This window comes from Bactrocera tryoni, chromosome 1, assembly GCF_016617805.1.
Source record: "Bactrocera tryoni isolate S06 chromosome 1, CSIRO_BtryS06_freeze2, whole genome shotgun sequence".
Lineage (NCBI taxonomy): Eukaryota > Metazoa > Arthropoda > Insecta > Diptera > Tephritidae > Bactrocera > Bactrocera tryoni.
Genome location: NC_052499.1, coordinates 18,810,207 through 18,928,095, shown reverse-complemented (window position 1 = coordinate 18,928,095; position 117,889 = coordinate 18,810,207). Strand labels below are relative to the sequence as shown.

The 117,889-nt window shown below is 37.2% G+C and overlaps 3 protein-coding genes across 7 annotated transcripts; 1 reads left to right on the top strand and 2 right to left on the bottom strand.

The window, feature by feature from the left end:
• The first annotated feature begins 2,698 nt into the window (after window positions 1-2,698).
• Window positions 2,699-5,364, top strand: LOC120766196 (zinc metalloproteinase nas-1). Its single transcript, XM_040091556.1, has 2 exons — window positions 2,699-3,511; window positions 5,266-5,364. The coding sequence occupies exons 1-2, from the start codon at window positions 2,699-2,701 to the stop codon at window positions 5,362-5,364; spliced, it is 912 nt and encodes a 303-aa protein (XP_039947490.1).
• Window positions 5,365-5,463: 99 nt separating this feature from the next.
• Window positions 5,464-19,102, bottom strand: LOC120779209 (uridine-cytidine kinase). Of its 5 annotated transcripts, none has more exons than XM_040111490.1 (8): window positions 18,885-19,102; window positions 18,503-18,568; window positions 18,232-18,422; window positions 18,025-18,170; window positions 17,844-17,941; window positions 17,702-17,750; window positions 10,971-11,212; window positions 5,464-5,690 (listed from the first exon to the last, which is right to left on the bottom strand). In XM_040111490.1, the coding sequence occupies exons 1-8, from the start codon at window positions 18,984-18,986 to the stop codon at window positions 5,631-5,633; spliced, it is 954 nt and encodes a 317-aa protein (XP_039967424.1). In that variant the 5' UTR covers window positions 18,987-19,102; the 3' UTR covers window positions 5,464-5,630. The 5 variants fall into 5 exon arrangements, with proteins under 5 accessions (XP_039967424.1, XP_039967431.1, XP_039967432.1 ...); XM_040111497.1 differs by having other exon boundaries at window positions 5,465-5,690; window positions 11,045-11,212; window positions 18,885-18,986; XM_040111498.1 differs by having other exon boundaries at window positions 5,465-5,690; window positions 11,075-11,212; window positions 18,885-18,986.
• Window positions 19,103-23,435: 4,333 nt separating this feature from the next.
• LOC120766789 (helix-loop-helix protein delilah) lies at window positions 23,436-68,795 on the bottom strand. Its single transcript, XM_040092486.1, has 3 exons — window positions 68,511-68,795; window positions 25,039-25,239; window positions 23,436-24,945 (listed from the first exon to the last, which is right to left on the bottom strand). The coding sequence occupies exons 2-3, from the start codon at window positions 25,202-25,204 to the stop codon at window positions 23,897-23,899; spliced, it is 1,215 nt and encodes a 404-aa protein (XP_039948420.1). The 5' UTR covers window positions 25,205-25,239; window positions 68,511-68,795; the 3' UTR covers window positions 23,436-23,896.
• Window positions 68,796-117,889: the final 49,094 nt, after the last annotated feature.

The following is a 117,889-nucleotide window of genomic DNA, read 5'->3' as shown; positions in this document are numbered from 1 at the left end:
GTTGGTTGGGGCGGATGTGCAGTGGTGGCGAAATAAATGGTGAAACTCAAATCGGAATATTAAAGTTAAAGCTGACACTAACCGTTAGTTGTGTTACAGGCGCGGTTTGTTGTAAGAAAAATCGAAATGAAGCGAGGAATCCCGACTAATGAAGACTTTTGAAAGAAGCAAGCTAAATTCATTGAAAAAATTAAAATTTTGAATTATATTAACTTATGTTAAACATCATAGATTCACTTAGGCCAAGGTGTAGATAGAGTTCATTCATATTCAGCGCTAAGCCACAGTATGCTTAAGAAACATGTCAACATGATTTCATTAAAATAGAGCGCACATTGACGAAAATAATCTAAAATAATTGGTTTAAGGATATTTTATGAAAATAACTCTCAACTGACCGATATGTCTGGTATGATCGTCTTGGCAAACTCAAATAAATTCCAGCTGAGAGGTCCAGTTTTGGATCACTTTTGGCAGCAATTCCTAACACTAGACATAACTCTGTACAGTATACTCCCGCACCAACTTCAACGTCCATTTTCGAGCCATCTGCTTAGGTGTTTAGAGTGTTGCGCATAGCAAACTTACCTTTACGCCAGTCATCTTTTTCTATGTTTACTTTGAACCTTCTTTCTCAGTTTAAAAGTGGGGTCATGTAGTCGGAGTTTGCCCAAACGTCACTACCCACCGAGCTATGCCAGAAGGTACTATATGTAAATTCTCCTGCAATCAGTATTCTTTCCGCCGATTGGTGCGCAGTTTACAGCGAAGAGATCTATAGGTGGTTAGTATCAGTTCAAATGCCGCCGTTGGAGTTGTTCTTAAAGCTCCCTTTATGCACAGCCAGAGCCTCTGAACCATTTCCATTGGCTTCCGGAAAGTGGATTTCCGTACGCCTGTCCACCATACTACTGCACCGTAGAGCAGAGTTGGTCTACCCATAGATGTGTGGTACCATTGCATGAGAGAGAGAGAGAGAGTTCCCAGGTTGTACCGAGCATCTGCCTACACGCATACTGGCTTTGCTCACTCTTTCTTCCACGTTGTACTTCCACAATAGTTGGCTGTCCAAGACTACCCTAAGGTACTTGGTGCGGTTCTTGAGAGAAAGCTGTGTCTTATTTATAGAAGAGAAGCTCTATAGAGGAATTTCTTGTGAACACAAGCCTATCCGTTTTCTCTAGGTTCAACCCCAGACCCGCTTGCGAGAACTCATTTAGTTTTTTATAAAATAGTGCGTGAAAATAAAAGGATGAAAAGAAGGTTCACTTCGTTTTTAAAGAAAAAAATACAGAAACTTTAAATTTAATGAATAATGTTTCTTATCAATCGAAAGAACATTGACATTTAGTTTTTGAAGATTATCTTTTTCAAATGTTGACCGCAACTACGTCTCAGATGATTCATCCGTTGAGTCCAATTTTCGATGACTCGTTCGAGCTTTTCGACTGGTAACTGATGAATGAAACGAGGGATGATTTTCTCCAAGACCTGCACCGAAGCCGCCGCACAGCCCGCACAGACTTTAGACTATCATATCCCCACAGGAAAAAGTCTAACATTGTGAAATCTCACGATCATGAGGCCAATCGACCGGCCCAAAACGTGAAATTATCTGCTCCCCGAAATGTTCTCTCAATAAATTTATTAATTAATGCGATATGTGGGAAGTGTCGCCGTCTTGTTGAAACCAAATGTCGCCGAGATCAGTAGTTTCAGTTTCAGGCAACAAATAGTCGGTTATCATGTCGTGATAACGGTCACCATTGACCGCATCAATTTTGAAGAAGTATGGACCGATGATTTTCACCAACAAACCCCACTAAAAAATTGTTTTTTTCACGATGAAATGGCAGCTCTTGACCCTCTTTAGGTTGCTCTTCATCACAAATGCGGCAATTTTGCTACTTTACATTTCCATTGTGCCAGAAACGGACCTCACGCTAAACAAAATTTGGCTCGGAAACGCCTGATCTTCTTGGAGCTTTCCCATAGCCCATAGAGTGAAGCGATGTTGCTGGGAAGGTCGAGCGGCTTCAGTTCTTGCACAAGCTATATTTTGTACGCTTTTAATTTAAAAAACAGTCCTTCCAAACGTCAGTCCGAGTTGCTGCGAACGGCGTCGAATCGACTCCGTCTGTCTTCGTGTACAATAGCTAAGATATGGGCTAATAGTGCGCAAGAGTACGAAAAATCGGGGTTTTAAGCTTAAGTCGAGATTTTGGGAGTGTTTGGCAAATTCTAAAATTTAATTCTCGCGCTACTCTATAAAACCCACAAGTAAAATAACAACCAGGTATTTTGACTTCATTCTTTTTTGTATCACTGTGTAATTGATCATAAGGCAATGCTTGTGAACCCCAAAGTCCTTAAATGGCTTTACGTATAGTCTAATCACCATGCAGTTTTTACTTTTTTTGTTAGAAACATCAAATGAATAATCACATTATACCTGTTAGAACTCAACTTTCCTAAAGTATGGCAATGCATAAACTCTTCCTACTTATAATTCCAATGCTATATAGTAGATTATTTTTAGAGTAATTCCCATGTTAATAAGGTGGTTTAATGTTCCTGAAAATTTATGATTATAACGGTTTTTTGCTAAAGGCCACAGTGAGCCACTAGAAAGGCCGCGACATTCTTATCAACCGCGCGTTGGCTTCCGCCAGTATAAAAGCTCAAGCCAGCAAGCTAAATGTTAGTCAAGCTTACGATCAGCTCTTCCGCAGTCATGTTTATATTTTACGTAGTCGTGCTTTTAACTTTTTCCGCTACACACCTGCAAGGTACACCGGTTCAAAATGTCTCCACTGCGTTTATCGACAAGCAGGGCCTAATTGATCTAACACGTTTCGGTGAACGCATATACGGCCACCCCGACAAGGCGGCTGGTCAAAAGCTCTCCAATCTCGAAGCGTACGAAATGCTGAATCCAGAGGAACTCGGTCCCTACCTAGAGGGGGACCTGCTCATACCGCATGGCCAAAAACTCATATACCGCAATGGTCTCACAGCATATAGTGCACGTTGGCCGAGAGGCATTGTACCCTATGAGATAAAGGGGCGTTTCAGTCAGCAAGAATTGGCGGTGATTGACAATGCCTTCCAGGAGTATCACAACAAAACGTGCATACGCTTCAAACCACGCTCCAATGAGCGCGATTATGTTGTAATCACAGGCGATAGTACCGGCTGTTGGGGAAGTGTGGGACGGTTGGGTGGCAAGCAGGTTGTGAATTTGCAGCCTGTTTCTTGCTTCCGTAAACCCGGCACACCGCTGCATGAATTGATGCACGCACTCGGCTTCGTACATGAGCACAATCGACACGAACGCGATAGCTATATACGGGTGCTGCGTCAGAATGTTAAGAATGGCATGTTATTCAATTTTGATAAGGCTTCTCCGTCGGAGCTATACAGTTATGGTGTACCATATGATTATGCAAGTGTTATGCATTACTCGAAGAGAAGTTTCTCGAAGAATGGCCAGCCAACTATTGAGGTATTGGTAAGTTGACGTAATTATGTTTGGAAAATAAGGTTCTTGCGGAGTTTTGGACAACTACTACGTTCTATGTACAGAATTTTATTTGGATAAAGACTTAAAGTGTGCAAGGATTATTGAGCGTGGTGCTTAGATAGGGTTTTATTATTTCTCTTCTTCAGAACGTCCTCCGTTGACGTTTTTAAGCCATCAAAATAGCGCTTATAAAGTGATAAGTCAACACTGCAACTCACAGTTTCCAGTATTTCTTACTTCCTTGCCTGTTAAAGTGAAGAGAACGACCTTAATGGCATTTAAGTCTCCACGGATTGACGGACGCCTACTCTGCTTTATATGTCTCAGTTTTGTCATGATCAAAGCTGCCGCTTTGCTGACAACTTTCCGGTTATCAGTGGACTGACACATGAGTGTACCGTATTAATCTGTGGGTCCACCGTCCGTTGAGTGAGGTGTTAAATTTTTGACTCTATCTTCTCTTTTGGCTCCTAACTTGCATATCCGCTCGTATTCGTCATACTGGATGTCAAGGGGCATCATACTGGCTATAACTTCAGCACTGATAACTCTTAGTGCTTATTTGTTGGACATATACATATGTATCATTATGCCTAGCGACTGTATCCCTATTGAAGCTGCATACAACACAACCGATCTCTTTTCCTATGCGAGTAAAAGTCGCCGGCTGGAACGCACATAGCTTTATTTGCCATCATTCTTGATAAGGCGTTTAGGATTTTATTCGTTTCACTCGCAGTGTATTCTAGGTGATCCTTAAATTTGAGACTTTAGGCTATTATTGCTCCCAGATATGTACTTTAGTTGTGGCTCTACACTCTTTTATGGTGAGAGATATACTGTCCGCCACTTTTCTAGTACTTATGTGCAAGACTTCTGTCTTTTACTTAGCCAGTTCTAAACTCATTAAGGAGAACCATTGGCGCGGACAGTTTATGCACTCATTGCATTTGCTCCGGAGATCATCGAGTTGTTTAGCCACTGCCAGTCGTCTGCGTATGCAATTAATTTAACGGTTTTTGTTTAGTGTTTCCTTAGTACTCTATCATACGTTAGGTTCCATAGAAGGGGACCTAGAACCGAGCCTTGCGATACTCCACTCGAAATAGAGTAGCTCTTAGTTCCGTCATCAGTATCGAATAATAGTCGCCTGTTTTCAAAATAACTCATAATTTCCATAAATCTGTATTTCTAAAAATGTTTGTGTTAGGGTCTAGTCCATTCTAATCAACCAATCTGAGCTTGATAATTAAAACGTCGGAATTATTTTTCGCCAAGTACTAGTGCAGTTCCGGAACTTTGGCGTGAGTTATTGAGTGGTAGCTTACTATGCTAAATGTAGTCGGGATGGCTTTTCAATAATTGAATTTATTTAATATTACGAGTCAATAGTTGAGTGATTTTTCGAAGTAGCTTTCCTACCACAAAGTGTCAATGAATGCGAAGAGGTCGAAGAGAGACTGTTACAAGGGTAACCGCGCTTTCAAGTTTCTCAAATATTCAAGGTCTTGTGCAATCTAATTGGGCTGCAGTATCCAGAAATAATAATGTAGAGTTGGTAATTAAACGAGAAATTTACCCTCATTGCGAAATTTCCCCAAATATGTCTTTGGTGGGTATTCTTAAATGCAGTTCGAGATTTATTTCGTAAAAATCGTCTGATTAATTCTCAAATCTACAGAAAATTATAATAAATAACACATGAAACAGAATATTTAGACAGTAAAGCGTTTTTTTTCCAGAAACAAACGAGTGATTCGAGCTTGATGGGCCAACGGATCGGTTTCTCCAAAGGTGACATCGCCAAATTGAATGCAATGTACAAATGCAAAACACAATAAGGAAATGTATCGATTTTTTGTATTAAAATATGGATTTATTACATTTCTATAACTACAATCGAAAATTCAAATAAACGAATGCAACTTTTCATAAATATATACATACATATGTATATACACGTGTACATATATAATTTTAATTTTTTTTAGCATTACTTTTATTTTTTGTAAACTTAATCATCGCCTCTTTTAACTTTGCCTTAGTCAGATCGTACTCTGCTAATGGTGCGTCATATTCTGATGCTTGCCGAAGTAGACATTATCCTTCATGTTGAGTTCGTTGCAGAGCGACGAATAACGGCGTATAGCCATGAATGAATCGGGATCTTTTTTCACAGCACGAGAAATATGAGAAATAATATGTAACAATAATTAGAAGACACTTATTTATAAAAAAAATTTAAATTTCGAAAATGTGGTATTTTGACAAAACAACTTAAATTGACTTATGTCTTTTTTTCGTTGCGAGCTGTAATTTTCAACAACTTCTGCACAAATTTGTTTTATGGTGACTTGAAGAAAGACACATTTTTTGTACTCAATGAAAAAATTACTTAAGGCAAATACAGTTTAACTTCCCTAACTCGCATCATACTCAAAAAAATTTCGAGTTGAGGATGAAAATTTGTATGAAATTTGACTTATGTATGTATATTGTCAATTCAAGAGTTCGAGTTATTGAAGTTCAACTGTATGTTGTTTTGTCAAAAATTTACCGTTACATGAATACATATCTTAAAGGCTAGCTGCTTTAACAAGAAATTATATTAGCAAAATAAAATCATGGATTGAACTCAAAAATAAAAATTGTTTGTTAAAACATAAAGAAGCAAAAGTGCAAAAAGAAAATCATTTCAATTAAAAAAAAATTTTAAAATAAAATTTTTAGTGCAAAATCATTCTCAACTTATGTTTTCTTGCCACAAATATTTATTTTAAACTTACTCTTAACAATCTATTGTATAATTTGAAATTTAATTTGTTTATGATTAGTGTTGCAAAGATAATATTCATGATATGTAAAGACATTTAAGTGAACATTATAGTAAGAATATTGTGTAGACAGAAAACAGTTTTAAATAAAATTTAAAAATATTATAATTGCAAAAAAAATATTTCAAAAAGCAAAATATTTTTTAAAAATTATTTTTCAAAATTTTGTTTTCATTATTTTTCAAAAATATAATTTTTTAAATTATTTTTCAAAATTTGTTTTTTCATTATTTTTCAAATATGTATACAATTTTTTCATCATTTAAAAAAAATATTTTTCAAACAAATAGTTATCTTTTTTTAATTATTTTTCGAACAATATTTTTAATAAATTATTATTTTCAAAATTTTATTTTCATTATTTTTAAAAATATAATTTTTAAATTGTTTTTAAAATTTTGTTTTCATTATATTTCAAAAAAATTATTTCATATTTTCAAAAAATAATTTTCTTTTTTATTTTTAATAATTTTCTTTTTTATTTTTGTCATTATTTTTCAAAAAAATATATTTTGTCATTACTTTTCATATATATAATTTTTTTCATGATTTTTCAAAAAAAAAGTTGTTTTCATTATTTTTCAAAAAAAAATGTTTATTAAATTTTCGAAAATATAATATTTTTTTTTTATTATTCCAAAAATTAAATATTTTTTAAATATGTTTTTTTTTTTTGAAAATATCGTTATTTATTGTTTTCACATTATTTCAAAAATTAAATTTCCCATATTATACTATACGCTTTTTACAATCAGCGTTAAAGATACGATCATTTTTTGCATTTTTTTTTTCAAAAATATAATTATTTTTTTCTGAAATTTTTTTTCTAAAAAATTATTATTTTAACATAATTTCCAGAAATATATTTTTCATACTAAACTATACGTCTTTTACAATCAGCTTTGAGGATGCGAGAAAATTATGAGAAATTTCGAAATAATAAAATTTTGAGGTTAGAATGTGGAAGAAATATTTTCCATTAAAAGGCAGTACTTTCAAAACAATATTTTGATTAAGATCATGAAGAAAGGTTAAGATTAAGTCTGTTTTGTTTTTGTTTGTTTTTTTTTTCAATGGAAATTAACAATCTATTAATTGATTAGCAAAAGTAAAAAAATTATTTTCCTTTGATGTAAACAATAAAAATTAAAAGATAGAATTTAAGTGGCAAAAAAGTTATAAAATCTTTTATATAAAAGCGAAAAAAATATTAAATTAATAAAGTTATAACAATTTTGGATACATTCATATACCAAAACTAATAACTCAAATTTCATAAGGTTTTATAATAGTTTTGATTTATACTTAAATTTAATTTTTACTATAATAAGCTTAAAACAAACATAAACAATTTTTGAAGTTCGGAGGAATTAAGATTAAATATTTTATTGAATGTGAAACCACTTTTTTAATTATGAAAAAATATAAAGAAAGCTTTAAATCAATTATATATAACGAAGTAAAAACTGGGGTATCAAAGCTAGACGAGCACTTTGATACTATCGGCAGCCAGCGCTGAAATTGGATAAAGACAGAAAGGGATACAAGACTCACGAACCTATCCTCAGACGCATACAATGAACATGCTGATGTCTCAATACCAGTGACAGCTTTTCCCAAACGCGCTATAGAGTATGTAAGCGAGTTAAAACAGAAAGATAATAGAGATCCAAGATCTCGACCCCTTAACCACCGCATCAGAAGTTATAACCTCCGTAAACCGGCTTTTAGAGGAAGCAGACGAGAAAATAACAGTGAAGACCAACGCTCCAAATACCCGCGAGAAAATACGCACAGCAATTACTAGAAGAAGGCCGCTTAAAAATAGTGTGTAGGGCAGCGGAATGAAGATCATGAAGTAAGTTAAAAAATGCTACAGATATTTCAAATTCGGTCATTTGGCAATGGGAATGCCAAAGTGCCGACAGAAAAAGACCAAGGAATGCATATGATGCGACGAAACCGACCAAAAGCTGAAAGACCACAAAATTCCACCTGCGTGGAACAGAAGCGCAGTCTATATTCCAGGGTCTGAAAGGTGCAATGAAAGTATAATGGTAATTAGCTGTTACCTGATCCTATGACAGACTTCCAAATAAAGCTCGATGCCATAGCAGATGCGGAACAATTGAGATTTAAACGCCAAGGCCATGGAATGGAACACACCGACAACAAATTCAAGGGGCTGCAAAACCCTTGCAATGGCAGCTGGAAGACTACACAGGTAGCGATCACGAATATATGTATATCCTATCTTCTGGGCACAGATAAAAGCCCTCTAGCATCAAGATGGGCGAAACAGTCCACCCGAGTTAGGTGCTGCTTCCCAACCCACTATCTGGAAAGAGATCCACCAGAGTATTCGCAAGAGACCTTTTACTTTAGAGAAAATGAGCACGGCTGAAAGTCGCTCACAAGTAGAAGGAGACACAACACAGTCAGTGCTATTTTATGGCAGCGAAATATAGGCTGATACATTGAACGGGGAACTTAGATGCAAAGTTCTCGCTAAGGTGTAGAGACCCTGAGAATCGCCTTGGCGTACCGCAACGTATCCGAATCAGCTTTGCTAGTTATAAGCGGCTTTATACTAATAGATCTACTCGCAAAGGAGAGAATAAAAGTCTGGATATGGAAGAAAGACGGAATAGAAACACACATGTCAAGACAATAGGCGAGAAAGCAAACACTTGAACTCTGACAAGATCAGTAGATAAGAGAGCGCAAAGGAAGATGGACCGCCAAATTGATCAAAGATAAGGAGGTGTGGTACACTAGGCGAACTGCTACCTAATGCAGACGCTCTTCGGTCACAGTTATTTCCGTAAATACCTGTACAATATGGGAAAAACAGAAAATGCTGCATGAGATGAATCACTCGTTGAGGCAAACCATACCTTTTTTAAGTGCCATCGATGGAAAGAAGCACAAAAAAACATTGGAATACAAGCTGAGACAATTAAACACGGAAAATCTAATAGAAAAGAGATAGCTGGTAGCGAAAACTGGCAACAAATTGCGGGGGTTTTTACTGCGCAATAAAAAAAGGATATGGACGCGGACGCTCCGGCTCCGCCATTCACGTAGGAGGAAGTTCGCTATATGGTGCGAAGTCACTCTAAACCCTACTTACGATCAAAAAAAATTGTACATAACGGCTAAACTTTCTGAAATAACTTTAACTTATTGCTATGAAACTGAAAAAAATATGTTTATTTAAAAAAAAAAATAATAAAACTGTGTCATTAGATAATTGAAAAATACACTTAAATATATAAAATACATATTATGATTAAAATATTTAAAATAAATTTAAAAATGTTGGTAAAAACGGAAAGAGAAAATAATATTTATATTTTAAAATTTATATATTAGATAAAACTTTTCGAATAATATATCAAAAATATATATTTTTGATTAAAAATGTTGCATAAACTTAAGTTAATAGAAAAATAATATTTAAAAAATAAAATATATGTTAGTTAAGAAATTCCAAACAAAAAAAATGTGAAACACAAAATATGTTTTTGTTTCCGCAGAAAATATAGAAAAAATAACATTTTGTTTAAAAATTTATTTATAACTTATGAATAGAAAAAATAATATTTAAAAAGCAAAATGTAGATTAGTTAAAATATTGTAAAGAAAATTGAAAAAAAAAAAAAAAGATTTTGTTTCCGAAGAAAATATAAAAGTAACATTTTGATTAAAAAATTTGCTTATTACTTTAGTTATTTAAAAAAATATTATTTAAAAAATAAAATGTATATTGGTTAAAATATTTCAAAGAAAAAATTTAAAACAAAAAAAGGTTTTGAAAATTTTTGCTTACAACTTTAGTTAATAAAAAATTGTATATTATTCTTGTAAGGAACATTTCGATAAAAATTGTATGCTGTAAAGTTTTTACAGCTTCCTAAACTAAAATTAAAAAATATTTAGAATTTCAATTTAGTAAACAGAAGTTTCTAACTTTAATTTTAAAAAATATAATAAATTCATTTTGTAGAAAATCGTTGACGAATATAAAACTGGTATCTTTGACTACGAAAAGTGTTTAAAAATCAGTGCATAAATGTATGGTTTTTGCGAAGAACATGAAGAAAATTCTAAAATATTTTTTCCACTAAAAAATACAATTGCGCATACTATAATATAATGTATATACATATAATATAATAAGTATATTGAAATGTATAATAATAATAATTATTTTTTGTTTTTGTTTATGCAGTGGATTGAACAAAAGCGTGCGTATTTTAAAACATTTAAATATTATATATTTTCGTGCTTATAAATATATTTTGTAATTGATAAAGTAACTTTATACATAATTTAATATATGTAGATAATTAATATTTATACATAATTAATATATGTGTGATTATACAAACATATGTATGTGCATATTAATTTACAACAAATATTTTTTTCGCTTTAAAAGCAACAAAGTATCGATTGGATTTGTTAATGAGCAGAATTCAAGCAAAATTGTTATCACATTGTCTTCTTTAGTAGCCAGCAGCGTACTTTGGTTAATAATGTTTTTGTTTTTGTTAAAACTATATGCAACGGCATTAATGCGGTCTTATATAGGACACAGCATTATTTACTTTCGTGTGCTTGTTGTTGTTAGTACGTGGGGGCGGTATTAAGCGCACAGTGCAATCGGCAGTAGCCGGCCTACCTCCGCCGCCACTGGCAGCAGTAGCAGTACCTCTAAATCCAATACCGTTGAAATTGCCATGCTCATGGTCCACGTTCGTGCAATTCGTTGAGATGCTGGTTGACGAGCCGTAACGCGAACGATTGTTGAGAAAGTCGGCTATGTGCTGGACAATCAGATCAATGGCCACTGCAAGAGAATTCGGGTAGACAAATGTAAGTGTTATGCATATTTAATATGTGTGTACTATTTTTTTGTATGTTAAGTAGTTAGTAGTAAACGTTTTTAAGTTTTTTTTTTGTTTTTACGAAAAAGCTAAGAAAATAAAATTTTGAATGAGCTATAAACACATACATACTTTGTAGAAACGGTTGACTTACCTCGCAAAGGATTTTATGGAGACCGCGTAGCTTTCTTAAAATATGTCTGTTATGGGTGAACACTAGTTTTTTTCAACAATTTGTGTTAATATATAATACAATTTTGTTTATTTTACTTATTATCAAACTACTTATAGTTATTTTCTGTTCTCTACAATTAAAAAATAAATTAGTTACTTCATTAAAATTTACTTTTTTAAATGCTGGCTAGCTGAATGGCGGTAAATTTAAAAAAAGGGGGTTTAGTCTTATAAAGAACAAAAAGCTGATGATGCGAAAAGGTCTTTCAGAATACTAAAAAAAAAAATATAAAAAAATTTAAATAACAAAAGAATCTAAGAAAAAAAAAAGGAAAAATCTTTGAGAGTAATTAAAAAAATATACAAAAAAGGGGATAAATTAAGGAAAAATCATTGAGAATGCGTAAAAAATATATAAAAAACACAAAAAAATAATAATAATACGAATTTAAGTTTAAAAAAAAAGAAAAAAAAATTGAGAATAATTAAAACAAAATTTAATATTAAAAAAGTTAAGAAATAAACAAAGATACAAACGGAAAAAAATAGGAATACATAGTCAAACATTTCTAAGAAAAAAAAGAAAAATCTTTGAGAGTAATTAAAAAATATGAAAAAAGGGGATAAATTAAGAAAAAATCATTGAGAATGCGTAAAAAATATATATAAAATACAAAAAAAAAATAAAAATACGAATTTAAGTTAAAAAAAGAAAAAAATTTTGAGAATAATTAAAAACAAATTTAATATTAAAAAAATTAAGAAATAAACAAAATTACAAACGGTAAAATATGATTTAGGAATACATAGTCAAACATTTCAAATATTTATAAAGAATTACGTCTGAAAAAAAATTTAAAAAAATATAAAATTTATGCAGGGAATAATGTTTTTTATAATAAGATATTTTTTCATGTATAAAAATATACACCACAAGAAAAATAAGATAAAAAAATTTTAAAAACAAAATTGAAAAAAAAATAAAACAAATTTTACATTGACATGAAATTTAAAATTTATAAATGGACTAAGTTTTATAAAAAAGAATTATATATTAATGAGTCAACTGGTGACTGATCCAACCTAGCTTACCATAACCGATTGGGATCAGTTAAGCGAGTTTGATAACCAACTAATGGTTGCCACGTCAACACTTATTTTCGGTAATGCTTAAGCATGGTTTTGTTGTAGTTTTAGGAACTGTTTCTTTACTCTCAGGTGTTTCTTTTCCGTTGTTTTGTTTACAAGGAGCCGACTGTCAGGCAAATGGTCACTTTGGGAATGTTTTACAGCAAAAGTAAATTCCTAATTATGAATGTGTATACACAAACAAAACGATTTTTCTCAACGCAAAGCAGGTATTTGCCCATTCGTTTCGTAGCACAACCTAACCTCAAAATAACGTTTTTAAAAAAAATGAATTTTTAAAATAAATTTTTAAATTAAAAAATATTTTTTTTTCATTTTTATTCATAAATTAAACAAATTATAAACATTCAATAAAAAAAAATGATTTTAGCAGAAATGAGTTTTTCCCGTTATTTCGAATGCTTTAATTAGTTTAGGCAAAATGCTGAGCAACAGCCTTAAATAGAAGCTTGAGAAAATTAACGATGAAAAATGTTTTTGAATTTATTTTATTTATACAAAAATAACAATTAACCACAACTTTCCGCTTTATTGCATTGTTTAGCAAAGTAAAATATTTTTTATAGCTTCAATTATAATGTTTCAGTAAAAGTTCAGGAAACGGGCTTCAATGTTCTAGTGAATTATTATTAAAAACCACAAAACAAGTTATAATTGCTTTTGATTTTAGACAGAATACAAATTTGTTTCTCTATTTTACTTTCGCTTAAAAAAAAAATAATATTTTGAAATTCGAAAAATTATGAAGCCCTCGATTCTGGTTTTCTAGAAAGCCATAAAAAAAACATTTTTAATTTTTTAAAATTTTAATAGAAAATATATAAAAACATTCTTCTTAATACACAATCATAATAAATTATTTTTATTCAAAAAAAAAAAAAACATAAAAAGATTCTGGTTTTCTAGAAAGCCATAAAAAACATTTTTAATTTTTAAAAATTTTAATAATAATTATATAAAAACATTCTTATTAATACACAACCATAATAAATTATTTTATTAAAAAAAACAACAATAAAAAGCATATAAGCAATTTTAATTTTTTTATACACAAAAATATATGTATGTAAAAATATTTTTTACTGTTTTAATAAGAAAATAAAAAAAATATTTGTTATTCAAAAGAAACTATAATTATTATTTCTTTTGGTACAAAAACACAAAACGATTTAATATTTTTTTATAAAAACATACAAAAAACAGTTAAGTTTCATTTCATTAAAATATGTACACAAATTCTAACATTTTTCTGTAAAACAATGTTAAAGTTAGAGAGAGAGAACATATAAGTATTTTTGATTATTTCCTTAAAAACTATAAAAAAAATTTAATTAAAACAAAAAAAAAAAATTTATATTTTCTCTCTCTAACTCTAACATTCTTTTATACAAAAAAAATCTTTAGTTTTGTGTATATTCTAATAAAACACTAAAAATATTTTTATGAAAAGGAAACTATAATAATTATTTTTTTTTAAAATTTAGTTTTTTTTCATAAATAAAAAAAAAAATAGTTTTTTTTTGTTTCATAAATAAAATAAAATAAATAATTTTTCAAATTTTAGTAAAAAATATAAAAAAATTAAGGTTTTTTATAAAAAAAGTTTAAAAACAGTTTTTTTAAAAAACTTAAAAAAAAAAACTTAAAAACATTTTTTTTATAAAAAATATAAAAACAATTTTAGTTTTTATAAAAAAATAAAAACACTTGCGATTTAAAAAAATGATAATTAGGATATTTAAAAATGTTTTGAATGTATACAACAATTTTTTTCAAATTTATTTTTCATACTAAAAATATGTATAAGTTATCAGCTTTACTAATTAATCATTTAATAATTTTCTGAAGTTAGTTGAGAAAAAAGTAATCATTACTTGTGGTTTTATTGAAATAGTATTCCAATTTTTTTTCGAAATAAATTAAATTAATTAATATAAATAAATATTTTTTTTTTTAATTTTAAGAAATTAAAAATTTTACTTCAATGAAGAGGACTGTAACATTTCGTTTGAACCTCTTCTGAAAAATTATTTGGAAAATCATCGACGAAACTTAAATTTTAGAACAAAGAGTGTGGTCACACGCTTAAATTTCTCCCGCAAAAAAGAAGCCGCATTTTTCGCATAAATCTTTTATAGCCAAATTATTATCTACTACCCCAGAAGTTCAAAAATGTTATAGGACCATATAAGAATTAACTAGATAAATTGCATTTTAATACTACATAAATACTTTATTGAAGCGGAACTAAAATTGTGGAGTGCAATTCTAAGCTCTTTTTGAATTTTAGGTTTACAGTTATAGCAATAAAATATTGAAAAAGTGAAAAAAGCTTTTTCCACATATAATGTTAATATATATGTATGTATTTTTAAAGTAGATATTAGTAGTTTATACATCCCTCAGATATGTATGATAACTCAGTAGGTAAATTCAGAGATATTGGTATATAGGAAAAATCTATAAAAATATCGATACTGCGCCTACAAAGTGCAAAAAGTTCGAGAATATAACATTGAAAGTATATTTAAGAGAAAATATGTCGAGATAATTTTGAAGCATATTTTTAAGAAAATAATTATTAAAACTTTTTTTTAATATTTTCATCATTTGAAAGCATTATATTGATATATTGTTATAATGTTTACCATATAAAAAAAATAGTACATTTAAGTTAGTTTTAAATGCTTTGAAAAGTAAGTTTGTTAAAATACGCTTAAAATGGTTAAAACATAGGGTTATCTTAGAGAGTACGTGTGTTTATTTGGGTTAATGAATGGCAAAACGATTTAAGAGCGCTTTTATTTCTAAAAATCTTTAATAAAAATGCATGATTTTTTTAAAGTGTGATGGTTCAAATTTTAATTAAATTTTAAATTTTTAGTTCCAATGTAATTTAAAAATTGGGAAGTAAAAATTTTTCCAAGATGTTGGAATTAAAAAATGAAAACCTAAATTAAAAATTAAAAATTTAATTAAAAATTTGAAATTTAATTAAAAAGTTTATTAAAAAAATTAAAATGTGATCTTTAATCCAAGATGTTGGAATTAAATCGAATTTGAAAATTTTATTTTTAATTCAAGGTTTTTATTTGAAAAACTAAATTTTTATCAAAAATGTTTGATTAAAAATATTTACAATCCAGTTTTTGAACAATTTATTGTATATAACTTAATTCACAGAATTAAAATGAACAAAGTTAAATCAAAAGATTTTAACAAAATTAAATTAGAAAATTTTGCAAAATTTTAATTTTAAATTTATTAATTAAGTAATAAAAAGTAAAAATTTAAAATTAGCAAACATTAAATTTAATAGTTTTTGACAAAGTTAATATTAGCAAATTTAGAAGTATTTTAATTTTAATTATTTATTACTTAATTAACAAAATTAAAATTATTTTGCTAAATTTAATTTGTTAGAAATTTTTCATTTTAAATATTTATTACTTATTTGATAAAACTAAAATCAACAAAATTTTTCAAAATTAAATTTAGCTAAATTTACCAAATAAAAATTTAATTGATTAAATAAAAAATACTCAATTGGCACTTAATTTATTACTTAAATTAAAATTCGTAAATTTTGCTAAATTTAATTTTGTTAAAATTACGTTAATTAAATTAAAATTTAATTAATTAAGTAAAAAATACTTAATATTAATAGTTTATTACTTAATTAAATCTTAATTTAATTAACAAAATTAAAATTATTTTTCTAAAAAAATAATAAGTTTAACAAAATTTACTAATTTGCGTTTTGTTAATTAAGTAATAAATTAAGTATTTAAAGTAAGTATAAATTAAGTATTTACTACTTAATTAACAAACCTAAAATTAGTAAATTTTGCTAAATTTATTAAATCAAAAAATTTAATTTTATTAATTAAATTAAGATTTAATCAAGTAATAAATTCTTACATTTAAGTATTTATTATTTAATTAATTAAATATTAATTAACGAAATATTAACAGAATTCAATTTAACAAAATTTGCGAATTTTAATTTTGTTAAAAACTGCTAAATTTAATTTTTGCTAATTTGAATTTTTTAAATTTTGTTATTTTATTAAAAAAAATTAAGTCTGAAAATTTTCACAAAATACACAACAAATTTTAATTAATTTAATTTTCTGCGAAATTAACACGCTCACAAATATTTTGCCAAGAGCTACTGTTATGCTTAATGCTATGAAAAACTATAAAAAGAAAGACAGCGCAGTGTTTAATTAATTTGCAGACTTTTTTTTTATATTGTGCGGCAATTTTTTCTTTTTTCAACTTCAAAGTTGCAGACAGTGTGCTTAGCACACTCTCGAGTTTATACAACGCGACACATGGAAACTTGTGCGCCTGTATGTATGCATGTATGTGTGTTCGTATGTAAATATTTGCTCGTCTAATTAATTTGCCAATCGTTTTGATCCTATCTTATTATTAGGTATACAAATGTATGTATGTATTTGTGTTTATTTTGGTTTGCCTAATTGTTTGTCTATTTAATTCTAGTGTTCGCGCACCATGCCGTCAGCTGTATTATTTATTGCTGTGTGCACTGACGAGTAGGCATTTAGGTTGTTAGTGCTGCCGCCGGGTCTAAGAATTTCTCCGATATGATGTACAATGAGATCAATGGCAACTGTAAGAAATATAACAAGTAACAAAAAAACGGAAAACTGGAAATCAAGCACTAAACATGTTTTTTTTTCTTTTTACAATAACAGCTTTCTTTTTGCTTAGTGCAATTTCAAAAGATTAAAAAAAATACGTATACAACAACAATCAATTTAAAAATAAATTATTTTTTTACTTTGTTTTTTGGTTGATAACCTGGTATAATTGTAGTGTGTATGTTGTTTTTGCAATATATTAATAAAAGCCTTTAAGAAATAGGTTAAAATTAGCATAATAACAAACTACATAATCTTTTAGTCGTTTTATGGAGTAACATAGTAACAACCGAAGAAGCGCAACTAAATGCTACATTTACATACATATGTATATATATGTACATAGTCTGAGTGTTATCAATTGTCACATAAATAGAAATGGCAAAAATAAGAAAATAAGAAAATAATTTAAAACGAAAACAACAACAACAAAACGAGACAATATAAAACATTACTTACCCGTGTTATCAGCACCGCGCGGTATTATAACATCTGCGAATTTTTTAGTCTACAAAAATGAAAATTATAGGAATTAAAAAAATTAAATTAACTGCATACATATTTTTGCGTGTCAATGAACGCGCTTCCAGAAACTACTTACCGGTGAGCAAAACTCCTCAAAGGCAGGCTTGACGAATGTCATATACTGAGTCAGCACTGCGTCCAAATCACGCCCACGCTCATTGATATCACGCGGCACTAAAAAGTTGTATACACAAAACATATTATATATAAATATTATGATAAGCTTTAATTTTTAGTAATCTATGCAGGAGTGTTACCTCGGCGCGCCAAACGCGTATCAGAATCCGTATCAACGAAGAGTTTCATGTGAAAGAGGTCGCGTATTTTAGGAAAATAAAATACGAGTATGCCCTCGAATAATACCACATCAGCCGGGTATATAGTAAGCTTATTTTCATGATCACTGCCATAGAGATAACAAATATTTAGTAAAATAAAAGAGCAATAAAAAAGCGAAAACTTACAGCGAATTTGAGCGATAATCATAGCAGGGGACTTTGACTATTCTGCCCTTCAATATTTCCTGCAACGTATCATACATTAAATTTTCATTGAATGCATCAGGATGATCGAAATTGAAGAGGCCCTTCTTCGCTTTGGCTTTCTCAGCGGGCGTTAGCTCACGATAGAAGCTGTCTTGACTTATGGAGACAACCTACGTAAACGAAACAATGAAAAAAAAAATATTAAAATAACATAAATCAGAAGCACCATATGGTTGTATAAATACTTTACTTGTCGTTGCGCTTGATCCATGTCGGCTTGGCCGAGTTGTATCATGATTTTTTTGCATACTGTCGACTGCAAGTAAACAATTAAAATATAAACATTTCATTTCAACAGAAATGCCCAAACTTGTGAAGTGTAATATAAGATTTAAAACAAACAAATTTCCAAACCCTAAATGCTTGGAACAATTGTACTTCCTAGAAATTCCCTTTAATTTTTTTGCCGCTTATCAAATACATATTTACATATGAGCATATAAATGCTTATAACGCCAACTTATGCGTATAAATATATAAGCAATTTATTTCACAATACTTTAAAGGCACTTCTATATAACTGGAAATAAAGGAGATTTGCGTGCGTTTATCAGCTCCTTAGCTATACTCACTTTTCCACTGGCAGTTCCACCAGCCACACCAATTAGAAATGGAGTCTTTATGTCAGATTTGTGCTCGCTGTTCGGCAGCAGTAGAGTATTGTCGATATCCATTATGACTGTAAGAAGTTTCTGTTGGAGCACAAATTTCACTTATAACTTACGGCTTAATATTATTCACTTAATGTCAAACAATTTGCAGTTTTTTTTATTCATGCAACCGCATTGTGTAAAACATCAAAACAGCTGATATGCATAGCGTTGCCGGTTTTGTGAAGCGCGTAACAAATTTTTGTGTTGCCACTTCTGCAGTGAATTTTAGAAAAGTTTCAACAAAAACAAAATAAAAGCTTAATAAATATTATATTTATATTTCAAAAATATTAATGAAATCTTTAAGCATTTGCATAACGCAACTTCAAATAATTTCTTTTAAATATAAAAAAATATTTCAGTAGTATTTCTTAGTGTTACATGCAGCCCTGTAGCTATGCGCCAAATATGCAGTTTCCTGTCAGAACCGGCTGCTAAAAGTCTTTTAAATTTTATCACCATTGAAAATGTGCAATTAAATTGATTTTGAACTGTATTGAGCGTTTTTTTGTTGAATATAGTGAACAATAATGTGTTGCTAATACATAAAAGCAACAATAATGTGATGAGTTGTATATGTTGACTATATTCATGTTTGGCTTCAGTTGAGGAAGCCCCTCGATAACATTTTCACCAAACGTTTAAAACTCCTTCCGGATGTTGGATACTGTGCTTTAGGAAGGTAACTGAACATGTTATTCAACATTTACAATTAAGCTTATCTGCATTAAGACCAGTTGTAGGCAATAAAACATTGGTGCCGGCTGTCAGCGTTTATCTGCAATCTTTTTGGCAAGAGTCTTGACCTCGAATGTACTTACGTATTTAATGTAACGTAGGTATCTATATAAAGTGATGAACAGTACTGGAATGAGATGACTTCAATAGGAAAAAGTGGTTTCTCTAATACAAATTGAATACCTGTAATTGGAAAGACTAAATTGAGTGACTTCGTGCACTGAAGGCTTTGGAAATTATTAGCGAATTATACCTATAATGATCGAAAGATGTAAATTTGAATATTGTAATGCAGTAAGTGCTTAACAAACGGTTAAAAGAAACATAATAAAAACACTTAAAATGTGTTTGCCCTTGTGCGGGAAGGCTCTTCTTAGAACTAATTTTCATCTTAAATAGTGTCGGAAAGCATGGTTCGTTAATGTTTAAATTGTAAATGGGTAGAAAATTAATAGTGTCTTCGTGCGGGGAAGGCCTTTCGTGTAAGATATCAATAATAAAATCACCATAGAAATTCTCAGTGTTATTAAATTCAATATATGTATATAATATATATAATATGTATATCGTCGCATTAAATCGTCTTCGTGCGGCGAAGACTGCTTGCGAGAAAAAAAAAATTGAATGCTGTGAGTTTAGCAACAACCAGAGGAGCTAAAGTTACAACAAATACAGGTAAGTCGGTTATTTATATTACATGTTATGATCGCTCTATTAATGATGATATAGTTTCTATATATTTTATGAAATATCAATATATTTAATATGATAATCTGATATATACGACAATTACAGCTTGCTTTATTGCTTTTTGTAAGCATTATTTATAAAAATTCTTGCATATATTTAAATCCTTAATTTGATTCAAGTCTTACTTTTGCTACATTTAGTGCCTTGCATGGTCAACCACTCAGCTTCCATTGATAAAATAGGCCTTGTTTATATAAATATACTTAAATATAAGTTTATTATATTTTTTCCTAAAAACGTCTTAGTCTTAAGTCGAAAGAGCAGTTAGATATGAGCAGGTCTCTAGTGCGCTGAAAGCGCGTAGTTCTAGTTTTATTCGTCGCATCGAGTAATGCTAAACCTTTTTGCTATACCTTTTTGGAAAGCTCATTTCACGCGCTAACACGTGTTTGATTGATTGTCGTTTCTTTTAAGTCGTTCGTGAGTTATAGCGTCGCAAACAAACAAAAGTACAGAAAATACGGCACAAACATATTACTACAACGGAACCACTCTAATTAAAATTTAATTTTTAATTCCAAAAAAAAAAAAATTTTAATCTTAGATTATTGGGATTAAAAATGGAAAATATTATTGCTTAATTTTATTTTAAAAATATGGCTTTTAAATAAAATTTGAGAAAACATTTATTAACTATGTGGTCAAAGATGCGCCACGCTCCGGAAGGCCTGTCGTCGAAAATTCCGATAAAATCGCTGAATTGGTCGAAAGAGACCGGCATAGTAGCAGCCGTAGCAGCGGTCAAAAGCTGGGCATGAGTCATCAAAAATTCATTTCAATTTCAATAAAAAAAAAAATTCAATAAAAATACCGCAAGACTTTTTGACAAACCATTATAATTTATTATATTTTTCCCTAAAAACGTTTTAGTCTTAATTCGAAAGAGCAGTTAGATATGAGTAGGTCTCTAGTGCGAGATTTAGAAAGGAGTGAGTTCTTAGATATTTCTTTCTTATTTTGCTTTAAGCATAATATACTTATTTTATATTTGGAAAATTATACCTTAGAAAAACGAAGTGCTAAAGCTTTTGAGATGGTAAAGTTGAGTCTAATTTACAAAATACGAGTATATCTAATTAGAAAAACTTTGATAGACCTTATTAAATAAATTGTATTTAGTTGTTGTAAAGTAATTGCCAAATTGGTTTTCAGTTGTGGCACCAATTAAATTTTCTATTTTTTATTACGAATTTAACTTTTTAAACTTTAACGGAAACACTTTAATTAAAATTTAATTTTAATTCCAAAAAAAATCGATTTAATCTTAGATTATTGGGATTAAAAATGGAAAATTTTATTGCTTAATTTAATTTAAAAAATATGACTTTTAAATAAAATTTGAGAAAATATTTATCAACTAGAACAACAAATATAAAAATAAATATTTTGCAAAATAAAAACTTGAATCGAAATATTACCTTGATATCTTTCTCGAGCCAACATCCTATTTCACGATAAACCTGAAATTGGTTCCAGAACCTAGTGATATTCCTGGTAACTGTGGAGTGGAAACTGTGGTAACTAGTCAGAATAGGCGGCAATACTCTTCAATTAGACTCTGGATGAGAAGGAATTTATATGCCTCTGGGCCATCACGCCGATTATTAAATTTCAAAAGGTATGACATAAGAACGGTGTGGTTTAGAGACTAAACAATAGAGTGAGAGAGTTTTAGTACCGGTGGTTTCACAGTGAGCTTCCGAAAGGCCTAGGTTGGTCGTCAGAAAGCCAATCAACCTTCCTACCTACTTAGTTTCTATTTTATATCGTATTTTCCTTCAGCGCTAAATTTATGAAATGTGATGTTGTCTTATTTTGTGAACGAGACTTAATTGGTTTCTACCAAAAAGTGATGATTTGCGGAATGCCTAAATTTTTTGTTTCCATTTGGAGAAAAGTGCTGCAGAGTCGCATCGAGTGCTTATCGAGGCTTATGGTGATCACGCTCTATCAACAGCAACATTCAAAAGATGGTTTCAACAGTTGAGCGCCAATGATATTGATGTGAGAAATGAGGAACGTGGAAGACCACCAAAAAAGTTTGAAGACACCTAACTGCATGCAATATTGGATAAAGATAATACTTTGAGTTAAAAGCAAGTGACAGCAATCTTAAATGTTGCACGACAAACAATTTCGCACTTTTGAAAGCTATAGGAAAGAACCGAAAGCGTGGAAAGTCGAAGCCACATGAATTGAATGAAAGACAACGGGAATATTGAAAACAAAAACAGTTGTGGAAAGAAAAAAATCAGTTTTGCATCGAATTATCACTGGCGTTGAAAAACGCCATGGAGAAAATCATGGGTTAGTCCGGGACAACCATCAACATCGATTACAAAAACAGATCTATTCGGTAAGAAGACCACGGTCTGTACATTGATGGGATCAGAAGGGTGTGGTATATCATGAGCTTCAAACACCTGGTGAAATTGTTAATACTAATCGCTGCAGGCAACAAATTATCAATTTCAATTATGCATTGCTCGAAAAATTACCAGAATGATGAAAGAAAAATTGGTTCAGGATACAATCAAAGCACTTGGCTGAGAGCTGCTACCCCTAGACTTGGCTCCTTCCGATTACCATTTGCTTTCATCCATAAAGGTGGTCGCAATGGTCAATATATGTATAACAGTTGATTCAAGTGGAGAAATATTTTCCAATAGCGTTTTTTGACAGATCACGCGAAAGTCGTGCCAAGAGATGATCTTCCGAAAATATATGCTAAATGTTCTTTCGAATGAACATTTCCCATTGAATTTGATTTTTTTGTGCTTCTTCTTTAAAAAAGTATGGAACCTTGAAATGGATCACTCTTTACTAATGAAAAGTCCACAAACTTCTTGTTGTTGTCTTTTTGTTGCATTTATTTGTTATTGAAACCTTAGTATCTGTGTTAAAACATAGCGACAGTTTTTGTCTGCTTTAATATATTGTGTATACATAATTAATAAAAAATCAACAATTATTGGGAATATTTTGTTAATAATAAAAAATAAATATTTTCATAGAAAAATGTTTACAATAAAAAACTCGTTCCTAGTTATATAAAAACAATCTCAAAGTGTTAGCTTAATTTCTTACAAAGCATAAAAAATTAAAAAAAATTGTTAAAAAGTACAGTCAACTCCATAAAATAGGGACGTAAGAGTAATGCATTATTACAGATCATTTGTTATTCGAGTAAGTATGTAAGTTTAACACGCATTCCCTCAGTACAGTTCGATTAAATGCATCATATATATATTTATATGTATGTTTATTTTTTTAATTAACATAATTAACGAGTATTAAATTAAAGAGAAGAGAAATAATGTGAAATACTAGTGATGGCCACGTGAAATGATAGTGATAAAGCTCACACGAGCAAGAGAAGCAAATTCAAACTAAGTTAGATACTAGTAAAAGATGGGATATAGTTTACACCGATTTCGGTGGTGTTATGTCAGAAATAAGTCTAATGATGCTTGTTCTGGATATTCATGCAGAAAATCGCTAAATGGATTGAATGAGTCCAAAGCCACAAGCGGACTAATGCATGTCGTCGGTGGCTGCTCCATAGAGAAGTCCAGTGAACCAGGTGTTGTGCCAAGGAACTGTAAGCTCAGCTCTAGCGGCGTATCGATATCACCTAAAATTGTTTGTTCCGCCGACGTGCGGGTATTCAAAGCGCCAGTACCAAAGAGCCTATCGTATTTATCTTGCAAAGGACTGTTGCAGGGATCCGAAAGATGCAGCGACTCGCCATCTGATTCGAGCGTTAGACTATTAAGTTCGGCCATAGCAGGCACAAAACTATTGGAATAACTCGGACTGGTTATGCTATCGAGGAAGCTCGATGAGTGTGATGAGAGTGAATCGCCACTGCAGGTAACAAATGATGAGGTGGAGATGGACGAGGATGTATGGCTTGATTGTGTTGGCCTACGACACTGCGCCGACTTTGTATTACGTTTACTGGGCTGTGTGGCAGGTGCGGATTTCACATCTTTCTTTTTACGCTTGCCCAAACGTTTTGGCGCCTTCGGCAGCGCAGCATTTTTCGTTTTGTGAGCTGCTGTCGCTTTATTTGCTGCCTTGTTGCTCTTTGATGCTGTAACAGCAATTTCGGGCTCCATTTTCATAGTTGGCTTTACGGTCGTGGGTTGATTTATCACTGCCTCCTCATTGGCACATAAAAAGTCGAACGGCAATTCACCTTTAAAGTCGGGATTGTGCAGCACCTCTGTTAGCAAACCGATATACTTCATGGCTAAACGCAATGTTGTGATTTTCGTTAGTTTCTCATTGGTCGGTCCTGCCTCTTCGACTGCTATGCTCGGCGGCACACAATGCCGCAAATTCTCGAATGCGGTATTGATTTCACGCATGCGTGTGCGTTCGCGCGCATTGGCGGTTTTCCGTCGATATTTGCTGAGCGGCGGCGCTTTCGATTTGGAAGCTGTGCTGCTTGCTGTACGCTGCTGTCCTGTGGCCGTTTCCATATCATCTGCAATGTACAAAAATGCATACATAAATATAGAGATTTAGCATTTCCGAAGAGCTATGTGCGCGGTGGCGTATTATTGAGTTTATAGCTTACCTCTGTGGTTTGAACGTTTCGGCATTTCGACCACACTCGCCAAACCAAGCCGCCGCTTTTGGCGCTCACGCAGCGCATATTTCTCCTTGCGGCTACCCGTTTTACTGCATTTACCATCGTCCACAGCGCGCTGGCTGCCGCCTAGTAATGGCGTATAATCGTGCATTATGGATTTGGCACTGATGAATTTGTCGAGGAGATCTGAAATGAAGCGTAAATGAAGCTATTGTAGACAGTGTAATTGGTAGTGCAAAATAGGAATTCGTTATGCATACGTTTGTTTTCAATTTTCTATCGTTTATTACATTTTTTTTATGAACTTGGCTCATTTTCATCGGAAATAATACTCAGCACTACAATATATCTTGAATTGTATCTTGTACATCACTCGATTGATCTTGTGGAAAGAAAACAATTTTGACTTAACCAAACTGAGTCTTAGAGTTTCGCTAACAGATAAAAACTACAGGCAGATAAGCTGGAATTAGTAGGAAGAAGACTGAGATGAGTTCTGTTTTTGGCTCATTGTCCGTTTCCTCTCAGCTCGACGTTATTTTTGCGAATAGTTACGATCCATAAAGCCAAAATATCTACCAAGATATGTTTAGAATTTTTAAAGAGGCGTTAAAAGTCTTAGTTTTCCTTTACGGTACAATTTTAGGTCAAAGGGCTGTCCAATGCCAAATGTAATGGCATCAATCCGACGGGAAATAACCAGAGATTTTCATATCGTAATAGATCTGTAAAGATCTTCGTACTTAAAATCGTCACACCCTCTTTTTTTAGTGTCTTATCTACTCATTGGGTACTTAACCGTAGAAAGTTTGGAGATCCTAACATTGTCCAAAAATTTATTACCAAATCTTTTATGTTCGGTTAATCATCGCCGGGAAAAGGAATGGGTAGTGAGATTGCCACGAGTGTCATCCGTTTAGTTCCCGTAACAGCATAGGCAATAAGGAAGGAACTTAAAACGATACACAATAAAATTTCCAAAAGTGCTGACTGATGGGTTGGGGTGAGAATAAATGTTTTAAGAACATGCAGCCCCGAAGAAATGCATGATTTTTACTCACATGGTCTCGAAAGGACTGCAGGTTAGTTTTTGGCCTAATGGCAGGTCCCAGTCTACTGGCCGAGTCGGATGGGCATAGGTAACGATGATAAATGCAGAAAATGCAGGGAAGTAGGCATGAGAAAGACGCTGCAACACGTTCTTTGCTTCTGTTCAACCTTATCTAGGATTCGTCTGAGATATCAAAGAGCTTCTTGGCTTAAGTGGCTTTGGTGTCTATATTAAGTGTCTAATTTAGATATCAAGTTGACGTTCTGCATGACGAATACTTCACCTGAAATTAAACCTACATCTGACATTACTGAAGATCAGTAGATCTAGAAAGATTTGCCAAGAGCATGCTCGAATGTTGAGAGTAGTTAATAAAAAGTGAATTAGCTGGATTAATGGTTTTGCCAAGATTTGAAAAGAACTTGAATAATGCGGGCATCGAATTAACTTTTGCATACCGTTCGGCCCCGAATTCCTAAAGGAAGAAGGTACAACTTCTAAGCTAAAAAAACCATAACGGTTCATAGAGCCAATAACAACATGTAATAACATTCTGCATTTCTTCAAATTCCTATTCTCTAGTCACTTTGTAATGCCTTCGCGACCTATTCCATTTCATACTCGGAACTACGCGTCAACTTCACTGTGTCATTATAGTTTCATTGCGCACGCGCACGAAACTAAGTCAAGGATGTTGTCAACGACGTCTTCGATAAAAGGAAATCTGAATTAGCAAACAATTTGAAGTGATTGTCGCTGTTGTTGGAGTTCGCTCACCTACAACAAAGCTTAAATAAGGAAAAATCCAATGAAAACACATTTTCGTCGATAACTGGCTTTGTTGTTGCTTTGTTTATTGCTTTTGTTGCTGACAACGGCATTTGCGCATTAAAAAATGTTTATTTATTTTATTGTATTAATTGTTTATAATATATACGAAATTGTTGTAACTAGCTGTTGGCGCTGGCGCTGGAGCTAGAGCTGGAGCCGGCGGTGTGTGTGTGGCAAGCAATCGTGAGAATCCATTGCTCGTGTACGTCAAACATGTATGCCATGAAACTTCCTATTAAGGAGTTGAAAACGACAAAATCGGCAAACGGCGGCGACAGCCAACCGCAAGCGCTATATTATAGCAATAGCAGATACGACGACGAAGAATATTTATATTTGTTACTCATTGCCAGTGTTGCCTAATCCAAGAGGCAATGTGTCGCCACCGCTCACTCATTCAAGCGCGTTGTTTTTACTTATGTGTGCGGCCCAAGCTAGGCTACGTAAACGCCCAGACTAACGATTTGCAACACTAATAATATGTGCGACTTTAGGCTTTAGCCGGTACTAAGATTAGTGAAAAATACAGTCGGCTATACAATTTCTATAACAAATGTAGAAATCCTTTCCTAAAGTGTCTTGTGGTCTTTTCAGACAAGCGTTCCTTACCGCATATTTACATTGAATTTGGATGTCTCTTAGTTTTAAGAGATCACAGTTTGTTCGCTCATTTCATACACATGTCTTTTACTTAGAGTTTCCTTAGTTGAGCAAACTTGAGATCGGTGCTAAAAACGGTCCCAGCTTAGAACATTGCCTAGATTTTTATTACTCAGTTTGCATATTACTCATTCCAATCCATTAATTGTTCGAAGAAATCATAATAGTCAACAGGTAAATGAGCCCTCGGATCAATCGTTTAGCATATCGGTCTTGAAAGCTCAATCTTGAAACCTAGAAATATCAGTGTGGGTTAGTATATGTATAAAAAGAGTTTTACCGTCTCTTTCTCTAAGAACTTATATGTTTTTCAGACGAAAGATCCGGTAGTTACTGTCCGATAGCAGTCCGTTACTATCCGGCTTACGTTATAGAGAATATTCGTGCAAATTTTAACATCGTACAGTCTTTAGCAATAGTCTCTACAGGGTAGACTTATCAACTTTAGGTTCTTTTTAGCTTCGAAGTATCAGAAGTAGATCAAATGCACACATCTCGAATCTCAGACCCAGACGAAAATTGCGAATGAGTCAAGGATTCTACATCATTTACTTCCTAAAATATTACCGCACGTTTATGTAGTAGATCCTGGATCTTCATCCAGTGGTATTGCCGGATATGTTTTTGTTATATGATTCAGTCCATGGTCCTAAGAGTTGCGAATGAGTCAAGGATCTATGTACATCATTTACTTCCTACAATGTTACCATACATCTAGATCTGGATCTTCTTCGAGAGGTACTACTGAATAGGTATATTACAGTGGTGAAATTCAAAGCTGCTTTCAATGCAATACTATTTAGAATCCCTCACAAAAGTACCTAGGGATCAAAACCTCTTTCTTTACAGTACCCATGAGCCTTAATGTGGAGCTTCTTAAATACATTTCATTTGTTTCTAGTGAGTCTTATCGGTAAAAAAGATATTTCTGCTCACCTAAATTTGGTATATTGAGCCAGTCTTTTGTTAATTTGCAATTTTTGTTCCCATTTGTTTTTCGACGGAGATAAATATTAGACTGATTGATTTTTTTACAAACCTATCTCAGGCTTAACCGACTAGGAAGCTATTTCTTTACTATATAGCTTACTTTGGCTGCGAAGTTAGACATCAGCAACACTAATGAACCCAGGGCTCTTCAGGGATTTTTATAAAAAGGACGGCAATGAAACTTCTGGAAAAACTCGCTTCCTCTTTGTACTAAACCTATGTATATGGTTAGAGCACAAGTGTCTTATATAGTTATTTATTTAGGAGAAGCCACTTTAATAATTTTTTCTAACCTCAATTTTGTTTGGATTGAGTTCCACGTCAAAATTTATAAGCTAAAATTTTACAAACTTTCCGAATATTTATTTCAGCAACTGTACAGATACTTATATACATCCATATTTATGCATGTTTCTGTTTGTAAAACGCGCGTACTACTGTTGCTGTGCTGGAATTTAAGAAGTTTTATCCATATTGGGCCACTACGATTTCAATGATTTCTTCAATTCAGCCCTGCTTCACTGACAACGCCATTCTAAATAGCTATATTATACAATTTTGTCATAAGTTTTCCATTTGTATGACTATTTGAGTGATTGATTTGATTGGCTTCGCCACATCCGATCGATATGGTTCGGCACAGCCGGGTGCAGACACCTCAACCCCCCGCCACGTAAAGGTGCGCATTATGTATTCAAAGCGATTGTCATAAATATTTAGCTCAACAGCACTGGTAGTAGGCCATTTCATCCGAAGCGTCGCTGAGCCAGTGAACCAAATAAAAAGCTTTGTAGACTGTTAGACAGTAGGCTAGACATTGGCAGTCCCAGATGTGCCCTAAGCGGAAGTGTGCCCTCACATTCAATGCGCTCCAATTGTTTTATGTGGCTTCTTTTAATTGTTTGAAAAAATGATTTTTTTTCCTCTCTAACGACAGTAAGCCAAGATTAACCAACGCCTACACTTACACCTACGCCTACGCCCGTCTGCTGGCCGCCTTCTGGTTAGTGGTTTTTAATTTCTGTTCGTCTCGCCGTTGATTGATATTGCCCAAATAATATATTTCAATTTGCTTATTTATGATTTTCCGAATTTGGGTTTCGGCTTTCATCCGTCGTAGATTAAGCAATACACTTTCTCATGTCGCATGAATTTATAACCAAGCGCAAGATGTTACCCAAAGGTACTCTAATATTATTTGTGTTGCCGTACTCGTAATAAAAAGTCTTTCTATGGAAATTTTGACGCAGCTTAAAAAAAATCTTGCAAGCTGTTCTCGAACACGAGACAGTCCCATATAAAGCTTTTCCTACACTTAGCATCTTATCAAAAACAGGCCGGATCAATTTTTCATCATACGTTTAGATGATTTTAGATTAAATTGGATCAATATACGATCAAAGAACTTGTTTGTAGTTCTACTGAAACCCGAAAACGTGATCAACAATGAACACGAAAAACCCCTGCTTTGTCTATACGACGGTCTGGACAGAAGCATGTTAAACACGAAGGAAAGAGCTACTTGGTTGCAAGAGTATAAAATTCATGTGTAAAGCAGTAGATCGGAAGTAAACAATATTCATTTTGGGACTCGATAGAAAACACTGTGGTAACAAGATCGGAATATTCCCAAGCCACTGTCTGGTGATGGCACACGCCTGCTGAATGGGGCTGATAAATCGAAAAGACTGCAGAAAATATTATGAGCAAGGCAACAGGGAAACAATAGACGATCACTTGTGTAATTGCTCGCATTAGTAAGGCTACGTTTTAAGCATCTGGGGGCCCACGGTATGTGTAACTAGAAGAGGTATTGATAGTGAGGGCACGGACCTCGTGACTGAACGGACCACGCTAAGGCCCAAAACTTGTGCATGTGTGACTTACTAGGCTAGCAGACTAAGAATCTCCATTCTGGCAGTTTGGCTGTCATTGCAGACCCGTAAGATCCTACCTCTCCTTACAAATTAAATATGTTACATTTCATGAGGAAGTGAACCCACCTTTTCCTCAATTATTACTTTAATTACTCTGGATCTTGAGTTCAGAGGTATAATATAAGTAGTCGTACCTAACCTTAAAATGGTAAACATTATATTGTATTATATAGATTGGCTCTTAGCTAAATTAGTAGTAGTAGTTAGTATAGAAAAAAGACGAAACTTTTTTTCCAAAACTCAAGCTGGGCCTCTCCGCTGAACAAAGTTAGCTCGAAAATGTTGGATCTGCTTGAAACTTTGCAAGAGCGCATAGAGCGAAGCCATGTCGCTTGGGAAGGTAAAGCGGTTTCAGTTCTTGCACAAGCTCTAATTTGTACGCTTTCAGTTTAAGATCTCGACGTAAAATGAGTCGTTCCATAAGCCAGTCCGAGTTGCTGCGAACGGCACAGTATCGACTCTCTGCGGTCTTCTTGTACACTCTCAGCCACGTCTGCTATATTTTCTTCACTGCGTGCTGGACGCGGTCTATTTGGTCGAATATTATCCAATAATGAATGCTGAGTCTCAAGATGTGTGATGGTTTAGCCCGTCGTGCGCTCAGTAGGCCGATTATGATAACCAAGGTTGAGCGAAGCGCGCAAAGGACATTCTCTACAGAACGAGATTTTTTGTAATGAAATTGAATGATTTGTAAACCTATGTAAAAAATAATATGACAGCTTGACACGACTCAAGGGTTATCTGTCAAAAAAAGGTTATTGAAAAAAGCTCACCCGCTATATGCAAACTAGTCCCTATCTTTTAAAGATATCGACCTGAAAGTTTTACATGTCTTTTTCTCCCCTAGAAGCTGGTAATTTTTTGAAACCACCGATATCGGAGAACTCGAGCATATAGCTATCATATAAGCTGAACGATTAAAATCGAGTTCTGGTATGAAAAACTTTTTTATTTAATGAGGTATCTTCACGAAATTTGGCATATATTATTATCCAAGAAAACGCTACAGTCTTCGAATAAATTCTTTGATCGGACCACTATAGCCAATATCCGCCATACAAATTGGCCAATCAAAATCAAGATAAAGAGTATACCTTTTAATGCAGTAAGAAATGCGTATGTAAAGGGTATTATAGTTTCATCATCATCAAATCATATTTTGCTTTAATTGGATATGTCCGATAACAATAGTTATAGAAAAAAATGACGAGTTTCGACTAAGTTGTTCAGAATTACAGAAATCTTAGAAAAACTTAAGTAGACTTAATACTAAAAGTTGGATGCCTCAGTCGATAATGAAAAAGCGTGTTTCCTTTTCTTTTTTTTTTTGACGACATGATGACAAACTATTGCTTGCCTTAAAAAACACTGTCGAGTCTCGCATAACTTATACGAATTCTGCTTAAGAGCATAAGCCGATTTAAGTTGCTTTAATTTCTTTCCGTTTCCAACTGCATTTAGCCGCACCCTACACGTTTCACATCTACCTCGTACTATGTACTTGTATTTCTTTGGCCACCCACTGCAGCATACACGTTTTTTGTCATTGTTTTACTGTTATACGCTTTTTTAATGACACAGAGAGAGCCTTAACATTTCACGCTTCATTAACATTATTGATCGCTCTTCGGGCAGCAAATTTCATTTTCCGATTTTTCCATTTTATTTCATTGGTTCTGCTTGGTTTTATGTATTTTTTGTTTTTATTTTAACATTTCGCCTCTTCTGCTGCATTTAGGGTTTGGTTAAACATCCGCTGGCGTTGAAATAATATAATTTTCGGCGGCCACATACTGGTGGTTGTGTATGTGTATGTGCGCGTATATTATTAATTTCTTTTGTATTTTGCCTTTTTCGATACCAATTAAAGTAAATTGAATTTAATCGCTGCCATTAATTGGACATACGCATGACAACAAATGTCACAAAACTACCGGAAAATCATAATAACATACAAGCATACTTGTGTTGCTACAAGCCATCTACATATGCATTTATGTATGTGTGTATGTGCATAAAATAATTAAATAATAAATTAAAAAAAAATAGCAGACCTTGCTCGCCTCTAACAAACAACCCACACCAATTTTGGCAATCAAAATCTTTCAAGAAAATTATTGCATTGTCTTCCTCTTCTTACTAGCATATTTATTATCATATACTTTTTGAATGCCTCTATCATACTTCCCACCGTTGCTCATATTGCCACAAACAAAAATCAATGGCAAAATTCCTCCCAATTCCAACGGCTCCCATCGCTTTGCGCGTCTGTTCGATTGCTCGCTGGTCCGTTGGCTGCTTGGCTTTTGCCGGTCTGTCCGCCAAATGGTGCTGCCATTGCGCATGCAAAATGCTGGGCAATCAAATTAATCAATTGGGTAAAATATGCTTTTAAATGATGTCAATATAAATTTTTATTAAATCCAATAAATAAATGTTCGTTCAATGAATGGCGATTGCGAGTGTCTTCTGTGGTGTCCTTAGGTGTGAATGGGCCAGCACACATACATACACATACATTGGCATAAAAAATGAATAAATAAAAACACATAAAGAAAAATTTAAATATTCATGAACATATATAAGTATGTGTGCGTAAACTTAAAGGGTGCTGTTTTAAGTGTATGAAATTTGTTTGAAATGAAACACGGAAGTATGAAAGAAATGTCGATAGTTTGGTTGTCTTAGTTAAACAATGTTATTTCACTCTGTGTTTGACATTAATCTCGACCATATGGTCAACATCTTCGCAACTGTGTCTTCGAAAGACCATTCCCTCGGTAAAATTTTGCACCACTTCGTCTACTTTAACGCGCCAATCATGCTCCGTATAGAGCTTTCAACTCTTCACTTCAAGCTCAGGTAAAGTGCATCAACCTTAACCTTGCCGTACTCCGATAAAACGTAGTCTTATATAGTCAAAACTCAAGAGCAAGGTGGCTAAATGATAAATTTTATTAATATTATTCAGTTAACAAAATTTCGTCCGTTCTATGGGTTGTGGTCCAAATATACTAGAATCATTCCAATCCGTTCAATTTTCGAAGTAATCAAAATTGATTATCAGGCAAATGAGCCTTCGTCGGTTCTTTACCATATCTGTCTTGAAAGCTTAATCTTGAAACAAAGCAACATTAATGTAGGTTAGTTTATGCATAAGAGGAATTTCACCGTCTCTTTCTCTAACAACTTATATGTTTTTCAGATGAAAGATACGGTAGTTACTGTCCTATAACAGTTCGCTACTATCCGGCTTACATTATAGAGAATATTCGTGCAAATTTTAAAATCTTTAAAGTCTTTAGCGATAGTCTCTACAGGGTACGCTTATCAACTTAAGGGGGTATTCTGGTCTAGAAGCATGAATTTCAGGTAATTTTTAAAGTGTCGTAAAAAAGGCAATTCATATTTATACTCTCGCAACAAAGTTGCTAAGGAGAGTATTATAGTTTTGTTCACATAACGGTTGTTTGTAAGTCCTAAAACTAAAAGAGTCAGATATAGGGTTATATATACCAAAGTGATCAGGGTGACGAGTAGAGTTGAAATCCGGATGTCTGTCTGTCCGTCCGTCCGTCTGTCCGTCCGTCTGTCCGTCCGTCTGTCCGTCCGTCCGTGCAAGCTGTAACTTGAGTAAAAATTGAGATATCATGATGAAACTTGGTACACGTATTCCTTGGCTCCATAAGAAGGTTAAGTTCGAAGATGGGCAAAATCGGCCCACTGCCACGCCCACAAAATGGCGGAAACCGAAAACCTATAAAGTGTCATAATTAAGCCATAAATAAAGATATTAAAGTAAAATTTGGCACAAAGGATCGCATTAGGGAGGGGCATATTTGGACGTAATTTTTTTGGAAAAGTGGGCGTGGCCTCGCCCCCTACTAAGTTTTTTGTACATATCTCGGAAACTACTATAGCTATGTCAACCAACCTCTACAGAGTCGTTTTCTTCAGGTATTTCCATATACAGTTCAAAAATGAAAGAAATCGGATAATAACCACGCCCACCTCCCATACAAAGGTTATGTTGAAAATCACTAAAAGTGCGTTAACGGACTAACAAAAAACGTCAGAAACACAAAATTTTACGGAAGAAATTGCAGAAGGAAGCTGCACCCAGGCGTTTTTTAAAAATTGAAAATGGGCGTGGCCTCGCCCACTTATGGACCAAAAACCATATCTCAGGAACTACTTGACCGATTTCAATGAAATTCGGTATATAATATTTTCTTAACACCCTGATGACATGTACAAAATATAGGTGAAATCGGTTCACAACCACGCCTTCTTCCAATATAACAATATTTTGAATTCCATCTGATGCCTTTTCTGTATAATACGAGTACATACATTAGGAACCAATGATGATAGCGGAATAAAACTTTACAAAAATACGGTATTTGAAAAATATGTAAATGACGTATAATGAAATCTCGATTATCACTTTATCATGCGAGAGTATAAAATGTTCGGTGACACCCGAACTTAGCCCTTCCTTACTTGTTTTACTATCCATTTTTTATTAGTTATTTGTTAATTTTAGAAGAAGACAGAAAAAAATTAAAAACTGAAAAAAATAAAAAAAAATTCAAAAATTATGAGCTGACGAAGTGGGGTTTCTCTAAAAATTTCCACTTGACCATACCCATGATTTCAATCCTCCTAGTTATTTGAAACCAAAAACCAAAAAAAAAAAGATTATTAATCTAGAATAATGTCGCAATGGCCGGAACTACGGAAAAGTGGGAAAAAATTGTTTTCACAAAAAAGCGACTGCCTGAAAAAAAAGTTTTTTTGGATCGCTTTTTCTGACTATTTCGAATTTGTTAAAAATAATAAACATAAAAATTTGGTGATGGGGCTAGTTCCAACCATAGACAAGCCTATAAAGAAGACTTTATAAAAATTTCAAGTAAATCGGTCCAGTAGAACCTAAGAAATCGTGGGTATCCTTCCGAAAAGGTCAGTTTTGAGAAAAACGCGTTTAAAGTTTGGCGTAAAGTCGTTTGTTCGATTAGTGCCGGCCGAACCAGTTTGGATGCCGGGTCAGAAAAATGCCTATATCTCCGAAAATAATTTGAATTTTGAAAAATCCTCTTGTATCCAAATTCCATATTCTTGAATAGTTAAACTTTGAAAATATAAAAAAAAAAATTCGATTTTTTTAAATTTCTAGACCAGAATACCCCCTAAGGTTCATTTTAGCTTCGAAGGTTCACAAGAAGATCAAATCCATACATCTGGAATCTCAGACCCAGACGAAAATTGCAAATGAGTCAAGGATTCAACATCATTTACTTCCTAAAATATTACCTTACGTTTATGTAGTAGGCTCAGGGGCTTCACCTAGAAGTATTACCGCATATTTTTTTGTTATATGATGTAAGTCATGAGCCCAAAAATTGCAAATTAGTCAAGGATTCTACATCATTTATTTCCTACAATGTTACCATACATGTAGATCCGCTGATCGCTTGCCTCTAGCGTCATGAGCTATAGAGTAAAAGGTGCGATTCTATCTTCTGTTTGAAAAAAAACCTTTATTGACTTCGGCATACAGACCACACAACACATTGACTGGTTCTAAGTGCTTGAAAGCTTATTGAGTCCAATTGTAAAGAGAAGTAGTTGATCTGGAAAAAAATTTCTATGCATCTTAACCATGCCACCAGTGTTGGCCAGCACATTGTAATTTAATTACAGTTTATTCATTAAGATAAACCTCAAACAGACATGTGTGCTCTTACAGTTAGCGTGACAGCAATTCCTGTAGAAAAATTTTATTTCTCTAAAAGCACACCCTATAAATAGTTGATTGATATTTAAATCAGTTGTAGACATTGAGACTCCAGCATAAATTTGCGTGATAAATTTATGTGAAAAGAAATTAACACATCATATTAACGAGTATGTTGAGTATTATATAGAATATAGTATAAATGGTCTACCATTAAGAACGTGATTTTAAAATTAAATGAAAACCCGAAATTAGATCAAAATGGTTTCCGTTTTTGTTTTTTTTTTTTTGCTATGAGAATTGAACAAAATGTCGATCAAATGGCCACCACGGCTCCGTTTGACTATCATCGCCCATCCGGTGCAGCATTTCGGCTATAGTGCGTTGAATGTTGTCTCCGAGGTCCCCGAATGTTGCTGGTTGATTGGTCTATACCTTTGACTTTGAAGCGTTATATCGCATGATCTTAACGGCCAATTGACAAGTCGCTAAACTTTACACGCAATGTGTCCATGTTCTGCGCATCGTCCTACTAGCTATAGAGATCGTTCGCGTCAATTTCATTAAATTCCGGTGGAAAATAGTCGGCCAACACCGTGTTAAAACGCTCGCTATTGATGGTAACGACATTTCCTGCCTAATTGCGAAAGAAATTTTTGGGGATGCAATTGCGTTTTCTGAATCACAAGAGGGTTTGATTCACCCCAATAGCGACATCTTTGTTTGGTTGACAAAGCCAATAAGCCAGAAATGGGCTTTATCTGAGAAGATGATTTTTCGACCATTTCCAAGATCAATGCAAATAGTCTTCTCTGACCTATAACAACCTCATTTTAGATGGCTTTAGTTCCAACTTCATCATGTCTAATTTTGAATTTCACGAATTTTTAAATATAAAAAACGTTGACAAATTCCTGTCGACTGATCTATTTTCTCTCGAGCTCTCCAAGCACTATTTCATTTATATAGGCGTCGTTTAAAAATAAATACAGCTCAGCAGTCTTGATCCCTGCAAAACTCGTACGGTTATGCAGAATGACGGAGAAAGACCTCTCTGAATCATCCGGTACTATACGAGGCATTAGATAGGATGATTTCCTCTCGTGCGCTTTCTTCTATATAATGTTGGAAAAAGTGAAACGGGTCGCTAATCTGAATTGATGTTATCGACTCTAATAAAACAATCTTACTACAGTACACAGGTGAGATTGACATGAAAGGCCTTTAATAACGCTATCCTTTCCATCCAAGAAGAAGAAACGAAAGAAGTTTCTTTTGTGGTATGCGAGGGCAAGTCAAAGAACGTGGATGCCACGCACGAAAAGTCCCTACCTCTTCGGAACTACAACTGCTGGTTGCATAAATTTGAAAAAGTGAAAGACTTCTTTTATCTCGGAACCAGTATAAATACAATATAACAATCTAAGACTAGATATTAGGCGCAGACATGGTCTTTGAAGACGATCAGATATGGATCAGTACCGAAGAAGATGGAATAACGAACTGTGTGATCTCGACTGTGACTTGTATAGAGTTAAGTGAATAAATTTCTAACCAATGCGCTGGTTAGGCCGTACCACATGGAATGAAAGACGATGTAGACTAGGGATGTACAAAGGATAGAGGCAATTGGCGAAGTATTGTGTTGTCGGCCCCCATTGTGCAGATTGACTACCTTCAGAGCGTATGACTCCCACTACTCTAAAAAAAAAACATATAAACTAAGCTATCGGTATTTCCGTTATAAATAGCGCCATTACATCACTCAAGCTATAAAAGTATTAAAATTTCTCTGCCTGAAGATCCGCACACAGGCGCCTATATTTTTTTATTAGGGTGGTTCTTAAAAAATCCTATAAACACTTTTTTCAGTGCGATATTCCAAAGCTATGCCATGAGTGAGGAATGTATCACATAAACATACTTTATTTTTTTAAGGTCCTTAAAAGTTAAATAATATAAACTAATATTTTTTCAGTGTCATCTGAAGTTATGGCATGATTGAGGTTTGTATTAGACATGCATCTTTTTTGTATTAGGGTGGTTTTTAAATGTTTTTGGAAATTAAAATTTTGGAAACTAGTGTATGTGTACATGTCGGTGTTCACATTTGTGTATTAGGGTGGCGTACAATAATTCGAAAAAATATTTTTTAGTGGCGTCTACTAAAGATACGCCACGACTGGCGAATATACCATAAATACATAATTTATTTTTATATTAGGGTGGTTCTTAATTTTTTTTTTTTAATATTTCATTATCATCATCAAAAGCTATAGTCAGATTGAGGGATATATTGGATATAATTTTTTGTATTAGGGTGGTTCTAAAAAATAAAAATAAAAACTATTTAATCGCCATTTTCTCCAGCGATGTCACTTGAAACGCTGTTAAGAAATACAATTGTATTTGTATTAAAGATTTTGGCATATCGCATATTATTTTAGGATCGACTTCGTCTATAAATACTGAAAACATTAAAACTGGTCTCTGTTATCATAACCATTTAGATGTATAATTTATAAAGTATGTATCAAAAATTTAGAACTTATTTCCGTTATCATAACCAAATTTTTGTCTCCCTAATGCGCATTTTTGTGTTCTTTCAAGCTTTGCTCCAAGCAAGCACATCAAACCAGTAGTAACTTCTATACTAAAACATTCGCCGGCGCATTTCAAGGCATCCACCTACATAGACTGCTTCATGTTGCAACTGAGCTTCATGCTGCAACTAAGCGTGTGTCCCTTTATATATTTACTATGGAAATCCTATATACATACATATGTACATACATATGTGCTTCTATATACTCGTATAAGTAATTTTGTAGAAGAGCAGCAGATAAGTACGAAAAAGTTATTTGAAATTTAATATTGTGAAAAAGTGACGTTGAAAATGCTGAAAACGTCAAGACACTGCTTTACAGCGCAATTTTTCAGCTACTCGAAAGTATCATTTACACACTTCAAGGCCACTTGAACTTCCACTGTGCCACCACACATTTGCACATTCACTTTTATGGCACTACTCTTTTCTTACCTCTCTCTCTCTCTCTTTCCGCCGCACAAATGACATATTTCGATGATTGCTGTGACTATCATTGGCATAAAAATGATATTTAACAATTACAACAATAGCAAAAAATCAAATCCCAAAAATTACAAATGTCATACAAATTGTCGCGTTACGCCGACATATTGACGTGACGGTCAGTCCTCAAACTTAACTAACTATGTCACCGCTTAACAAGTACAAATACACCAAAAATCGTTTCGTTCCTTTTTCACAAATACTCTTAACTCGCAGTCGTTAGTCGATATGTGTGCTCGTGTTGGCCGTTCCGAGTGTGAACGCTTCACATCTCCGCCAAGTATGAGAAATTGTCAGCATTGAACAGTTCGAAGAACTTTCCAAATTCGGACATCACACGGTGCCCATAAATGGCGCAACACCGCAAATGTACTTACGTGTGACTTTAATAGAAAAAGAGTACGCGCGCACACTACTTGTAATGGATTAGTAATGATCGGCGTCGAGTTTTACGTTTGGTACTTGTGTCTGATTTTCGTGTTTCAATGATTTCCGATTGTAAAAGCAAAAGCCAAGAATAATTAAAGAGATATTCAATTAAAATAACATAAGCCGAGTTGTTGTAAAATGTCATTAGCTACATTAGTCGGTGCGCTTTTTGTCAAATTCAATTAATTAAAGATTGGCACAAAGCGAGTTAGAATGCTGGTGGAGGCAATAGTGAAGTATATATAACTATAACCTTATATATGTATATTTCAAGATAGAGACTAGCAAAGTTGAGAGGTGGCGCTGAACTATTCTACTATTTAGTCTATACCTACTTCTATATGCCTCTAGTGGCCGACTTCGGTATAATCTGAACGGCCAATAATCGGACCATGCGTCAAAGTCGGGTCGAAAACGTCGTTAAAGTTTATATAAGGTCAAAAGAAACCTGAAACAATCGATTCTCTTAGATGCTTACGAACCCAGGTCCTCGTTTTTTTTTTTGGTTATAATGTACATCCTTACCAAATAATAGTCTCCATATGGAAGCTCACAACTAACCACAGTTTATAACGAATACCGTAAATAAAGTAAAGCGTACAGCTGGATAACGGTGGTTTTAAAATGGGTCTCGGAAAGACCTAGGTGCGTCGTCAGTAAGCCACTCTGCTAAGCTTCCTATATAGCAACGAATCTAGGATGAAGCAAAATACAAAATCGAAAGTAGTAAGGCATCCCAAACAACCGTCGCAATAACAGTCCAGTCTACGAAATGGGTCAGAACTTTAACCGGTCAAAAACAACTTAGAATCATTCCTCAAAATTTGGTATATATTTTTTAAATATATTCGACATTTCCTATTTTATACTAAGTATCAAACTCGTCAATCACTTAAGAAATCTTTAATTATCTAACAAGCCAAGCCTTACGCCACAAACAAAACCATCGATTTTCGGAAAAGGCAAGAAAAAAAACAGCTGGTACGATGAGGAGTACCGCGATGCAGTGCAGAGGAAACAGACTGCCTACTACGAAAGCCGTGAGTTGAAAAGGAATGCGAGACGCATTTGCAGACAAAAAAGTGAGAGGCCGAAATGCGTGAGTACGAAAAGCTTCACAACAAGCTGACCGACAGGGGTAACGCTGGAATATTTTACGAAAAGATGTGGCGACTAACAGAAGGTTCCAAGACCGGAACATACTCTTGTAGAACCCCCAAAGGTGATCTAGTGACTGATGCCCAAAGCATACTAAAATTATGGAGGGAACACTTCTCCATCCTCTTGAAGGGCAGTGAAAGCAAAACACCAGGAGATTGTGAACCCAATTTCCTAATCGAAGACGATGGAGCAGACGTTCCATTGCCCGACCAAGAAGCAGTTGGAATAGCAATTACCCGTCTGCGGAGCCACAAAGCGGCGGGGGTCGATACATACATATGTATATTGCCGGCCGAGCTATTCAAATACGGCGGCGAAAAACTGATAAGTAATCGGACGAAAGCATGTCGGACGCTTGAAATTTAAGTGTGCCCTGCTCAGTTCACAAAAAGGGAGACCCCAATTTAGTTCAAAAGATAAACGAGTGTTTGAAATTAAGTTTTTAGGTAAGGTCTGAGGTATTTTGGTGGCCTTAATAAAACCTACAGCAAAAAATACTAGCTAAGAAGGGTTGCCACCTAATAATAAAAATTGAAGTGTGTACATTTGATGAGATATCGAAAGGTTCGTTGGAAGACTTAAGGTTAAAAATGTTTTAGAGGGTTGCCACTTGTTAAAAAATTTTAATTGAATATATTTGATGAGATAAGGATAACGAAGAGAGTCGTTGGAAGTCTTATACTTGAAAATATTTTTGAGAATATATTTGAGAGCTGCCACTTGTTTAAAAATTTTAATTGCGTAAATTTGATGAGATGTCGTTGGAAGACTGATGGTTGAAAATATATTTGAGGGTTGCCACTTGTTTAAAAATTTTAAGTGAGTAAATTTGATGAGATGAGTCTTCAGAAAATTTACAATTGAAAATATTTTTGAGAATATATTTGAGGGTTGCCATTTTTTTTAATTTTAATTGAGTCAATTTGATGAGAAGACGAAAAAGTCTTCGGAAGGCTTATAGTTAAAAATATTTTTGATAATAAATTTGAGGGTTGCCACTTGTTAAAAATTTTAAGTGAGTAAATTTGTTGAGATAAAGGTAACGTAAAAATCTCTTGAAGACCTATTGTTGAACATAGTTTTGAGAATATATTTGAGGGTTGCCACTTGTTTCAAATTTGAATTGCGTATATTTGATGAGATGAAGAAAAAGTTGTCGGAAGACTTGCAGTAAATATGTACTACATATTTATTATGATAATTTCTTGCTCCAAATTCATCTATGTGCACCTTATATGTAATAATAAGTTATATATGCAGACAAGCTTGGAACAAATGTGCGGATTTACTGTGCTTACAGTGCTGCCATTGACGCAAATGATTTTCGAAATCTCAGTGGAAATTGCAAACTATTTACATACATATTATTCATATTAGAAATTTGCTAATATTTTCTGAAGCGTTAGGTTAAGTAACATTGTACCGGCATTTACAAGCTGAAATGTAATACAAATACCAAGTCAAGTGACCACAACATTCTGCGCCGGCAGTGAATGAGTGAAATTCAACATTCTTCATAACGAATAACTTAAAAGTCGGCTTATTTGACATACATACACACATTGAGGAAGCTACCAGTTGTAAATATTAACCCCGTAGAGATTTTCCGTAGCACAAGGGTGTAGCTGACGAATTTTGAACTGAGTATAAGACACTGAGTACCATATATACTTTCCAGTATTTTTATACAAATGAGTTATACATTTGAGGTTCAATCGTAAATATCCGGAATTTTCAATACGCGTAGCAATTTACGATTAAATTCTTTAATTGACTTAAAACGGTTTCCCCGGAGCATCGTTTGAGTTTGCTGAATAGTCACATGGAGCTAAATCAGGCGAATGCGGTGGTTGCTGAACGAAATCGGTTGAAAATTTGGCGAGAAGCTCACGAAGAATTAATGCAGTTGTGCATTATCGTAGTGCAAAAACCAAGATTTGTCGGCCCATAATTGGGGCTTTTTTACGAATAGCAACGCGCAAATGACGCATAACACTCAAATAGTATGCCTTGCTGACAGTTTGACTGGTCGAAAGGAAGTCGGAGTACGGCACACCTCAATAATCGAAGAAAACTGTCAACTTAATCATGATATTTGACCTGGTTTGACGTGGTGTTTTCGGCATCGGCTCACCTTTGCCGCGGTATTCGGATGATCGAATGTCTGCTTCCGGGTCGCAGGCATAGATCTAAGACTCGCCGCCAGTGATAGTACCTTTCATGGCATCCTGATAGTCGTAAAGCATTTTTTCACAGACATTAACTAGACGATTTTTTTCGTAAAAATTTAGTGATTTTGGAACCAATCGCGCTAGAACTTTTCTTAGGCACAAAATATCTTTCAAAATGGTTTCCATTGATCCTTCCGATATTCCAACGATTCCGGTACAATTTCTGACGGCTAATCGTCGATTCTCTAGCACAAATTATAAGGTCTTACTAGTATAATTAATAAAAAAGTATAATTTTTTGAACTCCTAGTTCTTTAATTTTTTTCCTACTAGGCTTTAAATCCCAGACTAACTGCCAAACTAACTCTCATATACCTATAAATATACTTAACAACTCTTCATGCATGCAGAATATTTCCGTTGAGTTGCTGCCAAAGCAATTCCTGGTGCAAATGTGTTGCAAAATTAGATTGCATCGACAAACAATTCAATTAATTTCCTCAACATTGGCCGGCAATGTAATTTAGACTATTTTACGCCTCACTGCACTCATTATGTGTAATTATTATATAATTATGAACTAAAATTGGAAAATTAATTCAATTGCATTTATTTGTATTTTATAAAGCTAGATAAACTTTTGGCTAAACTTTTAGAGGGCTGTGACAAGACTTTCTCCAAAAGATTATTTTTAGTATTCCTCTATTCATAAAGTTTGATTCCGAAGCTCCTACTATGCATGCCTCGAGCTGATGACGATGCAGGGTATATTATTAATCAGATAACTTGATATTATTTGTGTTCTAAAACAGAAATATAGTAAGTGTTTTTAGCAAATATCAGAGAGTGAGCTTTATGTAAGTCGTCTTAACAAGCACACTACAAACTCTCGAATGGCAACGGGGCAGAGAAAAAATAGTGTAGAAATAGCGGTTGAGAGAGAGAGAGATTGTTTAACTGAGTATTGTGTTTCATATAAATTAAGAAGTTAATCTTGGAGCAGATTCATTTAAATCAGGAAAAAATGCTAAGTTTATTCAGCGCACTAAATATCGCTTGCAGAGAAGTCAACCCGGTTAAGAATATACGCTATGATCGGTTATTATTGAGTGGTAGCGATTCCCATTCTCAGTAACGTGCCGGTCTTGATCATCACGGAAGAAGTACGGTCGAATGACGCCGCTAGTCCATAAACCGCACCAAACCGTAATTTTTTCGGGATACAATGGTGACTCTTGAAGTACGTGTGGATTGCTGCCTGACCAATAACGCATATTTTGCTTATTGACAAAGCCATTCAGCCAGAAATGAACGTCAAGGCTGAAGATGATTTTTCGATGAAAATCCGGATAATTTTCAGGTTGTTGCCCAGCCCAATTCACGAACATACGACGATTCTGGTGGTCAAGTGGCTTCAGTTTGTGCGTCAATTTGATTTTGTAAGGATGTATTCCAAGATCTTTACGCAAAATTCGCCACAACGACGTCACAGAGATGCCCAACGCTGGAGAACAACGTGTGGGAACTGGGTTAGGTCTTTCTCAATTAATGCGCTAGCAGCGAATACAAATACATATGCTCGACACTATGGGCACTTCTTTGTTTCACTGGCACGGAAACATTTTGTACTGTGCCTGTGGTTTAAAATTTTTCTACTAGACGCTCAATGACAGGACGATTATGACGACCATAAATTGAACCTAGCGCTCTTAAAGTTGGGGCCACGGACTCCGAATTTCGGTGGTAAATTTTAATAATTTCGACTCGTTGTTGGTTCGTATATTTTTCCATGATGAAATGGCAAACCTTACTGAAGAGGAATGTCAAAAGAGCCCGAAAAATATAACGTCGTTTGCTGTCCCTATCGGTCTACTTTTGCAGCGTCGCCATTGAAAAACCCGTTATAAAGTACAAACTCGGATGCGGTGCGGATCTTTGGATTTGTCTTCGGACTTAATTTTAGTACGAACAAAACTGAATGCTAGTTCCGCTTTTCTTCTTTCACTATCTGCAATGAAACTCTAGTAAACTTTAGTAAATTCAAGGTCGCTTGGTCATCTGTGAATACAAATATGTTTCTTGTTGTAAGTACCAACTTTGTCAGAACAATATGTCTTTCTCTAATTGCTGTGATCGTCCCTTGGAAGACATGCCAGTGATATGGTAGTCAGAAAGCGATGCTGATCTCTAAATTTGCTGAAAAATACCATCAACCACTCTATTATCCAGTTTGTTCCGTATAATCTCTGCGTCTTCGTTCACCTCATAGTGGGCTGGGATAGTGTTCCTCCCAGGAAAGCAAGTTAATATTGAAGACCGAATTAAGTATAATTTCTAAAGGATTGCGCAAAAGGGAACTTGCCAAGTATATTTGTATGTCCCTTATTACAGATGGTTGCCATCAGTCTGAGACCGTCTTCGCTGCCAGTTGCATATAGAATAAATAATGGGTTGTCAAAAAAGTCTTGCGATATTTTTATTGATTTTTTTTTTTTTATTGAAATTGAAATGAATTTTTGATGACCCATGCCCACGTCTTGACCGATGCTGCAGCTGCTACTATGCCGGTCTCTTTCGACCAATTCAGCGATTTTATCGCAGTTTCGACGACGAACGTTGAAACCATCGTTGTGCGGTGGAAATGGAAACTGTTTCGGGTCCATAAACTGCACAAATTTTATTGGCGGCTTGAGATGCATTTTTGCTTTTATCGTAGTAGTACTGTGCCGTATTTTCTCTGTACCTTGCTCCATGTTTGCGACGCTATAACTCACGAACGACTTAAAAGAAACGACAATCAATCAAATCAGCGCGTGAAATGAGCTTTCCAAAAAGGTATAGCATGACCCGATGCGACGAATAAAACTAGAACTACGCGCTTTCAGCGCCAACCAGCGAAAATACCGCAATACTTTTTTGACAACCTATTATGATCGTTAATAATACTACTACAATTCTAATCAAAAAAGTCCTTCCAAAACTGACAAGTTGTTATGAGATCGACGCAAATTTGTAAAAGTGTATAGCTCCAGTAGCAGATAGCTTTCCTGGATGCTTAAAAAACTGAAGGACAATCTGATTTAACATTAGTCTCAGCAAAACCGGTTCAGTCGAGAAGGAAAACTTATTGTTGCATAACTTTCGTGTTAAACTCCACATTGGATTCACTGCTAAACTCCTTCCTAAGTAATTTTCGGATTTTCAGATCCCGAACTCGTTTGCCCGAGGCTTACACAGTTATCCAACAAAATTTCGTTAATTCAATAAAATGTACTGGCACCTTTTTAGTAAGATCTCTAAATCCTTTTCGTGACATGTCTCCTTGTTGACGAACCGTTTGTAGGTTGTTGCATACAGGTACATGCATCGACACAGATTTACAATTGATCCCAGTTAAATCTGGCATTTTCTAACTTGACCCATTGCGCCACAGAGTCCGGCACCACCGTTTGTGTTGCAGACTCGTCTCTCGTCTTTTGTGAATTGCCATTTGCTGTGCTGCAACGTGTTGAGTTGAGTGGAAACGTGCTCAATTGAGTGGGTTCATTTTGGGTTAAATTGCAAAACATTGGTTGCACGAAGGCATGACATGAAGCAGCACGTCGCCGGCTTGTTTATGTCGGTATGAGTATGCTTAATGTGATTTAGACGTACAATGGCCAACAGTTTGACGTATGCGCATTCATACATATGTATCTATATATCTATTGAGTTCGTAAGATGTATTGTGTATTCGAGTGGCGAACAGTGTTGCGGCAACAATGGCTTCGGCTTATTGGAATTGCATGTGCTACGGAGCATTATCCTGCTATTGCCTATTATTTTCAGAAGTTCTGCAGTGCTTTTGTGCAAATTTGGGCTCTCGTCTTAATCGGCACGCATACGAATTGTGAGTTGAGCAATTTAGGCGGCTCTCTCTTGGCCGTGAGATGGCAGGCGTTCTCAACCACTCCCGCTGCCTCTCTCTCCTCTATCTCTGCTTCTCGTTATCTGCACTAATAGTTGGTTTTTGTGTGGCATACAACATTGCAGGTGATTTAATGCATTCTAATGCACGGTTCTGCACTGCCGCACTCCCCGCATCTCTGGTGGCTACAGCTTGCAGCCTGGCTACTCCCAGAAATGCCTTTAGTATTTATACTGAAATAACAAACTAACACTTAGATTTCAGTATTCAATTGAGCGCATTGAATGACAGCGCCACACACACACACAAACACTCACACACGCATAAGCATTTTGAACATCCTTCAACGCCCACTTATCAAATATACCACCGCCCGCACATACAATGCTCATTCATGTTGTTTTTGCATGCGCGCCATTGTCTACGAGTTGTTGCCGCCTGACGTGGCTCAAGCACTAAGCAAATTGAAATCGAAGGAAGCCGGCCTGGCAGTCAAGTTAGCTGGGCAGGAAGGAAGGAAGGAAGTCAGGAAGGATATGAGTGGCAGGCGGCGATGCAATCGCTTCGAGTACAATGCATACAAACACACACACATACATATATATACGTACAACGTCTTTACAACTTAACGCTGCTGAACGGGAGCGGGGCGTGTTTGCGGTGCGTGCGCGCGCTTCCACGACGACAAGGTCTTAGCCGCCATTGCTTTGCTTTGGTTTACCCAAAATACTCAAATTGTAATAGCTGCAAGACTTAAGTAAATTTGTAATGGTGTCGTGGGCTTGTAAGCATTCGCACGCATTTCGCACATACAGTGTGTCTTTTGTGCGTACTTTTCTCTAGTTTGTTTGCGCTTTTTCCCGTCATTACTTGTGACGGTTAGCATTTTAGAATGAGGGAGATCGTGGGTATTTTTTATCTTGGTTGATGTCTAAGTGGCCTTGCTTGAGTGCAATTTTTTAATGAAGCAATCGGCTTCCCGTCCCTAGAGGTCTTGATTTGGGACTGTATCGGCAACATGCCACTGAAATGAGAAGCACAAAAGCCCTTACAACTTCTCCCTAACACTTTCAGGGTTACTCTGTACAGGATTTACCACTATGTTTGTAATATCCAAAAGGAAACCCTGTAAGTAAGTATACTCTAAAGGAAACTCTGTAAAGTAGATATATATAGGATTCAGTGTGACGAACCGAGTTAATTTAGCCCTGTGCTTCTATCTGTCCTAGAACTAGTCACTCAGCTTTTGATAGATCCTTTTCTTTATTTTCTTTATTAGTAGATAATTATTCAAAGCAACGGCATAATCTCCAAAGAAATCGTCCTGATTGTATGGCTATAGCAGATAGATGAGTTTGATCTGTCAGTTGTATATAGCTACCTTATTCTGATGAAGATACCTTGACAAATAAAAAAGTTTCCATGCAAGGACTTGAGTTTGATCTGTCAGTTGTATGATAGCTTTTTTATTTGTCAAGGTATCTTCATCAGAATAAGGCATACATAAGGCTATACTTTCCGAAAATGTTGTTGGGATCGGTCTATAGCTACTGTCTAAATTGACCGATTAAAAACCGAATAATAAACTTTTTATACTCTTTTATGTTAGAAAAAGATTTATTAACATTCGAAAGAACATTCCTTGGCATTTATTCTTTGAAGATTATCTCTCTCATGTTGGCCGCGGTTACGTCTCTGATGGTCAATTCGTTGAGACCAATTTATTTTCGATGACTCATTCGAACATTTCAACTGGTTGGGATTGTCCGCATAGACTTTAGACTTTACATATTCCCATAGAAAATAGTCTAACGATGTGATATCACACAATCCAATCAACTGGCCCAAAACATGAAATTATCTACTCATCAATAAATCCATGGATTGAAGCGATGTACGGGAAGTAGCGCCGTCTTGTTGAAACCATCAAAATGCCACGGTTACGTTCTCATCGGCACCAATTTTGAAGAAATATGGACTGTTGTTTTTTCTGGATGCAATGGCAGCACTTGAATTCCTTCAGCTTGATCTTCGTTCCAAATGTGGCAATTTGGTTTGTTTACATACCCGCTTAGCCAGAAATGGGCCTCATCGCTGAACAAAATTTGGCTCGAAAACGTCGGATCTTCTTGGAACTTTTCAAGAGCCTATAGAACGAAACCATGTCGCTTGGGATTGTCGAGTGGCTTCAGTTGTTGCACAAGTTGCGTTTTCAATTTAAGATCTCGAAGTAAAATGCGCCGAGTCGTTCCATACGCCAGTTCGAGTTGCTGCGAACGGCACCGAATCGACTCACCACGGTGTTCTTGTACTCTCTCAGCTACGGCTGCTAAATTTTCTTTACTGCGTGCTGGACGTGGTCTATTCGGTCGAATATTATTCAACAATAAATGCAGGGTGGTTGCGAATAGTACACTCAGTAGGCCGATTATGTTGACCATAACAAAAACGAGACCTGCTATGTGGCAACTCTATAAAAAGTTTTGGGTTCTTAAGTTGTCATAACGTCACCTTATCTAACGCCTTTCATTTTGCCATGCATTTTTTTAATTTTAAAATTTTTTCAAAAGTGGCAACCCTGTTAGAATTAGTTTTATTTTTAGCAGTAGACAACTTTATAATTACAAAGAGAACACAAATTTTCGCTCTGACATTCTTTTTGTTATTTCTTCATTGGTTCAGCCGATGTGATAGTTTTTAAATTTTAAATTAAAAAATCAAATTAGTTGGCAATCCTGGTCAGAAATATTTACTCGCAAATAGTATATTGTTCATAAATCTTATAAATTTATGCTTTGTTTCTTATGGCATAAATTATTTTGGTTTAATTCTTCTTCGGCACGCTTTTTTTCTGACATATGGCAACTCTAGCAAAAACATTTAACTAAATTGTTGAGTTTTCGAGTGCCACTAACGCTTTTTAGTATAAGTTTTATATATATTTTATAATGCTACATCTCTAAAAAATTAATTAAATTTTTTTAAATGTGGCAACCCTATTTGGGTATATTTTCTGGATATATAATTTTATAGGTGCTAATTTTGTCAGAATAATTTTTTTGTAATTCAAAATATTTTGGTTTATTTTCTTCGTCGGCATTCTTTTTTTCTGACCTGTGGCAACTCTAGCAAAAATATTTTATCTAAATCACTGCAGTTAATTTTTCGAGTGCTACTTAAGTTTTTGGTATAACAAATATAGAAATATGCTACAAAATACTAATTAAATTTTATGAAATATGGCAACCCCATTTAAATAAATTTTATTCAAAGATAATTTTAAAAGTACTAATTTTGATAGTATATTTTTTTTGTGATTCAAAATATTTTGATTTAAAATGTATATCCCTAAAAAAGCACCCTTTATTCACTCAATTACAAATATTCCAGTTTTAGTTGTATTTATGTTATGTTTTCACAGCTTAAATGCAATTTCTGGCAAATTTGCCCAAAGCACGAAATGAAGTTGCGTTTAGCTGCTGCCTTGCCTCCTTAGCTCACACAGCCATGCCCACACACACAAGCATAAATACAGCTTGCTTTACAAAAAGGAAAACATAAAGTTTTAATATAAAGAGGAAATTCGCAAAAGCACACCCACCACTTTGTCAGCGTACAGAAGCGAAATAAGAACAAGCAGTCCAAATCAAAAGGAAAACAGGAAAAACTTATAATGAAGCCACTCAGTCCGCCAAGCAACACATCAGGCTTCTAAACTGCACGCTAACTGTTCAAGAAAAGCCAGGCAGCTCAACGCAGCTCCTTAGCAAACAAATCCTCCTACACACACACGCGCGCGTGAATGTATGTACATCAACCCTTTCCGTCTATATTTGTTTCCTTTTGCCTTTGCTTGCACTTTTGGGTTTGTTTTGGATCGCCGTGGTCTCGTCGGTTAAATTGTGGCATGTTTAAAATATAAGAACAAGAAAAAATAAAATAAAAACAAAAAGTAACTGTGCGAAAATTTGAAAATCTTCAAACTTCATAGTCTCGAGTGGGCCATACGAACCGCCTGCCAGTTGGTTATTAACCGGCAATTGACGACCGATAGGCAGACAGGAAGTAATCGTTTTGTTGGCCCACACATCCGTTCGTGAATTGAATTCAAGTTTTGCATGTGCCTCAAGTATTTCAAGTATTTAAAATACCAAGTGTAAAATATTTACATTCTTGGCTTGAAATGGTCAATGGCAACAGAGCTGTACAGATTGAGGGGGTTCAGGGTTCACAAAAATAAGCGCAGAAAACATTTTTTTCAACGAGACAGGGCTTGAGATTAATGACCGCTCTTGGTACATCCTCAACGACTTATTTGCTCATAAAGCACCATATACCTTTGACATCAGTTTATATAAAGATATGCCTATCTTGTTAACCTCTTAGAAGTCAGTTGCAGAAATATTGAGCTAAATTCTCGAGACTACATTCTTCTCTTAGAATCATAGAACTAACACGTTTTTTCTCTATACTTTACGATCTGTTAGTGTTCGAGGTCCACCCAAAACCTCTGCCGTACTTTGAGTCCGGAAAACGGTTGCAATGCAACTCCACATTCAACTGACAAAGCGTCAGTGCCTCCCGCATTCGGGTTTTTACCACCACGATACTCCCAAAAGAGACAGTCCGCATGAGCAGGTTAGAGCGTACTTCAAGGGCTCCTGCTTCCCGTGGTACCAAAAGTCTCCTGTCAGACCTCTTAGCCGAAACTACTATCAGTTGAGCTTCCATACTGCTCCGGGCTGGTGACTAGTGGTTGGACCCCATACGCACATTACACGCATTCACTATTTACAGAATTATCTAATCCTAATTCTCAGTTAAACGCCTTCGCCGCCAAAAATGCATTCAGAGGCCCATGCCCCGTTTGCAGAAAACTCAGACTCAGATAAAATCTGAAGTTAAAATCTGAAGTCTGGGTTACCCTCAACAAACCCAATGTCCCGAATGTACTCATAAGTCACTAGGCTATTGTCCCTACGTTCTTGCCACCTACACCTAACCCTTTCATGTAGAAGTCTCCTGTTCTTTAGATATCCCTCCCTCTTCACGTGCTCTGTGCAAACAGCCGGACAACATTGCAAAGTATGGAAGAACAAAAACAGGATGAGAACTCTCTTGCAGATGAAGAGCTGACCCCGTTTGAATTACGTCGGCTCGACTATTGATAGTAGAGTCCCCTCCTTAAGATATCTACAAAATTAAAGAAGATTTGTGGATAGTATTGTGTCAGACTAACTTTCCGCTTTCTAGCCTATACTTGACGTAGTAGCATTGGTTCCAAAGAGTTTTAAAATAAATCCAAAAATGTATTTATCTAAAAAGAATTTCAAAATATTAAAAACAGTGGAAAAAACCAAAAGGTATTATTCTACCACCGAAATAGGGTTGCCAACCTCAGTGTAAGTTTTTTTAACACGGCCCCATTGCAAATATTTCCACTTGAAATCATTTTACGAGTGTGCATACCGATCAATACAAGAGGCCGCAGGAGCATTTGGTCACTATAGAAAACTACGAGGCCGATTTGATAAGTCTAAATAAAGTTGCCTTAGTTTCTTTGCAATATACGTTTATGTCAAGAAACGGTCTTTATCCGCGGTCTGCTAATAATGTGGGACTGTCTCCAATATAATAGCATAGTGTTCATTTTACAGATTCCAAGGTTATCTATGGAAGTGGTCTGTCGCTGTCTGGAATGCGCCACTTAAAAAATGTGATGACCTAAGGAGCTTTTAGAGCTTTTCTATCTTGCAAATAAAAACAGAAGTTTCTTTCTTGGCTAAAATTTTCACTGTGTCCCGCTAGTATTCGCAGGTTTTGTCCAAATTTTTAGTAACTCAAGTAAGTAGTATTAGGTTTGAGAGCTTTTTGAGCATTTTTTCTTTCAGAACATTTCACAGTACGTTGAATTATGAAATCGTCCTTCCATATCGTGAATCTTTCTTGCTTCTATCTAGTCTTTTCTAGTAAGTTGTTAAAGTTGTTAGTCAATCAAATTATAAGGAGCTTTTAGAACTTTTCATTTTTGCCAGTAAAATCAGCAGCTTCTTTCTTAGCTTAAGTTTTTACTGGCCTCAGTCAGTATCCCCAGGATTTGTCCAAATTTTGTTTAGCTCAAATAATTTGTATTAGGTTCGAGAGCTTTTTGAGCATTTTTTCTTTCAGAACATTTCACAGTACGTTGAATTATGAAATCGTCCTTCCATATCGTGGATCTTTCTTGCCTCCATCTAGTCTTTTCTAGTAAGTTGTTAAAGTTGTTAGTCACTGAAATTAATTTTAAATATTAAATTCAGGAGCTTTTTGAGCTTTTTTCAGTAGAGCAAATTCCGTAATTATCTAACATACCTAACCACGTTTTCTTAATAAGTATCTTTATAATAACAATCGTGTTTTCTATAAATTTTAAAGTGCTTTAAGTGAACTCAAAAACAACTGATGAGCCTAGGAGCTTTTTGAGCTTTACTTCAATAGAGAAAACTTAGCAATTCGTTGACTTCTTCCACCAATCTCATTCATTTCGTATCTTCGTAGTGTTCGACAGACTTTTATTCTTATTCACTCAAATAAGTATGGCACCTCTGAGCTTTTTGAGCTTTTTTATACACTGGACATGGTATATTAAACTTTTCAACCAGAAGGAAACATAGGAGACCCTATAAAATTTCTGATCGTCCGTATATACGCGAATTAGTCCCTCAGTATTTAAGATATCAATCTGAATTTTTTTCCAGGTTCTTATCGCTCCAAACCGCTACCTTTAACATAAAGCTGTAATACAAACTGAACGATCACAGGCAAGTTTTTCTATAGAAACTTTTACTGTACTTATTGCTTCGCCCTCGTTCTTACGTATTTATACACATATGAAAAAGTTGACGTGTAAATTGTTGCGGTGTGAAACATTGAGTGGTGTATTTACCGCATTTGAAATTGAAGTAGTGTTATATGCCACTGAAGTATACTTCAAGGCTTGATTGGAGCAGTACAAGTGTTCCCAGTAGCACTTGGTGCATGGCGAATGGAATCAGCAGAGCAACAAAACGCTTAGACTAATAATAAAGTACACATAGTCAAGCACTAATTCAATGAAAGTTACGATATATACACATGTGATATAGACACACACACATCCATATATATAAGGTGTATACACTCATATTCATTCATTCATTGCTTGACTCATGCGAACAGAAATAAAACTTTTCTTCATTCACACCTGTTGGTATCGCGTTGCGTGTTGCTGGCCAATAAACAAACAACAACGATAACAACAAAACAAATACAGTTAAATGCAAAGAACAACATAAAAAGCCCATAAACAAAAGCAAAAGTAAAAATCGCAAACAAGAAGCAACAAAAACCAGCGTTGAACGTCAACAAAACGATTTAAGCACAAAAACAAAAACCAAAAATTAATACTATTAAGATTATTTATGTAAATTATACAGGCAATTTATGTACATACATATATGTATGTATATATATATATGTATATGTAGTAGTGTGCTCAGCCGCTGTCGGCCGCTATCGCGCCGCCGCTGGCCAATCAACGCGCGTCCGCTAAGCCACAACTGAGCCCAGCTAGCCAGCACTGTCGACCGCATAGCGGTTGTGTGGGCTTACGATTTTATTGACTTATGTATTTGCGTCGCGCAGCAGCAACAACTTGTGAATTTAAGCATATTTCAAAAGCTGACAACTTCAGCGACTTGCCGCGCCCGCGCCCGCGCGCACCCGCATTTGGTTTCATCCACACAAATGAGGCTTACGCTGCTGTTGGCGCAGTTGTTGTTGTTGTTGTTGTTGTCGTGAATGTGTGCAATTAAAACACCCACAAACGCTTTTGAGCCGACCGCAAAAATCACGGCGACAGCGCAAGCGGAAGCGCCAGCCGTCCAGCAGCGTCATCAGCGGCTGACCGCGCGTGCCGCAAAAATACAAGTTCTGCTCGGAGCGCGCGCGCGAGTTCACATGTGCACAGCGCGCTGAGTTGTCCGCACTTGGCACTGGCGAAGTGACGTGAGCGTGTTTGGATTTGTTAATATTTTCTTTTTTCTCCCTTTATGAAACTTTATTTATTTGCGACCCATTCATATGTGTTTCTGATTATGCGCCAGCAAAGTGATAAATATCGATATGGATATCGCCATGGAAATGGGTATGGTTTATGAATATATGTATAGTATGTATGTATGCTCATAATGGTAAGAGGCGTTTAGCGTCCAAGAAGTTTCGATAAAAAACAGAAATATCATGAGACTCACTCTCGAAGTAAAGCTTGTAGTTTCAATTTTAGGTTTTCTGTGTTTTCCTTTTGAACGAACTTTGTACCAAACTGGCGTCTTAAAAAAACTAAGTATTCTAAACGACAACTCGACTTCAAAACGGCGAATATAAACGATACACACGACATTTTGGTCGACGTATCCATAACGGACACGCATTTTTTATCCGACCAAGAATATTCAAGTTGGCAGCATTCCACCAAATTACTATAGGGATGTTTTCTGCAGCAGTTTGGTTTCGAGAGTTTCGTTTACACGTTCACAACTTCTTTAAAGATCTCGTTTTGACTAAATAGCGACTTTCTTGTCACAGTAACTTCTTAAACGACTTGAAATCACATTAAACCAACAGAATTTAGTTCGATCCCATTTTGCAAGTGACAAAATTCCGTAAATATCTCAGTACAAGTCATATTCTACTTTGGTATACCGCAAAGCCCGTTCTAGTCTCTGAGTGACATCTTTTCTTCAAGATCGTAACGGGTTGGTCAAAACCAAAAACTTCGACACCGAAACAATTGAATTTTCATATCGCTAGCTCTACTTTTATTAGAATGGGATACCACTGCACAGCCGGTAGTTAGTCGTTCCTTAAAGATTCCGACCGATTGTGCAAAACCCTAAATTCCATTCATTTCTCCGTGACGTGAAGTTCGACATATGACCCTTCCGAAAAACCGAACTACGTATAATCAATTTTAGACACGGCAATTACTTTCATACAGCAAAATTTCTTCGCCTAATTGATACGTGATATTTGACTAGATCGCTGCATCCGAAGAGTTTCATCTCAACCATGCTGTCATTGAGAATTTGAATTCTTTGGAAAACACTGAATTTATGCGTATTCTAGGTAATAGAAAGACTTATACTTCTTTAGTATTGGCGTTGACACCGCTTACGTGGTTATAATTGAGTTTACAACAGCGAAAGGCTGTTGTTTCCTTTTCTTTTACGTGGCGGGTCCCTAACCTAGCACACAGCCCTGGTGATGAATGGTTCGCTTTCTGACTTTAGCTCGCCTTCAAACGGATGTTTTTGGCTACCCAGAGGATACTTGGTCCAAGACCGGAAGTCGTGAGCTGCTTGTAAAAAAATCGTTTCAGACCATCCGCAAGTGAATGGCGCTCAGAGAACTTTCCTCACTTGGGTGAACTTCTACACATGGCTTCATCCTGGTGAAGAAAGACTACGCATATGATTGAAAGGTAATAATCCGTTGAGGTTTTGAACCTACTTAAACAGAGCTTGAGTTAGAAGGTTTTTTAATTGGATTGGAATAAATTGAGAGGGTTACTTCAGGAGCGTGCAGAAACTGGCTATTCGAAGCAGTCTCTAACGACTTGCTCTTTAGCAAATTATGTTCTTTAATTATTTTATTATTTAATTAATTATTTTCTTTTACCCTAACCAATATTACTTTGGATACGAAAATCTAGAAGTTCCCGGTGTGTTGCAACACCGCTTCTAAACTCATACGAAATTCGTTTGAAATATTTTTCACATTTAAATTCATTCAATAACTAAGTTAAATTTCAGTTAGACCAGTTTTAAAACCAGACGTACATATCTCAATGGCCGTGGGTGTACCAAAGCAGCTTATTGCACTCGTATTTATCGTTCGTTCCTTGGCGCGAGTGGGCGCCTCTTCAACTGCCTCCACTCTGCTTCAATGTTAACGCGTAGGTGTACCCATATAGTGGTTGTTACTGCTGGCTTATCAATTGTTGCATTTACGAAATATTTTCGACATTATTCGATACAAAAACGAGCGCAAGTGCAAGTTTCAGAATTACTTGATAAAAAAAAAAAAAATAAAAAATTGAAGTGTTGTAAAATATTTTATGTTTCAGCGAAATAAATTTGAGGTCTTACCAATTATGAGTATTCAATTTTTAATGATATTGAAGTCCTTGTGCGTTTTTGTATATTGAATTGCCGAGAAGGTTAAAATTTCGTTTAATTTTTGTACCCTTTTTATCAGCGTTTGTGAAGGAATATCGCTATCAGCATACTTTTAATATTTTTCTGGCATCTTCGGTTCATATTTGTCAAATTAACGAACTTGGGCATTAGTCGCACCCATTTATAGGGTTAAACCCTACCCTCTTCTATTTTATACTTCCTTCCAATTGAAGTACATATTCATAAGAGATTATTCGAAAGTGATGGCTCGCTACATTATAATGGTATTGAGTAGATATCCTAGCCGAATCAGAAGTAAAGCGATTTCCAAATTTTGAAAGATCTTTGAAAAGATTTAGAGCTGGAGTCCAGTTTCGTAACTTTAAAAATTTTATTCTATTAGTACGCCTACTTTCTGAGTACCACGCCAATCTTTTCCATATTCAATCACACATTAGATTACTGCTGGGAGATCCTACATTTTGAGGATAATGAGTTACGGCCTTGTTTTTGAATTATTCTCAGAATATTAGCTTACCCATAAATGATTTATTGAACCTATAGGTTGAGAAATCTTCACTGTAGATTGTTGTGAAAGATTATCCGAAAGATGTAATCGAGATCTAGTATGCAAAAAAACGTCAATGCAGCGGCGGTGGAAAGGTTCTATTCCTTTGATGAATTTTAAACAAGTTCTGTATGCGTTTCCGGGTACGTTTGCATGCTCTTGGCTAGGTTGGTAGTAATAATATCATTGACTCCTTGCGCTCCACTGTATCTAACGCGTTCCAGACTAATGTATTCAGTCGTGCAGCTTTCGAGTGTCACCAAGAACCCGCACAATAACTTCGACAGCAGCAGCTTTCTTTGATTAAATTCGGCTATACTGCTTACCTCTCTTTTCTCTGTTCGGTAGTTTGATTATAACGAAAATTTTGAAGGCTTAAGAGCGTTAGTACTGCTATGTTAAAAGGTCGAACCGAAAAACCAAATTTCATTTGGACAGCTGAGAACGGCAGTCCTTTGTGCTACCTAAACTAATCTAAGTTTTGATCGTAAAGATGTTGAAACCCCGGCTGAGCACTTTTAGCTTTCCAAAAATTTATTAAGGCGGTTGGGGTCAATTCCGGCTATTTCCTCAAGTTCCCCAAAGATATGACTGTTGAGACGTTTCAACCTGAGTTTTTCTGCACAATGACGGAGAAAGTGCTTGAATGTTTTCAGCTTAATTTCCTCCATATAACTTTGACACTTAGCTTGCGACAAAATTTTCAGCTGTACCTTGTACAGCCTACTGCTCAGTGACCAGTAAGAACATTTGCAATTGCGGCAGCAAGAATCTTACTGATGGCCAGTACTTCAGTGGCTCTCCTAAGCGGGAAGAATCTTGCAGTCGCACTGCAGATCGTTGATGACCAGCGACTGCTAAGGACAAGCGATGTTAAGAGGTCCAGCGCAAAGATGCAAGAGTACAACGCAAAAGAGTGCAGTCCGATGTTATCGAGACACGGGTACCTCTCTTGCGACCAGATTGTCTTAGGCAGTTTTCGGCAATAACGCTCTAACCAGGTACCCAGACGAGTGTGATAAGAAAGTAAAGTCAATGGCATGATCGTGAGGTCAGACACTTAAGCTACTTTGAGCGCCCAGCGAGCGGGTTCAGAGCAGGTCTTGTCGATCTGGCGCTGTTCTTGTTGCTGTTGTAACGGTTACATAATCCCTGTTAGGTTTGTTAGGATTAGATAAGTTGTCATTGGGGTCATCCAACAGTAGGCCCAGGAAACTGGGATCAGTAAGAGTTTAACCTCTTACAGTATCAGTACAGTAGAGCTCGTTGTCTGCAATGGGTGGTGGTTAGACTCTAAGCACGCCATTCACTGAGAAAGAGTCGGTAAAGGTTGTATTGGGTGAATGGCGGTGAGTGTATGTCTGAAGTTTGTTGCGCCCGGTGACTGCAGGGATGATTTCTACGAAAGTACCCCTGCAAAAACTGCTTGGAGAGGAGTACATTATGCTAGTTAACAGAGAGCTTACGGGCCTCAATGTGCAGGTGTTCGATGGGAGACATCAAAAGGCATCCTGTTGTAGTTCGGAGTGCAGTGTTCTGACATGTTTGTCGCTTCCTCGCTTGTGTTTCACTGCATCAATATGGTCAACGCGGTGTAGTTAAGGACCAGGCAGCCGATTGCCTTCTATGACCGGTCTGGCGTCGAAGTGAATGCTCACCTTCTTGAAAGAGACTGCACTAAGGATCTACCGAGGGTTTTACTAAAGCTAAAGATCTTGAATATTAATTTCATAATCGTGAGCAAACCCAGGACTTCAAGTTATCTTAGTATAACTATGAGGAAAAGCCAATGCAAATTTTTTGCACAAAAAACGAGAGGACAACCAATTGATGGCGTATGACCAAACTTATGTCGGAACTAGTTTTTAGCGACTATTAATTTTGAATTTGGATGAATTTTTAAAGCACTTCCATTCACAAAATTTTTTTACGACAATTCCAAAGATCTCAAGTAGATTTCAGTGTGCTCAACTGATAGCAGTAAGCTCTCAAGCACTTCTTTCGACTTAAAGAGCTTCGTATAAAGTACTCTTTATTTCTCTGTTAATGGAAAACTCTCTCACTAACTCACTTAATAGCCCTAATAAATCTTGAGGTATTTAACAACAACAAGAAAGCACTAACCACATTACCTACAATATTACAAACAGACCCTTACGCTTAGCTTCGAACCATTTACCTCGAAAGACAGCCAACTGTCGATAGCGAAACTGACAAACGCCTTGAAACGCCCACACATCAAAACGCAGTGAACGTTTTATGAATGTGGCCTAAATTCTTATCAGCGGCAAGCCGCAGGAACACACACGTACACATATTCACATACACACACATGCGTGTGCCGGCCACACGTCGGCATTGACTAGCTGAGAGACGAACTTTGACCTGCCCGCCAATCGGCTTGCCATATGAAAAGGACATGTGCACGTGGGCACATACGCGCCACTTGCAGATACGCGCTTACCGCATAACGGTACATATGCGCATGCATGTTTGTGTCCACATTTATGGCGTCCTTAATGGACCGCATACATTTCGCCAACTTAATGGCATGAAAATCAAGTATGTTTCCTCTTTATAATTGTGCCGAAAAGTTTATGCGCCGCCGCCTTGCAAGACAATGAACCGGCAAATGCATCATAAGTTTAGTTTGTTGTTGTTTAGTCTTTGTTGCTAAGCGCTCAAGTAGGTGGGTGTGCTTGGTGTTGTTGGCTCGCTTATTAGGTACTTGTTGGTGTTGTTGTTTTGTTTGTTGGCGCGACGTGTTGTACTTGAGTAGATATTTGGGTTTTATTGCTGGCACAAACACATTCATACACATATACAAACATACATACGGACGTACATTCGTACATACACTCATAGATGTCTAGAGGCAGACATTCGTTATTACATTTCCTGGTTTTAATGGAACTACTTGAGCGCACGATATGCGATTTTGGCCACAAACAAAAAAAAAATAGAAAAACAAAGATTTGTAGAAGCCGGCAATAGAATGCTATGATAAATTGGCGCAGTCTTGTACAATGGCGTGCTGAACAAATGTAGTATTTTGTGATAATTTTTTCTGCAAATATTCTAAAGAAGTTAGTAGTTGAGGAAGTAGAACTTTCTTTCTGAAACATCTGGTTATATTTGCTGACCGAAATTACCATTTTGTAAGCATCCTTCAGTTGAATTTACCGTTTATCCAATTTTAGTGCCACGAAACGTTGTGTTGTGAGCTTAAAGCCCAGAAAAGCTAAAATATTTGAGGAACTACAGTCGCTTCTCGGGAGTTCCGGCGAACCGTCGGCAATGAAGTTATCTTGAGTTCATATTCCATTGGGTTGTTCAAACGATTTGGTGTCCTGAATGAAACTACTTATCTCCATTATTTTATTTTTGTAGATAGGCATTCAAGGGCTGGTGGATTCCAAAACTCCAATACCTGATTTGTGGGTACTCACTGACAGAGTGAAGAACCGTTTCCTTGCTTCATTCAAGTTTGCAGCTACGGTGCGTTCTAATGTGTGGTTTCACATTTTTAAAGCATGTTCTCCAAATGGCTGGTGCCCACTTATGGTAGCTGTAAGTCTGTATTTACTTTTCCTGGGACTACGTAGTAAGTACTTGGTTTATGTTTCATCTTAGTTTGACCATGTCTGCTTTGGTTGTAGATCCCCCTATATTGTGCGCTGTTTATTCAAATTGGCGTATTGAGCTCCCTCTTGCTCACTCCAAGCAGACACGGTTTTGTTTTTGACGCGCTATTTTTACCACGGATTTTGTAAACAAACCTCTAAAAACTTCATGCGTCTCAAGATTGTTGCATGTTATTTTGTGTAAAAGTTAGGGGATCTGATCTTATTTGGCTGACAAGTTCTACTACTGAACAAAACTGTTCGAGAAAAATTCAAGGGCCGTCCCCACAAACGTCATGTCAACGTAATCGGAATGGACTTGGATTTTATCCGTCCAAAGACTTTCAACTCGGCGATGAATCTTTACTGCCGCTACAAATACAACGAGTATATGGAAAAATTACGAATATGAGCGTCAACAATCATTTTCATACGTCTCTGCAGCACTTCTACGGCCCTAGTATGTATACGTATATTTTAACCTATGGCTCCGAGGAGGAACAAAGGACCACGTCCAAGACTTTTTTTTGTGGTTTCGTTGAAGAGTTGTGTTTAACATTGACAAGCTAACGGCCTACCTATCCAATTCTGGTGTTGAGGCCTCGACTGAAGTCTCCAGTCCTGCTGCCAAGTAATTGGCTTGTTTTCACTCAGGTGTTAGAACTTCTCCTGATTAAGCTTCCATCAAAAATATTGTAGAGTAGCTTAGGTTTTAAAGCACCATTTTTTTTTTTTGAAATATTTCTTTTGCATGGAAAACTTGGATGATCTCTTTTGCAACTTTAGAAATCGATAGACGATACCGACCAAGAGGTAAACTAGTTCTGTGAACTTTCTTCAAGAAATAAATAGCGTTCCATTTCTTGCAAAAAGTTTTGGATGCTTATACTTCTAATACCAGACCTGTATGACTACGCAGACTGCGTTATTTCGGAATGTATGTGGAAAAGTTTTGGTAGCGCCATTAACTTGGGAGTGGCCAGAAACGATTTTTTTACATATGTCTCGAGCAGCTCACAACTTTCAGTTTTAGACGAAGTATCCTCTGGGTAGCCAATAAAACAGCCGTTTGAAGATGAGCTAAAGTGAGAAGACGAATCATCCCTCTCCAGGGTTGTGCGCTGGGTTTGGGACCGGCCACGTAAAAAACACTACCAAGGAAAAGAAGAAAACAGCCTCGGATTCCAGCTTACGTGTAAGAATAAACATATTTTCAGACCACCATGCCTGTGCCTTCTAGTTCTAAGATTACTAAAACAACCTTGAGCTACATTTGATCCTTCGTGAAACTTCTGCTCAAAAATGCAGGTTTCCACATATATTAACGCTGCAGCGAAATCTTTTTAGGCTGCTACGCTGGGCCATCATCTTGTGACACTGCTTTTGTCACGTCACAGCACTGTAGCATAACAGACGTACATATATACATATGCATATCTAATGTAAATATGTTTGCCCATGCAACCATTGTCTGCAGAAATTTATTTTAAATGAGCGTGCCTATCTTTTCGCCTGCCAACCAGCGAATCACCGTGCTTTTCTTCGTCTTTCTCCCGTCCGCGCTCGCTGCTACTTGAAGCAAATCTCCAACAGATATATGCATAGCAATATATATAATCGTATTAATATATAAAAATATGTATGTACATTATGTTTGTATGTACTATATATTTGTATAATAAGAGCATCACACGGCATGCCAGCCCAGTCACCTATTTGACTATTTCATTGTCTGTCTGCCTATTTGACGGCTTCGTATGGGTATGTCCGCTTGCGTTTCCGTACACCCACCGCTGTTCGCCCAAGCAATAGCGTGCAATGAGTTCTATATCTTCATATGTACGTGTGTATGCATGCCTGTATGTGTGTGTCTATATTTTTATTTCATTATACTAAATACATTTGCCTCTGATTCTATGCGAAAGCATGCAGATGCCGCTCATACATTGAATGTTTTATTATCGTACGTGCAGTAACGAGCGAGTCTACACACACACCCACACACACACACACATGCACAATCAAATATTCAGATCCACACTTGGCGAAGAGAAAATTTTGAAATTGTCGAACATTGTCGTTTGTTGGTATTTAAATTAAGGACTTCATTGCTTCTTTTGCAAAGATAACAGTTAGAGAACCAATAATTGTAATGCCAAAAACCGCAACAAAACCAAAAAAAAAAAAATTAAATGCATTAAGTTGTTTAGAAAGTATTCAGTGTTCATACAAGTTTTGTTGGTCTGATCAAATTTGACCCGGACTGCGAAAAACTACATTTCCACGTATATTTTAATACAAATCTTTATTATAACCTTCAAAATAGGCTCCTGAGCTAGTACAAGAATGCCAAAGCTTCATCTAATTTTCCATATATTTGTTATAAGCAACGGCTGAGATGGCCTTCAGTGATCTCAGCGAATTTTGGCTTTTTGGTTTCGGCTCACTTTTGGAAGACCACTAAGTTAGGTGAATACTCTACAGGGACCTTCGGGCATAGCGCAATAAGCAGGAAGTTGGTGAATAAAATAGATCAGATTCCCCCGCGCTTTATTTGGGAGAGGGTTTGAAGTCACACTAAACGAGGATGGATGGCGCAAGAGTATGCGACTCGCCAGCAGAACTTATAACATCTATACGGAGGCAAAAAAAATAGCCAATTGAGTGGGGAGTGGGATCTCAGGCGACCCCTCAAGCTTCCGAATATTGCAGTATCTTTCAAGCGGAAATTTTCGCGGTTGGGAAAACGTCTGAGATGGCTACCAATGCAGGAAACAACATAAAGATGATTAATATACTTGAATATGTCGATAGCTAGGCGGCAATTAAGTTAATAATCTCACATTGCATTAAGTCAGAGAATGTCTGTCAAAGCAGGAAGGTAGTAGATAAAGCGTCTGCATTAATATTGGGTTCCAGGTAAATAAGGTATTCCTCGAAATAACTGATGAGATTGCTGAAAGTGCCATCCGTCTGACTACCGCACCAGTAACTGAAATATGAATATCAATAAAAAAGATGGACAAAGAAATTTTCGAAAGAGCTGAGAGCGAATCAGAGCGAGATGAAACGCATTAAATATATATATGCAGAATCGCTAAAATCATGTCTAAGAGCCCCGAAGAAAAACACAAATGCTTTTTACTCGCACGGTATCGAAAGCAGGGTTCTTGGCCTCATAACGGATCACAACCTACAGGCAGTCTGATGGCCATTATTAATTACGGCGAGGAAGTGCACGGTGTTAGGCATGAAAGTAATGCTGGAACACCGCCTATGTTTCAAACGTCATTTAGAACTCGTCTTAGTTGTCTAGGAGCTTCGCAATTCAGGGGATGAGGTATCAAAATTAGATATCAAATCGTTCTTAAAGTTCGCAAAAAGCATTGTCGTCTTGTATGGCAACATAAACGGTACCTCAATCTGGCATTACTAACGACCAGTAGGATTGTATATGGCATGACAGTCGGTCAGTATAACCTAACCTAACGTTGTTCGTTATCTATGGCTTGAAGTTATCGGACGAAGGGAGAAGTTTTGGCTTTTGGCGAGCTGTATTCACTACGGAGTGGCTGATTGATCTGTAACTTACTCAGCTAGTCAATATAAACATCGACGGTTAAAGTTTTCCTTGCCGTCCGAAGACAAAAGCCGTTGTTAAAATCCACAATACAATAATAGACGAGTTGAGATTGAAGCGTCTGAGGGTACTGAAGCTCTGAGTTATTTACGAAGATCGCCAGCAGTCCAGACACGAACCGCGAACCGTATGCTATAAACTCAAAGCGCTGATAGTTAATTATGACTTTTGGACCAAGCAGCTGAGTAAGTGTTGCTCTTTATTCCCCTACTTCGCAGCCTCATTATTTCATTGATATACTGCTAGGCCAGCTTCATAAATCACAGCTTAAGAGTGGCGCTACTTGTCTCTCCCAGCAGATATTTATTTGTTTCTTCCATTTTGTTTGCTAATTTGCATTCATGAGCGAGTGTATAAAACATTTATTACTTTTAATCTAATTGCGCTGGTATTATCATACTAACCACATTCGCTGGGGGAGCGAAAGACACTAAGCACTTGGCGCCTACTACAATAAATAAAGCTACTAATTACATACTTGCTAATCTCTCTGTTTATGGGGAAGTGTAATGGCCTTTGAAGTGTGCTAGTCATTTGGAGTAATGTCGTTTTTGTTGTTGTGCAAATAACATTAATTTCGGCATAAAAAGAATATTTGAGGCAATATTTTCCCGTGTTAATTAGTGATGATGCGAAATAGCTGCTTAAACGAGAGTGAAATACAAGTATAATTAAAATAAACAGATGAAAATTATCCACAATACTCAGTCCGCATTCTCTATAGTTCAGAGATGTAATCGCGAGTATGTTTGCCAAAGTAATTGATCAGAATATATCAGACGAGGGTGCAGAAAATTGTAAGATTCCATCTGGTAATGCGCCAATATAATGGGAGCTTCAATAAAGTTCGAAAAGGCGTGTCTATTGGGAGTCCAAATATGGTATAATCAGAAGGTCTGAGAAGTTCTCAACCCGTTTAAGACAAATTTCGCAGTGTAGCATTTGAGATATAGTGCGTCGAATGTTGTCCTCGAGCTCTAGAGGTGTTAATTCACATGCTCTCTTAGGCTATTTTACTGAGCCATTTCTCGAAATTAACGTGTAGAAAAACTTTGTCCATGTTTAGACGTTAAGGGGCTATACCAGTGTAACGCATGAATAATTAGGCGATTTTTGTGATTTTTTTCAAAAGAAAGTACTCGATTGAATGTTTCGAACTTCTTTGGACGTAAAAAGAACTATTTTCAGCAATATTTAAAGTTTTTTTTTACAAAAATGTTGAAAAATAACGGAGTTATGTGCTGTCTTCGGAGGTGCAAAAAAAGTGCCCCAACTGTTGACATGATTCCGGCCGAATGATTTTTTTTTTTTGAAAGTGTTACACTGGTGTAGCCCCTTAAACACGGGACGGTGCACAGTCTGGTTGGAAATAGAGATCGTCCGCATCGATTTCGTCAAATTCCAGGAAAACAAATCGGTCAAAAACATGTTATACCACCCGCTATTGATGGTATCGACATTTCCAGCCTGATTTTGAAAAAAATAATTCTCGATGATGCCACAATACTCACCAAACGATCAGTTCTTGGGGATACAATTGCGTTTTCTGAACCAATCGAGTATATGACTCACCCTAATAGCGACAACTTTGTTTGTTGACGAAGCTATTAAACCATAAATGGACTCATCTGAGAAGATGATTTTTCAGTGAACGGTAGCCAACGGAGAACATAAATTTGCATAATAATCTTGAAAAAATTCCGAGGATTGTACCAAATGGACAGATGACATGATGAAATGGCATTCCTTACTGAACACACTGACGAAATTTAGCACAAATCCGTACACAAACAGGGCAGACAGAAGCTGTCAAAATCACGTCATCTCTATTAGTAGACGCTGTACTGCAGTGGTCCGATATCGGCGGTTCCGACAAAGGAGCAGGTTCTGGGAGAAATCACTATTTATTAGGGAGTATTTCATAGGGTCTCCGAAACTTCTTCTGGGTGTTAGAAATATACTAGAACACCCGCTTAAATGTGAGAAAGCATTATTTATAGTATTTAAAGACACTTGCAACAGTACGAGAAGTGTGTGTAGGTTGATTCGTTTAGTTTTTTTGGAGTCAAAATTTTGACCATTAGCTTCCAAACTCAAGGAAATATAACCAAAAGTCACTCATCGCTCAGAGCTTGCTTTTTAAATATTATCCTTAATTCTCGAATAGAAGCTCGCATTTTTTGACATTTTTCCTGAAATCCCTTTAATTTCCTCACGCCGGTTTCTTTTAGTAACGTGTTAATCGAAAAAAACCCAGATGAGTTTTAGTTAGTACTACCCTTCAAAAGACGCGTGTATAAATTTGACAGCTGTCAGATCATTATTTTGTGAATCTTTTTTCTACAACTTATGTTGTTGTAAAAAATGGATAAACAAGAGTTTTGTGTGTTGATAAAATGTTGCTTTTTGAGAGAGTTTCCGGACACTGCCACAGGAAAACCCACCATTAAGGATTGGTAGCCTATGTTCAGCCATGATGAAACGAGCGCTGAAGTCGGTGAACGCAGTGGAGGCTCAAAAGACGTTATTAACGACGAAAACATCAACAAAGTCCACAAGATAGATTTGGATGACCGTCAAGTGAGAAAGTTCTGTGCAAAGTGGGTGTCGCGCGAGCTCATTTCTGACCAAGAACAAGGACGAGTTGATGATTCGGAGCAGTGTTGGGAGATATTTAAGCGTAATAAACTAAAATTTTGTGTCGATATGTTGCAATGGATGAAACATGGCTCCATCATTTCACTGTGAAGTGCAACTGAGAGTCATCCGAGTGGACTGCATACGATGAGCCCGCTCCCAAGCGTAGCAAAACGCAACAGTCGGTTGGCAAGATACTGTTGTCTGTATTTTAGGATGCGCCTGTAACAATTGCTATTGACTACCTTGAAGGAAGGAAAGAAAGAAAGCCTAAAAGCGACTATTGACCACATAGCGACATTGACCGTTTAAAGGACGAATTCGCCGAAAAACGGCCGTAGTTAAAGAAAAAGAAAGTGCTGTTTCACCAAGGCAATATCTTAAGCCAGTGAAAACGTTGACAAAAGTTCAAGAATTGGGTCTCAAATTGCTTTCGCATCCGCCCTATTCTCCAGATCTGTCCCCCAGCGACTATTTCTTGCTTTCAGATCTCAAAAGAATGCTTACTTGGAAGAATTTTTCGTCGAAGGAAGAGGTGATCGCCAAACTGAGGCTTATTTTAAAGGAAAGGACAAATCGTACTACAAAACTGATGGGAACCATGTTGTATAAGAAAGAATGAATTTTAAAACCAAATCGGCAATTTGCAGCTAACTGCAATAACAACAATATTAAACATCAATATCAACACTCTAACCTTCACCCGCTTGAAAGTGTGGACTACTTGTTTGTTTTCTTAATTTTTGTATTTGTTTTAGTGTTGTTGTGCTATTATTATATTTATAGGCATATTTCCCTTGTTTTTCAGCAATATATACATACATTTTTTTATTTGTGTACAAGTGCAAGTACTCCTGGAGCGTCTGACAGCCGTTGACTAATAAATCACTCAGTCACTTGCTGGGGGAAAAATCCTACGCTTGCATGCACATATGTACGTATGTATGTATGCGGTCTATGCGGCTGTCTTCAACAGCAATGCAATGCAATCACTCACTCACTACGTAGCCGCGGGATATTTTTATTTCCTTTTATTGAAGTTCATCAAATGAAACGGCGGACACTTTTCAAGAAAATTTTTTGGTTTATGGTGTATTTGCTTATTTATTTTTTTTTTTGTGGTTGATTGAAATTTGGAAATTTTGTTGTTGTGTTTTTTTGCTTTTCTGGTGCGTTGTTTTTTTAATTTTAATTTCTTTGAATTTTAATTTATTTTTAAATTTTCGAGCCTTTCAGTTTGGAAAAAAAATGTTTTCTGTGATTTTTTTGTTGTTGTTGTTTCTGTTTTAGCACGTATTTATTATTTTTAATATTAATTAATTTTTATTAATATATATTTTTGTAATTTTTGAACTTTTTAATTTCTATAAATTTGCATTTTGAATTTTGAGATTTAAAAAAAAAATATTTTTTTAATTATTTTAAAATTTTTTTATGTTGGTTAAATTTTGAAATTTCTTACAAATATTTTTTATATAACTTTAAAATATTTTTTATATTTTTTAAATTTGGAAATTTTTGAAAAATATTTTTCTAATTATTTTAATGCTATTTTATATGTTTTTTAGTATTAAAATTTTTTCAAATTTTTTTATAATATTTTAATATATTTTTATGTGTTTTAAATTTTGAAATCTTTTAAAAATATTATTTAAAATATTTTTTTAATATAATATTATTATTTTTTTAATTTTTAAAAACAGTTTTAATTTTTTTTAATTTATGTTCAATTTTGTTGTTTTTGTTGTAGAAGTTTTTCCACACTTCACTGACAGGACGTTGTTTTTAAATTTCTGTTATATATTTTGTATGTTTTTACTGTTAAAAATTTTTTAAATATTTTTGTATTATTTTAAATTTTTGAATATGTTTTTAAATTTTGAAATTATTTAAAAATATTTTTTAATTTTTTTTTAAGTTTAAGTATATTTTTGTGCTTGTTGTAGTTGTTTTCCACACTTCACTCACACGGCGTATATTTTTGTATTTCTGTTATATTTTTCGTTCTTGTTGTTGTTGTGTTTTTCCACACCTCACTCACATGTCGTATTTACACCTTCAATTGAGCTATTTATTTATAATATTTCCTCTAATAAATTTTCATTTCTTTCTCTCGCCATAAATCTTTCATCCAACGTGCTGCTTCTTGCTGCTTCCTTCAATCACTCAGCCAGCCGCTAACTGTTCCAGATTTCCAAGCTAACCGCACGCGAGGAAATCAATGTCGTACTGCCAACAGTGCTAATCAAAATTTACTAATTTAACAATTATATACCGCACACACCGACCGAATTATACACTCACTGCTGATTTGGAACTTAAGAATTTTCTTGTCTTCTGTTGTACTTTTCTTTTTGCCTTTCCCCTGTTGCTGTTAGCTACCGTTTCAAATTCACATGCAATCTAAAAATATCCAATTATCAGAATTGTCCGCAGCTATGCACGATGCCGCAACGCATTCTCATTGTAGTTGGGTATCTATCGCTCAGCGCGCATCCGAGTATGTCCCACAACGACGCATGGTATCACAACGGTATTTTTATAACGCGCTCCCGAATAGCACCACAAACCGAAACCGAGCAGCTAATACACGCGACACAACGTTTATATGCCTGCTTTTTGTTTGTATGTGTGTTTAGCTGCGCGCTAGTTCCTGCTGATGACGTTACCGCGTAGACGCGCTGCGTGATGAGCAAATCTATATCTACTGAATACGCTCAAATTATGCGATGTACACAATTTATATTTGTACCAAAAATATACTCAGCGTAAAGTTATTGCCACCAGTGTGTGCTTACTCACGCTGCCGTTAAACGTATTGAACGCGCGCACGAGGAGTGCTTTCAATATGCTGCGTCTATTAGCTGCGCGCGTCTAAAACATACTGAATGCGCTGTCAATCGCTGGCAAGTAGTAAGCGCACTGCAAGCACGAAAAGTAAACGCTTGAGTGATGTTGACGCTGCTGCTGCTGTTGATGTGTGTGCGCTACCTCGCGGCGACGCGCTGTGCTTATATAGAGAAGGCGCGCGTTGACTAACGCTGGAGTGATCACTAACTTTTAATTTTGCTACTTGCCGGCGCGTTGCCAGATCACATTAAATTCGCATCGAGCTAATAAGCACAATAGCGCGTTGAGTTAAATGCATGCGCTAACTCGAATCTACAAAGCGCGTAAGTCCCACTAAGCGCGCTAAAAAGAACTTAACGCGGCGCAAGTTCAACAGCGACTGAACAGCAAGCAAAGGTGCGAGCGCGCACAAGCGCTCGGTTTCAATGCCACTTAACAGCGAGGCGTTTTGACTTTGACTTAAGTGTAGCCGCTGTTGCTGGTGACATTCATAAACGGCCCACTCGCGCGCTAGCGTGGGTGTTTTGGTTTTGATCTTACAATATTAAATGCAGGGGGCAGCGCGGTGCGCGTAAAATAAAAAAAAAAACTATTTAAAAAAATATATATAAAAACTAAGCAAATAAAGTTGTATAAAATAAAACCAGCGCGACATAAAACCTCCGCTAAGCACCGCGGCAGCGCGTATGTGCAGCCGCGCAACTTTGATTTCTATGAATGAATTTGGCTTGCGCGCACTACAAATACCGCTTGCAGTAACATAATCAACTATAGCTACCAACACGCATATGTTTATATATATACATTTATTCACCTACTGTGCGCGCTGCTGTATTCGCTCTTCTATCTTGCTGACCGCCTGCAGCGTTTCGTTGTCAATACAGACTTAATGACAGCGTGCAGTCAAGCGTGTTAGTGGTAAGCTGTCAGTGGCAACAACAAAACCATGATACCAGTTGTCAATAATCAAACACTGCAATAATACTAACAACAACAGCAACAAGTAGTATATGGCGCGTAAAGTGTGATGAAGCCAATCAAAACCAGTTGAACCATGAACGCATGCGCATCGTTTGGAAACCACCACACACAATCAGCAGCGTCACCATCATCGCGCCAACAGCATCGTCATCATCGCTATCAATATACTGCTTACTCGCTTAATAAGTTGAGCACAAAAGCAGTGAATACAGTTCGCTTATTACCCAGCGAACCGTTGAATATACGAAAGAGCTGAATGTAGTAAGAAAAAAACGAAAGTTTAAGTAAAAAAATGGTTTGGAAGGCTTCGGTTTTAAGCTTTCCAATGTTACTGTCTATTATGTATTACAAGACTCGAGACTCAAGATTTTTTTGCAAAAACTTATAAAGGTCTTTCGTCTTGTTCAAATATTTCTTGTTAAGTTTTGACTATAATAGAACTCGAAATGGTTTGAACTTTGCGGGAATCTAAAAACCAATTTCCATTCTCCATAAAATGCCACAATAAAAGTATTTTTGTTGTCTGCCTTCGTCGTTTCTTGGCATCACCAAATAATTCGCTTTAACCAGGCAGTTGCTTCTAGAAATAGTTTGGAATACTGTCGCTCTGGACCCAATAGAACTTCAGTGCTGAGTGAATTTCTAGCTGTTCGGGTAAGATGATGTACCAGAATTCCTTGAATGCTTTGTTCTAGATATCCCATATCATTCTTAAAACCAATAATACTTTAGGGAACAATCCAAAAATTTAAAGGCACTGAATACACCATGTTCTCTTCTTGGCTACTGAAATATGACATAATCTAACTTTGAATCATTATTTAATGGGAGTGATTCGTAGTTAGATGAGAGTATGTCAATGAAATATTCTGCTTGTCTCAATTTAGAACTATCCGACCGTTATAACAGGCACCAAGCTCTGGTAGATGTCATTAAAAATCGGTAGACCAAAATCATTAAAGCAATTTAAATATTGTTCGGAATATTCAAGGGATTTCAGTTGAACAGAAGATAACTCAAGCGCATTATCTTATAATATCAAGTAGAATACCCAACATTTTTAGAATCTATGGAGCTCTAGAGCCCTCAAGAACAAATATCGTAATGAAATAAAATAGAGGACTTAGACCTTAATTAAACACATACATATATATATATAAAGACCCTTAATACGAGGGCTAAACACCAACTATGGCGATTTGGCGCCGTTTCGAGATACCAAATGCAGCCAGGTCCTTGTCCACTTGGTCTTTCCAAAGAAGTGTAGGTCTTCCTCTTCCTCTGCTTCCACCGGCGGTGAATCGAAAACCCTTAAAGCTGGAGTGCTCTCTTCTTTCCGGTCTAGTCTATCTCGAAAACTCGTAATGTCGACTCATCCGAGGTTGTCATCGTCCGTGCCTCCTCAGAACGGGAATGCTGAGTGACTTCTAGAGTTTGATATTTGTTCGTCGAGAGAGGACTTTACTTTTCAGTTGCCTACTCAGTCCAAAGTGGCATCTGTTGGCAAGCGTGATTATGCGTTGGATTTCAAGCCTTAGAAAATATCAATCAGTTCCATGGCATTTCCCGTACTGGGTAACCACTTTTCATCAGTGACTTCAAGCAGTGAGACTGCAATTTAATTAATTTGTTTTCTATTGTTTTATTTAAGCTTTGCAGACTAGAGCAATGCTTGCGTCCGATATATGAAGCTAATGTGATAGCTGGTCGATTGCTTCTTCATAAAAGATCTATACGTTTCTTGGAACTAATATAGATTAAGGGTATATATTCTAAATAGGAAGAGGGATATATGTATATTTATATTTTAGTTGAAAACCAATAAAAATAATTTTGAAATTATCAAAATGATAATAAAAATGTCATTGAAAACACTAAAAACCGTTTTGGAGAGATTTTGTTCCTTTTCTACATGGATGAATCTAGAATTTGAATTTGAAAGATGTTACTTTCGTAAAGAAATCTGCGTCAAACGAATTTCAGAACTATTTATTAATATAGTTTTTAAAGCAGAAAACTTGTTAATTGTAGGAAGTTTAAGATTCAAGACGCAACTAAAATGACCTTTAGTATATTTTAGTTTAGTGGCGAATCGAACAAACACCTTGCATAATTGAACTATAACAAGTACTGTAGATCATTATACCACTAGAATGGAGACAGATATGACATCCGCTGCGAAAAGATGCCACATAAATTGGCCGCCAACCTTTGGTTTGAAACCCACAAGCAAGTCGTATGAGATGCCGCCTTTAGGTCACGTTGAGGAGACCCTTACAAAAAGATATCGATGAATGCGAAAAATCTTGGAACGAACCAAAGATTCTAGCAAAAAACAGAAGCAGAGGGAATTGCTTTATTGAGGCTCAAGCTCCTGTGGTAGATATATTAACTGATGATTATTCGCAGGATTGTTGGCCAATTACGATGCCATATTCATAAACTCCCGTCTCCAGTAATGATGCGTTAGATGGATGTAGGGTCTTCAAATACGTTGTCTAGTAACTCTTTTCTGACATCTACTCGACGCCGTTTTTAGAGAAGATTCAGGTCTTTTGGTGCGGGTTTAACCTTCCAACGCTTCATAATGAAATCAATAACCAAAAGGTATTGAGTCGATGCAGAAGATATGTTGAAATCCTCTGCTACCTCTCTGAGGAGATTTTCAAGCGCCTGCTTTCGTGTTTCGTCATTTAATTTTTTGGCATATGTTTTTACAAAAATTAAATGCAAATTTTTGGCAAAATTTCTTGATTCCACTCAAATAGTTGTACTCGAAAAAATTCTCGGTTTTGAAGCTTAAAGTGTCTATATACTTGCAAATAGCCAACTTCGAGATTTTTAAGACAGTGTCTCCAAAACTGTTACTCCGATTTTTGAAGCCGTGAAACCCATGTAAACCCTTAACAAAGGAAGATGGAGAACTCGCATGAATTAAGTTTTCAATGACTTCACGATCTTTTCTGAATGCTTTGTGCCACTCAATTACTCGTGTCTAAAGTACAGTCTTCTTAACATTTATATCGCTTGGCAAATATTTTGTGTTCTAAAGAGATGTGGAAATTAAACTTCACGCGAAGAAGGTTAGATTAGGTTTGGTTAGGTTAGGTTAATCTGGTAGGCCAATAAGCCACGCATACAACAGTTTCGGTCCTTTGCGTTTCCAGGTGTAGTTCAGTTGCGAGGTTCAAGAGAAGTAGTCATCCTTTAGGATGCCTGCGCTTGACGGAAATTTCAACAGAGTCTGCGGCCTCATTATCGATACCTCCTTTAATGTATTAGAGTGGGTCTCGACCTGTCAGCTCCATTTTGCGGGCGTGTGTCGCTATCAGACAGTCATCACTACAGCCTCTTCTATTGAGTGCCAATAGGAATTTTGTGTACTTCCAATCTATCATTTTGCACACGATTTTTGCACTCTTTACCATGCTTCTGTTGAGATCCACGCATTGATCTTGTTTTCGGATATTAGCCGTACACCATTCTTTCCACTATTTCATTGCCCTCTGTGCTTTTCTGGCCCGGAAGAGAAGTTGCTTGCTTCACGTAACACTTTCCACTGCCCTGTTTTCCAAAACACTTCTGGCCGAAATGCGATACGAGGTTACTGCCTGATTGTTGCTTGGCTACATAACTCTGAACAATATATTCCCACACCAACTCCATCGTCCATTTTCGAGCTATCCGTAAAGATCTTTAGAGTTTCGCGCGTAGCTAACATCCTATACATTTACGCCAGCCCTCTTTTTCTATGTTTACTTTGAACCTTCTTTCCCAGTTGAAAAGTGGGATCACGTAGTCCGTGTTTGTCCAATCTCCATTACCCAACGAGCTCTGCCCGAAGGTTCTATATGTAAATTCTCCTACAGCCAGTAGTCGTTCCGTCGATTTTGCTGCGCAGTTTTCAGCCAAGTATAGACCTCTTGGCAGGTTTAGTACCTGTTCAAGAGGCGCCGTTAGAGTTGTTTTTAAAGCTCCCATTATGCACAGCGCAGGGAGCATCTGAACCCCCGAACATAAAAAAATTATCTATACGGTTCGCTACCCCTGTTCCCAATTCCACCCGCCATCGATTGAGATTATCTCATAAATATGGATATCAATTAACAACTATTTTGAATAATTTGGCTTATTTTCGCATCATAAAATACAATGAAATAAATTATGAGGAAATAAATTTTAATTTTAGAAAATTAATTTTAATAATAAAATTTATTCCAGACCTGCTAGCCATGCGAAATACATGGCTTAACACCGCTAATTAGTCAAATTTCCGCTAAATTATCTCGCGCTCGCATGGATCAGCTGTGTGGAATTGAATTGAAATTTGAGCAAGAAATTCGCTTGGCATTGAAATAATTCAGCGGAATGACACAATGTCTATATAAATATCAACTAACAGCAATGCCCGCTACATACCTATACACCGAAATGTGTAGGTGCCGATGAATGTGAATCAAAACATTAAAGTTGTGTCGCTGTTGTTGTAAGCAAGAACTAGTTTACCATATTTTGTTTATGTTTGTGCTTAACTGTTGCTCAGCGCTGAAAACAAGAAGGAAACAGGTTCGCCACAAGATTACTCGTCAGTGGGTTAGAATTTCGTTGTTTTTGTATTTACGATTTTTACTATATTTTTTTTTTTAATAATGTTTAATGTTTTTTAATTAAATTGAATAATTAGTTGTAAGATATTTTTAGACGAACTACCGAAGATCATTTTGAGTATTTTATTTTGGATTTTGTATTTTTCTTTATCATTTCTTTATATTTACACCCTCGAAACACGTACTACAGAATGTAATAGTTTTGTTCATGGTTGTTTGTATCCCCTAAAAATAATCGAGTTAGATGTAGAGTTAAATATAACGGGTGATCCAAGTAGAGGTACTTTTTCCAATAGTCTTTTCAACAGATTTTGCGAGAATCGTGTCAAGCTGCGACGTTACGTTTCCTCAGTATTGTTTGGCATTTCATCATGGTAAGACTTACTCTGGAACAATGTTTACGAATCGGTCAAATTTATTTCGAAAATTTACACTCTGTAAAGTAGTGTTTCGCTCATTTCTCTCAACTTATGGTCAACATATTCGGCCTACTGAGCGTACTATTCTCAACGTCATCACCCATCTTGAGACCCAGCATTCATAATTGGATAATATTTGACCGAATATACCACGCCCAATAAAGAAAATGAAGCATCCGTAGCTGAGAGTGTATGCGAAGACCGTGGAGGGTCGATTCGGCGCCGTTCGCAGCAATTCGGACTGATATGTGGAACGATTTGGCACATTTTACGTCGAGATCTTAAATTAAAAACGTACAAGATACAGCTCACGGAAAACTGAATCTGTTTGACCTTCCCAAACGATATCGCTTCGCTCTATTAAGTCTTGAAAAGTTTCAAAAAGATCCGACATTTTCGAGCCAAATTTTGTTGAGCGATGAGACCGATTTCTGGCTCAATGGGTATATAACAGCAAAATGTGCCGCTTTTGGGACGAAGAGAAACTTAAAGGGATTCAAATGCTGCCATTTGATTCAGAAAAAAACATGTTTTTGTATGGTTTGTGGGCCGGTGGAATCATTGGTGCATATTTCTTCAAAAATTATGCCGATGATAACGTAACCGTCAATGGCGACCATTATCGCGCCATGATAACCGACTATTTTATGCCTGGTATTGAAACTCGTGATCTCGGCGACATTTGGATTCAACAAGACGGTGCCATTTCCCCGCAATGAATGGATTTATTGAGAGAACACTTCGGTGAGCAAATCATGTTTTGGACTGGTCGATTGGCCATAAATATCATGTGATATCATACCGAAATGCTCACTCGAATCAACGAAAATTGTACTCAGCTGATGGACCATCTGAGTCGTAGCCGCGGCCAACATTTGAAAGGCATAAACTTCAAAAAACAAAATAATGTTCTTTCGAATGATAATAAACATTCCCCATTAAATTTGTTTCTGTTTTTTTCTTTAGAAAAATAAGTAATCTCGAAATCGAGCGCCCATTATAAATGATCTGGTTGATAAAGTTGCTACATAGCATATGTTCCTTGGCACGATCAAGCCAAAGAGATCTGTTTACGGTACTCTTTTTGAAAAAAAATCAGCTTTCTCGGGACGAGTCGAGCAAGAACGCCTTTTATACCCAAAATATTCGCCAAAATCATTCGAACGGTCTCGCGATTGATGTCGTGCTTTAGTGCCAACTCTCGAACACTTCCCTGACGATTTTCAAGCACTAAATTCTTTTCTTTTTTTAATGTTTTCATCAGTTGAAGAGGTCGAAGGACGTCCGGAACGAGGTATGTCTTCAATGATTTCTCTGCCGTCTTTGAAGGCTTTGTACCACTCGTAGGCTCGTGTTTTTGATAAAATTAAATCGCCGTAAGCCTTCCCGACATTTGTAACGATTCCGCATAAGAAATTTGCTTAGGAAAACAAAATTTGAGGCAAATTCTTTGTTTGACACTTTTATCCATTGGAAAAATCGCAACGCAATACTGAGGTGTGCCGACTTAAGCAGCTGCTATCAACAAACTGGTTGACAGATCGCGTTCATATTTGGCGTTGTAATTAAGGACAGTCTTACTAACTTAGAAAAATACATTTTTTTAAAATATCATTTACCTGTGGAGTTTAATTATAATTTCCGGTTGCTTTTATGTCACTATGTAAACAATAGTGAACAGCCGATTTAGCCCTGTCCGTATGTCAGTTTTTGAAATATCGATCTGACATTATGTATACGATCGTTTCTTTCCAAGAATGTGCTCATTTGTTGGATTAACCGATATCGGACCACTATAGCGTATAGCTGCCATACAAACTGACCGATCGGAAGTAAAAGCTTGTATGGACATATCTGCTTTTGACGAGATATCTTCACGATATTTAGCATGAGTTATTTTCTAAGACAGTAGAGCAACCCCTAAGAAGTTGTTCAGATCGGATCACTGTGGCATATACATAGCTACCATACAAACTAGCCGCTCGCCGTCAAATTTTCTTATATCTTTTTATCACTTTGTTGGCATCGTTTTCATCAATACTTCCTATACTACATATATACATACAGATCCACACACACATTCATATGTAGCTATATCTACTATTGTTTATTTTCTATATTTTCCTCGTCGTTGCCGAAGCCGATGCCGACATTGTGATTAATTTAAGCCATAAATGTAGGTGTTTTCTTGCTCAAATATGTTTTCGTTTCTTTTCTAGGTAATAAAGTGGAAAAAACTACTAAAAATGGCATTGAAAGGAAAGTGGCATTTCAATTGGCCGACTGACTGCCTGGCCGCCTGCCCCGCTGACCGCTTAAACGATTGAGTAAGCGCCTGAATAAGTGACTGAGTGAGTGATTGTGACTGTTTGGACGCAAATTTATATTAGTCGCTGTGATTTTTTTTTATTGATTTTCCGCCACTTTTTCACTTGCACTGCTCCAGCATCTCACTTTCCGGCTAGTTTACGGGCAAGCAAACAAGTAAACACGCGCACACACTCATACACATGCACACATTGAGTGCGCGCTCAATTAAACTGCAATTATTAAATATTAACTCGAGTGCGGCTGCTGAGTGATGTCGACTTGTCGTGGAGTGGGGGTGAAGTTGGAGGAAAAGTCAACTCGAGTCATGACTTAATGCAGTGTGTGGATGCACCGACTGCCAACGTGCGCCAGCTGTTGCGCCCATACGCAAATATATATTTATGTGTATATGTGTGTGTGTGATTTAAGCCACAGTTTTATATTCTACCACATGAGTAAAGCGGTTTCTTCTCTCTCTTTCGGTTTTGTTTGCTGCTTGCTTTGTTGCCACTACGCTTTACTGCCATATTTGCTCATTATGTCCATGGCGTAGCGTGCGCAAGCATGTAATTTCATGAATGAAATTATCACTCATTCAACTGGTAAATAAAATTTCTATTTGCCGCTTGTAAAAAATAAACAACTCATTTGGCTTAAAAACAAATACCATTTGTGGACGCAACAATGTGCATGCAATGGGCGGCGTAAGCACAGTGGGTCGGAGTTGGAGAAAGTGTGAGTACAAATTTTTTTAAATTTTTTTCATAGTTTTTAAATTTCAATGTAGCCTTAGAAGTTATATTAGAAATATTAAAAAATTTGTTTTAAAAACATTTCGGACCACAGCGAAGTCGATCAGCCTTAACCCATTTGGGGATGTTTCATCGTGGAGGCTGAATTTACTGACTGTTGTGCCAAAGATACCTTCTTTGGTCACCCTGGCTTTAAGGTGCAAATTTCGTTTTTAACATCGAACGACGGTGTCTCTCTCCGACTACGAATCCTACACCGAATTTGCGCTCCTTTATATGGCCTCAAAAACTACTTGTCTGCTACTCGTCTTTGTCCTTGTCCCGTCCATCGCACTTCTTGGAGGGCGGTAATGTCAGCCTTTACTCTCACGAGTACATTAACCAGCTGGGTAGCATCACCTTCGCAATTAAGGGACTGGACATTCCAGGTCTATGCCCTTAAATCACAATCCTTAGTACGTTTGCAGCCGTTCTCAAATAGGGGGTCTCTCATCCGAGGCTGTTTTTTTCTTTCCAGTTCGGTGCGGTTTTTAAGTGGTGGTTCACAAGCCTAGCGCACAACCCTAGGGAGGGATGTTTCGCCTTCTCACTTTAGCTAGTCTTCAAACGGTAGTTTTTAGCTACTAATGTATGCCATCCATTCCTATATACCTCCCTTTCTTTACTGATTCAATCTGAAATATTTTTACATTTTTATTTTTTGCATCTCACCAAATATAATACTTTTCCACAAACGTCAAATTTTACTAGAGCTATCTTGTCTCGTAGATATCGTTTTTGTATGCTGTTTGTAATATGAATAAGTCTCCAGTTACGGCTACTATCTTTTTCCAACAATTGCGTACCCGATGCTTCCAGTATAACCTGATTTTTTAGCTCCGGGTTGCAGATTTTTTTAAATTGATTAACATTTAAAAACGACCACATGCGCTGGGAATGATTTAGAGGCAGGGAACTTGGGTTCCTTATGACCTCAATATCAGGAGAGGTACGAAAAATGATTCTGCTGAATGACCTACACTCGGCCTCACGTTGTCATACCCGTCGAAGCCTACCTGGAAACGTCTAAATGCAAAGTCCCACCCCATACGCATTATTGCCCAAATATTGGACCATCCGATTATTATTTGTTCCGCTCGATGGCACATAGTCTGGCTCAGAAGCCTTTCCACTCACAAGATAACATCAAAACATGTTTTGATTCTTGGTTACCATCACAAGATGAACAGTTTCACCGGAATTGTTATTCGAGATGAGAAAGTTGGCAGAAGTTGTGACTGGTGATGAGCAATATTTCAAACAATTCATTTATAACAATTTCTTTACAGTTCGATTGCATTTTCATGAAAAAAAAAACAAAGAGAACTTCGTTACGCACTTAATAACATTTTTTCTACAAACTCCACTGGACTTCTATTTGTTCAACAAATATACTACACATTCCTGGCTATGGGCCGCCGAAAGTCTGCAGACTGACGGGATCATAGCCTAAAAAATGAAGAAGTTTCAGGGCCAATTCTCTCACATGAGAACAATATTCATAAATCTGGGTCTTTAGATATTAATGATTGCTCCAAACAAGAGAAGATTTTTTACCGTTTATCGGTGTTAACGTAACTAGCACTGATTTATGGAGAACGTGCCGCGCAGAGGAGGCATATTTTAGCACGTCTCTTGCTGCTATGCAGGCGGCCGGAAGAGTTAATATATTATATCTTACTTTATTTGAGGAACTCTCTAACTTATAGTAGACCTATTTGGTTTGTTTAATTTAATTAATTTTCATTTCACGACTGTGAGGATAGAGGCTGTTTCTTGCTAAGTTTGGGATGCTAAAACCGAAAATGATAGTAAAAATTTCCTAACAAGGGTCAAACCACCCTCATTTACTAAAATGGCGAAATAGCTGTATATGATGGACAATTTTTGAACTCAAATTTGTAATCAGGACACCTCAAATACCTCACTTAAGCTCGCTTAGCACTTCAGTCGCAAATTTTTTCTTAGGTTTTGTTGTGTTAATTTCTAAAATCGCTAAAATTTTTTTAAACAAAAATAAGTATTGAAATAATTACTGTCACTAAAAAAAAAATTACGAAATTTCGGAATCCCGAAATTTCTAAAATCGCTTAAATTTTTTCAAACATAATTAAATATTGAAAAAATCATTGTCACTTAAAATAAAAATAACGAAATTTCGGGATCCCGAAATCTAGTCTCGAAATTTTTAACATCGCTTAAATTTTTTCGAACATAACTAAATATTGAAATAATCACTGTCACTAAAAATAATAACAAAGATTCGGGATCCCGAAATTCAGTCCCGAAATTTCGGGATTTTGCAAATATATCCTACCAGTAGCTCATTAAAATAAAAAAAATTACAAATACATGTGTATGTACATACATACATACATATATACATGTTTATATACACACAATACCGAAATGTCGGAGTTTTACAAATATTGTCTAATACGCCAAGAAAACTCAATAACTTTGAAACAGAAAAACCACAAAACATTTTCGAATTCGATTTTTGGTCGTTAAAATCTTAGCCTGGAAGAATACGGAATTTCATGGGCTACACGAGTGTAACTGCTACTAAAATATGCATACGTTCACATATTGTGTTAAGCAGATTTTCGGTATTACACCATGGTGCAAATGCCCACTATTTGTAGTGGCCCAAATGGAGGCGCGCAAGCAGTTACTAAAATCGGTTTTATATGAGCTCGGCGACTGCATGCCTATGAGCCGTTTTGCAAATTTGCATATGAACAATTACAAACACACACACACACCTGCAGCCGTATGTGCGCACGAACATACATTGTATGGGTTTGCATGTTCAAGTTTGCATTTAACAGTTACAATACTTGCAACATGTATGTATGTGTGTGTATGCCTACGATCCGAGAATAATATACGAACCGACGAAATTTTAACAATTTCGCCAAATATGGGCAATTGCATGGCACGTTACCGGCCGCCAGCACCACCAGCACTAACTCCAGAGGCGCACACATCACTTAGCCACAAACAATTGTTGCAGCGAAGCATTCGAAAATCGCATGCCATTGTTTGGTTGTAGCCACATACATATGCACCCTCGTATGGTGGGTACCTCATCTAAATATATGCATAACGTGCTGATAGACTGGTCGGCTGGTAGGCGGTCAGACAGGCAGGTGTTTTATCAAGGCGGGTGGGCCAGTGGGTTTTGTGTTAGTGCAACAATAAAATCAGCACTAAAGCAGCAGCAGGGGAGTACCGACTGCAGCCTCCAAAGTTTTTGGTTTCAGCTTCAGTAGAATCTTCCCGCACCGCCAACCCCATTCCATTATTATCATCAGCATCATCATTATTGCTGGTAACACCATCGATTGCAGTTTTGTTTAGTAATAACAACAGTATAAGAGTAATCGTTTTGACACCATGTAGGGAAGTTTAGTGGATTAAACTTTAGCGTTGAGGTATTTAGTCGAAGAGACTGAAAGCCAAATCGTCGTCTTCTTTTCATTCCGACTCCTCATTATCAAGCTGTCTGTTATTGCAGTTTATACCTTTACGAAGGATCTCTAGCAGCTCAAAGTTGTATCATTAAAAGAAAACTCTGAATGAACTCAAGCTGGTCCATCTTAAACTCATCCCAAATCTATTGTTGGATGGTAAAGTAGATGTTAAACCGATTATATCCGTCTTTTATATATTGTTTAATACACAGCTTGTCTAATTTTTACCTCTAACCATGACCCTTAAAAGTAATGGAGGCCGTAAGATTGCTATTAATACTATGTATACTACCTTCTCAGGACAGAAGTATCCCGTCCGGTTTTTTCGGCCTTAAAACGTATGCGCATTCAGCCATTCTGAGGCTGAGCTATGTCCAATTTCCGATGAAATAACTAACAATTTCTGGATTACCAGTATTTCCGCTTAAAAGGAATAAATTTCTGGAATCTAATTCGGAATTAAAAATCATTGAACATCTTCGTAGAAGAAAAAAATTGTTCGAAGTTTTCTTCATGAAAGCTTTTTTGAGTAGATGACGGTAGTACGAGTATAATGATCGAAGCGTTGGCCTGAACTATCCTGCAAGAAGTACTTCCGTACTCTCAATTAGTGGCTAAACTTTTTCAAGTCCAATTTCGTTAGTTTAAAAACTGAATGACTGGACTTTCGACGACCGTCTTCTAACGTCGACGACCGTCTTCCACACTTCTTGTCACTTTTTCATATTACAATTGGATCACCTAATCTCAGAGATGGTGTCGAATTACGTGTGGTACCAGAGACCTTAAACAAACCAGGACCAGGACCAGGTTCATGATCAAAGTCTAAGCCATCACTCTGATTTAAAAGACGAGAATAAGAAACACTGACAGAGAGCTCCATGTTGTTTGCTGAGTGCTACTTCTTGCTCTGCGGGGTATCGTAAATAGTGTGGTAACTTCTTCTACAAAGAATTGGTTAGAATTAGAAATGAAAAAAATCTTTCCACATATTATTCTTGCCCATTCAAGAAGTTAAGAAAACTTGTTGCACTAAATTGAGATTTCCAGAACTAACCAGTTAAAAACTCTGAGACATGCAGTGATATCAAGAACTCTAATTGTTTTAAAGGCGCGTGGGAACCTATGAATCCGATAATCCTATTTCCGGGATAGTTATTTTAAAGATACTAAAAAGTCATGTGAAATAATTATTTTCATAATAAAGGTTCTACAGGGTGTTCACATTCACAATGTAGGCATATGTAAAGTCTCATGAATCGAGATAGACGCTTAGACACATGGTTAAGACTGCACTTGTAGAAGCCTTGTTGAGCCTTAGCGCATTTACTTAAACATTCATGGATTCATAGGTTTGCATATGGATATTTGAGTGTATCTGAACTGTGTGTCTCTGTGGCTGTAGATCGCCCACGTGTCAGCATTATGAAGGACTGTTGGAGTAAATGAGCATGCAAACAATAGCTGGCGCTTGTTGATGGAAATTACCACCGCTTAGTAGGATCGTTATGCTGACATATTTTCATATTAAAGTGAATAACTTATACTATACAAAGGGATATGTAAGTTTAGGGGAATATGCTACTGAAACCAGAGAGGTTAGATAATTATCTACATATTATATGATGCCTTTTGAATTTTTCTAGGTCCTCAAAATAGACGTAGATTCATAAAATGCTTTATACGTGCGAATCGAAATCCTTCTAAGCTGGAGTGTTCTCTTGCATCTGGACAACATGACCTGGACAGCGCAGCTGCTGATCCTTAATTAGCTAAACGATGTCAATGTCGCTGTATGACTTGTAGAGTTTGGTCTTTGTTCGTCGGGAGAGGACTTTACTTTTCAATTGCCTACTCGGTCTTAAGTAACACATGTTGGCAAGAGTGATTCTGCATTGGATTTCAACGCTCATGTTGTTTGTTGGTGTTGATGCTGGTTCCACGATAGATGAAACTATCTAGTTATGCCTGTCAACAATACGAATGTATGTTTGTTGACAGGAGATATTTAGTCTTGTCCACGTTCACTACCAGACCCATACGCCGAACTGAACTTTGCACTCTTATAGAAGATTGTACCCTCTTTATTTATCCATGCAGCCTGCAATATTTTCTCCAACAATAGATTGGAGAAGTCACAGGATAGGCAGTTTCCTTGTCTCAAACCTCGCTTATTATCGAACGGCTCAGCGAGGTCCTTTCCGATCCTGACGGAGCTTCTGGTGTTTCTCAACATCAGCTAACACCGCCATATTAGCTTTGCAGGGATACCAAGTTCAGACATAGGGACATAGAGGCAATTTTTTTTGTACTGCCGAAGGTGGCTTTAAAATCGACGAAGAGGTGAGTGCCGATCTTCCTCTCCCAGGTCTTTTTCAAGATTTGACGCTTAGTAAATATCTAGTCGATTTTCCAGGTCTAAAGCCAGAGTCATAAAGTCTAATAAGCTTCGAGCATTACCCCCATCGATCCGCTTCTCAAGCTCTTCATACTCACGCGTTTCGGCCTCTTCCTTTTTTTCTAAATTCTATGGAATTGTGTCCTTTAGGATCTACCCTTGATGAAGCTGAGGATTACATTTCTGATTTGTTAAGATCTCTCCATTGTCCCTTAGCCTTTGCAATTTACTTTTGAGATTCTACTCTATTGCCCCAACAGTCAATTCGACCATATCTACTACTTGAAGCTATGACTTCAATTTTCTTCTAAAGCGTAAGATAGCAAGTCTTTTGTAATCTTTGTCACCGTATCATCTTTTCAGTGTTTACGTGATGCGAAGATAGTTTGCCTGACCTACCCGATAAGAATGGAAAAAATACTCTCGGTTTGTGCTGAGTGATTAACTAATTAATTCTCTCATCAGATCGATTGAGTGACTTTTGAATTGAGAATTGTTTAAATATACACATAACCTTGATACCAAGTATAGGTTGACGATTGCCTTAGATTTTAAGACATTTGAGTTTACGCAACCGGAGTGTCAATGGGCTCAGATCTTCGTCCGCTTTTGGATTGTCAATTGGAGAATACTTCTCTTGCAAGAGCTACAAAAATAAAAGCTTTTGAGCATTTGAGGCTATGAGGATATGGAGCACGTGTTTGCATTATTTATACACTGAACAGGGTATATTAAATTCGCCACGAAGTTTGTAACACACAGAAGGAAGACCTTCCAAAATTTCATACACATGATCAGCATAACGATGATGATAGCCATGTTCGTTTGTCTGTCCGTTCGTCTGTTGGTCCCTTCGTCTGCTGGCTCCTCTGTCGGTCTGAATATAATATGCAAACCAGTCCCTCAGTTTTTGATAATATCGATTTGTTTTTTGCATACGTTCTTCTTTTCGCAAGAACCTGCTCATTTATCGAAACCGCCGATATCGGACCACTATAGCATACAGACTGAGCGATCGGAATCAATGACTTGTATGGAAAACATTTCATTTAACTAGATATCTTAAAGAAATTTGGCATGAGTTATTGCCTAAGGCAATACTGCAATCCACGGAGAAATTGTTCAGATCGAATAACTATAGCATATATCTGCCATACAAACTGGCGGGTCAAAATTAAGTCCTTGTAAGGACTCTTTTGTCTTTTTTTCATTGGAAATGTTTTTTATGTAGCGGTTTCCAAACCCAGCGCGCAACACTGGGGAGGGGGTGTTTCACCTTCTCACTTCGCTCGCTTTCAAACGGATGTTTTTTGTCTAGCCAGACTAAGACTGGAAGCTGTGAGTTGCTTGAGCCATAAGTAAAAGGAACGTTTCTGGCCACTCCTAAGTGAATGGCGATCAGTGAACTTTTCTCATTTGCGTTAACTTCTACACATGACTCTGTCCTCCTTGACGCCCTAAACCATTGACTATTCGGTGGCAAATGGATACGCGACCTCGCAGAAGAACACCTTTTTACCGCACTACAGAAATATTATTCAAAAGTTTAAATAGGTTTCACATATATTTCTGATTTCAGTAAAACAAAATAAAAAGAAACCACGGAATAATAGCAAATTTGCCAAAATAAACATAATAACTTTTCCTAACAGAAAATTCGAACAAAACACAAATTTGCATATCGCAAAATAACTTCACAAACAGAAATACCAAGCATTATTTTATTTATAACCGCCATAGTCATCAAAGTCATAACATTTATATCCATACACATATGCCAAATATGCGGCATGGTATGTGGTAGAGAAGGAGTAAAACCAAAACACAACATAAAAGTAACAGCATACGTGTTACTGTTGCCCACACAAGCCACTTGAAACACACAAGTTCCATGCCATGTACCATAATTTTATTGTCCCTGCCGGCGGTGATTCGAAAGACGATGACATTGCTGATGTGTTGCGGTGCGGCACGGTGTGCTGTCTGCAAAACGACATAGAAAGCATCGCGATTTCACATCATCTCTCCTAATGCCGTTAAGAGCTAGAGTCAGTCGTAGGTGAAATAACATCAACACATCATCACTGTGTGTTATTGCTTTTGCCATCGGTCGTGCTCCTTCTTTTTTCGCTGCCACAATCATAATCATCATCATCACCATCAGCATCAGCGTTGGCGTCATTAGCGTCAGGTGCTTAAGTTGGATATTTTTGCGTTGATTGCTGCCGCATATTTCATGTTGTTCTCTCGCATCATTCACAAGCTGCGTATTTGCTTGTGCACTCAATGCTTAGATTTAATTTTCTATCACTTTCTTAAGGCATAAAAGAGAAGTAGTTTGTTGTGCTATGGAGAAGTTAATGTAATCATATCAAAACTGAGAAATTACATGATTCAATTGATTTTCTTCCTTTGTTTCTCAGTCATTTTGACATCATTGTATGTACTTCTTCTTTACTGGCTTTACTTGCTGTACCCAAAAAATAAGGTGACATTGTATTTATTTTGAAAATTCTTTATTTACTCCTCCAAATCAATTTCATCCCCTTCAAAGTAATCCCCTCCCGATGCAATGCACTTATGCCAACGAATTTTCCAATCTTCGAAACACTGGTTGTAGTCACTTTCCGGGATGGCCTTCAGTTCCGTCTTCGCTGAGGTTTGAATCTTCTCAATCGTATAAAAACGGTGTCCCCGGAGCGGTCTTTTGAGCTTGGTGAACAGCCAGAAGTCGCACGGCGCCAGATCAGGTGAATACGGTGGTTGCGGAACGATATGGGTTGAGTTTTTGGCGAAATGATCACGAATTACGAGGGTAGTATGGGATGGTGCATTATCGTGGGTTAAAAACCTTGAATTGTCTTTCCACAATTCCGGCCTTTTTAGGCGGATAGCGTTACGTAAACGACGCATAACGTTCAAATAATATTCCTTGTTGACTGTTTGACCGGTCGGAAGGAATTTATAATGCACAACACCATGATAATCGAAGAAAACAGTCAACATGACCTTCATTTTTGAGCGACTTTGGCGCGATTTTTTTGATCTCCGCTCTCTTTTGGCACGATATTCGCTCGATTGATCTGTTGTTTCGGGGTCGTAAGCATAGATCCAAGTCTCATCGCCAGTTATAATGCGTTTCGTGACACCCTAGTAGTCGGAAAGCATCGTTTCACACACTTCAACGCGACGACCTTTCAAAAATTCAATGTTTTCGGTACCAGTCGAGATTTAACGCGCTTGAGGCCCAAAACATCCTTTAAGATGGTATTGGCTGAGCCTTTCGATATGCCAACTTCATCAGCAAGGTCTCTAATTGTTAATCGACGGTTTTCCAATACCAAATCTTTGATTTGTTGAACGTGAGCTTCGTCGGTTGAGGTTGATGGTCGCCCCGGACGCTCTTCGTCTTCGACACGTTCACGGCCGGCTTGGAACTCACTATACCACTTGTAAACATTTTTTTTTGACATAGCCTCATCACCAAAGGCTCTCTGCACCATCCTCAACGAATCCGCAGCAGAAAATTGATTCAGTTAACAAAATTTAATGCAAATTCTTTGCTCAACAAATTTCGACATCGCTAAAAACGAAAAACTCACTTTTAGCAGCTCACAAAACGACTCGTATCTCAAACACTAATGTATATTTTGACATGAAATTTGACAGAAATCTGACTGACAGTACCAACCTAAAAAAAAAAATAATTCTCCAAATCCTTCGACGCGCGCAGTTTATATTCAAATGTCACCTTATTTTTTGGGCACAGATAGTAGATGCGTAGCTAAGTTGCCGCTTCTTGTCAATAGATGGCTCCAACAGTTAGTGGAGATCGATTTTGTGATATGTTCAATTTTTACCAAATAACCGACATTTGCGGGAAGTGTTTCCTTTCTTCTTTTGAGCCAATGAAAACGGCGGCTGAAACAGATCGGCAAGAAGTTTACGGAAGTGCTGTTAAAAATCTTCGAAGATGTTGAATTAGAGACGTTGCTCGATGAGAATCCGTGTCAAACGCAAGAAGAGCTTAGGAGTTTCCCGCTAAGCCCTTTAAAAACGACTACATGCGCTGGGAGACAAGGAACTCAGGTTCTTTAGGACCACTAGAAAAGGTACGAAAAATTAATCTGCTGCTTCACAACAATTGCCAAATCCGTTAAAACCTACCTACCGGAAAACGCTTAAATAAATGCGAAGTCCAACCCCACTAGCCATATTCCCCAGATATTGCACAGTCCGATTATTATTTGTTCCTTTCGATGGCACATGGTCTGGTTCAGAAGCAGTTTCACTCACAAGAATACATCAAAAAATGGCTTGGTTCTTGAGTCTCTAACTTCATTGCGGTAACCATATGGCAATGGATTTTATTCTTGTACCATTCAGTCATTCTCGGTCAAAGGTTTCACAAATCATTTACCGACGTATATTTTGGGTTTAGAGATATTTTTTTTTGGTTTTTGAGATTTAGATCTATGACTGATGTTGTGATCAAACATTAACGAAATACTCTTTAAGTTTGGCATTAAGCTTGTAACAGTCAGAAAGAAGCGTCGGGGACGCTATAAAAAATATGAATGCAAATGATCAAAATGATGAACAGCGTCCATTTAACCTTTTCTTATTTTTTTTATTTAAATGAAATTATTTTAGGTTATACATTCACTGTGGATTCGTAGAAAAGCGCTTGGAGATCAAACGATGTAGACTTTGATAACCTTTGGAACAAAACTTCGGGAACGTATGTACAAGTATTTATTACTTAAGGTGGAATTCGGAAATCAAACTGTGTTTCAGCACTAAGATGGAAAAAGGTGTCTGTTCTGTTATACTCGTACAACATAATTCTTAGCTTTTTTGGAAATAGGGAAGCTCTACTCCAAAATTTTCTCCGGCTTGCTGAGTGCTGACTTTTTACGTAGATTACCATTTATATCTAGCGACTTTAGTGTTACAATCTGGTTATTCAACACTGTATCGTAAAGTTCGACATTTTTGATGTTATACATACTGAGAATATTTTGGCACACTAGCGCTATTTGTGTTGTTTCCAGTAACAAAAAATATTCTTTTCGGCCAATAAATAGAATAAAATCGCTAACACTTTCGCGCGATTATTTCTCAGCAACAGTACATCGATGAACTTAATTAATTTTTTGGCGATAAAGCTACATCAAGGATCAGGGTTTATCGACGATATGGTAAATTCAATCAAGGCCGCAGATCACTCCAAGACGAATTTCGGTAAAGTTTGCTAAGTGACCTGTCGTGAGATAAAGTCAATTATAGAAATCAATAGGACTATGGCATTCAATATTGCATGAAAATTTTATTGTAGACATTTTTTTTCGCTGCATCTCACACGCATTTTCAATCGCTCAGAAAAAGGCTAGTGTTAATTAGTCGAAAGAAATGCTGAAAGGATACGAAATGATGCTTTGAAACACGTGACAAGAGATGAATCGTGAATTTATTCGCAAGAGCTCAAAAGTAAGCAGCGGTAGACTCTATGGGTGTTTCAAAATGAGCCAAATTTAAAACAGGCGTTCTCGCACTAAACATTTCCATGTACTATATTGTACATGTCGAAGCCGTAGCACTATAAAATTACAGAGCAGCACACAGTTATTTGCTTGCCAATTGTCTCTCCTGAAATCAGCAACAAGAACTACCGAAGACGGACCTCTCTTCACCATGACAATGCGAGCTCTCACATATCGGTAGTATTTTATTTTTGAGCACTCAAAATATCGATTTTCTGAGTCATCCACTATATAGTCCAAACTTGATATCGAATGACTCCTTTATTCAATGATTTGGGACGCCTGAAGAAGCGGTTGATGCCTTCAGAACACATGTTTTGGAGGTACCTCAATTCTCAAGAGTGGTAAAATGCTTCGGCAATCTGTTCAAACGCATGCAAAAGTGTACAGATCTTAAAAGGGAATATTTTGAAAAACAATTAAGCGATTTTCGATTATTAAAACTGTTTTTTTTTAATTCCGAAATGTAAAAGGCAACCCAAGTAAAATTAAAACTGGATTTGAGGACGTTGATAAGGATCATGTGAGGTTGTGGTTGTCCCTCTCTAATGCGAACTCACTATTTTGCACTCTTTATTTGTGACATAGTCTTGTACGCGCGAGTTTATTGAAGAGTAAACCACACCTCAGCTGGCACCTGCAACAAATTCGAAGGGGACTGTCAAACTACATAACTCATATATTTATTATAGACTTCTTGCAAAAGCATCCATAGAATTTATCTACTTTCGTACCAGTCATTACGATATATTCCTGTTATTTTACTTCCATTTTTTATTTTTTATTTTCGGAATTTGCAAAGAATTTGTGGTTTTCGAAACTTTGGCTCGCCCACATTGCCATGCAGCTTTAAAACCAGGACACCTCGAACAAAGTTTCGCCGTTATCGTGGGATTCTATATACGTATGTATGTATGTATGTATATATTATATGTGTGTGTAGTGGTGAAGTTCGCAAGTAAAATTGCATGCAGCTTATCACAACGGGAGAGCGCAGCTTGGAAACTAGCAAAGACAATAGCTAGAAACAAGAACCCTTGAGGCGATAAAACTATTTGCAAGCGTTAGCATATTTTCATCAAATATACATATATATCTGTTTGTATGTGTGTATGTGCATAATAATGCTGCAGTTTTCTCCCCCTTTTTGGAAATTGTGCAAATTTAGGTGAATTAATTTTTATTCATTAAATCCAATTTGAAGTTTGTCAAAACTGTCACTTGAAAGAGCTTCGTTGTGCTAAATAACGTTATACTTAAATGGAGTCAGCAAATGGCGTTGGATAAACGAAGAGCACTTTCGTTAGTTACGAGCAGGTTAAACTCTAAGGATAAGTAAAAAGTTTGGCACTAGCTTTGCTAAAGCATAAACCATTGCTGATAATGTCTTAAGGTGTATACGTAACGGTACACTCTACGGTGAGAAAGGGAAATCTTTCGAAGAGTTCATTAAAATGGCATTAAAACAATTTGAAGCTGGCTACCCAATTCAATTAGCGCCAAAGGTGGACGATAACTGTAGGCATAAAGCCCCTAGATGGTGTTACTAGGAGGAGAAGATTGTGTTCTGAACAAACAAATAAAACGTTTGAGAAGAAAGACTCCATTTAGAAAATCAGTATACATATTTACAACATAAACAGTTATGGATAGTCTATTTTGGAGCATCCTAACTTTATTTACTGTTTTGAATTTCAAAATATGCTAAGAGTGTATAATTGCGCTTTCAGATTGCTTATTTTGGTTCTGAGTAACCACTTAAACTGAGTGTAAGTGAAAGATGGATTACAAAAACAGAGTATTTGTTTGATATAACACTTCAAAAGGATCAAATATAAAAAGGTTGAACCATTTCGAAGTTCCCTACTTTTTTTTAAAGAAAAAACACAGAAACTTCAAATTTAATAAAGGGTGTTTATTATCATTCGAAAGCATATTATTTGGCATTTATTTGTTAATGATTTTCTATTTCAAATTTTGGTCGCGGCTACGTCTCAAATAGTCCATCAGTTGAGTTCAAGTTTCAATGACTCGTTCGCGCATTTCGACTTTAACTGGCGAATCGCAGGTGTGATGCTTTGCTCCAAGGCCTGCATCGAAGCGGAATTGTCCGCATAAACTTAAGACTTTACATATCATCACAGAAAAAAGGTTAACGGTGTGATATCACACGATCTTGGTGGCCAATCGACCGGCCCAAAACGTGAAATTGTCTGCTCACCGAAGTCTTCTCTCAAAAAAACCATTAATTGATGCGATGTGTGGGAAGTGGCGTCGGTTTGTTGGAACCAAATGTCGCCGAGATCACGAGCTTCAATTTCTGGCATTAAATAGTCGGTTACCATGGTACGATAACGGTCGCCATTGACGATTACGATCTGACCGGCATCATTTTTGAAGACATATGAACAGAAGATTCCACCGGCCCATAAATCCCATTAAGCCATTGGATTTCTGGATGATATGAGGAGCAATGGTCAATACCTTGAATATTTTTTTTACACTTTCTCAACAAAAATTAGTACTTTATTTACGCGACAGACGCTCTCATACCGGTACACCGGAACATATGTATGTTTATTGGCACAGTCCTTTGCAGACAATGCCGCGAAACTAACTATAATGCAAAAAAGTTTAGCAATTATAGTACTCAGAATTAACATTGGCAAAATCAAATAAATGTGCACCAATAACATCTATTCGTAGAACTTCCAAGTCGATGTTGTAGAACTCGAAAATGTAAAGTTCTTCAATTACTTGGGTCGTGCGGCGTGCCAAAATAATAAATTTTTGAAAAAAGCGGGACTGGATTGGGCATGTTCTGGCCGAGATGCAGACAATATGGCCGGAATGTTCTTACCTGAATAAGGAATTTGGGTATCGAAACATCAAAGGTCCAAAACAATTGAAGTCAAATAAAGAGGCTTCCATATCATCGAAATAAACGGCGTCGAAAGCGAAAGCGTCGAGACCGACCGTCATGTAAGTACATCGATAGTCCAGAGCTGATTCTTTCACAAAATCATATGGAACCGTTTACGCACAAAAAGAAGCCCGATGTATGGACACCATTGCTCCATTTCATGATGTTTACTGTTACTGGTGATGAAAAATGTGTACGGTGATATGACTAAACCGCTGGCCACACCCGGATGAACGGTCAGAAATGTTTGGCTAGGTGTCTGATGGGATTCACCGGGAATTATCTACCATGAGCTGCTCTTTAATGACCAAACTCTTAATTCGAATCTGAGCTGTCAAGAATTGGACTGTATGAAAGAAGCATTCGCTCAGGAGGGACCAGGTTTGGCCAACAAGAGGCGTCAAAACATCCACAAGCTTGATTGCCTCCATATTTAGTCTGAACTTGACACAAAGTAAATACTAACTATTGCTGTCTATGGCGAATGATTTTGTTGGTAAAAATATCGACTTAAGAGAAGCTAGTGACAATCAATTGCTTCCCTTCAAACGTTAACAATTTATCGAACAAAACAATGCATATTTGAGCTAAATCGGATCATCCTAATTATTCTAAATAAAAACTGATAATCTACAAATAGTTTGATATTTGTACGAAGTTCATCAATCGTCACTGGGAATAGTTTAACGTCAAGTCGTACGACCGAGACAGCCATTTAACTGGGCCATTTCGTGAGATAACACGTTCACCAAACTTGGCTTTCAATAAATCGATTGTGGCATTCGCTGTGTTGCTTGTGGCCCCGTTCTGTTGGAACCACATATTGTCCAAGTTCATATCATCCAATTCGGGCCAAATATATTCGGTTATCTATGAACGGTAGCGATTCTCATTCACGGTATTGATCATCACGGAATCGGGATGCAATGGTGACTCATAGAGTCGTGGAGATTGCTGCCTGACTAATAACGCATATTTTGTTTATTGACGAAACTATTCATTGAGCCTCATCGCTGAAGATGATTATTCGATGAAAGTCCGAAACATTTTCAAGTTGTTGCTCAGCCCAATTCACGAACATACATCGATTCTAGTGGTCGAGCGACTACAGTTCTTGCATCATTTTGATCTTGTAAGGATGTAGGCCAAGATCTTTTCAGAAAATTCGCCATAACGACATTACAGAGATGTCCAATGCTTGAGAACGACGTGTGAGAGACTGATTTGGGTCTTCCTCAATTGATGCGCTAGCGGCAGCAATATTCTCGACAACACGGGCACTTTGTCTCACTGGTACGGGAACATTTTGTACTGTGCCTGTAGATTAAAATTTTGCCACTAGACGCTCAATTGTTGATCTGAGAGAACGATTGTGACGATCATAAATTGGACCTAGCGCTTTTAAAGTCGAGACCACGGACTCTGAATTTCGGTGGTAAATTTTAACAATTGCGACTCGTTGTTGAATCGTATATCTTTCCATAATGATATGGCATACTTTACAAAAGAGAAATGTTAAAAGAGCGAGAAAAAATATGGCGTCCTCTGCTGTCCCTTTTGGACTACTTTTGTACCACACCCCCGTTGTTTGGATTATGAAATATGAAATAGAAATTTCTTAACTCTTGTATGCCAAAGCCTCATCTCCTCCTTTTAAGTTGTTTGAGGGAGATATAAAAGTTATTTTTGACCTTGTATTGATCAAAAATCAACACATCTGAAAGATTAGAGTCATAGATATTGGTATATATGATTCACATATAAGATAAGGGCCTTCGAGGTCCGCCAAATTCTCATCCATGCTATAAAATAATTTTGAAAAAGAAAATTTACTTTGCTTGAGCATAATTTTAGGTTTTCTGGTCACCAAAAAAAAAAATAAATCCAATATTATCCAACATTCACCTAAGCAATGATCTAAAATAGATCAAAGTGGCAAATGCACTTGTGACACGCTAAAGCCTTCTTAAACCAAGGCAAACTAAATGGGATCAACTTGTCACGCCACCAAATACATGTGTGCCAGTAAGCAATGCCAGATAATATGGCAACATGAATAAGTCTTGCCCGACATATTTAGTGCAAGCACACACATATACACATATATGTATATAATAATATATAATGGTACTACTGTAGATTACAACATTAGCCGTCGTTTGTCGCTATCAAGTGATAATTATATGCTTAAACATTATTATAGTGTATTAAAATCTTTACAAAATCACACACACATGTGCACATATACCAGTGCATATACTTGCTGATAAATACGTGCAAATAAGTAATCGGGACTTTCGGTCAGTGTCATCACTTTTCTTTTCAGCTCCATTTTCATTTTCGTTCATGTCACTTTAATTATTATTGTTGGGCTTATTACATGTCATTACCGTTAATACCTGCAATACAAGCCATTTAATCAGCTCTGCACGAATAGTGGCCAATAAAACGGCTAACCGTTGGTGTTTGCTGCCACCGTTGGCGATGTTGTTATTGTTGTTTGGTTTGTTGTCATGTTGCTGTTGCTGTTGTTGTTGTTATTGTTGTTGGTATTATTGTTTTTGCCAATGTTTCTCAGTGGATGTGTCGCCGTTGCCTTCGGTGGATTCAGGCGATAAATCATTGTGTTCCCAATGCGATCAAAGTGACTATCATGCAATGTGTACTCACAAACACACACATACACGCACACACACACTTCAATGACGTATAAATAGAATATGTTAAAGTAAATAAAAATGTGCGGCGCATTCCAGAGAAAAATTATTTTGGTAATATAGTAAAGCATTCTATAAAAAAAAAAAATTCTTCGATTTCAAAGGGCTTCCAAATAAGAACCTTGCTTACGAAGCAAGTCTGGACCCACCACGCTAACAGTGCCGTTGTGATCCAGATTAAGAGATTTTATTGACTTAAAAGTCAGATAAACCGAGTTTTTTTGAAGATTTTTGAAGAGACATTTTAACTATTAATTAAATAATGTACTTTAGTAATCGTTGATTCCTTTGGAAAAATTTGGTATCCCTTTGTCTCGTAGACAGTCTCCAGTGAGCCTTCCTATAAAAGATGTCTGATGGAGAGCAAAATTTTAGTGCCCAAACTTCTAAGATTATCTCAAAACCAAAAATCCAAACAAAAACAAGTAAGGAAGGGCTAAGTTCGGGTGCAACCGAACATTGTATACCTTTGCAACTTGTACGAATCAAAGACATCTTCATCAAGACATTTTAGCTTTTACTAAAGTTACAGCTTGCACGGTCGGACAGACAGATAGTCACCCGGATTTCAACTTGTCTCGTTGTTCTGATAATTTATGTATAGTATACTATATATGTAACAGCCCACTAACCTTGGCGAACAGAAGACGGCATAAGATCTTAGGTTAGCTGTGAATAACCGATAAACAGCCTCTGACTAAGAGCAACAGGAGAGGAGGGTTCGGCTTAAAACACCTGGAACATCTAACGAAACTGCGGTAATGAGTTGAATAGCTGTATTCTCGCAATAGGCATTTACAATCCCTAGGGGCTGCTTCGAGCGTATACCTACCCATGAGAGGGAGGCAACAGAGCCAGCCAGCACGCTACAAGGTGCGTTCCAAAGTAAACAGGACTTTAAAAAAAACGGAGTAAATGTTTTTTTCGGCAAAATCAATTTATTTTATTCAAAATAGTCTCCTTCTGCTTCAATACAGCTCTTTGCACGGTCCAATAGCATGTCGAACGAGTGTTTAAGCTCGTTGGCCGGTAAGGCCGCCGGTGCCAGTCTTTTGAATGGCCTCTACGTCTGCATAACGCTTTCCTTTCATGAGCAAATGCATTTTTGCAAAAAGGAAGAAGTCGCACGGTGCCTTATCAGGTGAATACGGGAAGTGGTTAATGGTTAAAATGTGATTTTTGGTCAAATAATCGTCCTTCGAATGTTGGATTCTGAGCAATTTTTGGTCGTCAGTCAATTTGTGCGAACCAAACGGTACATACACCTTACGTAAGCCCAAATGTTCGGCCAGAATGCGATAAATCGATGTTTTGGAGATGTTCAATTCCATTTCCATGAATTTCAATAATGATTTCGGCTGATGTTTGTTGAATTCACCCACAGTTTCGATGGAATTTCCGGTGATCACAGATTTTGATTGGCCCACATGTTGATCGTCATTTATGTCCTCACGACCATTTTAAAAACGTTGAAACCACTCATGTACTCTGCCATGAGATCGGCAATCATCGTCATAATCTTGTTTCATCGATTGAAACGTTTCGGTAAAAGTTTTACCAATTTTAAAACAAAATTTAGTGTTGGCTCTTTGTTCGAAGCTCATTTTCGCACCTATAACACATACATACTGACACTTAAAACGCTACTACTTTAGAACACACTCTGCACTCTGAACACAACCTCCCATGAGGACTTGTGTCAATCCTCGCTTGACCTACCACATGTATAGACAAACACGGACCCTTCGACAGGGCAACTGTACTACGTGAGACGAAAGCGGTTTGAAGCGGAAATGCAATATAAAAGAATGCGTACACCAAAAAACAAAAACCCTGACAGTGAAAGAATAAGCAAGAAGTGAACAAAACCGAGCCAAAAATCTGTATCTTTCCCAGAAGTAGCAGATTTCAGCGATCACCAAATCACTCCATCGACGACGACAACAGCAAACCTGGCAAGACACTTGAAGGAACACAACACGCCAACATCGGCAAAACCCACCTCCAATCTGCAGAAGTCGCCGAGACAGGAATTTGTACACAAAATGAATCGGGTAAAAGCTTAGTCCATCGAAAAATTTATAACCATAGTTCAAAAAATTAAGCAGTTAATGGCAAAACAGAGAAACATCAGTCTCGACATAAAAAACGGCGTAGCGTAGTTCAAAGAGCTATTCGATATTATTAAAAGCTACCGAAGGAACTGTATGTTATACGAAAAGAAACCGCAGTCCAAAGCTGAAACTAAGAACCACGTGTTTAAAGTTTTGGGAGCCGATTATGCTTAATTGTGTTTAGAAATCGGAGAATATTCTGTGTAATCAGTGCTTTTACTGATACACGAATTATGTTTGTCTTTGGTCGAATAAGGGAGTCAATTCTTTTGATTTCGCTTGTTGATTCGGCTAAATTATCAATTCTGTATGCCATTGAATAGATTGGAAGATTGTTTCTTTATTTTTATCCAATATTTTGGACCTTCAGTTATCTAATTATTACATGGGTTGCGGGAGAAATCAATTTTGAAGTTAAAATAGGTATTACGGCTTTCCGAAGTAGGGTTTTAGGATATATAAAATATTGAGACCTCGGCACTTTGAGCTTGAGTGAGTATATTTATTAGAATTCCAAATTTAACACTTCCGAATCTAAGGTTGGTTCATCGCAGTTTTTCAATAAGATTTCCTATTGACATTAGTAATGATGGCAGATTTGTGGCTATACTTAGAGCAGTCCTTGACAGCGAATTTTTCTTTCCACCACATGCAGGCCGAAAGGCTCAATTATATTCTTCACTTGCAACATCCAAGAAAGCTATCTTTGATTTGTCATTCCTCTGCTCTCTGTGGCCCTGTTCTCAAAAAGCTTACATGTAAAAGCAACAACAAAGTTAACGAGTTGAATTCGTGCAAGGGGCAGAAGATATGTTAACGTAAGGTTGCACCACAATTGTTGGCCGTTTATTTGGGCAGCTGATATAGTTTGTTCGATTCGGTACTCTCCAACGCTTGCCGAATCGAAGTTAGCTATATCGACGATGACGAAAGGCTTTATCTTGGCGAAGACATTAACCAGATATGGACTAAACACTGATCTGGTCGGACATTCAAGACACATTTGTCGCAAATCGTTGTGCTTTCGTGCTTGCCAGTAGGCGACGTTCAAGGAGAGGTGTTTAGTTCCAGACGTACTTGTACTATATTGAAGTTGTTTCTTGATATGGGAAAACGCTCCGCGTTATTAACAGTGTCTACTGTGGCAAGATAAAAATTCCACCACTGTTAATAGTCTGTCATTTGGGCTTCAGTGCATTTCCTGCTCTTTAGTAGTGACCGAAACATGTACTCAGGTGGTTTATTGCAGCCGTTGCCATGGAATGGCCCCCACACGGCACCAATTCAAATATCTTGCTGCATATGTGCTTATAATTGGCCAGTCTGGCGACCAGTTATCTATCTACTCCACTGCTTTGCGGCGCTGTGATTACCGATAGCTGCTGATTGCCGCTACCGGCGCTTGACGTTGGCGCTGCAGCGAAGTGTATATATGTGTGTGTGGTTGTGTGGCTACTCTATGGAGCTACAGAGCACGGTCGGGCTCGAGCCTAAATGTCGTCATCATTACTGTTTCGCGTGCGCTTGACTAGTTAGTGGTGGCGCATGCAACGCGCAGCCAAGCTATGCCAAGCCAACTCAGACCGTGTCAAGTCTTCGCAATCTACCAGCCGTTGCATACATGTGTTTATGCGTATATGTATGTATGTGTGTATGATTTATATTTTATAGCATTTTGTTCGCCTGCCAGCTTAACCGTCGATTTTGTCATCTGGCAGGAGTGTGTGTGTGTGCTTGTTTGTGTGTGCGTGCGTGTTTTCATTTTGACAAGCTCATGTATTTTGTTGACTGCGTCTGCCTGTTCGCCTGTCCCGCAGAGATTTGCATCAATTTGGGATTAACTTGTGATTTTCCTTCACTGACAAACCGAACGCAATTAATTCAAATGAATGAACGAATTAATATAAAAATAAAATTGACGACGATGGAAAAAAATTGAAAACTTATTTGTAGAGCAATAACGACACACATACATGCAGCTCCATATATTTGTATATATGTGTATGGCTCATGCATATATCGGTCCGTGGCAACATATTGAATGACTTCACTCATTCGAATTGGCATTGGCACTGACGGCTGCTGGCTGTTGCCTGGTGGCTGCTGGCTGGTGTCTGTCGACACAATTACCCCGTAAATATTACCGCCATTTGCATATATATACACACACATATACAGACATACACAATCACACGTGCTGATAGCGCTCTTACTGGCGCTTTAACTTTATCGTCAGCACCATCATGTATGTGCATATGTATGCGTGCAGCCGGGTGAGTCATAATTAAATGCTTGTCTCGTCGTCAATTGCTTGTTGCTGATCATTTAACTGCCTTTACTCGAGCGTGTGGTAATCGAAATGCATTCGCGTGCCGCATTTAACTGCCACGGATATATATAAATATAATACATGGTAGCTCTTCCCCGTAGGGAGAAGCTCATTAACTCTTAAACGTACTTAAATGGCCTTCGGTTTGTGAAGGAGTAATAACAACAATAGTTTCATCAAAAAGAAAAGACCCTTCCAAGTCAGCAGTCCTTCCCAGCGGTTTTGTAAAACTAACGAAGTTTTACCACGACGTTGTTCTTATGGTAAAACGAAGATTTCTAAATACCGTTCGCGAGTTAACCGAAGGTTACACCAACTGGGCGAATACAAGCGGCTAAGACGTCAATGTTAAACTGAAACGGTTTTATTAACCTATAGGCATAAGATCCCAAACGAGTCTCTTATACCTTTCAGACGCTCACGTCTTCAACCCGTTGACCCCAGGGCTTATCCTTGATAGACGCTTTCATGGAAGCGTAATATGTTGGAGAAGGAGGGATATGTGGATGACGAGAAGTTGCTGGAGAAGAGTCGCTGTGAGCTTTTTCACGGATATGTCGAAGCTAGTAGAGATGGCTGACTGTAATGTTTTTCATACAGAAGTGTTTGTTATTTAGGTGGCTGTAGACGTACTACTACGAAGTACAGCCTCTTTCAGGGAGGTCATTACTTACCCCAAGTGCAGAGCGGCAATATTACCGTCGAGCTCGCTAAGTGTGCGCTCAAAGCTATTTAAGGAGTGTCTGTCCTCATTAGAGATAGCATCAAGCTACTTCATCATTGAACTCGTTTGGGTGTCTGTTATAGCGCAATCGCTGGCAACTGCAAAGCTGCTGAGCTCTCTAGAGGGCACTCTTGTCCCGTTCACATCGGAATGGGACCGAGTACATTGGTGTGCTTCGTTCTAGCACTGGACTAAAGAAGCTCGCCTGCGTTTAGCAGGTTCTGGTCGACGACTAGCTCCTGTGCGACTGGGAGATCCTTTTGGACTAGAGAGGAATAGAGGAGATCTACTGAACTACTCGCCCATAGTGAAGTTCATCTTGCCGCAATCGTAGGGTTTCTTACTGGCAACCAATAGCCATTCATGCGGTAAGACTAAAAATCTTCATGGACGCTAACTGACAAAGTTGTATAGGGGAAGGTGAGGTGAAAACATCCAAGTTGAGGTCTCGGCTGGCTTACCTGTGGCAAAGCAGAAAACATAGCTAAAACTAATATTAGCTGACTCAATAAATAGATAGAGATTCTTAAGGATTTTATAATCCAGTTGTTAGGAGTTCATATGTGTGACAACGGACCGGCGTTTTAAGTTGTCCAAGTGGTATCTATTGAAAATTTTCATAATCACTTGAGTATTTTAGGAACTGTTCATCAAAGGTGAATTTGATTGTACCTTTAAATAAGTAAGTTGCAAAGAATCGTAACTGTTCATCTGATAAACTTCGTTTCGAATATTTCCCGGAAAAAAGGCGAATTAAAAAGCACGGTATTAGAGTTTTTAAGTATCTTCGCTGTCATCGGACAAGGAATATACCGAAAATTTTAGCGATCGGACGGTGTTCGAATTTACCAAATTTGTAGTTATCCACTGGTATATAAGTTAATCAATTCCAAATACGAAAAGTTGTTATAAAGTAGGTTAGGTTAAGTTGTTAATATCCAAAGATTAGAAGGAATCACACTTAGACTGCTAACTAAAGTCCTTTACAGTGCAAAAAAAAATCCTGTATTGGATATTTATTACCGGCAAAGCGCCTTGAAGTTATCACAAATCTGCCTAGATAGACCACTTTTATTTCGGCTATTCCGACTATATTTTTGACCTGGCAAACACGGGACATTGGAGAAGGTAGTCTTGAGATGATTCTACCTCATCCTCTTTTACCATCAACCTGGAATTGATTGATAATACCAAACAGTACACTCCTCCATCAATGCCAATAGCAAGTATAGTGTAGGCGAAAAGCATAAAAAAGTTTATGGTTTGAGAGTCCAGAGGCGGATCTACGGGGGTGAATTTATAGTGCACCGCACCTTAATATTCGAAGAAAACTGTCAACATAAAGTGGATTTTTTAACTACTTTGACGTGGTTTTTTCGGCTTCGACTCACCTTTGCCACGAAAGTCGGCCAACTGATCGTCTGTTTCGAGGTCGTAAACATAGATACAAGACTCATCGCCAATAATAATGTATTTCATGACATCCTGGTGGGCGGAAAGCATTGTTTCACAGACGTTAACGCGATGCTGTTTTTCGAAAAGATTGAGTGATTTTGGATCCCATCATGCTTTTACTTTTTTAAGGCACAAATGATCGTTCAAAATGGTGTTCACTAATCCTTCCGATATTCCAATGATGCCAATAAGACTGACTGTTAATCGTCGATTTTCAAAGACCAATTCCTTTATTTTATTGACGTGTTGATAAACAGTTTAAGATTATGAATGGGTTTTCCCGCTAAATTTAAATTAAAAGGTCTTACATAACTTCGGCAAGCCTGTGGAATTTGTCAATCGGTTTGTGAGTAAAGAGTGATTGCTCTAAATATTTAACGGAAAACTGTTTTTCTAACTTGGATCGATTTATTATTTTAGTTATAAACAAATATATAGGTTCAGTTTAGGCTTTAAGTAAAAATTATGGGTTTAAAGCTGATAAAATTTTTCCTCTTTGCAATACCACTAAGTTTTCAATTTCAATGGTGTGTATACGTATTGAGAAGCACTCAAGGATTCTTTAATGCACAGTCCCTTCAAAGTGTGTCAGTGAGTTGAAGATCAACAGGTGGTTTATTTAAACTCACGCAAATTAACACCCTGACAATGTTACACTTTTTGTTTCCTCGCACACTTGACGAACAAGCAAATAGTTTGGAAACTTTATATCTATGAAGTTTGTACTTATACCCAGGTGTTGGCAGCACTTCAAAGGCACGCACAACAACTATTTTTCACTTACATACAAGGCGGTATAAAAGGAGTGAGAAAAGATTACAAAAAATATAATATAATAGTTTTGTAGAGATCTGGAGCTCGGTGAAGGTAAACCATTAGTAGTTGCTTAAAAGTGTTATCTCAGAAGACACACGAGAGTTTTCGTCAAGGCTTCTCAAAGCTATCAACTGAAATAGTATAACTTTCTGGTTTCAGTATCTGCAGCAGATCTTTGAAAAAAGCTTGTTATCGAAACCGTTTTCCAAAGCGCCAAAACCATTAATCTTTAACTTTAATAAAATAACATTCAGTTAAACCACAACTTCATTTTGTTTTTGGAAGGGATATTTTTGGGAAACTCGATACTAACTGAGCTATTGGATTATGCTGATTATCTTCTATAACAAACCGCGTTGATAACTTTGGTCTGTTAAACCAGTATATTTGATGAGATTATGCTCAACAACAATCGACAATTTCATTTATCAGAATTCGAAAATAAGTAAATCATTTTAAGTTAAGTTCATATAATTTGGTCTTTATATACTTAAATTCATTATATTTCTCGGTGATGACTGAACCGAAGGATGGAGTTCCCATTCACTTGGGTGTGGCCACAAACGATTCTTCTGCATATGGCTCAAGCAGCTCATGACTTCCGGTCTTAGACCAAGCATTCTTTGGGTAGCCAAAAAAGAGCTTAACAAGCCAGCCGACAGGGGTACTGTTCGAAAATTTTACAAAAATGCGGCGACTAACAGAAGGTTTCAAGACTGGAGGATATTCTTGTAGAATCCCCAGAGGTGATCTAGAGACTGATGTCGAAAGCATACTAAAATTATGGAGGGAAAACTTCTTCAGCCTGCTGAATGGCACAAAAAGGGAGACCCCATAATCTGCGCCAACTACCGTGGGATAAGTCTCCTAAACATCGCATATAAGGTTTTATCGAGCGTATTGTGTGAAAGATTAAAGCCCACCGTCAACAAACTGGTTTGATCTTATCAGTGTGGCTTTCTTCTTCTTCTTTACTGGTGTAGGCACCGCTTACGCGGTTATAGCCGAGTTTTTGGTGTTGCTCAACGTCAGTTTACATAGCCGTGGCTTTAGGCCTAGAAAGTCTACAAATGACCAGATATTAACCATGCGCCAAATCTTGGAAAAGACACGTGAAAAAAGAGTCTACACGCACCACCTCTTGGTCGATTTCAAAATTGCTTTGACAACACGCAAGCGAACTGCCTTTATAGAGCTTTTCTGAATTTGGTATCCTCGCAAAACTAATACATCTGGATCGAGAGGACTTCTTCGAGCCGTTCGACGAGGTTTCAGACAAGGCGACTCCCTATCATGCATTGACATAGTTCAGCGATTTAAGATACTGCTGCTAGGACAAGTTGTCCAAATGGATGAAAACACTCCAGCTTTGAGAGTATTCGCCGACGTATCTGCCGTGAGAAGCAGAGGAAGAGGAAGACCTCACTTCTGTTGGAAAGACCAGGTGAAGAAGGACCACATCCACCACTACACTTGGAGTCTACAATTGGCGTCAAACAGCGAAAAGGAAGAACGACTGGCGCGCTGTTGTACATATACTCGGCTATAACCACGTAAACGCTGTCTCCGCTAATAAAAAACAATGATAAGATTAGCAGATTTTTAATTTTCCTAATCCTTATATAAAGTTTCCCTATGTCAATTTCTCAATGCCTGTTTGGGGCAGCGCGTTCTTTAAAAAAAACTATCACTTTTAATCAGTTGGGCGGTAAAATGTATGCTAATTCTAACATGTGTTGGCTTTAACCTTTCTATGCCCACGCTTACTGTCCGTACAGTACTGTTACGGACCTAATCGAACGAATTTTATACTATTTCGCTCCTTCATACATACATATATGTGACTCTACTGTAGAAACCATACACCGAAGGATTTCATCAATTAATTACCTCGAAATCGATACGAGATCACCTGTAAAGTGCCTGCTTAGCATACGAATGAGTTCAACGGTCCATCGCCGCAACGGCAACTGTCAGCAGTTAAAATCTGTTGCACATTTCCAGTTCGCTGCAAACGTTTGTTTTGCTCCTATTAATGTTATGAGCGTATTTACGTGCGTATGGCGCTAATTTTCCCTCGAACAGTTCATGTCATGTCATCTGTCATGTGTCAATTTGGTCAGGCAAAAAGGCGAAAATGCGAAACGACCATAGCGAAGGCAGCCACCAACATAATCAAAGCTGGCAACGGTAATGATAGTGACAGCGAGAACAACAGCAACAACAGCAACAACAATTTGGGAAAATAACAACAACAAAAACAAAAACAATTTGGAAAAGCACCAACAACAACAAAACTTTGAAAGTAACAACAAAAAAGTTTTAAAACAACAACAAAACGTTGAAGAAAACAAAAAAACAACAACAACAACAGAAGTTGGAAAACAACATAAATGTGGAAAAATTACAACCAAAAATATAGGATTACAACAACAACAACGTTGGAAAAACACAACAAAAAGGTGGACAACTACAAAAAAGGGAAACAACAACATCGTTAAGTACGGTGTCAATACTAAAAACACAACAACAACAAAACAACAACGACAAAACAAAAACAAAAATAACAAAATAGCATTGAAGACAACAACAGAAAAATCTACAACAAAAACATTGCAAGCAACAACAACAAGAATACCACCAACAACAACAAACGTTACAACAACTCAACCACAAACTCCACAACATGACCGGTGACGCCACTACGCCAACCGCGACACACATCAGCGCATACCCGCGCACACGCAACGAAGCACGCACGGTCGCGCGCTCCTGCACTCATACACTGCAACTCGAGCGCGTTCAGCAACTTGTACTCCGAGCTGCAATACTGAAAATTAGCTTAACACCTAGTGAAGTTAATTGACATTTTACGAGCGCACTGCTTACATAGTTGACTGATTATACGCGAAATTCGTTCTTTACAAAGTGCATAGAGCGACAACAACAACAATATTAATAACAACAACGCGCTAGCTTGCATAACTAGTGCAAAAAGTGCGACAAAGCAACAACAACATGAACGCCGTATTAGTCGCTGCGCCACTGCGTATGAAGGACACACGGTGAGTGACGTACGCAGCGCGGAGTGGCGGCAGCGTTGTGGCATATAGCTGGCAGGCGACAGACAGACAGACAGCGCTTACATATTATCGGGCGCCAAGCATGTGCGCATGGAAGTGGAATTAAATTGAAATAAATTGCAATATAGTTTGCCGAAGCTCAACACGCCGGCAAATCGAATTCGAGCAGGCGTCTGTGGAAGCGGCGCGCAGTGCGGCAGGTGGAGGAGTAGGAGCAGGAATCGGTACAGGAGGAGGAGCTACATGGAGTAAGCGTAAGCGCCGAAGCGGGCGTGCGAGTTTGCCCAATTCGGCTGTGCGTCGCATCCACACTCACACTCACATATTCAACGCTCGGCGGAGATTAAATGAAGATTAAATGCGACGCTTTAATAAACTTTGTTAACAATCAGTGTTGTTGCTGCTGTTGTGGCAGCTTTATATTGCTGCGCGGCTCGCACTAGCCATAACGCCAAAGTCAGCGTCGATTTTCGATTTGAATTGGGCTGATTTCATCGGTTTGTTAGCTGATTTTTGCAACAGATTCCGTTTAAAGACCAATTTTGTGGCACACAGTTTGGTCGGTTGTTTGTTTATTTTTATCGCCTTTTTGTTGTTGCTTTGGCATGTTGCCGCATCGGCAGGTCACGGCTTGGAGGTGTCGGTACGTGGTACGTGCAATAAATTAAATTAAATTACAATGTTTCAGCATATGTCAGCAATTCGTTCTTACATATTTAAGCAATCGCACTTGTGAGCGAAGTAAGTAAATATGTTTTTGCATGCGTGTTGCTATGAATGAGCGGCTGATGAATGCCCAAGTGCCAACAGTGTGAAGCTGGAAAATTTGTTGAGCTGCGAAAATGATTTTATGGCGCCAAGCTGCTGACAGGTACACATACAGATGTATACATATGTATGTATACAAGCACATAATATACATTTATTCTACCTTAATATGTGCGCATATATAAAAATATGTAATCACATTTACGTTTACATATCAACCCTGTAGGAAAAAACACTTGTTTGGATTCAGTAATTTCACCACAGAACTTTGAAAATATACTAAACTGAGTCCAAAGTGCTTTGTAATAAATGTTAACTAACTTTATACATATAAATGATCAGGATGAGGAGACGAGTTAAAATCCGAGTAACTGTTCGTCCGTCCGTACAAACTGTAACCTGAGTAAAAAATGAGATATCTTGATGAAGCTTGGTACACGCTTCTTGGCAAAAAGTGGAGAACGAGTTCGTAGATGGGCGTAATCGGACTACGCCCACAAAACTCCCACAAGAGGTTACATGGGTTTCCTCAGCCTTTTTTCAAAATTTTTTTTCTCATATAAAAAATGAAATATTTTATTAGAATTTTCTATTGTTACAAACAAACACTATTAACAAAGAAATTTTGAAATTTTTGGAAAAAAAATATTTTAAACTCGGCCATTGCGACGCCATTTTCGGTGACCCCTCGAAAAAAAGATGCACCCGCGTTGGTAGCATAACTCTTTGCAGAATCATCTAAAGTGAAAAATTAATAAAATTAGTTAAAACCTTAACTTAGAACTTGGACAAAGGAAAAAAAACTAAAAATTGAATTTTTGCTGAAATTTTTACAAAGAATGAAAATTTCGCGACATTTTTTTGTCAAAGAGTTGTAATCGAGTAAAAAAAATTCTTCGTCCAAGTCTTTAAAAAATTGTATCTGAAAGACCTGTGTAAATTTCCATCCGATCGATTGACTAGTTCTCGAGAAATCTTGACAACTGACTTCAAAAACACAGTTTCGAGCGCACAAGTTCACAAGGCTGTATCTCCGAAACTATTACTCCGATCAACTTGAAAGTTTAGGACAATATTCTAGAGATGTTGCAGAATTAGTAATAATGCAGTAATAAAAAATAGATGTTTTGAAACCCGTAAACCCATGTAACCCCGATTTACAAGCACTTTCCGTAATAGCCTTGAGAGCCGAGGTGTATGCTGCTTGGATTCTCTATGTCCTCTCAAAATGCGTGCCTTCCTTTCAGGCAAGGAAACAAAAAAAGTCCGGGGGACCACATCTGCGTTGTAGGGCGGAAGCGTTGGGATGCCTTGGTAACTGTTCGCAAGAAAGGCGGTGTGAACCGGGGCGTTAACGTGGTGCAACTTCCAATCGGCTGTGATCCGATTGACCCTTCGTTTGAGTCCCTTGAGGACTTCCACGTTATACTTGGCGTTTACGGTTTGTCCAGGAGGAACAAATTCATGGTGGACGATGCCTTTGGTGTAAAAAAGGCAATGAGCATCTTTTTCTCTCTGGATTTGCTTATTCTTCCGGTTTTCATCAGCGACCTCTTACCGGACCTCCAAAAAGGCCTGGTGTCACCGAAACACACCACTTCTTGCTAAAGCAACATCGGGGTAAGCCAGCTTGATCTTATCAAACGTCTCTATCGCAGATTTACTGAATTTCCGAGTTTCACACAGAATTTAATCGCGTACCACTACTCTAATGAATGCTGCATTTTCGACTTGCACCACTCACAGAGACACGTCGCGCGAAAATGTTTGTCCTGACTCTCCAGGTGCTCGGCGACAACTGACCAGTCGCTCGTTCGTTAGCTAGGAACGCCATCTACCGAATCCAGTCGGTGCGCGCACGCTTCGAAGTTCAGTCGAACTTTCCGGACAAACCCTGTATCTCCTAAAGCCTTAAGAGATATCCAAATTCGATCAGAACAAAGCACAACTATCGATGCTTCGTATACGATCCAACCCAAGGATATTTAAATGTGATCACCAAGTGGGCTGAGAGAAATGGATTAGCCATAAGTCAAAATAAAACTCAGCTAGTTTTATTTAGTAAGAGGTACAAAATCTCTGATTTCACTCTCTCCTCGTAGGGAGGTTCTATTCTTCGACCGGTGGACAGGATGAAGTATATAAGAAAGTGAGAAAGGCATCTGTCGCCTAATACTGTTTTTGAGGAGCAAACGGCAAGAGGTGGGGTCTCTTTCTTAAATTCATTCTGTGACTCCATAAAACTGTAGTTAAGCCAATAGCGTTTCTTAAGGTCATTGTTTCAAGTAGAGGATTATAAAAATTATTCTAGCTAAATAGCTCTTGTGCACAGCGGACTATGACAAAAAGGTCATTGAATATCATTCTCCCCGTTGCACCTGTTGATATAGAAGGCTGGGTATATGAGGGACCCCGGACAAGGATACACTGAAATTGTCTACTGCTTTGATTACATTCCTCCCAATCTAGATCACTGCACCGCAGTGAAGCTGTTGGTGAAGAGGTGCAGTGAGCTTTTACATGGATGGATCGAGGCTAAGGTAGATAGTAGGTGGTGAAGTCTTCTGTTTAGAGCTCTCCATCAGCTCTAGTTTCAGACTACCAGATTACTGTAGCGTCTTTCAAAGGGATTAGGCTGCCATTAAGGCTGCGATTGATGTACTGCTCTTCAGAAAGGTGCGCATACTGGTTTTGAGCTCGCTGTAGCTAAAAGTGCTTAGCTGACATTTAGTACAACCATTATGATGGCATGTCATTCGATTAAAGTTATTTCAAAAAATGTGCGAGCACATTATATTTTTCAAGTGTTGGAAATTTCACATTATTTAGAACTTTATGAACTTTCTTTGATCATCCCGTTCCTATCTCTGTTACATAAATATTTGTAATTGAGTGAAGGGTTTCTCTTGCCGATAGCCCCATATATAAAAGTGATCAGCTGAGTCGATTTTGCCGTGCCCGCCTGTCTGTCTGCCTGTGTGAACATACGCCTACTAGTCTCTCAGTTTTAGATAAACGTTCTCTTCTCTCTACGAAGGTGCTCATTTGTCGAAAACGTCGATATCGGATCATTAAAATATATAGCCGTGTTACAAACACACCAATAAAAATCTAGTTCTTGTGGTGAAACTTTTTCATTTGTGAAGTGTATTACAGTCTCGGTGCAACGGAAGTTAATATTTCACTTTGGTAATTTTTTGTAATTTCTGCTTGGGTATTTGCTTTCCAGAAGTTACACATTCGCAGGTGCTTCCTCCTTTTAGCCTGCGTGCATGCAAGTAATTGCCAGATTGAAATGGATTTACGGCATACAATTTCATTTTCACTTTTTCACAACTCGTATTCTCCGATACTCATTCGAGTATGAATGTGTATGTGTATATCTGAATGAGTAAATAATCGCATGTAGCAGTTATTTAATGAAGAAATAATGAATAATGTTCTTAAAATATTACCAAACGTTTTCGTGCAATTACGTATATACAGGACACAATGTATACAATATGAGCTGTAATGAGCCTTTATCCTACTGTCTTCTAATTGAGTTATTTGAAGGTACGTCTTAAATTGGACGGCGCTTTAAGATTTAAGATTTGAGTATAATGGTTTGGTACAAAGGATATGATATTATGGTTTACTTCAATAGTGAGAATATCTACTTCTTTATTGGCGAATATACCGTTTACGCGGTTATAGTCGAGTTTACAACAGCGCGCCAGTCCTACTTCCTTTTCGCTGTTTGGCACCAATTGGAGATTCCAAGTGTAGCCAGGTCCTTCTATTCTGGTTTTTCCAACGAAGTGTAGGTCTCCTTTTTCTCTGCTTCCACCCGCTGATATTGCGTCGAGTTTTCTCAGAGTTCGACTGTTTTCATCCATTCGGTCGACATGACCTGACCGGTGTAGCCGATGTCTCTTAATTCGCTGAACTACGTGAAAAGGCCATAAATCTTGCATACCTCTTGTAGAATTTGGTCTTTGTTCGTCTAGAGAGAACTTTACTTCTCAATTACCTACGCCGAAGTAGCACTTGTTGGCAAGAGTTATTCTGCATTGGATTTCGAGGATGATGTTGTTGTCGGTTTTAATGCTCAGAGAGGTACTTCCCGATCCTGACAGAGCTTTTGTTATTGCTCAATGTCGGTTTACACAGCCGTATTAGATTTGCGGTGATACCAAATTCAGACAGTGGGCATAAAGACAGCATCCCTTCGTGCTTTATCTGACTCTATGGCAAGAACTATTTCCATCTTTATCTAAGGTATGCCATATATATATTATTATTATAATAGGTGTCTAAGTATTTAATAGTTTGCACGCTTGATTTTAGTTTGATATAGTACTTTACGAGAAATTCTAGTTGTGTGAAAATCTCCTGGCAATAGGTTTGAAATCCTTGACTTAACAGACGCCCCAATCACCGGGCTCGGAAGCCCGAAAATTTACTGCGACATGTGTTGTGTGACATAATATGCATCTTATTGACATTTTTGGAATTCCAACCGAAAAGAATAGCGCCGGCTTGATGGCCGAGAATGCATCAAGCCAAATTTTGATATCCAATTCTAATGAGAGCCGTAATCCAGTGAGGGTGGTTTGCATCGACCGAACAAATGGTACTCAGAAGCGGTGAGCGCTGGGCTAAAAGTCGCGTGAGACAAAACCTGCCTAGCCGCTGTTTTTCAAATACTTAGTATTTAACCGTATTGTAAAATGAGGCAGAGCGGTGTATCGATTGAATATGTATTAATGTTCCGTGTCTATTGGTATATTTCGGAAGGTTTTCGGCAATCGCTCGCTTCAATTTCATGAATTATTTTCGTAACGTTTACTGAGAATGCTGGTTTTAGAAGCTCTTAATAAAGCACGCCCTTCCGTTCCGATCAAATACAGAGTATTACTTTGTTATCATGGACATTCGGTTTTACCGTTATTTCGGCTTCTGAATTTTGAGTTATAATGAGTACATTTTTCCTCACCGATCATAATCTGATGCAAAAACCACTTATTTTTGTAGCATTCAAGCAGCATTTCAGCCATGCAAAATCGTGTTTCCACATCGCCGGGTTTGAATTCAGATCGTACTCCATCTCACTGCTTTTGAATGTATCCGGCTGCTTTTAAATAATTTGAAATGGCTGCTTGAGTATTTTCCAAAGATTCTACTAGCATTCCTTGTGTTTGGCAACAATCTTCATCGAGTAATCCTCGCTGTTCCTCATCTTCGAAATTTATTGGCCACCCAGTTCGTTTTTCGTCATCCAAGCCCATAACCAACACTTTTGGACTATCATGCAAACCACATTTGACTCGTTCGCTCAGCTGGGGGATTTTCACAAATAAACTTTCACCAAACCGATAACTTTCCGCTGATGTATTCTTCATATTAAAGTAGGGAAGTAAAACTGTTTTGTCCTTTTCATTGGTACTGATTTTTACGTCGCGGGTCCCAAACCCAGCGCACAAACCTATGTAGGGGATGTTTCGCCTTCTCACTTTAGCTCGCCTTCGAACGGATGTCCTTAGGCTACCCAGAGGATACCTGGTCAAAGACTGGAAGTAGTGAGCTGCTTGAGCCATGTGTAAAAGAATCGTTTCTGGCCACTCCCAAGTGAATGGCGATCAGAGAACTTTCCTCACTTGCGTGAACTTCTACACATGACTCCATCCTCTTTTTTTTTTGGTCCTTTGCGCATTGGCCACGGCGAATATCGCATTCGATGAAACGATGAGCTGTACGAGATATATGACGACATTGACATAGTTCAGCGAATTAAAAGACAGCGGCTACGCTGGCTAGGTCATGTTGTCCGGATGGATGAAAACACTCCAGCTCTGAAAGTATTCGACGCTGTACTCGCCGGGGGAAGCAGAGGAAGAGGAAGACCTCCACTCCGTTGGAAGGACCAAGTGGAGAAGGACCTGGCTTCGCTTGGAATATTGGCGCCACGTAGCGAAAAGAAGAAACGACTGGCGCGCTGTTGTTAATTCGGCTATAATCGCGTAAGCGGTGTCTACGCCAATTAAGAAGAAGAAGAATTTAGTTGCTTTTGAAGGTTATACACTGATAATAGCGACCTTCCAATTTTTCGATACCACTTTTGTAATATGATTTATCCTTTCCTTCAAAATAGGTCTCATAGGAAGCAACTAAGTTGAATCAGAAAAAACTAGTTTTGCCAAAAATATGTTCTACTATGGTAGGCCGGGAATTTTTTAGTTGACCTGTTATAAGGTAATAATTTCGTCGTGAAATTTTAATGAGAGAGATTGTTTTGAAACACTGCTAGATTTTGCTTTGGATTCGATGTAACCGAGATGCGCAAATTCTTTCACATTTTAAAGACATTATCTCACTTGTAGAAAGGAACCAAAGTGGTAATTGAAAATGATCAGTATGAGCGGTATCACTTATCACTAGAAATACACATAACTATGGTCCATATCACGAAGTGAAACTCTCTCTACAGGTATAGGATTAATCAGTTCGCCAAAAAGGTTCGCTAAAATATGAGTTTAGTATAGTATTCCAACAGGTTTTTGGTAGCTGTTGCGGCATTGCGGACGCGTTTAGATTCCAACAAATCCTCCAATTAGTTTACACCTAGCTATGTGGTGAGCGCTACGCTTTCATCACAAAATCACTTCACTTCGAAATCCAGAAATCTTACAGACCACACAAACGTTCGTATTAACGCCGAAGTGCGTATCTCTTTAAATCCAGTTGACAACGACAACGTGACCTATTTGCAATTTAATGTCCATTCGCCTTTGTCTTCTTGCTTTATGTTAATCCTTCTAAATTTATCAAATTCTCTGTCATTTCTTGAAACACTTTGCTCGGCATGTCCCAACTTTAGTCAGCGCACTCATTCACAACATCTCGTATTCGTCCCTTCGCGCTGCCTCGTCACCGTCACCATCACCATCGTTTGTTCGTTGTGCTGCTGTGCCATTTTGTCTTTGCTGTCACTGCTCGGACAGCAACAAATTACAGCAGTTTATGTTGATTACGTGCCGCTTGTCGTAGCAATCTGCTTGCCTGTTAAGCAACGGCCACCGCCCGGTAAATGACATTCGGCTGTAAGTAAAGTGCAGAGTAAGTTGGTACTTCAATCGTCCCTTCAGCCACCAAGCCAATGAACTCGAGGTAATCGCTTAAGTGCTTAATTTTAAAAGCGACAAATCTTTGTCGTTTGATGGGGCAGAACACCAAGATGAGGTCAGCGTAATCGCGTACGGATTTGTCGAATACGCCCGCAAACTCATCCGCACACCAGCACACTCATTAACGCAACATATTTAACCTTACGTCCGATATCCTTGATTATGATTATGTTTTGCTTTGCACCGCGTCGCCGAGTTAATGTTTTACACTTCTGCCTTTCGCTCACCAACACCATTTACAACCTTTTTCATTTTCAGCAGCGCGCTCACTCGCTTACACTGTGCACGTGCGGCGCAACTATGGGCGCGCTTGCGTTTTCATTATGTCATTGCAAATGCTTGCACGCTTGAATGCTGTCATAACCAGGCGTCCTGCTGTTGACCAGTGCAAAAGAAGCCAAAACTCTTAAAATATGACGCGCGCCCCGCAACACACTCCACTTCCTACGCGACTTGTGCGCGCGTCTCAATTGCCATTGTGCCAGTGTCAGCATTTGGTATCCTGTTGAATCCGCCAACGCCAACGCCGCAGTATACTTACTGCCTTGTTACGCGCCTCGCACTCTTCTGCCGATATCTGATTTCTACTCTCCAACATTTTATCCTTCAATCGGCATTTAAACGTTTCATTTATGGGCGCATGACACAAGCAATGACCAGCCGGCCCTGCGACTTACCAACCAACTAACCAGTCAGCTAACCAATATTCTTGGGACGTGCGAACGAGCGCGCGGTTATTCTGCGTCGCAATCTACGCTGCGTGACTGTGGTCGCTTCACCTGCTGGCTATTAATTTTCCTAGCTTTGTGTGCACGGGTGTGTGTGTGCGTGTATGCGCTAGCACTGGACAGATGCGTTGGTGAAACGCCTGCAGCGCGTGGAGCTTACGTAATTAGTTCTTAGCAGCTGGAACAAGTGTTTAGTGCTGGGCAAAGCTGACGCGCCCGCGTGCCTCACTAAGCCCACTCTACATACTATGCGTTTAGCCCGCACAAACCCCTTTCTCTCACGCCATTGCCGCTAACTATGCGACCTCTTTCGCGCGCGCATTGTTACCCAACAGTGCTAACAAAGTTCACACAGCCGCCGTGCTAGCCAGCGCGTTGGTGATAGTTAGCGTATTCTATAGCCACAGCATTCGATAGCACATTTGTGCTACTGTAATCAGGCAGCCGTGGTGCCAGCACAAAAAACCCAACAACAACAAGTATAAACTGCTGTTGTAAGTTTCATTAAAGCAGTTTTTGAAGTATGCAATATCCAGTGAAACTTTAGTTTGCGCGCACTCAGGATTTTAGCTGAGCCGTCTGGCCGACGTTGCTTAACGGCTTGACATTGTACTTTATTGTTAGCGCGCGGCAGCAGCCGCGAGAGCGGCGCGCGCTTGGCGCCACCCACAAACGCGTACATATACACAGCGCTAAGTTTGAAATTACTTTCAACTGCAAATGAGTTTTAGATTTATCGCGTAGAAATGTAATTGATGTAACTTTTTCAAATACATACATATATAATATATATATGTATAATATTTTTAATATTACTTACCGTACTAACGCGCGCGGGTCGGGTCGTAGCGTTGGCGCGCGCTGCCTTCTTGGTCATAACAACGCGCTCATTTCGTGCTGCCTTGCAAGTTATACTTTAGCAACTTGAAGTGCTTAAATGGCAAGTATGCCGGTTGAGAAAGTATGGCTATGAAAGTAGAAAATATTAACGGCAGGCGTTCGGCCACATGCAGCGCGCAACATTCGCATTTGTGCGCGCGCGCGCTCTAAGTGCTCTGTCTGCAATTAAACAATGCAGCTAATGACCACCGTCATTGGTATTATGAGTTTTGTGGCGGCAAATGTCAGATTGTGTAGCGATTGTATAGTTGCAGAAGATGTTTTGGAAGATTCGCCAGATTTGTAAGTTTCCTCTAACTCGCGTAAAGATGTTTGGCGCATTTGGCTTTGCGGAAACTTTTCGCTTCTCTCCGGTTGCATAGTTTGTGCATGTGCAAGTTTATGGTAGTGGCTTCGGTGGTAATAAATACTACTAATATTTGAGTTAAGCCAAAAAGCAAATGTATGTGAACTGTCATACCATTGGGCGTCGTCCATTAGTGTGAAGAAAATGAGTACCATAGGTAAAACTTTGCGAAAAGTCGCGTGCTATATTGTTCGTTGTACTAGGTTAGGTAAGATGGCTGTTCGAAGACCGCACGTGGACTGCTATATATAGTTCTTTATGAAGCCTTATAAAAGAATAACTCCTATTTTCGACCTTATAAATTAGCAAAATACTTAGTAGCCAATAAAAATTTGAAATTTCAGTCACGCCAGCTCGGTGGGATGTCTGAAGGTATGCGCTCCCAAGTGTTTAAGTCTTGACCCTCCAAGAAGGTTGAGTTGTGTCCACCTCATATTCTTCCATACAGCTTTTGTAAATGGCGTTTAGTAAGATTCCAAACCTTACAGCATGGACGTGAATAGGGCAATGGCCTGGAAGAAGCCCCATGCCATGCCTTACTGCGGGCAAAGTAATCACTAGATCTCCTGCGATGGATATTGGGCTCAGCGCTATCCAAGATTCCTCGAAGCCCAGCCATCTAGTAGTAGAACACTTAAGGATCCGTGAGCACCGACTCGCTCTCATTCTATCGATAACGGTTCTAAGGTGCCTTTCCTTGCCAGCTCATCAGCTTTGCAATTTCCTACGATTCCGCCATGTCCAGGCACCCATACCA

Coding starts and splice junctions, on each gene's coding strand:
- LOC120766196 (XM_040091556.1), top strand. CDS start 2,699: ATGTTAGTCAAGCTTACGATCAGCTCTTCCGCAGTCATGTTTATATTT. Junction 3,512..5,265: donor AGCCAACTATTGAGGTATTG/GTAAGTTGACGT, acceptor TTTTTTTTCCAG/AAACAAACGAGTGATTCGAG.
- LOC120779209 (XM_040111490.1), bottom strand. CDS start 18,986: ATGGATATCGACAATACTCTACTGCTGCCGAACAGCGAGCACAAATCT. Junction 18,423..18,502: donor TGGATCAAGCGCAACGACAA/GTAAAGTATTTA, acceptor TCGTTTACGTAG/GTTGTCTCCATAAGTCAAGA. Junction 17,942..18,024: donor TACGCGTTTGGCGCGCCGAG/GTAACACTCCTG, acceptor ACAACTTTTTAG/TGCCGCGTGATATCAATGAG.
- LOC120766789 (XM_040092486.1), bottom strand. CDS start 25,204: ATGCACGATTATACGCCATTACTAGGCGGCAGCCAGCGCGCTGTGGAC. Junction 24,946..25,038: donor GAAACGTTCAAACCACAGAG/GTAAGCTATAAA, acceptor TGTACATTGCAG/ATGATATGGAAACGGCCACA.